This window comes from Candoia aspera, chromosome 9 (assembly GCF_035149785.1).
Source record: "Candoia aspera isolate rCanAsp1 chromosome 9, rCanAsp1.hap2, whole genome shotgun sequence".
Lineage (NCBI taxonomy): Eukaryota > Metazoa > Chordata > Lepidosauria > Squamata > Boidae > Candoia > Candoia aspera.
Genome location: NC_086161.1, coordinates 26,720,210 through 26,863,677, shown reverse-complemented (window position 1 = coordinate 26,863,677; position 143,468 = coordinate 26,720,210). Strand labels below are relative to the sequence as shown.

The 143,468-nt window shown below is 47.4% G+C and overlaps 1 protein-coding gene across 1 annotated transcript; it reads left to right on the top strand.

The window, feature by feature from the left end:
* Positions 1-31,016: 31,016 nt before the first annotated feature.
* On the top strand, positions 31,017-85,810 carry GFRA2 (GDNF family receptor alpha 2). The gene is made up of 11 exons (XM_063310884.1): positions 31,017-31,147; positions 31,292-31,399; positions 31,726-31,874; positions 32,662-32,976; positions 35,218-35,301; positions 50,831-51,179; positions 69,837-69,946; positions 76,377-76,517; positions 77,721-77,899; positions 83,834-83,887; positions 84,591-85,810. Exons 1-11 carry the CDS (start codon positions 31,017-31,019, stop codon positions 84,717-84,719), a joined length of 1,749 nt encoding a protein of 582 aa, XP_063166954.1. The 3' UTR covers positions 84,720-85,810.
* The last annotated feature ends 57,658 nt before the right edge of the window (positions 85,811-143,468 follow it).

Below are 143,468 nucleotides of genomic sequence, written 5' to 3'. Positions count from 1 at the left end.
TCTATGTTGAGGAAGTCTGTGCTGTGGTTCCCATGCAGGTGATCGTGCACCAGCTCCGAGAATCATTGCTCATCTATGGCTAGAGAAATGGGCCTGTCTGGCTTGGCACTCCAGTGTGACTCCCACGCCATCTGCTATCAAGTTAATCATACATTTTTCATGACCATTTTTCCTTAACACCCCCTCTTGACCCATCCATCTTTTTAACACACACATTCAGCTAAATAAATTTTACATGCTTACCATTTAACTAATATTCATGTCTCAAAAGGGGATTTGATTGCTTTCTGATCCATTATTTTGTGTGGTGCTGATTTTACCCATGTGTGCTCTTGGTGATGATGATGATGATGATGATGATGATGATGATGATGATGATGCAAAAGGAAGGTGCCAGCCCTCAACTTCAAGCATCTTCCTTCATGGCAACCCGAGTCTTTATTTTGGGGAACTTCTTAAAGGTTGCTCTTGGCCCCTCGGGATTGTGTTATTTCCTTTTTCCTGCCTGGAGCACACTCCCCCCCTGCAAGTTATTTGCAGGCCTGCATCTCCTCTGGATCCAGATGGGGACTCAGAAGAGAAACTACCCCAAACCCTAATCAGCGCTGCCTAAAAGCTGCCGAGGCCTTCCTTCCCACCAATGCTTAAGGAAAGCAATTCTGAAAGGCAGCACCCTAAGAGACAAAGGCAGTCTTTTTATTACACACTTCAGAAATGTGTTCAGTGGAAGCTCTCAGATTTAATTAATGAACTACAATATTTATTCAAACATTTCTAGGCTGCCACCAAAGACAAAGCCCCTCTCCAATGCCGCTTGATTTATAAAAGTTTTAAACAGTATCTGTCCTGATTACCAGGAAACACACTGAGACAATGACTTGGTCTCTAATATTTATTAGTAGTACTTAACAAGAATCCTAACAAACTGAGGAAGCGTGGGAAAACCCAGCCATATAACCCCCAAAGGTTAAGGCGGTCCCGATCTGTGTCTCTTTGAATGGCTGAACAGTTCCTCAGTGCTACACATGCGCTTGACAGTCTGGGTGGGAGCCCCCTGCTCGCCATCCTTACTCATGACAGTATCTGCCCATCTCCCTGCCTGTTTTAAGCTTCTTTTGCCTGCTTGTTTTGGCTGGTGATATCCACATTAGCTATTGCTACTTGCAATTTGGATCAAGAGGCAGAAGCATTTTCGAAATGGACTCCGGCTCCAGGTCAGCCGGCTGATGGTTCTCAGGTGTTCTGTTTCATCAAAGATACTTTCATGTGGATTTCTCCTCTCAGCTCTGTGATTCTAGGATAGCCTGTCCTCCCTCTGTGGGGGAGTCCAAGCAGTGCCGGGATGGCCACTTACCCAGGACCTGATTTCGGGGGATTTTCTGCACTGACAGGGGATTGGATCAGGTGTGCTTTGAGGACTCTTCTAATTCTGTTCTTGTGCTCCCTGTCCTCAAGACTCCTCATTTTGCTTCTGCTGACAGTTGTCTCCAGTGGCGCCTACAAGATCAGACTTGGGCAATGCCCTGTGCTGAGATGCTGTGCTTCTCCCACCACCTAGGATAGAGCTGGCTCTACTTTCCAGGGAGCCTTCCTCCAGTCCTGGTGGATGCGTGTTTCGTTTTCCTTGGAGTCTGAAAGAGGACACCCCACTCCAGTCTTTGCAAATGGTGGGAAGTGCTACTTGTGCTTTTTCTCAGAAGCCCACAGTCTTAACTTGCATTACTGCAAATGTTATTAATGCAAATCAAACATATTTAATTAAGCTCAGCTTCCACTGCCAACAGGAATGAAAGCAGTTAATCAAACAGGAGGAAAGCAGAAGGTTTGAACCAGACAGCAGCCTGCTCATTACAGTGTCAGCTCTTCCAGAAAAGCAAATGGGAAACCTCGACATTTCCTTCCATTGGCCAATGGCTGTTCACTTCCCCCTGCTGCTGCTGCTGTTGCTGCTTGCCTGTTGGTGGCAGGAACATGAGCTCTACCAAGCAGGGGATGCTCTGCTGCTTCAGCAAACCTGATTCCAAGCACGTAAGGAGAGGAACTCTGCCATCCCACCAAAGCCAGAGGCTCTGGTGCTTCTGATGTCCTCTGCAGGCTGCTTGTGGGAGACGGGCTAGAGCTTATGCCTGTATGTTCTGATGTGCGTGAGGTAGGCTGGGCCAAAGAGAGCGGCTGGCCCAGCGTCTCCCAGGGAGCCTCTATAGCTGAGGGTGAGCTTGAAGCTGGGTCTTTCCTGTCCTACCCAACACCTTCTCTTGGTGAGCAATACAGCAATTTGACTCTCTTTGTTAAGTCCTTGAAGTTTTTGCTGCTACAGAATGCAGAGGAGAGTTTCTGGAGAGCTGAAATTCCTTATCGTGTCTTGAAGAGAAGTCTGACCCTGGGACCCACATGAAGCTTGGGGAACCTTCTGGGGCAAAGATTTTGCAAGTATTCTGAAAACCTGACAGGGACAAATGCTTCTTCACGGACTAGGTTTCTGCAGAGTCATGCAGCCTGCCTGAGGCTTGACCGCTTCAGGATATGAAGAACCATTGCCTAGTCAGCCATGAGAGGGCAGAATGTTGGAGCTGTGTTTGTCCAGAAGAGATCCAGCAGCCACAGAGACCAGGGTAGGGATTGCAATGAGCAGCTGAGATTCCCTTCCTCTTTTCCAAAAGAGCTCCGTAAGTTGGGCTTCTCAGCCATTTCGCATGGCCAGGAGCACTGCCTGCCTCATGCAGTCAGCTGCATCACCGGGGCAATGGCATCAAAAGGTACCCACAGTGGCTGCCTCTAGTTCTGGCCCCAAAGCTCATCACTTGACATGTCTCCTCCAGCCTCAGTGGAGGGGGAGAATCAGCACCAGAACCCATCAGCACCAGCTGGGTCTTCCTTTCCTTTGTACCCTCTCTGGGCAGCCTTTTTGCCAAGGGATTCCCAGGGGCCCCAGGCCTTTTTCCTGGGCTCGCAGCCTCAGCACCCCCCTCCCCGGTCTTTGACCTCCAAGAACATCTGGAGCCTCACACCCGCTTGTGACCTGATGGCTATCTGTACCAAGTGGTTTTAGTGCTGGAAGCCTGCCTTGCTCTCAAAGGCTCTGCCATCCGCAGAACTGGCTTGAGGCTGGCGTGTGTCTGTTTGTGTGTGTGTGTGTGTGTTAAAGAAGAGCTGCCCTGAGGCATTTGATCTTTCCAGGGTGCTAACCAAAGTTAAGCAGGAAGAAAGCATGAGGGAGAGCCACAGGGATGCACTGGGGAGACCTTTTTTCTGGAATTTTTCCCCTTTCAGCCCCATTTTCAAACTTGTTTTTCTTCCATCTTCTCCCATCACACCAAATTTGATCCATTTCTTTTTAGAGGTTTATCCTGCTTACTGTGCTGAGCTCCTTTACACAATCCCTTTACACCTTCCATTGAGTTGGAAGGAATAATAAAAAGGAATAGCATTGGAAGACAACAATTGGGGAATTCAGCATCTGTGAGTTAATTGTGCATCACAGTACCAGTATAATAGGCTTCTGCCAATGACCCCAGAGTGTTTGCAGGTTGAGTTTAGTCTCTGCTGTAAATGGAATTGACTTTAACTAAGCCATACTTTCTCAACTTCAATTCTTCTTCAAACTTGTGCCACACGTATCAAAAGAAGACTATTGAAAAGGTACATTTAAAAAAATACTGTGAGCAGGTAGTACTAAAAACAGTGTAATTGTATAGGTTCTCCAGGGACCATGCTCATAGCTATCTGGACAAAAGAAATGAGTGGGTCAAGTTACATGACCCAAGGATTCTAATGCCTCTGAACAAATGCACAGAATATGGGAACAAAGAGAAGAACTAGAAGTCTTAATGCAGAAAGGGACCTTTAATTTAGACAGTATTACTGAGTCCTGGTGGAATGAAACTCAGGAGTCAAATGCAAGAACAGGTGGATAGCTACTCAAAAGCTATTTATACACACACACACCAGACCAAAGTGGAGGGAGGAGTGGTGATTATCTGTGAAGGAACAATGACCATGAATTGAGGTCCAGGAACTGGAGCACAAGAGGCTGAGTCAAGAGCATTTGGATAAGGATACAGGAAGGGGAAACAAAAGTGGCATTATTGTGTAGGTCAGTTTGAAGTTGATACTAGCAAAGCTCTGGAACAGATGATTAAACATTGGTTTGCCGACACTGAAAGAATGCATTGCTTGCATGAGTTAAAATCCTGCCAAACCAACCTGATCTCTTCTTTTGATAGAATAATCTATTCAGTCAAGTCAACTGAATGCTGTGGAATATCTGGACATCCTTTAAACAAAGTGTCCCATGAGATTCTAGCCTGGGAAGTAGATTATACTTGCATTAGAACGCGCCCAATCAGTGTGTGTCTATGGCTCCTTGTCAAGCAGGGAGGAAGTGCTGTGGGGTACATCAAGGAGCTCTCTTGGAGGCCTGTGTTGTTCAATATATTTACAAATGACTTGGATGAAAAGTTAGGAAACCCTTGAAAGGATAGTGTCAAGGTTCAGGAGGATCTAGAGAAGTTGGAGCAATGGGCAGAAACCCACAAGTCCTTGTTCAACAAGGACAAATGCAAAATTCTACATTTGAATGGGAAAAATCAAAGGCCTGAATAGAGACTGAGTTAGGGGGAAGAAACCATACTATTCAGAAGTATGTGAGAAAAGGATCTGGGTGTCTTGGTATATCACAAGCTGAATACAAGCCAAAATACAATGTAGCTGCAAAACAGAATGTTAGGTTGTATTAATAAGGGTTAGGAAACAGATATCAAGGAAAATCCCCACCAGCAAGGGCCATTGACCAAAGGAACAGGCTGCCCTGGGAGACAGGGGCACTCCTTGGCTTAAACAGAATCGGGAGGACCGTCTGTCAGGGATGCTGTCCTGGGAAGTAACTCAACAATATGCCATGATCCTGTAAGAACATCTATTTAAATATTTTGGCTTGTGGGAGGGGCAACGGCTTCCCAAGGAATTAGCCTCTCTTTCCAAGGCCCAGTGACTGAGGACTGTCCTTCCTCGCCTGCTTGTTCTCCGACTGTGTCCTAGGGGCCTTCTGGCTTTGCTGGTCTGCCCCAGGGCCGACAGCAGCGACCAGGCAGGCAGTTCACTGTTGGGATGGGGCTTCCAAAGAGGTGGGGAAGAACCAGCAAAGGGAGAATCTGGAAAGCAGAAAGTGGAGAACCATCACAGGGATCACGTTTAGTTGAGAGACAGTGCGGCAACAGCACGTTTTAGCATTTATACACCACATGTAAGAATGCAAATAAAAAAACCCAGCCACAAATATTAATCTTCCTTAGTGAGAACAGCTGATTATGGTTAAGACAGGAAGAGCAGCACACTACCAGCAAGGTGACAGTGGCAAAAGCCATGGGGTCCCTTGTGGGCACACGTGGGTGTCGCAAAGCCTGGCTCCCACCAGCCTCCCTCACCAACCACACTCCCCACAGCTGCTGATGGGGAGGGGGAACTGCCAGTCGCATCGGGAGACAGTCCGGTTGGGGAGGCTCCCACTTGGCGAGGCATCAGACTGGACCGTCTTCTGTCAAGTGAGAAACCCAGACTGGCATGGAGGCAAAACTGCTCCTTGTTTGGTGGCTTTGTATTTCTGTGGTTTATTGATGTGGCATATCACCCAAAGCAAGTCAGAGGAGAGGTGGCATATAAATGTCTTAAATATAAACAACCAACCAATAAGAGGACAAGGAATCCTCGTAGATCTTTCCTAAACTGGTTGTAGTCTCTCTGCAGCACTGACCCCACCCAGCTTTTCTGCTGAGGTTCCCCTTTCTCTGGCTGCTTGCCATTTTTTTCCTGCCTGGACGATTCCTTAGCTCGGTCTGCTGAAGTTAGTGCTCTTGAGAGTGAGGATAGATACAAGGGCTTCAAACAGCTGGCGTTCCAAATCCAGCTTTCACAAACAAGCAGTATTTATTGCCTCAAATCATTGCTTTTTGCATGCATATAGATGTCCTGGGGCCACGCTTGGTTCTAGTGTAATTTTCCTACGAGTTACAAAGCAGCAGGATCTGTGCAAGGTGATGGAGAGACTTCAGCAGAGAGACTCATGCCATGGAGACCATGAGATTCTCCGTGCTGAAGTCCAGAGGCCATAGTGCTTGCCCAGACAAAGCCACTGGGGTCTCCTTGAGTGGACTTGGGCCAGCGCTGCAGCAGAAGGTCCCACTCCAGGCTCCTTCCCCGGGGCAGGCCGAAGCGCTCCCAGGCTGGGCAGCTGCATTCAGCCCAGGGCAAATGGGGCCAGCCAGGAAGGCATAGCCCCTGTTGGGATGGGCTAACTATGTAAAACTACCCTAACAGTGAATCACTCTTGTAATGCCACAATATTGTCACTCAATCCAACGAGTGTGTAATGTCATGGAATAATGAAGTACAAACAGTTGGTGGTGAGCTCCCTTTCACTGGTTGTGTTGAAACATCAGTGAGACAACTGTGTTTCTGAGAAACTTTCATTTAGATTCCTCCACTGAGCAGGGCTTGGACTCAGTGGTCTAACAGTACCCTGATAGACAAACAATTTAGTAGGGCCCTGCAAAACTTCTGAGGGGTGCTTCGCTTCAATGAAGCCTTGAGCATCCCACTCAAAGCTTCTTTGCGAAGCAATATGGCTCCCTCCCTGGTTGGCTGGCACACTCAGCAACATAAGCATGTGTACTGAACCCACACAGCTTGGTGCCGCCTCTGAACTGCTCAATGCAGCAATGGGGGCAGTCATGGGTGCACTTCAGTATACCCATGTGAGGCCTTTGCTATGCAAGCTGCATGTTACCAGTAAATTTTCAGGTACAAATCAAGGTGCCGATAGTGACCCATAAAGGACTTCATGGCATACAGTTGGCCTGTCTTTCTCCCATTGTTTCTGCCCATCTGGTGTAAGATCTGACTGAGCAGGCATCTCCAGGTCCCATCCTTAAAGCAGCGTAGTTTGCTTCGGACCCAGGCGGCATGCTTTCTCTATTGCTAGGCTGACCATATTTCCTTGAGACAAAAACGGGGCATTGGGATGGCAAAACGGGACAGGGTTAAACTTATGTAATATTCCATATTCATGAAAAAGACAATAAAAAAAAGTTATCGACAGTAAGCTGGGAAGATGCAGGAGGGGGAGGTGCGGCAATGGTTGGGTCCAGAGAAGCTGGTGCAGGGGTGGCATTGGGCGGAGAGGTTGCAGGAGAGCTGAGGGCGGCGGTGGGCTGAAGGCAGCGGCGAGCTGGGATGGGTGGACAGGAATGAGGTGGCAGGAGCCTGGAGAAGCGGAGGGCTGAGGGCAGTGGCGGGCTGAGGGCAGCGGTGGGCTGAGGGCAGCAGCAAGCTGGGATGGGTGGACAGGAATGAGGTGGCAGGAGGCTGGAGAAGCGGAGGGCTGAAGGCAGCGGTGGGCTGGGGCAGAAGAATAAGAACGGAGGAGTCTAGTGAACGGTTGTACCCGACAGCCTGTTCCTCTCTGGCGCGCCCTTTTATTTTCTTCCCATTTTGGCCTGAAAGCCCATTGGCTTCCTTTCTGCTGGGCGCGCTTTTCCGACCGTCTTCCACTGCACTGATTGGCGGCAGCGACTCTTCCCCTTGCTCATCGCCAATCAGCTGTTCCTGCGGTTCCGCTCTAGGTTTCCCACCGGACTGAGAACTGCTGCCAAGTCAGCCTCCTTTTCAATTCAATGTCAATTTTTTCCTGCTTTTCCCAATAACGACTCCAACATTTTAAAAAAACGGGACAAAATTGACATTTATATTAAAATGACGGGATGGTCGGGAAATGTTAAAAAAAATGGGTCTGTCCCATTCAAAACGGGATGTATGGTCAGCCTATCTATCACAGAACCTGCCCTGGGGATTATTATTACTATTAGTTTTTTTTTGTGTGCCTTCAGGTTGGTGTTGACTTCTGGCAAATTGCCAGAACAAGTCCCTGCAGTTTTCTTGACAAGATTTTGGAAGTGGGTTGCCATTGCCTGATTCCTAGGGCTGAGAGACAATGACTGGCCCAAGGCCACCCAGCTGGCTTCGTGCCTAAGGTGGGACTAGAACTCACAGTCTATTGGTTTCTAGCCTGGTGCCTTAACCACTAGACCCAACCAAAATTGGGGCAACTAAGCCCCTGGAATAGTTGCCCCAATTCTGCCATCTTTTAAATGGGCCTTGAAGACCAGGCTCGTTCCCAGGTGCTGGGTTAAGAAGTATGTCAGGCCCTGCAAGGCTGCCAAACTCTGGAAACAAGAATCGCTTGGATTTCTGGAAATTTATTGCTGGCTGGGTAATGTAACCGAATCTTGAAAGTCTGCCAAAGCACTTCTCCAGCTCTACTTATATCTAGGCTAATTGAGGCGGGGTTCCTCTGAATCTCTTCCTCCCCTCCCCTGGACTCCAGAATTGCCATCTCCTCAACTGCCTCGTGGATGCCTCTGAATTCCTGAGCTCTGTTGGGCATTCCATCTCGGTATGTGACAGCAGGGATGTTATTAATCTGTACAACATTTTAGTCCCACATTTAATTATCACATTCTTTTGTTTCTTCTTGTATTCAGTGTGTTTCAACTTGTACATTGCCTAGAGTGGGCAAGCAATTTATTAGACAGATAAAGAAATAAGTAAATAAATAAATATCCCCTGGTATACATGTCTGTGGTAAGAGACAATTCTTCAAGGCGGTTGAGAAAATAGGCCATGCGCGTGCCGAAAAATGCCCTGGGAAAGCTTCAAAGCAGCCAAGCTGAGCCTCTCTGCAGCTGTAGCTGTTGTGTGGCTTTCAGGAGTAGAAGGAGGAATGATTTGCACAGTTCCGCTGTCTGTTGGCTGAAGCTCTTTAGCCTGAAACCCTATTCAGAGGGCTTATCCTCAGTTCCTCATCGGACTTGGAGGGAGGCCTCGCATGGGATTCAGTCCTGCTTCAGCCTGTTCATTAATACCTGGGCTGAAAATAACAGAATGAAACTTAAGAGAGAAACTTGCAAAAGGAAAATAAATTAAATGCACAGGTTTAGGAAGGACAGCAGTTGGGTATCATTCAGGGAAGGCCGCTTTTTTATCTGCAGCCTTATTGCTGCTAAGGAAATTTGAACTGGATTGTTTCCAAATCCTAATGCTTCAAAATAAACACTTCAAAAGCCTGACCTGGATTTTCAAACATTACATCCATCCCATTTTTAATTTAAAAAATTAAGGTGCTCTAAATCTTACATTAAATTGAGCACAAATTGTTCACCTGGTTACACAATAACATGTCACAAAGAGAACAGATGAGATAGGTTGTTAACATAGGCTTTGAAACATTCTACATTCATGTGACTTGGACACCCAAGTCCATCAAAGTCCAGCTGCCATCACTTCTGAGCAAGCTGACTTGAATCCACCTCTTGTTCTTGGTTGCAGTCGAAGCCCACTTTCTCTGGGGTTGTGGTTAAAGTACCAGGCTAGAAACCATGTGACTGTGAGTTCTAGTCCTGCCTGAGGCACAAAGCCAGCTGACCTTGGGCCAGTCATTCTCTCTCAGCCCTAGGAAGAAGGCAAGCACAAGCCATTTCCAAAAAAGCTGCCTAGAAAACTGCAGGGACTAGTCCACACAGTCACCAGGAGACAAGCATGACTCAAAGTCTGTTTGAGAGCAATCTGATCTAGGCATGAAGGTGCTGGGCTAGAGGCAGAGAGATGACTGTGAGTTCTAGTCCTGCCTTGGGCATGAACCTAGCCGGGCGACCATGGGCCATTCCCTCCCTCTCAGTCCTAGGAAGAAGGCCAGGGCAAGCCACTTCTGAAAAATCTTGCCAAGAAAACTGCAGGGACTAGTCCAGGCAATCACCAGGAGTCAATGCTGACTCAAAGGCAGGCGTGCACACACACACACGAGCCCATAGATCTGCCTCTGAAAATGAGAAATATTCTGAGTGTCCCTGTTAAGCATTGGCCATGGTACCTTTTGCTTGGCTGAGACATGAAGAGGAGATGATTTGACCGGTGGCTGCAAGTGTTTCATTAAAACATATCTCCCTATTGCATGACAGAATTATTTAACCTATGGGCTCTTCTGCATTCTCTTACCCACTGTTACTGTGCTCTACCTCTGTTCCTAAGGATAGCATTGTCCTTTTTCTGCACTGACAGCTGTGGAGTTGTCTTGTAATTTTGCAGATATTTTGTAATACTGGTTGGCATTTGGTTCTTCAACCTCTGCAATTCATAGTACTTTCTTGAAGTGGACATGAATTTTTACACCCCACAACTTGCCCATGGCCATTGTTGTGTTCCTTTCTGATTATGAAAACCCAGACAACTAGCAAATGTTGAGAAGTGAAGTGCCATCAAAAGGAGGGCTGTTTGACCATTCCAGATCAAGATCATTTCATTTTTTATAATAATTTTATTGACCATTAAAATTAAAAAGATAAGAACTAATACAAATTAAAAAAAGAAAAAGAAAAAAAAATAGAAACTGCAGAAAAGAAAGAAAAAACAAGATATATAAAGAAATGACTTCCCCCTTCATAACAATAAGTATAAACAATTTTAGTAACTTATCACTTCTTAAAATACAACAAATGATCTGTTCTTCCCATATCTCATTTCTCATCTGTAAACAAATCTTTAAAGCCTCATCATTCAGTCCTGGTCAGCAAAAGTCCATTAAGAGTTACCAGAGAGAACAACGTATCTATTTTAGCCTTGATCAAATAAACCACCTTTATATTCCTTCATCTTACTTTTAACAATCTTGATCTTTAATCCCCTCAAAGTCTGGAACTTGATTTCTTCTCATTTTTAATTTGTCCCTTCTCACAAAATTCTTCACAACTTTAATGGGTCTCTTTTGTAAATCCTGGATAAGAAAGTTATCCAGATCACTCTTTTGGTTTGGTAGAACATCAACTGGTTTCATTTGTATATCCAATGTAGCATCTCCTTCCACATCATCCCCATAGCTCATCATTTTTAGATCCACTTTCAAATCAGACTCAGTCTTATCTGGTAAAGCGTGTTCCTTTTCCATATCATCTTCTGAACACAGTCTGTCTATAATGTCAGACATTTTTAAAATTAACTTCTGGGTCTATTGTTCACAAATATCCTTCAACACACCTCATATTAAAGTATTTTGCTCCATTCTGTAATAGTAAGTTTAAATGCTCTTTTCCTTTAATTATAATCTTTAATTTCTTTCGGTTTAGAGGGAACCAACTTCAGCAAAGGATTGTTACCTTGTCGTGGTGCTGGAGCTTGAGCACCTCAATGATGCCATGAGCTAAACCGTGAAGGGCCACCCAAGACTGGAAGGTCATGACAGAGAGGTCAGACTAAATGCGATCCCTGGGGAAGGTAATGGCAACCCACCCCAGTATTCTTGCCGTGAAAACTAAATGAATCAGTACAACCAGAGATATGTCGGTATACCATCGGAAGATGAGACCCCCAGGTCGGAAGATGGTCAAAATGCTACTGGGGAGGAACAGAGGATGAGTTCAACTAGCCCCAGACGTGATGACGCAGCTAGCTCAAAGTCGAAAGGACGGCTAGCAGCCGACGGTGCTGGTGGTGAACGGCGAATCCGATGTTCTAAGGATCAACACACCATCGGAACCTGGAATGTAAGATCTATGAGCCAGGGCAAATTGGATGTGGTTATTGATGAGATGTCAAGATTAAAGATAGACATTTTGGGCATCAGTGAACTGAAATGGACTGGAATGGGCCACTTCACATCAAATGACCACCAGATCTACTACTGTGGACAAGAGGACCACAGAAGAAATGGAGTAGCCTTCATAACTAATAGTAAAGTGGCTAAAGCAGTGCTTGGATACAATCCAAAAAATGACAGAATGATCTCAATTCGAATTCAGGGCAAGCCATCTAACATCACAGTGATCCAAATATACGCCCCAACCACAAATGCTGAAGAAGCTGAAGTAGAGCAGTTCTATGAGGATCTGCAGCACCTACTGGACAACATGCCTAAAAGAGACGTCATTTTCATCACAGGAGACTGGAATGCTAAGGTGGGCAGTCAAATGACACCTCGAATTACAGGTAAGCATGGCCTGGGAGAACAAAACGAAGCAGGACATAGGCTGATAGAATTTTGCCAAGACAATTCACTCTGCATAACAAACACTCTCTTCCAACGACCTAAGAGACGGCTTTATACATGGACTTCCCCAGATGGACAACACCGAAATCAGATTGACTACATCCTTTGCAGCCAAAGGTGGCGGACATCTATACAGTCGGTAAAAACAAGGCCTGGAGCTGACTGTAGTTCAGATCACGAACTTCTTATTGCACAATTTAGGATCAGACTAAAGAGATTAGGGAAGACCCACAGATCAGCTAGATATGAGCTCACTAATATTCCTAAGGAATATGCAGTGGAGGTGAAGAATAGATTTAAGGGACTGGACTTAGTAGATAGGGTCCCGGAAGAACTCTGGACAGAAGTTGGCAGCATTGTTCAGGAGGCGGCAACAAAATACATCCCAAAGAAAGAGAAAACCAAGAAGGCAAAATGGCTGTCTGCTGAGACACTAGAAGTAGCCCAAGAAAGAAGGAAAGCAAAAGGCAACAGTGATAGGGGGAGATATGCCCAATTAAATGCAAAATTCCAGAGGTTAGCCAGAAGAGATAAGGAATTATTTTTAAACAAGCAATGCATGGAAGTGGAAGAAGACAATAGAATAGGAAGGACAAGAGACCTCTTCCAGAAAATTAGAAACATTGGAGGTAAATTCCAGGCCAAAATGGGTATGATCAAAAACAAAGATGGCAAGGACCTAACAGAAGAAGAAGAGATCAAGAAAAGGTGGCAAGAATATACAGAAGACCTGTATAGGAAGGATAACAATATCGGGGATAGCTTTGACGGTGTGGTCAGTGAGCTAGAGCCAGACATCCTGAAGAGTGAGGTTGAGTGGGCCTTAAGAAGCATCGCTAATAAGAAGGCAGCAGGAGATGATGGCATCCCAGCTGAACTGTTCAAAATCTTACAAGATGATGCTGTCAAGGTAATGCATGCTATATGCCAGCAAATTTGGAAAACACAAGAATGGCCATCAGATTGGAAAAAATCAACTTATATCCCCATACCAAAAAAGGGAAACACTAAAGAACGTTCAAACTATCGAACAGTGGCACTCATTTCACATGCCAGTAAGGTACTGCTCAAGATCCTTCAAGGTTTACTTCAGCAGTTCATGGAGCGAGAATTGCCAGATGTACAAGCTGGCTTTAGAAAAGGCAGAGGAACTAGAGACCAAATTGCCAATATCCGCTGGATAATGGAAAAAGCCAGGGAGTTTCAGAAAAACATCTATTTCTGTTTTATTGACTATTCTAAAGCCTTTGACTGTGTGGACCATAACAAATTGTGGCAAGTTCTTAGTGGTATGGGGACACCAAGTCATCTTGTATGCCTCCTGAAGAATCTGTATAAAGACCAAGTAGCAACAGTAAGGACAGACCATGGAACAACGGACTGGTTTAAGATTGGGAAAGAAGTACGGCAGGGCTGTATACTCTCACCCTACCTATTCAACTTGTATGCAGAACACATCATGCGACAAGCTGGGCTTGAGGAATCCAAGGCTGGAGTTAAAATCTCTGGAAGAAACATTAACAATCTCAGATATGCAGATGATACCACTTTGATGGCTGAAAGTGAAGAGGAACTGAGGAGCCTTATGATGAAGAAAGTGCAAAAGCTGGTTTGCAGCTAAACCTCAAAAAAACCAAGATTATGGCAACCAGCTTGATTGATAACTGGCAAATAGAGGGAGAAAATGTAGAAGCAGTGAAAGACTTTGTATTCCTAGGTGCAAAGATTACTGCAGATGCTGACTGCAGTCAGGAAATCAGAAGACACTTAATCCTTGGGAGAAGAGCAATGACAAATCTCGATAAAATAGTTAAGAGCAGAGACATCACACTGACAACAAAGGCCCGCATAGTTAAAGCAATGGTGTTCCTGTAGTGACATATGGCTGCGAGAGCTGGACCATAAAGAAGGCTGAGAGAAGGAAGATCGATGCTTTTGAACTGTGGTGTTGGAGGAAAATTCTGAGCATGCCTTGGACTGCAAGAAGATCCAACCAGTCCATCCTCCAGGAAATAAAGCCAGACTGCTCACTTGAGGGAATGATATTAAAGGCAAAACTGAAATACTTTGGCCACATAATGAGAAGACAGGACACCCTGGAGAAGATGCTGATGCTAGGGAGAGTGGAGGGCAAAAGGAAGAGGGGCCGACCAAAGGCAAGATGGATGGATGATATTCTAGAGGTGATGGACTCGTCCCTGGGGGAGCTGGGGGTGTTGATGACCGACAGGAAGCTCTGGCATGGGCTGGTCCATGAAGTCACGAAGAGTCGGAAGTGACTAAACGAATAAACAATAACAACAAGAGGGAACCAAAGGTGTCCAACCTTCAAAATCACATCTTATCATTTTTTTAAAAATATTCAAAACATCAGCATTTTCCCATGGGAAGGATCCTTATAATTAGTTTCAAAATCTCATTTCAAATCCACCTGGACCCTTAGTCTCTTTATAACTTTATAACTTTCCAAAATCAACACTTGAATCACCCTTTTGCTGTTTATTCCAAAAAATTAAAAAAAATAAAGTCCTTAAACTTGTATAAAACTTCTTTTGCCAGGAAACTCACCCAGTGTAGTAAAACGTACAGTTATGAGGTTCCTAATATCCAAAAAGCAGTTAGCCTGTGAAGACCAGCTGTCTAGAGCAGTTGTGGGCAATCCCAGTCCCCTCCTTGTCCAGAGGGTAATTGCAAAGAGCGGGCTTTTCGCTCTGGCTCTTCATTTCATGGCAGCTCTGTTGGGGGCAGGATCAGAGTGAAGCAGGACTCAGTGAAATTTGCCATTTCTTCCCTGGAAGTCTCAGATCAAGATCATTTCAGATCAGATCATTTAATATGTGTTGATCGTTTCAGATATGCCATGGGCTTCAAAGATAGTTTTGAGATGGAGTATGACCGCCATAGCTGAAGTGTGACAGAAAACAGCTGAATGACTGGAAAACATCAGTCATCTAGCGTCTCTGAACCTGAATGGAAGGAAGTGCAAAAATCAAGACTGCCTTCTCACCAGCAGTAAGAAGCAAAAAGTTATCTGAAGTCATGGCCTGAGAAATCCAGTAGTAGCGCTGCCTAGCAAGAGAGACAAGATCCAATCCACACGCCCATCTCTTTGTCCGTCCTTTGGAGTCAGACCTTCTCTTTCAGGAGCTGTTTAGTTTTTGCAATGCCTTGATGTCCTTCATGTGCTCAAGAGACAATAGGTTCCCAAGGCTACAAGGCAGGAGAATTCTAGCTCCTCAAAGAGAAGTTGCACCCATTACAGTTGGCTCCTGTTTGATATTGTGAGAAGATTGTGGAAGAAGATAGTTCTAACAGGAAATGCCACCTATAACTTCCAGAAAAGCCCATTTTCACTGCTCAGCTTTGGTTATCAAGTGTTGTAAACAAGGGTTGTATCTGTGGCATTTTGTATCTGGTTTAGTGCCATAGCCTTGTTGTCATTAGACATGACAACAACTCATGTGCTTCTGCTGTGTCCATGGCAGGATGACTAGGACAAGGATGGCTAAAAAAAATGACCATTGGAATTATTCTTGCCAGGGCAATGAATAAGGTGTAAGTCAATCAAACCCTAAGCATAATCATCTGATATTCAATGGAGCATGAGATTCGACCAAAACTTTGGTAAACATAGGCTGCAAAGACTTATGGTGAGTGATGACTGCAAATGGCTGGCCAGGCAAATATAAGCAAAAATGTAAACAGCCCCACACAACAGGAAGTGCAAATCTGATAAGAGCATTGCTGGCATCAGCAATGGTGAAAATGTGGCCATTCAATTTAATCTGTGTTAGAATAACAGCCAAACTAACAGGGCTGGCATCTACAATAAGGGTTAAAGTATGACATTACAGTTATTCTAGGAAGAGAAATTTTTCCATATGACAAAACCTGTTAGTGAGGGGATATCCATTACTGCAGCCCTGCTTTCCTGGTACGTCTTGGGGAGGTTGCCTGATGGCAGCTGGCTCTGGGGTGAAACAGTGTGTATGTCGCAAGACAAAGAAGATTCCAAAGTTCTGATAGATGTTGAGGCTCTGCAGCCTTCTTGATTGAGCCATGTCCTTGGGGCTTGTGAAACAGCTGAAAAGATGTAGCCAAAGAATTTAATTTAGTTTTATTTGCATTTATCAGGATCCGTTGTAAGATTAGCTGTTGCAAACAATCAGAAACAGAGGCAAGCTGATCATCATGTTCTCTCTCACTGGCAAAACCAAGAAAGTCATCTCTAAGATTCAGTCCTTGTCAGTGCTTCAAGATAGGCCAGGTCTGAAAGCAGATACCATAAGAAGGCCCGGCACTTCCCCTCTCTTTGATACCAAAGAGAAACAAAGCGGGCAGCTGCTTTCAGGACCAGGGTTGGATGCCATCCAGTCTGCCCTGGATTTCAGGGATTCCAGAATTCCCAGTCCTGGTGCCTCAGTGCCACCCACCCTCCCATTTTCAATTGGGGGCACAGAACTCTAGGCACCCGTCAACTGGTTGGCACAATGTGTGACTGGATGATACAGTAATAATGTAAATAGCAGAAATAAATTTATCCCAGGGAGGTTAGAGATAAATAACTGATGGCTGACTCCAGGAGAAAGTCTGGCCTTGCTTGCAGCTCTTCTACTTCAATTTGCCCAGAAGGCTTGACTGCAGACAAATGTCCCACCCAGACAGCCTTTCATGACTGGACAGCAGGCTCTGTTCCTCTCCACGATTTCCCTCTATCTGCCCTAGATACAGCTTTGGGCTGCTGGGTCTCAGCATTCTGATGCGGGGTGCATCCTGCCATCTGAACAGAGCAGGTTAAAGAGGCCAAAATACGAGGTGTCAGGGCCAGCAAGATAACCCAGTTGCCAGCCACCTGGGGAACATGGGGGCTGTCAGGCCCCTCCAAGGATACTGCAAGCCCTGTCCGAGAAAGCCACAGCAGGGTAGAAGGTCCTTCCTCAAGTCTGCCCCTGCTCCAGGAACTGCGTCTTGAAAGTATCTCACTTGAAAAATGGGCCTCTCTTCTCCCCCAGCCTGTAGCCAGGACTGGTTGAGTACTGAGTGGTGTTTTGCATCTTCTCCCAAACTTGCATTGTTTCTGGCCTGTTGGGGGCAGGATCTCCCCAGTCCTGTGGGCTACTTCCAGATGCAGTGGACACACCCACCCGTTCCAGCCTGGCAATGGCCTGGAGCATTTGACTGTCCAAAGAGAAAGGGAGCACTCTGTGTTAAATTACTCCTATTCTTTTCATTTGTTAAAGCGAGTCCATCCAAAAGTCCACTCTTTATAACCTGCATACTGTACATGAAGATTTGATTGCTGTTCTGGCAGCAGGAATGGTAGGCAGGATGAGCTACAATGAAGGGGGCAAAAGAAGTGGAGAGTCCACCTGTTATCAACTGTTTTTGACAGAGCAAGAGAGACACTATCACGAGAACAAATGTTCAAAAGAGCAAAAGGTAGAGCAAGAGGGCATGACTGAGCGCAAGAGAGAAACAGTGGGCCATAGTTGCCGGAGGCTGCGGTGCCCAATTTGCAGAGCAAATGGAGCTGAGCCAGAAAATAGAGAAAGGATCCACCAACTTGGGACAGACAACTGAACCCTGGGTCAAACTCACCTCTCTTTCACCTTTGCCCCTCTTCATATTAAGGAGAAACATTGGCCGCTGTTTTTCCCGCCAGCAGGAAATCATCAACCACTTTCCTTCACTGGTCCCCCCTGAAACTTGTCAGGACAGGCCCACTTGCCAGTCTTCTTACTTAGGCAGAAGAGAGGACCTGGGAAAGCAGGTTATGCTGGCCACCTTTTTGCTGCCTCGTGGACTAGAGGAAAGCCCTCTAAAGCTGCTGTCAGATGTGCCCTGAGTCTGCAGTCCCATGCATTGGGACACAGAATAGCTCTTGGCCTTCCTTGGATCCGGTGCGGTGTGTGAAGATCTCTGCCTCGGATGTGTTTTTGCATCATGGTGATGCCAAGAAGCAACAGCTCCACATGGCTTTGGCTCTTTGGATGCAGCTGGATATAACGATGAGGGTGTCATGTTCACCGTTTCAATGTTCTGCAGCTTTCTTTGTATCTGCATACTATTTTTTCAATAAATCAGTTATCCTTAAGCACCTGCTTGTGAGACTGAGTTTGTCAGAATAGGCAACCATTACAGAGGGTTTCAGGTGGATTCCATACAAACTTTGTGAGGAATGACATCTATCAGAAGGAAAGTTCATGGGAACTTTGTGTAACATTGACCAGAGGGCAGGGAGCTTAGTGATAGATTCCCTGGCTGGTCCCAGGCCAGACCACAAGAGAAGGGGCCAAGAGTGTCACGTGAGGAGAGGGCATGTCTTTAGATAAGACCCAGCATTTTCTAAAATCATTGCCTTGTTCAAGGATCTAAATTGCACTGACATTCTAGCTGTGCTTTCCTCGACTGACGCATGATCCATTTGGCCTAAGGCACCTTCTGGCAAATCTTCCAGAAAGAGCAGCGTTGGCTTCTGCCTCTGCCACACAACACATTGTCCTCCCTACCCCGCCTGCTCTGCAGCTTCAGCGGATGGAGGCAGGAAACCTTGAGGTGCGTCCTCAGCCCCAACTCCCCTGGCTTCAGGGTCCTTCTAATGCAGAATCATCACCACTATGCTCATGTGACTTTGCCAAAGGAGGGTATGATTCAAAAAGACTCAAAAAGAATTGTGAAGTTGCATTAAATAAAATCCATTTGCAGCTTAGCAGCCAAACCAGTAAACAAATATGAACAATTCAGAAACCCCAACACAACCACCACACATATTTAAAACAATACCCTGTGATGGGAACAAATGCATTTGTACCCAAAATTAAAATAAAAGAAGTATTGTTGTTGTTTATTCGTTTAGTCGCTTCCGACTCTTCGTGACTTCATGGACCAGCCCACGCCAGAGCTTCCTGTCGGTCGTCAACACCCCCAGCTCCCCCAGGGACGAGTCCGTCACCTCTAGAAAGTCATCCATCCACCTTGCCCTTGGCCGGCCCCTCTTCCTTTTGCCCTCCACTCTCCCTAGCATCAGCATCTTCTCCAGGGTGTCCTGTCTTCTCATTATGTGGCCATAGTATTTCAGTTTTGCCTTTAATACCATTCCCTCAAGTGAGCAGTCTGGCTTTATTTCCTGGAGTATGGATCGGTTTGATCTTCTTGCAGTCCAAGGCACTCTCAGAATTTTCCTCCAACACCACAGTTCAAAAGCATCTATCTTCCTTCTCTCAGCCTTCCTTATGGTCCAGCTCTCACAGCCATATGTTACTAAAAAAGGTATTAGCCAAGATTAATACAAGTAGGGTGTACTAACTAGGCCCTACACAAATAGAAAAGGTACTCAAACCTCTTTAAAAGGCCATCACACTCCTGCAGGGGCAAAGGGAAGGCCACTGCTGGCCACAGAGCAGGGAGCAGGATGAGATCCTGCCTGGAGGAGCCTCAGGAACAAGCAGGCCATAGAGAGAGATTCAGAGCAACAGACACTGGCCTGGGTTCAGAGGGGGAGTCAGCAAGTAGCTTGTGAGGTCTTGAAATGTGGGTGTGCCATGAAAGATCCAGAACAGCCCAAATGCACCGATCTGGACTAGATCAGGAGCAGAGAGGAATCAGGAGCACCTGCATCATTACAGGCAGGCCACAACCAGTAAAGCCAGTCTCCTCTGCTGGAACTCCCAGATCCCATGAATATTCATGGATAAAATTAGTGACCCTTCCTAACACTCCAGAAGACAGGCTCAAGAGTCAAAAGGATCTTGATAGGCTCGAACATTGGGACCTACCCAGCACAATGCTGTTTAAGGGTGAGAAATGAAAGCTTCTGCCCTTAGATAGGAACAACTGTTGGCAGATTGCTGGGAAAGCCTTTAGCCCAGGAGAGATCAGAAAAGTCACACACCAGGCTTTTCTATAAAAATAATTTATTTACAGAAAGCAAAACGAAAGCAAAACATATTTAAAAGTTTTGGCTCTCAGTGAGAGCAGCTTGACTCTCTACATGTCTGCACAGAAGAGAAATAGAAACTAAAACAAGTCCGGGCAAGTTTCTCCCCCCCCAGGTGATGCAACCATTAACACGTGAAAAGGAGACAATTAAATTCAACCTCTTCACCCGGCCAAAATGATTAGTTGCCATAGCAACCTTAATCTGTAGTAGGAAACATTAACAATAACCAGATGCACAAGGCAGGTGATATCTGGCTTAGCAGTAGTACTTGCAAGAAAGATCCGCAAGAAGGATATGAGAGTCTTCATGGAATCCTAGAATTGGAAGGGACCTAAAGCGTCAAGCCCAACCCCTGCACACTGCAGGATTCAGTACACCATCCCACCCAGCCTCTGTTTGAAAGGGAAGAAACCACTCCCTGTGGCAGCCTATTCCACTGGTTGACAGCTCTTACTGTCAAGAGGTTCTTTTCAGTGTCTCATCTGTATCTGCACCCTTAAAGTTTCATCCTAGTTATTCCAGTCTTACCCTCTGGAGCAAGTGAGAATAACTTTGAACCCGCTATGAAGTTAACAGCCCTTCAGGTATTTGAAGACAGCTATCACACCCCCTCTCAGCCTTCTTTTCTGCAAGCTAAACATACCTGGGTCTTTTAACCATTCCTTCTAGGATGTGGTTTCCAGTCCTTTCACCATCTTGGACTCACTCCAGGTTAACAATGTCTTGTTTAAACAAAGGTGTGCAGAACTGAACACAATATTCCACATGAGGCCTGATCAAGGCAGAACAGAGCGGGATAATTACTTCCCATGACCTGGACTCTATGCCCCTGTCTTGGTAGGCCACAAATTAAACATGGGCCAGCAATGCGCCACGGCTGCCGAAAGAGCCAATGCAGTTTGGAGTTGCATCAACAGAGGTACAGCGCCAAGATCATCCAAAGTGATTGTTCTGCCGAATGCTGCACTGGCCAACCCAGCCGGAATACTGCGTCCGGCTCTGGTTGCTATGATACAAAAAGGATGCTGAGGAACTGGAAAGAGGGCAAAGGAGAGCCACAGGGACGGTGACGGGCTTGGAGGGTAAATCCCACGAATAACAGGAACTTTGTTCCCATGAATGTTAGCCTCAAAAGAGAGAAGGCTAAAGGGGGACATGACAGCAGTCTTCCAATACTGGAAGGCCTGCTACAAGGAAGAGGGTGTAGACTTATTTTCCATATGGCCCAAGCATAGGACAAGAATCAGCAGATGGAAGCTTTACACAGAGAGAGCCAAACCTGAAATAAGGAAGAATTTCCTGACAGGTGGGAGCTATGAAGCAGTGAACCAGCCTGCCTCCTGAAGTCATGGGTGCACATCACTGGAGCACTGGAGGTTTCCAAGAAAAGATTGGAACCCACTTGTCTGGGATGATATTATTATTATTATTATTAGCCTCTGGATGTTTTACAAATAAAACATTAAAAAAACGAAGGGATGAAACTGAAGAGTAAAGATGGCAAGGATGAGAAGACTGGGCAGCCACCAAGGAAAACAACCCACACAGTTTAAAAGGGGCTTCCCTCACCTTTACCTTCAGGGCCCTTCGAAAGACCAGTGGGGCAGGGGCCCTTGGGTCTTGTGGGAGCCTCATTCCAGAGGGCAGCCACGCGTCCTGGGTCCTGATCGGCTGGGCAGATACTGTTGAGGTTTTCCTACTAACGATTAAGACTGCTATTGTACCTAATCATTTTGGCCGGGTGAAGAGGTTGTATTTGATTGTCTCCTTTCAGGTGCTTCATGCAAATCGCCTGGGGGGAGGATCCTGCCCAGACTTGTTTCTTACTTCCTTCTCTTTTTTCTCTCTGCCAATATGTAGCAAGCCAGGCTTGCTCTCAATGAGAGCTAAGTCCTTTAAATATGTTTTGCTTTTGTTTTGCTTTCTGTAAATAAATTATTTTTATAGATATGCCTGGTATGTGTGACTTTTCTGATCTCTCCTGGGCTAAAGGCTTTCCCAGCATTCTGCCAACAGGTTATGTGCCCAGTAAACAGCCCAGTAAAACCCAGAGAGAAAAGAGAGATCAGCTCCACATCTCATGCACAATTTAAAGGCAGGTAGCAAAGACCTGTGAAGATTTTCTTTGGAGCCGCCTGGAGATTTTCCAGCAACTGCCGGTCTACAGGACAAAGAAGCTAGCTGAGGTGACTTGCAAAAGAAGGAAGAAGCCATGGCTACCTCCCAGCCCTCAGCGATGCCTCTGGAGCACCTATCAGAGACCAACTATTTGAATTGGGCCCTGAAGATGGAGATGTATCTTCGCAGAGAGAATCTTTGGCTGCCAATTGGTGAGCAAAACCCCCCAAATCCCAGTGCTGAATGGCTGAGACAGGATGAGCAGGCTAGAGCCACCATTATCTTGGGAGTTGAGGACAATCAGCTAGTCCACGTGCGAGGCATGCAGTCTGCAAAGCAACTTTGGGACGCTTTGAGAGACTTATATGTAAAGGCAACAGCAGGGAGTAAAGTTACTCTGACGAAAAAGCTGTACAGAGCCTACCTTGCAGAAGGAGATAGCCTTGCTGAGCACCTGCATCATATTCAGCAGTTGTTTGTTGAGTTGCAGGAGAAAGGAATGGAATTTACACCTCTCACAAAATCATATATCCTCCTGTCCTCACTGAATGCAACGTGGAACACACTGATCTGTACCCTGGAGGCTATGCCTGAAGCAGACCTCACCCCATCGTATGTTACACAGCGCTTACTCGCTGAATGGGAGAAGAGAGAGGAAAGATCCCCCCCCCATCTCTTCTGGAAAGCTGCAATACCAGAAAATGAGGGAAAAGAAGGGAAAGGAACCTGAGGCCACAGCGCTAGCCAGCCAGCAATGCTTCACTTGTGGTTCAGCTGGACATTTGCAAAGAGACTGTGCCTTGAGACCCAAGAGTAGAAAGACAGAGAAGAAGAACACAAGGGCAACACAGAAGAAGGCTCTTCAGACAACCCAAATTGCACAGGTTGCTGAGAAGGGTAATTCTGATGTATGGGTGTTAGATTGTGGGGCCAGTTGTCATTTATGTAATTGTAAAAGCTCTTTTGTGTCACTGTCTAAAACTGAAAGACAAAGTGTATCTTTGGCTGATGGGTCTGTGACCAAAATTATGGGACAAGGTGACTTGTATTTATCCTGCTTAGGAGAAACTGTAAAAGGTGTGTTGTATGTGCCAAATTTACAATCAAACCTTTTATCTGTGGCACAATTGGCTGCAACAGGGTATATCATAAGATTTAAGAAAAATGGTTGTGAGATACGTAAAAATGGGAAATTGTGTGCTACTGGTATGTTAAAAGATTCCTTGTACATTGTGCAAAATGCAAGGAAGCCAAGCTGCAAGGCTGCAGTTGGCAACACTCCATATCATGACCAATGTGTACACCTGATGCACAGGAGATTTGGTCATGCTAATTCCAAGTATATAGCACAAATGCCACAGCTGTGTGCTGACCTAAAGATAAAACCCTGTGATAAATACTTAGATTGTGTAGTTTGCAAAGAATGCAAAACACTAAAAGCTCCTGTGAGTAAGCACAGTGACAGAGTTACAACTAGACCTTTGGAAATTGTACACTCTGACATTATTGGTCCTTTTGCTCCAAGTCTTGGACAAGCAAGGTATGCAATGACCATCACTGATGATTTCTCAAGATACACATTTATCTACATCTTAAAACATAAAGATGAGGCATTTGAGAAATTTAAAAGTTTTGTGACATGGGCAAATGGAAAATTCCCTAGGCCTGTATCTGCACTCCAATGTGATAGAGGAGGAGAATACCTTTCTCACAAATTCAGAAGGTTCCTAGTGGAAAAGGGGATAGAACAAATTCTTTCTAACCCTTACACCCCTCAGCAAAATGGTGTTGCTGAAAGAAAGGGCAGAACCTTGCAAAATGCGATGGAATGTATGATTAAAGATTCACAATTATCTTTTAAGTACTGGGGAGAGGCCATATCTACTGCCACTTAGGTACAAAACAGATTGTATAACTCTGTGATTCAGGACACTCCATTCCATTTGTTTTATGGTGTGAAACCAAAGGTAAACCATCTTAGAGTGTTTGGTAGCACTGCATGGGTTCACATTCCAAAACAGCAGAGAAGGAAAGGAGGCCCCACAACAAAGAAAGCCATCTTTGTTGGCTATGAACAAAGCCAGAGGAGCTACAGGTTCATAATGGGAGAGAAATTAATAATTAGCAAAAGCGCTTCTTTTGCTGAACAAAACTGGGGGAGATTAAATTCTAGCTCTCCAGTTGATCTGACCACCACAAGAGAACAGCAAGGACTTGCTGATGGTGATCTTTTGCCTGATGAGGACATTAAACCAGAAAAGCAAACTGAAGATCTGTCTGATGAGACACATGCTTCTCAGGAAAGTGATAGGAGTCAAAATGTAAGCCCTGTATTACCTTGCAGATCTCAGAGGAGTAATAAAGGTGTTCCTCCATCACGTTTTCAGGCTGAAACAGTAAAGGCTTTTCACATATTCACAGAACCTGAGTCTTTAGAACAAGTGAATGCTTTACCACCAGAGATTGCACAAAATTGGCATTCTGCCATGCAACAGGAATTAGCATCCTTGAAAGAAAATAAAACATGGAAACTGGTAAATCTACCTCCCAATGAACGCTGTCTGGGTTGTAGGTGGGTTTTCAAACTGAAAAGGGATGCTGATGGCAAAATCCAAAAATATAAAGCAAGGTTGGTTGCAAAAGGGTTCACTCAAAGGAAAGATTTAGACTTTGACAAGACTTTTGCACCAGTTACTAAAGGTGAATCAATTAGATTACTGTTAAAAGTTGCTGCACTGAAAGGAATGTCAGTTAACCACTATGACATTCAAACTGCATTTCTCTATGGTGATTTAGATCACAAATTATACATGCAGCAACCCCCTGGCTATGAAAAAGGGGAGAATCTAGTCTGTGAACTGCAGAAGTCAATCTATGGGTTAAAACAAGCTGCTAGATCCTGGAACCAAAAAGTAGATGAAAAACTGCAGAATTTTGGTTTTGAAAAAGGAAAAGCAGATCCCTGTGTATATATGAAGAAGGACAAACAAGGCTGTATGTATCTGTGCATTTATGTTGATGATTTGCTGCTGTTCACATCAACAGAAAAACAAAGGCTTGATTTTGAAGCCTGCATGAAAAGCCATTTCACATTAAAAAGCCTTGGAATTATAACAACCTAGGTTTGGAAAAACACAGGAAGAAGAATGGTAGCTTTCTGTTAAACCAAAGGGGAGATAATGGTAAAGTAATGTGAATGGAAAGACATATAAAGTTGTCAGAGAAGATTGGTTATGCATCTTAATCTATAGTATAAAAAGGGGAGTGTTGAGGTTTTCCTACTAATAGATTATTGTGCCTAGTCATTTTGGCCGGGTGAAAAGGTTGCAAGTGATTGTCTCCTCTCACGTGCTTCATGCAAATTAGCCTGGGGGGAGGAAACCTGCCCAGACTTGTTCTCACTTCCTTTTTTTCCTCTCTGCCGATATGTAGCAAGCCAGGCTTGCTCTCAATGAGAGCTAAGTCCTTTAAATATGTTTTGCTTTTGTTTTGCTTTCTGTAAATAAATTATTTTTATAGATATGCCTGGTGTGTGTGACTTTTCTGATCTCTCCTGGGCTAAAGGCTTTCCCAGCATTCTGCCAACAGATACTATGGGAGATGGGCAGTCCTTTGAGTAACTGGGCCCTATGGGATGGTCTGAAGACTCCTGCTGTTGGGCAGGAGGCTGGACTAGAAGATCTCCAAGTCCCCTCCTGTGATTCTATGGACCTGGAGAGCCCTGGGAGCCCTGGAGATAAATAGAGGGAAAAGGCAATAGAGGAAAGGAAGGACCATCAGGCTGGAAATAACCATCTCCATCTTGTCCATGCTCAGCTTGGGTCTGGTGCATTAGTCTCAGGACATCCACGTCCACAGAGACTAATGCACCAGACCCTTAGCAGTGTAACAGTGACACTGAAAATCTGGATGGTGAACCCGAGGAAAGGGCATAAGGAGTAAGCAGAGGAGGACCCAGGATGAACCCCGAGGGACCCCTGCTAGGAAAGGAAATTCCCCAGACTGCAATCTGCCAGGCAGTCACAGGCCAGAAGCCAAAGGAGATGCAACCCAATGTGGGGAGGAAGACAGCTGCGTGTCTGCTCTGGAGGAGGAGGGCATCGGGGGATCTCCTCTTAAACCCAAGGGAGGCTCTGAGCCAGCCCAGCCTTCTGGGTCCCGCCTGCTGTGGACAGGGAACTGGCAATGAGTGAGCCAGCACATTTCAGGTCCCAGCTGAAGCCCTGTCATCTTCTGGGACCGGATAGTGCACCTTCTCCACAGCTATGCCTGCCCAGTGGAAGAGCATCCACCCTGCCCCGGGGTTCATGGCCCTGACCCTGCTGGGCTTCTGCAAAACTGTACAAACCTGCCTGTCTCCTCAGGCCCTGGGGAAGGGGAGGTGGCGCTCCCTGATAGGGCATTTTGGGCCTGCATCCTGGTGGAGCTTCCTCCTCTGATGCATCTATTCCCTCCCCTCTCAGTCGATTAGAGCTGCTTGGTTGTGTTCTTCCCCCATTCTTTGCTGCTGTACTTTGACCTTTGTTGATAAGTTGCCCAGAGTTACTTCTACCACTGACTGAGGCAGCACCTGGGCCGATCACTGTCAACTAACTACCCTGCCATTTGCAGGCCGCCCAACTGTCGGGGTTACCCTCCTGCCTCCTGATGACCTGCGGATGCCAGGGCCCCTCTGCACAGGGCTGCAGATTGTTGCTGGCTGGCAGCCCAGGGCGCTGCTTCTGCCTGTTGGGTCAGAAATTCCAGCCTGCCCTTGCTCCTGGCCACCTTTTCAGGGCGGGGCAGAGCAGGATGGAGGCGGCTGCACATGGTCCTCCCTTGGCTGACCTCCGGGATTCCCAAGGACAGCTGAGCCAAGGGCTTCCCCTTCCACACCGGCTTTTTTGGGTTTTGCTGCCGTGTTGATGTTTGTGTGAGGAGTCCCAATGGAATACAAAGTCTGGCTGAGAGGAAGGGAGGAAGGAGGGAGGAAGGGGGACGGAAGGGGGACGTCAGGCCGGGCCCGCGAACAGGAGCAGGAGCAGGTGCTGTACCGACCCTGCGCAGTTCAGCGGGTGGATCAAAGAACCCTTTAGGGATCTGCCCTCCCTCACTGCCGCTCAGCCCGGGATTCCGGAGTCACGCCGTTGCAGGCAGGCACCAGCAGCGATGAGGCCGGACAGATCCAGAGCGGCAGCTCGAGCGGCGGGCCAGGAGCTGCGGAGATCCAGGGAGCTCCTGCTCGCTTCCCCGCTCTCTGGAGGGGCCGGAAAGAAAGGCCCGGGCAGGCGTGGGAAGAGCTGCACCGCCGCCGAGCCCCTTTCGGGAGGGGAGGCGGCCTGGGAGGAACGCAGGCGGAGGCTGCAAAGTGCCCTCCCTCCGTCCCACTCCCCCCGCCCCCCCCGGCACGCTCGCCCCGGAGCACCGGCGCCGCCTCTCCGCCCTTTCCCTTTGGCCGAGGATTCCTCATCGCTGCGGACAGTCCTGCCCTTTCCCACGGCAGGGGTTGCGTTCACAAAACGCGCTTAACTCGGGGACTCCCATGACCGTTTCTGGATTTGCACACGTTAAATTACCGACCCCCAAACGGGCTGGTCCGCACAACACGCTTAGCCGCAAGATTCAGAGCAGCCCAACTTGCGGGTTGCGCCCAGGCAACCGGACCGCCTCTCCTCCCCGACTCCGTCCCGCGGGGGGCGCGCAGCCAGGCTGCCCCCAGGGCAAGCCCCCCGCGATGCGGGCCGGGGTGGGAAACGGAACAGCCGGCCGGGGTCCGCAGCAGCGCAGCACCGGCGCGCCCGGAGGGGCGGCTGAGCGAGCCAGCGGGGAGGCGGCGGCGGCGGCGGCGGCACTCCTCGCCTCGCCTCGCCTCGCCTCGCCGCCGTCGTCCCTCGGACCGAAAGCCCCGGCAGCAGCGGCGGCGGCGGACGAAGGGACGAGGCGCAGCGTGGGCTTCCTTTGACGGCGCGGACCGTCCCTCTGGCCTCGCTCCTCCCCTGAGGAGCCACCAAGGGCCGCCCCCTGCCACAAAAGGGCCGCCCCGCCCATCCAGCCGCCCGTGCGGAGGCGCCGAGCGCTGAGCCCCGGAGCTGCGAGGTCGCCGTGGGGTTGCGAGGCGGCGGCCGTCCCCGCCCTTCCCCGCCGCCGCGTTTGTCCTGCAGGCAGCCGCCGCTTTCGGGGCAGCCGTCGGGCAAGGAGGGAGCGAGGGCCGCCGGATGGCCCCCCCGCGCTGACACCTTCTCGCCGTAGATCCGCACTCGCGCCCGCCGAGAAAGGCGGGCGGCGATGCTGCCCGGGGAGCCCAGGAGCGCGCCTTCTCCGCCTCGCAGGGTCTGAGGGAGACGAGGGCAGCGGGCCTGGAGCGCCGGGAAGTGGCTCCGGGAAGAGGCACGCTCGGACGAAGATCGCCGCCGCCGCCGGCCCGAGAGGGATTCGTCCGGCCGCCCGCCAGCCATGAGCCGCGCCGGCGTCCTTTGCGTCTGCCTCTGCCTTGGTGAGCCCGCCAGCCGACGCGCGGGTGGGCGGGCAGGGCGCGGGTCTGCGGCCGGGCAGGTCTCCCGACGGGACCGGAGAGAGGAGGGGAGGGGATGGAAGGGGGCTTGGCCGGCCTGGAGCGCCCGCCCGAAACTTTCCTTGCAGCTGCGGGGCGGGGACGGAGCCGCTGGCGGCTTTCTGCCGTGCCTTTGCTGGAACGGGCGTCGGAGCCCAGAGCGGGGAACGCGGCGGCTCGCCGCCGAGGACCCCTAAGAAGGCCCGTCCTGCGGCTCCCTCTCGCCGGGCGGGGAGGCGTGGAAGACAAGTCGGGGGCGCGGAAAGGGCACCGGCCCCCAGTTTCTTGCTGCCCCTGGAACTTTCAGGCGCCCCCCCCCCCTTGATCCGGAGCCCGCAGTTCGGATGGGGCTGCTTTTCTGGTTGCCTCAGCCCCCGAATGTACAACTGAAAAAGCAAGGCACGAAAGGAAGAAGGGAAGAGGAGAGAGGAGGAAAAAGCAAGCACTGGCAGCCCTTAAGGACACAATTTCTAGAGCCCCCTGCTTGAAGGGAGAATTCAGATCTCCTCCCCGTCTGGGCTCAGAGGCTAAGCAGGGTCTGGTCTGGTTAGTATTTGAGTGGGATTCCTAGGGCTGCAGGCGAGACCTCCAAGGGTCCAGCAATGGAAGTCTCAGGGAAACCAGCTCTGCTTTGTCCCCTGGGGAGGGGGGCGGCCCAAGGCAGCTGTTCCCTGCTCCCCCCTCCTTCCCAGCGCTGGAGGGCTGTTGGGTTGTGGGTGGAGGTCACGATGCAGCAGCCAGCTTTGGCTGGAGCTGGAGGAGATTGCCAACGGCGGGGGCTAATTTCCCCCCCCCCCGAGCCCCTTGGGGCGGACGGTGGGCATCCAGATTCCCGATTCTCGGCTTGGGCACAGCACAGAAAGGGCGTTGCTCTTGAGCGCCTCCTTAGCCTTGCCAGGCCCTGGGAGGGGACCCCCGCGGTTCCCGGTCGGACTCAGCCTTTTCTCGCCCTGGGAGGAGGCTGAGGAGGGGTCAGTGCAGAAGGCGACCGCGGGAACCTCGGCGTGCGGAGCCTGATCCTGGGAGGCGTCTCCGCGGGGCTGCTCAGTGGCGCCATCTCGCAAGGGACCGGCCCTCCGCCTGCTGCCCCGCTTCCTGGCGTCGGCGGCGGGAGGCCACCCCGCCGCCTGCCTTGGCTCGAGGTAGTTGCTGGGCTCGGCGGGCGGCCTTTCTCTGCCCCGGCACGAAGAGCTCCTGCCCCAGCGAGGGCGCGAGGCGTCCAGGCAGAGCGGCCCTTCGCTGTGGAGCGGGGGGGGGGGGACGAGGCCCCGGAGCAGTGGGTGCCGGCAGCCCAGAGGGCCCCACTCGGCGTTCGCGCAGGGAGGATGCTGGACGGGAGGAGAAAGAAGCGGGAGGAGGACCCCGGCCGGACTAAGGGTACGTTGCGGCCTACTTGGGATTCTGTAACGGTGAAAATGGCTTTTGGGGAGTCTGCGATGGGGAAGCATGACTTTGTGTCTAGCACTTAGGTACAAAAGAACAAACACAATTGACAAAAAATGAAAAAAGTGTCTTTTGGCAACCGTGGAACTGAAGCAGGAGGGGTTGCTTGTCTGGAAAGGGTTGGATCCTTTTGTTTAGAAAGCTCTCAGTTGCTGTGAGAACCTTGAGAGGCTTCATCCTCGCCCGGACCTTGCGGCTGGTTCGGAGTGGTGCTGGTGCGGGAGAAGCGTTTCCGTCCCATGAGGAAGGAGGCCTCCTGGGTCGAATGGCTGAGCAGCAACGCGGTGACTGACTTCTTGCGGACGTTTATTGTGGGGTGAAAAAGGTTTGAGATTGCTGCCAAGTCTCGAAGTCCCCTTCCCGGCGTCTGTTCCTCTCTTATTTTGCGCCCGGCTGCTGTACCCAGTTCCCGGCCCCACATTTTACGTTGGCAGCCTGGAGCGTGTCCGGAGGAGAGGAACCGGACCACGACGCTGAAGGCCTGGAAGGAAAAGCGGAGGAGGAGGAGGAGGAACGGAGGGAGGTGTTGGGCGTGTTTAGTCTGGAAAAGAGAAGGCGCGGGCAGCTCTTTTCGAACATCTGAAGGGCTGTCCTGTAGAAGACAAAGGGGAATTTTTCAAATTCATTCCAAAAGAGAAAACGTGGGGTTTAGATTATGCGGAATAGATTTCTGCTGGACATCAGGAAGCTGATCGCAACGGATCCTGGGTGGCTCCAGCCAGGGCTGCTTCGCGCGCGACTTTGGGGACAGCTGTTTGCAGGACTCCGGATCGTCGTGTGGCTTTCGAGTCAGGGGAGGTGGCGGAGGAGCCGGGCTTGGGGTTTGTGCTGTTGTGAGCTGCGTAGAGTTGTGTTTCTTCAGGTGGGCGGTCATAGAAATATTTTAAGTAAGTAAATACATGAGGGCTTTGCCGGAGACTGTCCCGGGCAGAGGAGCCACGCGTCGCGAGCGCCTGCGCCTCTCAAGGAAACGCCAGCGCGCCGTTTCTCCCCTGCCGCTGGAGTTTGCGGCCGGCTTCGGCCCTTTCCCGTGACTGCAGAGGACCGGGCCCTGGAGGCGGGGCGAGCCGGAAGTCCGCTCTCTGGCCGCTGGGCCCGCCTCATCATCGCACCGCCGCGGGCCGTTTTCGAGGCTGGCCGGGAGATGAGCTGTTTTCCCTCCCCATTTTCTGAGGCTGGGGTTGCTCCTGCTGGAGGGGACCGAGCGGGCGCTGTCTGCCTCGTCAGGCAGAGGCTCCTCCGCCCAGAACGCCTTTGGATCTTCCAGCAACGCAGAGGACGGGTGCGCGTGTGGGTGGGTGTGGCTGTAGACCCTGGGATGTCCCAGGAATACCAGAAAATGTTCCGCTGCAGCGGTGCTCTCAGTTGCTGCAATTCAAGGGCCGGAACTTCTTGGGCTGGAGGGCAGAAACGCACCTCAGGACTGAGCTGGGCACTTCCTGCTGCCCACCTTGAGCTACCAGGGCCACCCTCCGCTAGAGCCGGGCCAGAGGCCTCCAGCCCTCCCCGCCCTGCCCTCCGACCTTCTGCAATGCACCTGGCTTGTTTTTCAGTGGGCAGAAGGAAGGGAAAGAAATACCCTGATGGCCCTTGACCTTTCTGCTGCAGGTCGATTGATTCTGCTGAATCTCCCCCGTTCCTGAGGTTTGGGGAGGTGTTGCTGTGCAGCCTCGGTGGTGCAGAAGCCGCCCCCGCACGCCGCCTTCCCAGGCAAGGCCTGTCCTGGCACAAAGCAGACGTTTCCTCAGGGGAGACTGGTCTCGGCTAGCCTTGCTGGGCAAAGATGTGGGGGGGGGGGCGTCTTTTGTAGAGCCTCGGCAGGGCTACCTAGGAAAGAGGGGTGCAAGGGGATTCTCCTTCCTTGTGGCCCGCAAAGGGGCTGCTTCCATGGAAGGCGGGCTGGGGAAGAGGAGGACCTTCTTCTGGGCCTTCTGGCCCACCCAGCCCACCCATCCTAATGGAATGGGGCTGCTCCTGTGGCAAACCATGAGGCAAGAAGAGCCTGTGACCAGCCTTGGCAAGGGAATGGGCGTGTGTTTGCCACATGCAGAAAGGATTGGGGGGTCCTTGCGTCCTTCCCCAGTCCTACCTCTTGTGGCCGCTGGGAGGGCTGTTCAGCAGCTGCCCCGCCGCTCTTGCTCAGAGCGGATTGTCTTTGCTCCCAGCTTGGAGGAAGGGGTGGGAAAGCTACTCTCGGCCTCTGCACCTGTTTGGTAGCTGCAGAGCATCCGGGTGCCTGCTGGGGAGCAGACTTCCCCTGCTCAAAGGACTGGGCCGATTTCAGAATGAACTCAGCCCCCGCATCCCCACGAGCAGTGCAGGAGAATAAAGCGGGACCAAGGAAACAGGCTGGTCCATGGTCTGCCTCCAAGGAAAGGAGCCTCATCTGCGCCCGCCCCCCCCCCCCCCGCGGTCCTCTGGGTGGTTGTCTTGCAGGTCTCCAACCCCTTCTGGTAGGGGCTGATCTGAGAAGAGGGTTTGGGTTAGGGTTAGGGTCCCCTGGTTCTGATGTGGCTCTTCTCTCTTCCTTTCTCCCCCTTCCAGGTGGGGTACTCCTGGCCTGGGCTGGGCCATCCCCCTTGGCTGCCCTGGACGTCCAGGGTTGGCGGACCCCAGTGGACTGTGCCCGCGCCAACGAGCTTTGTGCCGCTGAGCCTGGCTGCAGCTCCAGTTACCGCACCTTGCGGCAGTGCCTGGCCGGCCGCGCCCACAGCACCATGTTGGGGAACAGGGAATGTCAGGCAGCGCTGGAGGTGCTGCAGGGGAGTGCGCTCTATGGCTGCCGCTGCAAGCGCCGGATGAAGAAGGAGCTCTCCTGCCTGCAGGTTTACTGGAGCACCCACCTCGGTTTGGCAGGGGGTAAGCCCAGGGCCAGGGCTCAGTTGGGGGTGCCTGTGCTGGGGGCCACTCAGCAGGCAAGCCATGCAGACCCCCAGCCCAGAAGGAATCATGGGGCTTTACCGCAGTTTGGAGCAGGACAATGCTGTGCCCTGCCTCCACTCTTGTGCACAAGGAAGCGGGGGAAGCTCAGGGCACGGGTTTTAGTTATCGGCGGCTGCTAAGGATAAGAACCTTCCACCGGTAAGGCACTGTAGTGACAGAAAGACTAGACGTCGGTGGCTGAGATGCCCGTCACGCCAGCCATAGTTTGAACATTCCCAGTTAATGGTTTCCCAGATCGTCTGAAGCCATGAACTACAATTGACAATCTGAATGCCCAGACTCGTGCAATACCCTATAAGGAAGCCAGGCGAACAAGGAGATGGTCCTATCCCAGGAAAGTCATCCTGCCATATTTTCTTGGCAACTAACTGAAGACAAAGCTGCAGCTGGGGCTAGTTTGCCAATCCCGGCCCTCCCCAGAAGCCCAGAGCCTGGAGGCCCATTCCAGACTGAAGGCCTCACAGGTTCCATGGCAGAGAATGGACTGGCTGGCTCTTCTCCCGCCAGCTGCCCTCTTGGCCCTCCCATGTGCCTCCTGCCGGGGCCAGCACTGGGTGCCTGGGACTGATGACCTGAGCCTGGTCATGGGCAGTGCTGCAGTGCTGAGGGACATGGGACACCTACCCACCTGCTGCTCAGGGGAGGCTTGGACCTTTCAGCCCAAGGTCGATTTTTAGCAGGTCAGGCCAAGCCAAACTCAATCCCTGGCTGGCCATTGTCTTGGGAAGCCCTGGCGAGCCCTGGGGGTCTGGCGAGGAGCAGCTGTTTTCCCCACCCATGCCTCCTGCAGGTGATTGGCTTGGCAAAGCAATTGCAAAGAAGATGTGCTGACAGGCCTGGGTACCCTTTGTCCCCAGGAGGGACCTGGCACTGGCTGGTGGAGGCGGCTCCTTTTGTTTCAGTTTCACCAGAGGTGCCTGGGGGCTGCGTGAGAAAGACCTCCCCTGCCAGACTTCTCCCAGTGTCACTGCTGAAGCACCACAGAATTCAGGGCTCCAGACAATGCTGGAATGCTAGTACTGGTGCCAGTGCCAGTCCCACCCCGCTGTTGGGACAGCTGCTGCTCCTTCTGTGGGAACCTTGGAAGACCCTGGAGCAGAGGGTATGGCAGTTCCAGACTCGTAGGGCTAGATCTGGGTGCAGTGGAGAGGAAGGCCGGTCCCACAAGCCAACCCAGTCAAACCCTTGCCCCGTGGTCCATTCTCCTTTTTGGCTCCCATGTGCCCTCGCCCTCACCTGGCCTCCACCTTCAAGCTGCCCCTCCTCTGCACCTCCCAGCCTTCTGCGTGGAGCTGCACATCCTCAGCAGCTGAAATCCTCTGAAGGGATTTGGTCAGCAAGGTCCAGGCCTCCTCCAAGCAGCAGGTGGGGAGGTGTCCTGCATCCCCCAGCACTGCCCGTGTCTGTGCTCAGGCAGTCAGTTCCAGTGCTCGCCCTGGCAGCATGTGGCGGGGGGGTCCGAGAAGCCGTAGCTCTTCCTCTGCTTTGCAGCAGGTCTGGTGTTGCGGCAACAGAAAGTCCAACTGGAGTGGCTGCAGGAGGACTTTAGGGGCGACCAGGATGGGAAACTGCCCCACTGGGGTGGAAAAAAATATCTGGTGAGGAAGGAGCCAACCCCTGTCAGAAAGCGGGTTGGGCCTCCCCAGCTTGACCTGGCAGGCTGCTCCCCACTTTCCCTCTTCTGCCTGGTGTTGGCTCGCTGCCATGCTTCACTGGGAGGATTCCCCAAGGACAATCATACTGTATGCTTTCCCCTGACCACGCTTGCTGGGGATGGTGGGGGCTGCACTCCCAAAGGTCTGAAGGAGGGCTGTCCCAGGGAGCTCCTTCATTCTGGTAGAGAGATGCCCGTGGTCAGAATTCAGGTGCCCGGGGGGCCATCCAGGCAAGGCCCTGGGGCTCCTAAAGCTCATGGGGCTACAAAGATAGTTTCACAGCGTGGCATCAGCCCCGTCCCCGACACAGGGTGGCATAGATAAAGGAGCAGGTTGGGTGTGCCCTGCTCCAAGTCACACCAGGCGTTTCCAAGCTATCCCATCCGCTTGCCGGCTTAGGAGGGGCCCATCTCTGCCCAGCCCACCACCCTCCTGCCTCTTGCAATTATTCCAGGGGCCTGGCTTGGTGAAAGTGCTAAATTTTCCCCCTCTCTGTCTCCAGGTGAAGAGTTTTATGAAGCTTCCCCTTATGAGCCCATCACCTCTCCTCTCTCTGATGCGTTCAGACTTGCCTCAATTGTCTCAGGTAATTTTAAAAAAGAACAAAAGCAGTTGCTGGTCTGTTGGCTCCCCCCCCCCAATTCCCATGACTGCAGAACCTCTAAAAAGTCAGGTATCCCCTTTGCTCTCTGGACGTTCACTCTGCAGCAGCAGGCCTCGCTCAGGGGGAAGCTTGCGAAGCTGAGTGGCAGTTCTCGAGGCACCCAGGCTGCGCCCTCTCAAAAGGAAGGATCCTGCGTAGTCCCTGCTTTCTAGGAGCTGCCCACCTGCCTACCAGCATGAGCACACCTCCCTTCTTGGGACCCGGTGGCAGGGATGGCCCATGGGATTCTCCTGCTCTGCCCGTGCCAGCCCCTGCTGTCTCCCCGAGGTGAGGGGCTGGTTGAGATACATGTTCCTTCGGCAAGGCTGCTTGGCGTGCCCCAGTCCTGGGATCTACAGCCAGTGAAGAACATACAGAGGTTGTAGGTTGCTCACTTCCGATGTAAAGAGCATGTGCATGCCATTGTGCATCCAGGAGCAGCGAGACCATGCCATCTACTGCCACCCCCAGGCAAGCTGTGGATGAAGAGATAAACCCATGGTTTTCCTCTGCGGGTTGAGAAAATCAGTCAGTTTGGCAGATGCCAGGTGCATTTCTAACCCTAGGTTGGACACGTCTGGTGCAAAGTTCCAAGGTTTGGTTGCCACCACCCCTGAGAAGGAGATGTTTATCTCTAGCAGCTGCCTGGAGGGCATTCAGAGATCCCTGGAGGACATGTGGGAGGAGGCAGGCCTTCAGTTTCCTGTGTCTTGAGCATTTTAGATTTAGGTCAAAGGTAGCAATGTGCCTTATACCTGGAAACCAGTTGGTTGCCCACGTACTTCTTGTAGGATTCGCATCATGTACTTGTAGGGGTAATTTCCAAGCCATACCTAACAGTGATCTAGCCTGGATATGACTGGAACTGTGTGAATGCATCCACAAGATTGCTCTCTGGCCAAATCTGAAGAAACCCAAGTGGAAGCAAGCGACATGTTCTGTCTGTCGGCCTGGTTTTCTGAGCCCAGGTGATGTTGCATCCAAAGACACTGGCCAGGGAGGATGCAAAAATTGGAACAAAACAGCCCCCAAAGAAGGACTTGTTTCTACTCTTTCTACCCTTCCTGTCACTTCTTTCTCTACAAGAAGGGCCACTGTTTAATGGGGGTGGGGGGTGGAGACTGAATACTTGAAGCCACCATTCTTTCCCCCACTCGCATGTGTGGGGCAGGCATCACCTGATGAATCAATGATGTCTCTGGAAATAGTCCTTTTCTCGATCACACTGATCTTGTATTATTTAGCCTGGCTGAATACTGAAACAATTGTAATTACAGCATTTCAAACGGAGGCCTAAATTAAGCAATGAGAGCAGGCTATCTCAGCCCATCCAGTGCGTCAGACGCCGGAACTGCAGCTGCAGGAGTCACGTGAGGGGCCTCGCAACGGGTGAACGTGTGTAATGGGTCTGTGCCTATGAGACAGGGTGGCAAAAGCCTCTGCCTTGTTCGGGAAACCACAGCATCGTGATAGCTGCGGGTACTCTAGAGGTCACCAAATCCAACCTCTTGCTGCAGTGCAGGATTTAAGGGTCGCATGCCAACTGCAGCTGTCCCATCTCTGTTTCCATTCCTCAATGAACGTCTTGGATTTTGCTGGAGTTACAAACGTTGTGGACTCTGAGTAACTTTTTTTAAAAGACTTTATTTAAGTTGTTAAAATACAGATAAAATACAAAGTATAGAAAAGCTTGAGGAAAGAACTAAAAGAAAAAGAACAAACTAAAAAAGTGCAGAAATACTTAGAAAGAAATACAAAGGAAATGACTCCTGACCTTCTTCAACACAGATATGAATACAAATATATAATGCCTTAATCTCTTACTCTGAACTAAACCTTAATACACATTATTTCTATGAGAAATAATTTAATCATCAACACCCAAAATCAAAACTTCATTTTTTTCAGTTACAAGCAAATAGTCCAGAAGCGGTTTCCACATTGAAACAAATCCAGTTGCAGTATTTTCTCTCATCAGTGCTGTCAGTTTTGCCATCTCTGCCAGTTCCAATAATTTCACCATCCATTGTGGGAATTTGTGTATCTTTCTATCTTTGTGCATACAAAAGTCTTGTGGGAAGGCTAAAAAGTATTGGGAGCAAATATGTATTACAGTCCAAAAGAGTCTTAAACTGCATATACAATTGAAACCAGAACATTTTCTTTGGATTTGATAGACCAACAACTTGAAAGACTCTGATGAACTTAATAGTGGTTGCCTGACTTTAAAAAGAGTAGCTTAAAACAATCGCCTAATTTCCCGCCTCCCCCGAGTTGCAGGCTTATGGGAGGTGCTCATTCGAGGGATGTAAACGGTAAAGGTGGCTTCCCAAGTCACCCGATGCTTCTTCATCGGAAGATGCTCTGCAGGGTCTGGAGCTGCATTGCCGCAGGCATGGGGCGGGGACTTGTGGATACCATGGCCAGGTGTCGTGACCAGTGGCTGCAAGCCTGCTGTGCTCTTGGGGTCGAGCTCTGGGCCCTGGCCTGCCATCCCAGAGAACCACCCAAGGACTTCTTGATGGGGGTTGAAGCCCCCGGTCCTCGTGAGATGGGCAGGCCTCCTCTCCGTGTTTGCAGCCCTTCCATCGGTTGTCTGTGGAGCAGGAAAGCCAATCCTCACAGTGACGTGTTCTGCTCTGTGTGGAGCCTCAGCAGTGGAGTCTTTAGCAGATGGTCCAAGCCTTTCGGTGGACCGTCTGTCTCCACCAGGGCCCCTTGCTCCAGACTTCAGGGTGCAGAGAGCCAGGCCCCAAGCCTTCTCACCGCCTGCAGCAGAGCTCCGGCTTTCATTGTGTGGAGGGAATGGCTTCCGACCTGGCTTCCTGCCACGGTCCTGTTCTTTTTGAAAGCTCTCAGGTGGATCCCTGGTGACCCCGGAATGCCTCTCCACCTCTTTGCCAGGCTCCTTGCTTGGCTCGTGAAAGGAGAGCCTGCCTTCTGAACACGATGGCATGGCCCCACTGCCCAGATGGGAAGGAGGGCTCTGCCCGCAAACCGGTCCTTTATTAGGTTAGGCTGTGTCTTGGGAGATCTGGCAGAAGATGCCTTCCTCTGGCCTGAGACATCCCCAGGAAAGCTGCCGCTGACTAGCAATGGCCCGGTGGTCCTTCTCGAGGACGGAGGCTTGGAAAGAAGACTGGTGTCTTTCTGATGTGGAAGCAAAGAGTGTTTCCCACAGGCATCTGGGCAGACCTCTTGTCCTAGGATTGACCCACATTTTTCAGTTAACACCTGGAACAAGCCAGATCTTCCTATTTACTCTCCTGAGTTGCGAGATAACAAACTTTCTGCCCTAACCCTAATTATTTCCTTCTTAATCTTCATTAGTATGTAACCTTCCCGTGCTGATGCCTAAACTGAGCGACTCCAGGGTGGGGGGAAAGGGGTTGAAGAGCAATAAAAGTTCCCCACCCCTTTGTGAGTTGAATTCAGAAGACTGTTCTTGCGGCCCACTGCAGCAGATTGGGAGTGGTCCCCTGGCACTTAAGTAATTAATGGGGACAATTTTAATAAACATGATCTGTCTTTAATAAACATGATCTGAATATGGACAGATCCTATTATTTCAGTCCTGGCACCTCCTTTAGTGTGTTCTGGCTTCAGTATCTGTCCTACAAATTCTAAATTAGCTGGCAACACAAGGATTCCAATTTGCCACCCAGCAATGTTGAGTCTGGGGCAGTTCAGGAGTTTGTGGTCTCCATGGCAACCATGGACCTGTCCCAAGTCATCAACAGCCCGACGCATACTGGAGGCCACATGTTAGCTCTGGTTTTTGTCTTGGGGCCGTTGAGATGTGATCTGGCATTAGCATTAACATAGCCGTTACTGTGGACAGGTCACTCCCTGGTTGGCTTTTGGCTCACCAGTGGGTGAGCCCCTGCAGGGGGATGGGGCCTGTTTGATTGGCCCACCCCAGGCGATTGATGGGCTCGGCGGAGTTCCAGAGAGAGCTTGGGGTTCTCCCTGAGGATCTGGTGGGCAGCTGGGCTGAGGGTCTAGTTATTGCCTGGAAGGTGCGGGCAGCTGGAGCCTCGGGCAGCCTCTCCCTGTGCACTGAGCACCGGGGCTCCTTGGTTTTTGAGCAGCTCTGGGAGATGAATTGCCAGCAGAGACACCTGGAGCATTGCTGGAGGAAGACCTGAAGCGGGTCTGACTGCACACAGGAAAGAGCCCGTGTTAGGGATGGCCTTGTGGCAATAAGGGTGGTGAAACCTCAATGTTTCTCCGCCTTTATGGCATCTGCTGGCAGCTATCCAGCGGCCCTGTTTAGGGTGACCTGGTCCGTATTGGGTAGGGAGGGCCCCCCAGAACATCTGCTAGGGAAGATTATTCAGGCTATCTGGTAGATATAGTTGCTCAGATTTACCCTGCCTTGGACTCTGATTGGGCAGAGCAGGCCAAGGTGCCTGAGGTACGGTCTGGTGGTGTGACTGGGATGAGTTTGAGCCAGTGACTCCTGAGGAAGCGGACAGGGCTCTCTGTTTACTGGATCTGGATCCCTCCTGGGTTGTGAAAGCAGCCAGGGAGGGGACCTGCAGTTTGGCCCATGCAGTAGTGTTGGCCTCTTTGATGGAATGGGTGGTGCCCCCAGCTTGAAAGAGGCAATGGTGTGTCCTCTCCTCAAGAGACCATCCTTAGACCCAATGGTTTTCAATAACTATTGAGCAGTCTCCAACCTTCCTGTTTTGGGGAAGGTTGTTAAGAAGTTGGTCAGTCTGTAGCTGATGAGAACTCTGGAGGAAACGGATTATCTAGACCTGTTTCAATCAGGTTTCAGGCCAGGATGTAATACTGAGACAGGTTTGATTGCACTTGTTGATTACCCGTGGCGGAGCTGGGATGGTGGTGCATTCGTGTTCCTTGGTCTCTCGGCGGCTTTCAATACCGTTGACCCTGATACCCTTCTGAGCTGGCTCCGTGGGTTGGTAATTGGGGGCACTGTTTTATGGAGGTTCTCTTCCTTTCTCTGGGGAAAGGAAGAGTCAGTGTTGGGGGGGGGGAGATCATCCCCTAGGCCCCTCATTTGTGGGGTGCCACAGATCTATTCTCTCTCCCCTCCTTTTTAATATCTATATGAAACTGCTGGTTTGGGTTCAGTATCATTTACTCATCTATTCTTTCAACTCTGGGCCAGCCAAGTGAGGTTCTGTCCCAGTGCCTGGAGGCTGAGCGAGTTTGGATGGGGAGGAACCATCTCCAGCTCAGTCCTACCAAGACTGAGTGGCTGTGGGTGTTTGGATCCTCCAGATCTGGGGATATTCCAACTTTGGCCTTGGATGGGGTTGTGTTTCTCCATTCAAGGATGATGCACAATTTGGAGATCTTCCTGAACTCACAGCTCCTGCTTGATGAGCAGGTGGCAGCTGTGGCCAGGAAGGTTTTTACCCAACTTCATCTGGTGTATCAGTTGCACCCATATCTTATCTATAAACAAATCTTTAAAGTCTGGACATTCAGTCCTGGTCCAGAAAAACCCATTTACTAGAAAAAACATCATATATATTTTAATCTTGATCAAATAAACCAACTTTATATTCCTTCTTTTTGCTTTTAAAAATCTTGATGTTCATTCTCTCTATCCCAAAAGCTGATTTTTTTTTCATTTTCTCTTTGTCTTTTCTCATGAACTCCTTCATGAGTATTACACAACTCTTTTGTAAATCCAAGATTAAAAAAAGTTGCTCAAGTCACTCTTCTGATGTATTATTTGTGTGTCCCCTTTAGTTATTAAGACATCAGCCGGTTTCATCTCTAGGTCCTGTGTAACACCTTTTTCCATATCATTCTTGTATCTTGTCATTCTTAAATCCATATCCAAAACAACCTGATTCTCAGTTGCATATTCTTCTGTCTCCTCTTTTAAACCCATTTTTATGGTAGCAATCTTAAGAGAAATTTCTGAGTTCCTTGTTGCCAAATATCCTTGAATTCTTCTGAAGTTAGTGTATTTTGCTCCATTCTGTATTTATTACTTATTTTATTAAACTAATTTATATGGCCGCCCAACTCACACACACTGACTCTGGGCAGGTTACAGAATTGAAGTATTAGTGGGTCTCTTCTCCTTTAATTATAATCCTTAGTTCTTTCTGGCTCCCTCTAGTGTCCAGCCTTCAAAGTCCCATCTTACCATGTTTTTTTCTAATCAATGGCATTTTCCCGCGGAAGGTTTCTTATACTTAATTTCAAAATCTTCATATTTTTTTAAATAAAATTCTAAACAACTCACAGGAAGGATTCTTGTAATTAATTTTACACTGGTTCGCCTCCTTCCTCCAGGGCCGATCCCAGTCGGTGTTAGTAGGGGAGGAGAGATCGGCCTCACGGCCCCTCCTTTGTGGGGTGCCGCAGGGCTCGCTTCTCTCCCCTCTCCTTTTTAACATCTACATGAAACTGCTGGGCGAGATCATCCATCTCCACGGGATGAGGTATCATCAATATGCTGATGATACTCAGTTATACATCTCTATCCTGGGAGAAATAAGTGATGCTGTGGCTCCCCTTTCCAGGTGCCTGGGGGCTGTGGGGACCTGGATGGGGAACAACAGGCTTCAGCTGAACCCTGGTAAGACGGAGTGGCTGTGGGTTAACGGCCCCTCAGCTCCTAGGAATTTGCCATCTTTAGTCCTGGGTGGGGTTGCACTGCCCCAGACAGACCTGGTGTGTAACTTGGGGGTCCTCTTGGACTCATGACTCCTGCTTGAAGAGCAGGTGGCAGTCGTGGCCAGAAGGGCTTTTGTGCAACTTTGTGCTGTGCGCCGGTTACACCCCTTCCTGGAGTGAGAGGCCCTTCGAACGGTCACTCATGCCCCGGTTATCTCCCATATAGACTACTGTAATGCGCTCTACATGGGGCTACCCTTGAAGAGTATCCGGAAGCTACAACTGGTCCAGAATGCAGCTGTGCGGGCGATTTTGGGTGCTTCAAGATCAGCACATATTACCCCTTTGCTTCACGAGCTGAATTGGGTTCCAGTTTCCTTCTGGGTCCTATTCAAGGTGTTGGTTATCACCTTTAAAGCCCTACATGGCACAGGTCCAGGTTATCTAAGGGACCGTCTCCCCCCATCGCATCAGCCCGTCCCACCTGGTCGTGCAGAGAGGGCATGCTACGGACCCCGTCTGCAAGAGAATTCCATCTGGCGGGGTCCAGGAGGCGGGCCTTCTCTGCAGCAGCTCCCGCCCTTTGGAACTCCCTTCCCCCGGAAGTGAGGTTGGCCTCCTCTCTTCTGGACTTCAGGAAATGATTGAAGACCTGGTTTTGTCACTGTGCTTGGAGTGGGGAGAGGAAGAGCCACTCTTGGGGTTGGTTGGCTCCATAATCCTGCCGAGGCCAGTCTTGTTCCCCTTTGGGTGGAATTAGATCTGCCATTACTTGGATCTCATTACCTTTTATATTTATTGATTGATATTGATATTTACGGAGGAATGATATTGTTTATGATTTTAATGAATTTTAAACTGTTTTATCGTGAACCGCCCAGAGTCCCCCGTATGAGGGAGATGGGCAGTGATAAAAATATGATTGATTGATAGATAGATAGATAGATAAATAAATAAAATAATTTCAAAATCTTATTTCAAATCCATCTGGCCCCTTAGTCCATTTATAACTTTCCAAAATCAACGTTCTAATCACCCTTTTGCTGTTTATTCCAAAATAAGATTTTTTTAAGCCCTTAAACTTGCACGAAACGTCTTTCGCTGAGGATTGAAGGAGAATCACCCAGTGTGATGAAACTTGCCTTTCTTGTAATGGTTCTTAATATCCAAAAAAAAGTTAAGCCATTTCCAGAAGTGATTAAGAAAGGAAGTGAGCGAACCCAGTGTCCTTTTGAAGGCTCCGAACTGTGGTTTGGGCAAAGCTGACTTCCCCTTGGCTCCCAGAGCTCTAAAACCCACCAGGGGCCACCGTTTTACAGTCTCCTCACGGGGAGCATCTGTACGGAGCACATATGGGCGATCCCAGGTCCTCCCCTTTATCCAGAGAGGAATTTCAAGGTGCCGATCCATTTGCTGGCTCTTTGATCCGCTATTGTCATCAGCTCTGCCGAAAGCGAAGCCATCTTCAGTCCACCATTTCAAAGATACCTTATTTCTGGTAACCCTTAATAGACTTTTGCTGACCCCAGGACTGAAATGACAATGCTTTATGGATTTGTTTATAGATGGGATATGGGAAGAAGAGATCATTGGTTGTAATTTAGGAGGAGATGAAAGTTACTAAAGTTGTTGATACTTGTGATGAAGGTGGAAAGTCACTTCTTTATATATTTCTTTTCTTTTTCTTTACCATATCCTTCTTTTCCTTTTTTTCTTTCTATTCTTTACATCTTTCCTTTTTTTCCCCTTTGCATCTTTTACTCTTTCTCTTTTTCTCTTTTTCTTTTAGTTTGTCTTAGTTTTTACTGCTGTAATTATAATCTTTAATAAAATACCTGAAAAAAAAGATTAAACAATGCCATCTGTCTGGACCCCAGAAGCATGCCTTCTCTGTAGCAGCACCTGCCCTCTGGACTGAGCTTCCCCCGAAATTCAAACGGCTCCCACCTTACTTGTATTTTGAGGGGACCTAAAGACCTGGCTCTTCCCTCAGGCCCTTGGCAAGGACGACTGACACCCCTTTCTTCCGTTTTGTTCCCCTCTAGGTTTCTTTTCTTTGCCATCTTTGTCCTTTTGTCTTGTGCTGCTTTGTATTTTTTGTTTGTTTTTTGTTCTTAAATGTTTTTAACAACTGTAAACTTCCTGGAGTTGCTGGGAGTTGGGCAGCATATACATTTAATCAATAATAATAATAATAATAATAATAATAATAATAATAATAATAATAAATTATTTCTGGAAACACCTCTGGTGCACCAAGGTGGGCAGCCGTTGGCAGTTCATGCAGCATCACCTGGAGTTTCCCCAACACTGGAGATAGGTATCCCTGATAATTATCTGGCCCTCTGTGAGGGAGTTTGCTAAAATTGAAAGGAAAGCAACCTCACCTGAAATATGGTGGCAGCACATTTTGCAAAAACAAAGGTAGAGCATTAATAACCTTCCTTTCGGAAAGCTAGTGTATGCCACTCCCTTGCTGGCTCTACCTGCAGGCGAGTCTGGCTAATCAACCTGGGTAGTTTTACCGCCTTGTGTGAACCAGGCGCACTCCGCAGAACAACCCAGGCTCGGGCAAGAAGCCCCAGTGGCAGCAGTCTGGGTTGGCTGGCTGGCCAAACCAGGAGTGCGTGGACTGAGTGGCCCAGGCTGGTCCTCTGCTTCCTCACATGGACTCTTGGCTACCAGATGGAGTGCTTTTGGGCACCCCTCCGTTGGAGGAGGGTGGAGCAAGGAAGGGGTCCTGGGATCATGCAGTGGGCAGAAGGAAGGAGAAGGCGGGCACCAGAGGCCTTGGGCCTCCTGTTCCCACCTGAGTGAAGGCAGCCAGGCTTCCTGGGGATCTGACCTCCCTCTCAGTATCTTTCCTAACTTGACCCCAAAGTTGCTGGGGTGGGAAGCTGATCTAGCTGGCTGGCCGTCAGCTCCCCCAGCTTTGCCTCGGCCTCCGGGGCCTGCAGATCTGGGCCTTGCTTATTCAGTCCTCCTGTGACTCTGCCTTTAGTGTCTCTCCTTACTAATGCAGGCTCACTGCTGGAGATGCCGCCGTTGTGCTGCGCTGCCTGCTGCCCGGGCAGGGAGTGGCGCTGGGCTCTGCCGGCCTTCCCCAAATGGCAGCTCAGGCTGAAGGGGGCCTGTGGGCCCCTCCTTTCCTCCAAAGCCAGGCAGTCGGGTTGTGGGAAGACGAGTTGTGAGGAGCCCCCCCCCCCCCGAAGGTTCCTCAGGACAGTCTTGGCATGCCGTGTGCCTCTGCTCCGTTGCCCCCTCAGGTGGCCCTGGAGGGCAGAGGGTGGTGGTGCAGCTGCCAAAGGGCAGGGCTCAGTCTCGGGTAGAAGGAGTGGCGTCTCTGAAGCCTCCATGGCCCTTCACCCCCTGCACCCTGAGGAAAATGGCATCCTGAAGTGGAGGCAGCTTGTTTGCCACGTGTGGGCACTGTGGTTCGGCTCCAACTGATCCTGAGGCAAGTGGAGAAAAACGCCTCCCAAACCTGAATGTATTGGGGAGGCGGGCTGGTTCTGGGCAGGCTCAGCCCTGGCGTAGATTGCCCACTGCCACAGTGTGCTGCAGTTGGGGCATGGGCTTGTGGTCTGCACATGGAAAGCTTTTGGCCGGCAAATGTCTGTTAATTGCATTTAAACCTTTTATTTTGGAAAGCCTTTAAAAACTGCTGGTTGCAATCCTGGTAGTACTTTTGTATCTTTGGGTCCTGCTTTTATTTTTCAATAGCTCTTTCTTTTTCTTTCTTTCTTTCTTTCTTTCTTTCTTTCTTTCTTTCTTTCTTTCTTTCTTTCATTTATCCATCCCCTTAGTGTTATTTTTTTGTTTTGTTTTTAACATTTTATCCTTTTAAAGGTATGTTATGGAATTCTTGGCTCAACAGTGGGAGATAAATATTTTTAACTGGAAATAAATAGCACCATTATTTTCTGATTCTACAACTATGGGGACAGCAAGCCAAGCGTTGATGGTGCTTCAGGCTGGAAGTGCTGCTGTTTGAGAACATCCTCTCTCTCAAGAGCTCCGTGGGGATGGATGGTGGCCTGGGGGCAGCCGAGTCCTCTGGTGGTAATTCTGTTGACAGGAAATCTGGCTTGATGTTAGAAGACAGATCTGCAGAACTGTTTTCCAAGAAATGCTAGGCTTAGCTTCTAGTTGACAATAGACTTCTTTTTCCACTTTGAATTAAACCACCATCCATAAGCTATTTAGCTGGTGGAACATAGGAACTGTGCCACATTTGGCACTGAGAAGCATTTAGCTGTTGCATTCTGGGACTTAACAAGAACATGTTTTCAGGAAGTGGGGGGAGGGTTGAGAATGTGGGGGTGTCCCTGTGGGAGGAAAGAATGCTAAATGCTAACGAGTGTCACTTTTCCAGCTGCATCGGGATGTGATGAGATTACCCCAGGTTGGATCCAAGGGAGATGTGAAAAGCATGTTGTTTACGTCTCAGAAACTTCCAACCTCCTCCAGCAGCTGTCAGACCTGCTCAGTCTGACTCCAGAGCAGGTTAGAGATGCTGCTTGTTTTTCTCAAATATTTGGAAGAGGAACTAAGAGGCCCTTTGGGGGCATAGCTGACCTGTGGGCTGCAGGAAAGGTGAAGGAAAGCATGCGCTGATCTCGACCCCAGTGAGGGAGGTGGGAAAGAAAGGAGCAGCACATTCTTGGCATGGGGTCAGGATCACTCATACGCTAAGGGTCTAAGGACAGAGGTGGGGACTGTGGCCAGAGGGGAAGAGGGATGTTGCATGCCAGAGTGTTTTTCTTGGGGATCCTGAGGATGGTGGGTCTCTTGGTCTTTTTCCTTGAGTCTTTCTACATTTGCTGATCTGACAGGCTCCTTCTCCTTGGGAGAGGTTGGGATCGCGCAAGATCACAAGCAGCTCTATAGAGAAATCTGTGGTAGACATTCAGGCCCCGGAGAAAGGAGGGTGAAAGAGAGCTAGAAAATGATCTGCATGCTCCAAACATTAACAAAGAGCACTGCAGAAAAGTCAAGGAATGCCTAATAGTAGAATCCCAGGGTCGGAAGGAGCCATTGAGGCCAGCAACGTTTTGGTGCAGGAATCCAAGTTAGGTCATCCTCAACAGGTGGTCGCCCTGCCTCGGCACCGACCTGTCCAGTGAAGGGAAGACCACGGTCTCTTGGCAAGACTGTGCCCCTGCTCTTACTCCTGGGGAGTTTTTTGTCCCTCAGTTGGAACCCGCCTCCCTGCTGTTGTTCCAGGCCCTACACAAGCACGGGCAGGTTTGAGCTTCTGTGTGACGTCTTTGTGGGTATTTGAAGAGTGCGATCGTCCCCCATTCCCCACAGCCAAACATTTCCAATTCCTTTGCTCTCTCCTCACAAGACTTCATTTCTGGCCATCCTTGCCCTTTGGTTAGATTCAGTTACATCCTTCTTGAAATGTTTTGCTTAGAAGTGAATACAGTACTCAGTGGGGCCTGAATAATGCAGAAAAAAGTGGAATATCTCATGCTTCCTATGATTTGGAAACTATATTTCTGTTGGTGGAGAGCAAGATAGCATTTTTAGTAACACGGCCTCACTGCTGGCCCACAATTAATTTGTGATCTGTGGTCTTTTTCACAAGTATTATGACCAAGCCCAGGATCCCCCATTGTGTTCCTCAGTTTTGTTTCCTAAAGTGAAGAACGTTGCACTTTTCTTAACACATGGCTAGTACATTACACAGTCTGCTGTACTTCATCCTGTTGTATTCAGCCCTCTTCTCTGACATTTCCAAATAATTCTGGACCTGACTTCTGTCTTCGGAGTCCCAGCAGGTTTTCTTTCAGCTGCAGGTCTGACAAGCTCTTCTGCAACCCCTCCATCCAAGCTGCGAAGACTGTCAGGCCCCGGACTAAACCCTGCAGTGCCCAGCTTGGGAGGCCACTTCAGTTTAATGAGGAGGAGGAGGAAGCACTTCAGAAAACAACAACTTAAGACTAGGGCCCACTTCCCGTGCGCTGGCACGGTCTCTGCTTCCGTGGTGCGGCTCCCTTCAGCTGCTTGGAAAGTAGCCCCCGGTCTTCTCTTTCCATGGCCAGAGGTCCCCAGGGCCTTCAGGCAGTTGGGCCACTCTGGTTCTAGTCTTTGGGTCCTTCTCGGGTCCTTCTCGGGTCCTTTGCAGGTTTTCTGAGTCTTGGAGGTGCCTCAAAATGATTTCAGCATTTGAGGCGTGACCAAACCAACGTTGAACAGGGCGGGCTAGTTGTAGTCAAGATTTGGAAACTAAACTTCATTTTGAAATCAGTCTAAAATGCCTTTTCCAGCTAAGTTTATTAACTCTTATTCAATACAACTTCAAGATCTCTTTCTTTTTAAAAGATATTTTTATTATTAGAACAATGTAATGCAAAGGAAAAAAAAGGTCTACATTGGATAGTAACAATTAAATAACACAAAAAGAAACAACCAAAAATTACAGGGAATTTTTCTAGTAACGCATTTTCCCCTTTCCTTCTGTTTATTTCCCCAGCCACTGACTAGTTTAGATGTATATGCTTTACGTTAAACATTAAAGATTATTGCTAGTATCTATTTGAATCCTTTCATCTATTATTTTTAATTACTCATAACTTTCTAAGCGAATATTTGTAGCTCAGGGTTGAACTTGGTGCTCTCTGAGCCTGGTTCTTTTCTTGCAGACGTTTCGTTGCCAGGCTAGGCAACGTCTTCAGTGCGAGGAGGGAGGGGGCCCTGCTCTCAGTCTATACACCGTGGCTCGCCCTGCTTGCGTTGCTGGGGGTGTTGCTCTCTCCCTGGGAGTTCCTTGACTGGGCTGCTGTTTGCTGCTGGGTTGATGGCCTGAGTTAACCGTTCCTTGGTTAGGGTGTATTGTGCTGTCTGATGGTTCATCTGGTGTTAATCCTGGTGTTGTCATAACTTTCTTCCTAAAAACCATATTCCAAATAAATTCACCCCATCATGTAATCTGTAGTATATATGGGAGCCATTCTTGCTTAAATTTGGTTAGACAGTATATATTACTGATATATACTATATTATATATATTACTGATATATACTGTCAACTTTGCCACTGTTGCATGTTCTCCAATTTTGGTCCCTCAGTCTGATATTTTCAGCAAAGTTCCTCTTTTCCAATGTTGTGCCAAATTTGTTCTCACAGCTCTCAGTATATATCTTAGTAAACTGTAATATTTTTCATTTATGTTTTCTGGAATTATAACTAATAGAATATTTGTTTCAGTACAAATTTTATTTTTAGGATTTTCTGAATATTTTGATGTATTTCTTTCCAATTCTTTTGAGGTTTTTTGCATAACTACCACATAAGATAAAATGTTCCTTCTTTGTTATGGCATTTCCAACATTTATTGTTATATGATTTGGTAATTCTTGACAGAGTTATACTCCATCTGTAAAACATTTTATACCAATTTTCCCTTAAATTATAACTTGTAGTAAATTTTATTGATTTTTTTCCATAGCTATTCCCATTGTTCTACTGTGATGATTTCTTGAAGTTTTGCATCTACTTTATCATACAGTTTTTAATTTGTTCTACTCCTGTGTCATATTTCAATAACAGTATGTTCGTGTGTGTGTGTGTGTGTGTGTAAGATCTTTTTTTTATTTTTTCCCCATAATTTATTGTCATTGTTCTGAAATATGTTTTTATCTATCAGATAAAGTCCCAAGTTGTTCACTAGAATTTTCTGTTATCTCACAACCAGACTCTTTCTTCAAAAAGTTCTTCTCCTGGGGCTAAATATCTCTGTTATCTTTGTTTCCTCCCCATTGAGTTTGTATCTAGAGAATTCACCAAAATCTCTGATTGTTTTCCTCAGCTCTCTTAGAGCACTCTGTGGTTGCATAATGGTTAGCACTACATTGCCTGCATAGCACTTCAACTTGAATTCCTCACCATGAGGTTTAATCCCAAATATTTGTTGTTTCTCCAAATCTTGTCCGCTAAGATTGGTAAAGCAGTTGCAAATAAGATCTCTTTCTGTCGTGCTGGTACCTGCCACTCTATCCCTGTGCACTTCATTTCTTTTTCCTGAAGGTGACATTTTGCACTGTTCCTCTAACACTTCAGCTTAACCCTTCTGCTGCTGAGGTTGGTGGCTGCAGTTCTCTTAGCCTGTGGTAGCATTTCTGATATTTGCCAGAGGTAAAACTTTGCTACGGTTTTGCTTCTTATTTTGCCATTTGGCACTCAGTAAGGAACGCTTTTTACAAATGTTAGTATGTGCAAATGTGCAAGAAAGTCCTTCTAGGTATAATCTTTGCATATAGGCCTTCCAGAGCCAGCCTGTCTCAAGTAGGTCATAAGGTTTTGTGGGCCATCAAAGAGAGGAGGGCAGGCTCCCTCTAGCTGCTTTCCTCCCCATACCCGGAGGCACCCAATGGAGGGAGATGGAGCAGGGTCCCTTGGCCCAGAGCAGAGGAGGAGCTCCTGGGAAGCGTGGACAAGTTGGAGCAGCACCTGCTGCTCTGGGGCCAGCAGAAGCTCCCTGATGAGTTTTGAGCCTCAAGCAAAAGCAGCTCATTGACCACTGACCCTGTGCTGAATAACAGGCCAAAGACCAATTCCTGCACAGACACCCCCCCCCCCTGCAAAACCCTGGCATGTCAGAGGTATAGATGCCACTGTTGTCTGCTGCTGCTGCCCATGTTTGTGTCCAGGTGGCCTGAATGAAGCAGGAGATGCTTCCTGACCGCCATTGGCAGGACACAAAGGCTTTCCTCCCTGGGACCCCCTTGTTTTAGATGTGAACTGTCGGAGAGCCCACATCCAGCTGCTGCCTTGCCCCTGCCCTTTGAGCCTTAGGCCCCATCCTCCCCAGCCCCATCCTCGGCCCTCGGTGATGCCTCTCGCTTCCCTCGGGCAGGGACAGACCCGGTAGCCAGCTCCAGGAGCAACCACTGCCTTGACGCAGCCAAAGCCTGCAACCTGAACGACCACTGCAAGAGGCTCCGCTCTGCCTACATCTCCACCTGCAACAGAGATGTCTCTGCCGCCGAGCACTGCAGCCGGCGAAGGTGCCACAAAGCCCTGCGCCATTTTTTTGACCAGGTGCCCAGCGAGTACACCTACCGGCTGCTCTTCTGCTCCTGCAAGGACCAGGCCTGTGCTGAGCGCCGCCGGCAGACAATCGTGCCCGACTGCTCCTACGAGGAGAAGGAGAAGCCCAATTGCCTGGCCCTGCGGAGCCGGTGCCGGGTGGAGCCGCTCTGCCGGTAAGGCCACTGGGTCCCATCACGGGGGGGCATGCTGGGCTGCGGGTGGGGCTGGATCCTTGGGGGAAGTTTGCAGGTGGGGAGGTGCCTCTGTGGCTCCAAAGGTTGCTTTGGCAGGTGGGGCTCTTTATTGCAAGGGAGCCTCCACCGTGGCCGCCTCCCCCGAGTTGAGAAATGGTGCTCTCCCCCAACCTCGGGAGAGGTTTCTCTGGCGGGGGCCACAGGAGATTTCCTGGTTTCTAAGGTGCCACAGCAGAACCCCGGTTGGTTCTCCAGGATAGATTTGGGGGCCTTATTTCCATTGCCGTGGGTTATCCCGTTGGTTCACAGGGCTCAGGGTCTGTCTTTGCGGATGGGGCTAGACCTCGATAGGAGTAAAGTTCAGGTGAAAGTTTGGCTGGGGAGACAAAATCCTTTGTGCCAGGCCAGCGACAGCAGCAGCTCTTTTCGGTCCCCCCTCCTTCTGAATGTGTCTGGCACTTGGGTGTGTCTGGCTGGCTGGAGCCAGCAGGGCAGTTAGCCTCGTGCCGAAGACAACAGGGCCAGGGCCACATAACCCTTCCAGAGCTGGAGAGTCCACACCCAAGTCAGCTGCCTGAGGAGCGGTCCCTGGATGGCCTAATGTGTGGAACGAAGGGAAAGAACCCGGCCAATTGAAATAGGAAGGGCAGTTCAGTTAATGTAGGCCAAACTGGTTGCAGTGACCCTGGGAAATGAGACCCTTGGTCGTCACAGCCCCTTGGCTTGCTTAAGGTCCTTTGGGGCCCACAGCAGTCAATAGTCACCCAAGTCAAGGCGATGGTGGGCTGCAGCTGCCCTGAGGAACCAGAAGGAACGCCCACCTGTGGGGCTTTCAAGGCACACCTTGCCCTGAGGAGGCCTCCCTCCACTGGGGTGGAAGGGTTAATGGAAACCTGGGGAAGGGGAGCTGTTTCAGGGTCCAAACATAGACTTTGTGAAGCATATGATAAGCAGAATCCTTTGCACGTTCGAAGCTGAGGGCTAATAATCTCCAGCTGGATATATTAAGGTCCAGTACCTACAGGAATAAATAAATAAATAAAATGAATGAGGAGAGCAGAGTCACAAAAGTGATGGTTAATAAACTGGTAAAGGCAGCATATGATGGCTTCTGCAATTAGCCAGAAATGTAAGGGTTACTGAGAGGTTCCACCCACATTGCCCAAATCTAGGGAAGAATATTGCAGGTGTGTGTGTGTCTGTGTGTGTGAGAGAGAGACTGACGGTTGAGGTAAACTCTTCTCGAATCCTGTCAGTTCTTATAATAAATGTGAGTGCGTGATTGAGCCCATTTAGTGTTGTTGAAGAATAATTACTGCATTATGGACATAAGGACCAATAAACTTTATTTAAAAATAAACAATAATAAAGTTTATTCTGGACAAGACAGGATTGGGTAGTTTGCCAGTTCAAGGATGTTTGGACAGCCCTGTACTTTCCCACAAAACAGGGATTTATCCATCTTCCATAATGATGTGTGATTTGATAAGCTTGATAAGGTTACTTCAGCCTAAGGGTAGAGAGAAAGCTTATAAGATTTGTAAATCACACATCATTGTGGAAGATGGATAAAACTGGAGAAAAATAAAATGTAAAAAACATTAAAATGTAAAAAGATAGGTTAAAAAAGGAGGCTGAATATAAATAGACAGATGCAAAGTTCTCTACTTAGGGAACAGAAATCAAGTGACCAGAGCAGAGCATGAGATATACCATGCTTTCTAATAGCACATATAAAAGGGATCTTGAAATAGCAGCTTAATGCCAACTAGTCAAATTGCAGTCAACAGTATGACATGGCTGCAAAATAAGCAAATGTAATTTTAGGTTGCATTTTAGAAGTATAGTTTCCAAACTGCATTAAGTAGTAGTTCCATTTTATTCAGACCACAGCTCAAACACTGTGCCATTTCTGGGCACCACACTGAAGCAGGATCAGGCCAGTTTGGCATCCAGAGTTACAGAACACTGTAAGAGAACACAGTCAGGAGATTCTGGAGGATCACCAACATGCCAGTGATGGCCATCCTAGCAGCTGCCTCTGATTCAGGAGGTTGAATAGAGCCATCAAACTCATGGCTGCTGATGACCCAGTCCTCCCCAAACTTGTCCAGTCCTCTTTTAGGAATGCCTAACTTGATTACTATGATGTGGCACATCTAATGGCAGTAAATATCACCGTTTAACTTTGCCTTGTGTCAAGAGGCCCTTCCTTTTATCATCCTGAATCTTCACATTTTCCTTACCATGTGTGATTCTACCACTTTATCCATCTTCACTCCAAGCTATAAAGCCCCATATGCCCAGTCTTACGTCACAGGAAGCTGCTTGATTGCTCCACGGATTGCATTACCTTGTTTGCATCTTGTTGAGTTTTCCTTATCGGCTTTATGATCAGAGCCCAATACTTCAGTCTGCTTCAGGTAAGAGGCACATGTCCTGCCTGGGGAACGGGGTAGTCCAGAATAGGGCCAACATTTGGTCTGCTGTTTGTACAAGAGGAGCAACTCCATTTTAGGAATTCCCACATTTGCTCAAGTCCTTTCTATGGCTCTCTGTCCTCCACTAGCAGTTGCCTCTGGGGACAAGGAGGTGCCTTGGTGAGGACCTGGAAGTGGTCAGTCCCACCGCAGGATGGCAGCTCCTGGCTTGCTGAGCCAGAGAGAAGAACCAGGAGAACTTGCTGGTGAGGGGAGAGTGCCCAGGGACGCCACCAGTTTTTAGGCTGGGTCCTTCACGACGAGGCTTGATGAGGCTGGAGTGGCAGATCTTGCTTAAATCTGAAAGCAGCTGCTCATAGACCTGGAAAACCCACGCTGGCTAATTCCGGGGTGTGGGGCTTCCTCATGTTAGCAGCATTGCTGCAAGGCATACCCTGAGCATGAAGTAGTTCGGGTGTGTTGTTTAGTGCTTGTCATACGATTTAGAGGCAAGTGGGAAAGTCCCTTCCTGAAATTTAAGGCTCAGGTTCAAAGGAAGGCAACTGTGGAGTAGAGGTTCCACCTTAGTTTTGCAAGACACTTACCTCCTTGGGTCTCAGACAGACTTCTGCAGAAGAGAGGGCCAGGTCCTCCTTTAGCTGCTACTCTCTCTCTCTCTCTCTTTTTTTTGTAAGAACTTTATTAGATTTCAAAGTATAGTTAAAATACAAAATAGAACCCCAATCTCTTCACTCAATCATAGTCTTCAGTTAAGCAGGGCCACTATCAGGAGCTAGGAAGCACACCAGTCCTCTGGAACAGCCCCCTCCCCGAGAGCCATCTGGTTCCCACCCACCTTCTGCAAAGAGCCAGGCTGGGGCTGGGGGTCGGGGGTGGAGTCCAGTTCGGATTACTTGCTGGTTGCTAATTCCGGGGTTACCCATGCAGGGACCAGTAACACATTTACAGTCCTTGGGTGGTTTTAGCAGTAATTCATCATATTATCCCTTCAAAATGAGATACTGTATATCAATTGTCAGGATGTTCCAGTGTATCGTTAAAAAAAAAAGCTGCAATATTTCAACAGAGCTAAAGTTGCAAGTCACAACAATGCCAATAAGACAGGAGTTCTCAAAGTTCGTTGGTGAGCCCACGAACCAGCAATATTTCAAATAGGGTTGACCTTTCTCATCCCCTTGATATCACACATTCATAAATCTGCTCTAAAGAATGCAGTTGGACTGAAATGAAATTTTCTACATAGAGAATTTCCTTCAGATAGGATGATGTCGTCTGATAATGAAAGATTAGAAAGTTTTAACCCTCAATGTTCTACTCAGAGGCATAAAGAGAAATAGCTTGATATCTCTCTTATGAATGATGAAAGTATAAGCAGGTAGAGAACTCTTTTTCCTTATTTAATTCTCCCCCACTCCCACCCTGTTTTTGGATATTGCTGATACAGTACACAAATAATTAAAACAATATAATATGGTTTACTATCTGTCTTTCTATTCAGTTTTAGTCTGCTGCAATCAGTCAACTCTCAGCAGGTTGCACACAATAATTTGTAATCACAAAGTACTATCAAAATATAAGTACTAACAAGACTAAAAAAAAAGAAGTGAACAACTAGACGGTCATAGTAAGCCATCTCGGGCAATTCTGTTTTCAATAATTTCCTGAAACGTAATAAGGTAGAGCAGAATTTCACGGGGTGGGGGTGGGGAGTTTCAGAGTGTCATTACCCAGACAGTATCTTACAAAAAGTGGGAATTGCTAAGAGACTGTCCTGAGAATTTTGCCATGGTGGGTCATGGAGAAGCCCTGTTGCCCAGTTGAGTTAAACTCAGAGGCCACGCTTGCACTTAGTGGTGGGTTAGTATGATAGGGCTTTGTGCCCAAGGCCCTACTGAACTCCCTGGGCATACAGTATGTACACACAGAGGTTTGGGAGAAATGTTCATCCGTAAACCACAATTATGTACATCATAAAAGGAATCACTACCTTTTTCATTTTGTGCCAGGGTATTTGCAGAACAGTTATAGCAAGGATATAAGCCTGCATTTGCACCCACTTGGCCTGGAGAAGTGGGCTGGCTGCAAAGCCCGGGACACAGTCCTGGGAGGCTGCAGCTTTGCCTCTGCATGGAAAGCCTGGTCTGGTCTCCTGCCAGACATTCTCTTCCTTTTCCTTCCTGCTCTGCCAGTTTCTTCAGGCAGAGGTTTTGTAATGCATGCAGCAGCTTAACAGTTGGTTCTCACAAGCCAGACTGAATCTGCCGGACTGCATCCTCCTGCAAGACTGCTGAGGGAGGGAGGGGTATTCTCTGTGGGCTCCCCTCCCAAGAAAGGGACTGACAATCTAAGGCAGGAGAGAAGGGGAGGGGAGCTCAGGCCATATCCATGCAACCGCCTTTCCATGCTGCTTTCCTGCCTTGGAGCTAGAAGAAACTTGTGCTGCCCCCACAGTGTTCCCTTGCGGAACATCTGAAGGGGCCCATGCTGCACTGCTGCTTTCAAGCATGAAACTCCAAGGGCTGCAATAGATGTTTCTCTTGGCTGAAGTTCCAGCCCAGCCCAACATTATCCACCATGTGAAAAGCCTCCTCCGGTTGGCACACACAAAACAGGTTACTCTGTGTATGGCAGTTTTCTTACTCTTTCCCATGATTGGATGTTGTTTGGGGGGGGGGTTGTTGTTGTTTTCTTTGGGTTGGCTGTTTGACCTTTTGGGTTAGAAAATTTTGTATCTCTTGGCTGTCATCCAGTGGGCATTCAGATTTGTGCATTGGAGAGGCAGCCTTTGGATAAGTTACTCTGAATACCTGGAGTGTAAGAAGGGGTTTTGCTGTGGTGTGGTTGCTCTGACATACCCTGGGAACAGACGATGAAGAAAAGAAGTGAAGGGCTTCCCCAGGGTTGACAGCCACTAGGAAGAGAATTCCCCACTGCAAGCTACTGTACAGGTACAACCACTGAGCCCTTCCCATTGCACTTTCAATTACATGCTGCATATCTCTCCCTCCTTCATGCACCGCAGATCATCCAGATGGAATATTTTGAGCCAGGGTAGGTGGGAAAACACCACTTCCAGAAGCTACTTTTCAGCCGCCTCACCTATGGGCCGTTAATGAGATACGGGCTCTGGCATGAAGATGTGTCCTGTGGAATTGATTAGTGGGGCGTCTTTGTGCAGGATGTGTGGAGGTGGCCCTACAGAGGGAACCGGAATAAGCTAAGAAATAATTGCTTGGGTGCAGAATTCCAGACAGTGAAAAGAGAGCTGCCATGTGAAAGAGGCTGGAGATATAATGGGGCTGAGTGGGGAGATGAAGATTATAGACAGGAGGCTAAGAAGCTTCAGAAGTTCATTAAACAGATGGAAGTTCATGCCTGGCGAATGAAGCTCAGATGGAGACTGCTGGCACTCGGACCAAAGCTGCAGCCCAGGCCGAATGGGACAGACGCCACCCCCGGCACGGCTGAAAGTGCGTGGCGGGAAAACCCGTAAAGACTAAGTAACTCCTTGTAGGGTGGACGGCCTTGCCAGCCCATAGCTAAAACCAGAATAAGTTTGTGTGTCATGCTGTCCAGAGACAGGGCCCGGGAGAGGCCTGTCCCCCTCCCCAGGTTGGGTTCAGGCTTGGAGTTAGAATTCCTTTTCCAACGGCTAAAAAGAGAAGAGGCTGCGCTGGGGGGCTCCCTTTGTGCTGGCTGGGGGGACTCCAGGAGGGCCACTTCCTGTTTGGAGGTTTCTGGCATGGGGGGCGAGTGGCTTCCCTGGGGGTACAGCTGACTGGGTCAGGATAAGGCAGTCTTGTTGTGGTTCATATTCCTTTTTTTGTTATAGTAAATTTTATTAGGTTTCAAGAGAAGAATAAAAACTACAAAAAAACGAAAAACTACAAAGAAAGAAAAAAACTAAAAAAGGTTGGAAACACAAGAGAATTTTTTTTCAAATTTACAAAAAGATGTGGCTTCCGACTTTTAATAGCAAGGATATACAAAAATTTCCATCTCTTACTCTATATTTAACCAAAACACCACATTATTTCTATAAGTCATTCCACTTTAACACAAAATAAAAATCACTAAGTACAGTTATTCCTCCCCCTTATATTAAAATAAAGAAAAAAAGTTCATATAAACCTCCTAAACATCTTTCTCCCCTCCAAAAGATAAAACATATTTAATTATTCCCTTCCTACTATACATTTCTGTCTTCTATTAGAATCAAATTAAAAAGCACGTAAATTGTCTGCTATTACACTTAATAGTAGAACAATTTTAATCCCAATCTTAATAACCCCCCAAAACAAAGAATTCAAAACAGTAATTCCATATCTTTAAAAGGGAATAACATCAATCAAATCCTTAAAGCAAACCAGATGAACATACTTCAACCCTTATCCCACTTCAGAATAAAGCAGTTACATATCCCCACAATGTGCACAGAGCTTTCCTCTTGAAAGAATCAAACAGCCCAGCTGCCCCCTTCAAAGATTCCAGGTTCTTTTCATGGCATTCTACCAGGAGATTGATTTTACTTATGGCTTGCAGATCACCTAGATTTCTCCAACTCCATTATTCAATCTTCATCCAGCATCTCAATAAAAATCCCAATCTCACTCTTAAAAAAGACCTTTCTATCACTCTTAAATTCCTCAATTTCATTTACTGCAACCCCAACCAGATGACACATTTTAGACCGCATATTTTCCACAATGTCCTGAATGTCTTGTATAAAAAGTTTGATAAAAGCCAGAAGAAATCTGTTTAAAATCCTGGTGAAGGTCAGAAAGAATCTGTTTGAAATCCTCCATGTCTCACACAGTAGATTATGGCGCCCCCAGGAGCTTAACCAGCGAAAGTGAAGATATCGAAGAGTTCCAAAGTGTGTTTACAGAAAGTGAGAGTCAGATAGCAGACAGTTCTCAAGGGAAAGTGAGAACAGAAAGCTGAAGGTTCAAATCAGCTGATTCAATGTGTAGGAAAATGCAAATATATTCAAATTTAATACAAAAATAACAACAGGAAAATTGTTTACTTTCAATCTTTGGCATTTCCTTTGGAAGGAAAACAAAATCCAAAACTTAAAAGAATGTTTTTTTAAAAAAAAGTAATCCCAAAAATAATGTTAAGCACCAAGAGAACCAGCTTCTCCTTGCTGTAGAAAGCCTCTCTTGGGATACATATACTTTAAAAAAAATACAAATTGGTGATTTAGAAATGGGGTGGCTGGTCTTAGTGTCTCTTTAAGGCTACAGCATGGCTTGGAAAGTGATGAAGTCCCCGCGTCCCAGCTGGCTTTTAACTGGTTGAGTGCGAAATGCTGTTTGTGATCTTCTGGCTGCAAGCAGCCATCCAGAGGACAGATGGGATGATTCCAGGTATTTTCCTTGATCCAGAGAACATTTCTGGGCTTCAGGAAAACCTACCTGAACCTGAAGAAAATTACCATGTTGTCAGCTCCGCCTGCTGAATCATCCGTTCAGTCCGCCATTCAGCCGTTCAGTCCGCCATTCAGCCGTTCAGTCCGCCATTCCCACCGGAAGCCCCTTGTGGTTCGTATTCTGACAAGCAGGGCTAGGCAAAGCAGAGTTAAAGCAATGGTGTTCCCCGTAGTAACCTATGGCTGCGAGAGCTGGACCATAAGGAAGGCTGAGAGAAGGAAGATCGATGCTTTCGAACTGTGGTGTTGGAGGAAAATTCTGAGAGTGCCTTGGACTGCAAGAAGATCAAACCAGTCCATCCTCCAGGAAATAAAGCCAGACTGCTCACTGGAGGGAATGATATTAAAGGCAAAACTGAAATACTTTGGCCACATAATGAGAAGACAGGACACCCTGGAGAAGATGCTGATGCTAGGGAGAGTGGAGGGCAAAAGGAAGAGGGGCCGACCAAGGGCAAGGTGGATGGATGATATTCTAGAGGTGACGGACTCATCCCTGGGGGAGCTGGGGGTGTTGACAACCGACAGGAAGCTCTGGCGTGGGCTGGTCCATGAAGTCATGAAGAGTCGGAAGCGACTAAATGAATAAACAACAAACAACAACAGCTCCGCCTGCTGAATCAGCAGGCACAGCCGTTCAGTCCGCCATTCCCACCGGAAGCCCCTTGTGGTTCGTATTCTGACAAGCAGGGCTAGGCAAAGCAGAGGGAAGTAGAAGAAGGGGAAGGAAATGGATTTGGTGGGTGGGCAGGATGGAGTTGACCTTGGGGATGTCCTTGTGGAGCTGTGGAATTGCAGGAGAGATCAGCAGGGCAACCCTTTGTCCCTGTAGTCCCAGGGTCAAGCCTAACCTGATGCCATGGCAGTGAGCTATCTGGACAAGGAGGGAGCTCATTTGGAGCCTGGCTGGCTGCAGATGTGGTACCCCCAGGTTCAGCTCCAGGAAGTGTTGTTTGACAGGCAGAGAAGCTGGTTTATTACGGACACCAGAGAAGTCCTAAAGAGCATAGACGAGAAAGCTTCAAGCCATGTGTAAAGCTGTCCTGAGGTTCCAACCAGACTTTTTTTTTCCCACTATCCCAACAAGCCGAGAGTGGGTCATTTCTTGGGGTGTGTGGGTGTGTGACCCTGTGCGGTTCCTTTGACAAACCTACCTCTTGGCCCTTGACCTTGCCCCTTCTAGCCCTCACAAGCGGCTGACCCGTCTGTTCTGTTGGGGTGAGGAAGACACTGGACTTCAGTGGGGATTTTGCATAGAGGTAGGGACAGGTCTCTGTTCAAACTGGTCCCTCTTGGGTCTGCACTTGGTCACAACAAAAGCCATCGTCTTGTGGGCAGAACATGGCTTGGCCTTGAGTGCCCTGCCTGAGGATGGAAAAGCGCCCAGTCCTCCTCGAACTAGTGGCAGGAGACAATAGCGAACAGGACCATGCTGCGCCCCTCTATCTTTTCCTTACTCAGCTGCTACTTTGAATGGTTTTCTGTATCTTGCCTGCAGCTGCTGGGTGTCTGACAAAAGCTTTGCGCTGTGGCTTGATTGCAATGAACAGATTTTAGCTCCCAGAATATAAAAGCTTTTACAAAAACTCTGCTAAGGGGAGAATGAAGGAAGAGGCTGAAAAGAGCTGATTTCAGCAGCTGCGTTTTCCAACTTGCATCAGCAAATCCAGACACAGCTAATCTGGTCACAACATGCTTCCTTGGAGCCCCTTCGGAAGCCTTTCCCACGTTCTGCGTTTCTTCTCTCTCCAGGGATGGAAGGAGGCCGTTTTCCTTCACTTTCGTCCTCCTTACATGCAGAAGGGTCCTGAGAAGGAAACTGCCTTGATATACGAGAGGGTTTCCATGTGGGTTTCTGACTCAGCCCCGGGCTCACCTCCTGGACTCTGTGGGCAAGGGGCGCTTTCAAAGGGATGGCAGCAGTTTAGCCTCTGCACAGCCCAGAGGGACTGGGACCAACACAGGCCCAAAGCTGCTCACAGCTCAGCTGGATCGGAAGCAAAACAGGGAAGGGATCACACTCCTAATGAGTGCTGTGGATTGGCAGCAAGGGAAGGGTGCAGAGGAACTACTTGTTCTGTGGAAGAGCCCCCCCATCCCCCCATCCCTGGCCCTCTCTGGCTGAGCCTGCCAAGTTCCGGAGTTAGGGCTGGGTAGGGAGCTTGGCTTGTGGCGCCCTCTGAATGTGGAGATGGGGGCCTAGGTGCTAATCCCTACACCGGGTGTGGTGTTAGGGAGTCAAGCTGGAATCCTGCATGGATCCTGCATCCATCTGGCAATGCACAGGTGTCATCCAGGGTGCCTTCTTGACCCTGCTTGGGATTTCCTGGGGGTTCAGCCCAAATCAGCTTCACTTGGCCAGCCAATGGGGCTTATATGAAGTGCCCCTGTGGATAGATTTATACTGATTTCTCTCAGTAGATGTGTACGCTTTGGCAGCTCTCAGAGATGCAGAGAATAGGAAAAAGCAAAGTTAGAGTCCCGGCAACCAGAGGAAGGCATGGCTGCAGCCATCGTAGCGAATGCTCAACGCTCAAGAAGCCCAGTGGAAGAGGCTCATCTGAGCTTCTTTCCGGAAAGGTAGTGGGGGGGGGTGCGTCCTGACTGGGGTGTAGGGTTGCTCCTGAAAAGGTCTGCTTCTGAGTCCTTGTCCCCTCCCTCCACATACCCAGGTGGGATTCAAAGCATCCTTTCCTCTTCAGCCACCTTGCTTAAGGCAAACTGCAATGCTGGTCAATTTTTGCTGAATTGTTAAATAGAGAACCTCCTAAGTATTGACTAACATAACAGTAAGTTTGCCCTGACTCGGGGTTTGCATATGTAATGACAGTCCACTGTTCAGCTTCCTTTGTAGCTCAGTGGGATAGAAGATTGCTTTGGTTAAATTCTGATGATGTCTGCTTTGACCTCTCCTCCTCCAGTAGTCATCCTGGGGGTAGGGGTGGGCTGGTGGTTGGCCTTCATGAGCATCTAACCAGGTGGGTCCAAAGCCCCAAAGACCAAACCTCCCTTGGGCTCTGCTCCCCTGGCAGCCCCACTGAAAAATATGGGGGCCCAAGGAGGTTGGGCTTCATCAACTTCAGGGAGGAGACCCTCACCCTTCAGTTGGTGAATGGTGGCCTTTGACCATTTCCCTGGTAAGTGCTAGCTGACTTCTTGCTTACCCTGGGATGAGGCTGCTCCACAGTTTGGAAGGGGGACCTCTAAGGCTGCATCCAAGCAGGATGTTCTGCCTGGTGGACAGCTGGCGAGGTGGCTCCAGGGGTTCCTGAGCAAGACCCAGAGGGCCTTCTGGCCAGTCCTGAGCACCCCTGTCTCTAGATGGGCTGACGACTGCTACAGATTCTCAAGACTCGGGGCAGGGATGGGGGCCCCCCAGTTCACTTCTCCAGACAAGGCGGCTCCTGGTTCTGGAGTCTAAGACAAATGGCAACTAATTTGCCTTAAACTCTTTTTTTGCCATAAGGGCTTTGGACAAAATCCAGTGAGCTTTGGACAGGAGAGCAGTGCCCATCATGATGGCCTCCTTTGCTTTCAGAAGGAGCTCTGTAGAAGGGTGGTGAGGTATGTTGTGTGTTGCATAGGAACGGCTGGCCTGGAAATGGCTTCCATCATTCCTTGCCAGGTTGTCATTGGCTCTCAGCCAGGGATCTCTAGTGGGCCTTTGGGCATGGATTCCCAGCCATCCCTCCACCAGGATTCTCTCCAATCATTTCTGAGGGTCCTGGAAGCTTCATTCAATCAATGAGTCCAATTATATTCCTCCATAAAAAGAAGAAAGTTCAGTTCATGCCTCTGGCAGGTTTTGCAGCCACTTTCATTGGCTGCAATTTTGAATACTTTTTTTCATTTTGCTGTGGGGAGATGTTCCAAATGAAGCTACAGAAAGGCTGAAGGGGGGGAGGGGTTCCAGGATGAGGTTCCCACTGAGTCTCCAGAGTTAGTCATGTCAATCACTAGGAATAACCTTTTGGGCAGGGGTGGCAAATCAGCTTCTAGTGATGTTTCACCCTTCATTCCCTCTCTATTTTCCAGCCTGGAAAGAATAATTGTCTCCAAAGCCCCACTGCCACCCATAACCTGCTTTCATCCTTGCACTGGGGGCTAAGAGGTAGGGCTGATCGTTTGGGCCAGTTGTTCTCCTTCAGTCCAGCCTATCTTGCAGGGTTGCTGATACAGAAATAAAAATGAAGGGAGATCCTCATGGAAGCCATCTTCAGCTCCTGGAGGAAGGGTGGTGGAATAGAAATCTAACAATAAGTAAATTTGGAAAAGTAGAGAAGCTTGCATGTCTTCATGATTCATAATCCAGGCAGAATAGCTCTGGTCATTTCCCTGAAGGAGCAGTTGGAGGCCAGACAGCCAAACCCTGAACTCAGAAATGAAATGGCTGCTTCCTGGGCCTGCACAGGCGTCTCAGGGGACCAAGAGTGAGGGCTACATTTCAAGAAAATCAAGAGTCCTAGAACCTAAGGACTGGAAGGGGCCTTGTAGACCATCTAGTCCAACCACCTGCCCAGTGCAGGAATCCATAACTAGGGCATCCCTGATAGATGGCCATGCAGCCTCACCTGGATGATTCACGTCCAGTGAAGGAGAACCCACTACCTCCCTAGCCTGTAGAAGAGACAACTAAGGGGAGATACAATAGCAATCTTCAGATATCTGAAAAAAATGTCACCAGAACAGGGATGGATTTATTCTCAGTTGCTTACATAGGGCAGGACCAGAATCAAGGGATTAAAAGAAGAAGGTCCAGACTAGATGTCTGGAGACACTTCTTGACTATATGAGCTGTCAGCTATCAAAACATGCTGCTTCTTGAGATGATTAAATCTCCTTTCTTGGATGTGTTTCAATGGAAGATAGATGGTCATCTGACAGAAATGCTGTAATGGAACCTGCCCTAAACAAGGCTTGGACTAGATGACCTCCAAAGTACCTTCCAACTCCTTGAGTCTGACCTGCAGTCTTCTCCAGGCTAAACATACTCAACCCCTCCAACTATTCCTGGTGAATTTTACCTTCCAGCCCCTTTATTTTTTAAACAATTTGCAAATTATTAATGCCTAGAACGTGCTTGGAATAATACTTAATCCTCTCTAGATTCTCCAGTGTGTCCTGCAGCTTATTTTCCCAGATCTCCATGATGACCCTTCTGAGCAAGGGTGGCTTCTCCTTCCTTGACTGCAACAGCTAATTGATTCTTCCTGCACTTTCTGCTTAGATTCCCCAACCCAGGCAATGTTGCATCCCCTTCTTAGCCAGATAGGGGACTCTTTTCCCCTTTCCTCTTGTCCTCTGATTTTAATCCCATGTTCCAGAGGTCTTGCCAGGTCCCCTTTAATGCCTTGACTCCCCTGTGCTCTGCCCCTGCACCTCTGAACAAGGGTCCTGTCTGAGGACCCCCCCTCAGGGAGTGATATGCCTGACAGCTGAAACCTCACCCCATAACTTTGAATTTCTGGTGCCTAGTGGAAGAGCAACATGTGGCTTGGATAGGACGAAAAGATGACCAGCTGGCTTGTGAAAAGAGTAACAGGAGGATGTGGCAGGCCCAGGGCAGGGCCCATGAGCTGGTCATTTCAGAGCTGCTGCTGGCCTGGCAAGGTCCTTGCTACCCATGGGACTACCCACGTCACTGATCTGGAGACTGGGAAGCAGGGACTGTCCATATTCAGCTACCTGCCTGTCAGAGAAATTAAACTGATAGACTAGATGTCCTGCTTTGGATTATATAATTTGTAACAGAGGATTCCACATTCCATCTGGAATCTTGTTGATTTGTTCCATACGTTTTTTAGTTTGTGATGGCCTGTGGTTTTAAGCAAATACTTACTTACAATTTAATCCATCTTCCTGTAGGAAACTTGGCAAAATAACCTGTTTTGGAATTCAGGCCTGAGGACAAACAAATCATTCTGCATAGTATTTATCTAAAGTCAGGAGTTGATACTTTTTTGTGAAAATTTAAAGCTATATAAAAATGTGCATGCACCAATGCTTATGTACAGCTTATGTAAATGTGCTTATGTACAGCTGAAAATTTAAGAATTGCTAGAAGTTAAATTCCACAACAATCAAGCTAATAAATGTTCCATCCAAACTGGCCCAAACCAACACAGATTCTTAAGCTCTTTGGCATCTCTTCCCTCGATACTTGCAGGCCAGTCCCCTTGGCATTCCCACCTGTTGCACGTCACACATTTCCTCTTACGTGCTGCTCTTTCTTAGTGAAAACTCCATGCTCATTCCTCTTCCCCTCAACTGGCACTAAGGGGGTAATCCTCCAGTGCCAGAGGTAAGATCTAGCCCATATGGCTGGTCATTATATCCATACTCCCTATGAATTTGCTGAATGCCACTCGAAATCCACCCAGGTGGGTAGCCTCTGCGGTGGCAAATTCCATAGTTTAAAAAGCTTTGTATAGAAAAGTCTTTTGTTTGCTCTGTCTGAATTCCTCCCATTCAGCCACTGAAAGAGTTCACAGGGTTCTTGCATTCTGAAAATGCTTCTATTCTGCCTGAACTGGGCATAATTTTATTCCTCTCCCCATCTCCTGCTCTGCCTTTCTTCCTTGATAAAAAGACCAAACACTGTGGCCTTTTTAGAGTTAAGGGTATATAAAGTCTAAGGCACAGCAGTTCCACAAGGCAGGCAGCTCAACTGGATGGCCACATATTGAGAGGCCCGAGTGAATGGAGTTCAGCTTTGTTGCCCCCCCACCCAGAATTCCATTTATATGATGAGCACAGTTGGTGAAAACTAGACTGAGCCTTTCTCAGAACACCCGAGGTTGCTTGGAAGGTGGCTTGTTGTTTCTGATAATTGCTGATCAGACCCCAAAAATCAGGATTCTGGTCACACCTTTTCTGCCAAATAAATTGTATTAAAAGGCATAAGGTTTCATGAGCTGCAGCTTATTTCAGGAGAGGCATAGAGTGCCTAGGCTGATGACATTGGGGTTAGGTGAATGAAGAAGGGAGGGGAAGAAGGGTTGGTGATGCAGATGCAGGTATCAGATGAGACAGATTACCAGCACCTTATTAATTAACAGTCGTAGTGAGTTAAACACCCAGTGTCTTTGTAGAGATCTTCTGGAATTACCTGAAATCTTTTGATGAACGGTATGTGAGTTCAGCAATTGCTTGCTTGATGGCGCTTTTCCAAAACAGTCACTTTAAGGTCTGCTGTGGAGTGTCCAGGGAGGCTGAAATGCTCTGATACTAGTTTGTCCCTTTCTTGAACTCTGGGTGGTGGACAGTTTGAAAACATACATTGAACCAGTAAAATAATAAAATATGGCTATAGCTAGAGGGGGACACCACTGCAACACCAGACCTAATCCAGTTCAGATGGGCACTCATCCTGACTTAACCCAGCATTGCGGAAAGAGCTTATTTAAAAGATAACAGAACTAGGGCTGTTTGAACCTCGGGGATACCATTCCAGAGGGCAGGTCCTGAAACCAAGAAGGCACACTTCCTGGGGGCCCATCAGATGGCATTACAGAACAGGCAGTAATCAGAGCGTGTCCATTCTGTTGGATCTTGTACAATGGGTGATTTTAGATGGAACAGCGATTTTAGATGAGGTAAAAACGAAAGAAGAACTAAAGAAATCATAGAAAAGAAAACTATTTCTCAACAAATTAAACTCTAACAATGACAATTGCCCATGTTAACAGTAAGAGAAATGGAAGTAAAAATGAACTATGCAAAACAAAATAATTTTGAATTTGCAAATAAGCCAGGGAAATGGTTGACACATAAATTGAGGAAAGAGAAAAAAATATTAAAATTACAAGATGCAAACACCATAATAGGTAATTCAAAGATGCAAAACCCCCCACATCAATATCATTCTAAATTATATAAAGGAGAAGAAGTTTCCCTGGTAAAAGTTGATGTTTAAATATTCAAGAAACAAAACTTACCAAAGGTTAAAGAAAAACAGAAACAATTAATGAATGGAAGTTTGTGAAGCCATAAAAAAGACAAAAATAGGGAAAGCACCTGGACCAGATGAAATTGTATTTTGCAGCCTGACACATAGTTTGGATGAAGGAGTGGGTGCTGGTGAGAAATAAGAGAATTTTAGAACTACAGGAGAAGGGCACAGCCTGGGGTTTGGATGGCCTATTTTTTATGGTACATTTTATTTATTTATTTATTTTAAATTTTATCCCACCTTTATTATTTTTTTACAAATAATTCAAGGTGGCGAACATACCTAATACTCCTTCCTCCTCCTATTTTCCCCACAACAACAACCCTGTGAGGTGGGTTGGGCTGAGAGAGGGGGACTGGCCCAAGGTCACCCAGCTGGCTTTCATGCCTCAGACGGGACTAGAACTCTCATACCACGCCTGATTGGCTGTTGGGCTGAGAGAGGGACTGACCCAAGGTCACCCAGCCGGCTTTCAGGCCTCAGGCGGGACTAGAACTCTCATACCACGCCTGATTGGCTGTTGGGCTGAGAGAGGGACTGACCCAAGGTCACCCAGCCGGCTTTCAGGCCTCAGGTGGGACTAGAACTCTCAGTCGCCTGGTTTCTAGCCCAGCACCTTAACTACTAGACCAGACTGGCTCACAATAATGGTAAGGCTGATGTATATTAAAAGTGCCATATTGAGAATATGGAATAGACACGACCCCTGATTGTGCCTGAAAACACCTTTATGGATCTCCGCACAAGAAGCATTTTATAGGACAGAAGCAGCAGGCAAAGGGAGATGGTTCATCTATCGAGGGTTGTTAGAACAAGAGCATGGAGAATATAAGAGGAGCTCAAGAGATCAGCTGACTGTGGAGGGATTTAGTTTTCAATAGTTTTGATATGCACAGTTAAGAGAAAGATTCAAGGTAGATAACAGGACATTTGGAACTGAACAGTACAAGACAATCTGAAATTGAACGATGTACCAATGGTGAACATGTAATTGTTAAAATGTATAAACTTTTGTTGAAATTTGAGATGGAGGAAGAACATGTCAAAGACTGTGTGATAAAATGGGCTAAGAACTTTGGACATGATATACTGATGGAGCAATGGGAAAATATGTGGCTGAAAGGACTGAAATATACATCATATTATAATTTAAAAGAGGACTTTTATAAAATGATGTACCATTGGTAGATGATGCTAGAAAAACATCTAGAATGTATAAAGGTACATCAATTTTATGTTGGAAAAGTGGAAAATAATGAAGCGTCATTTTAACATGCCTGGTAGACTTGTAAAAAAGCCAGAAAATATTAGGTTCAAATACATACAGTGATACAGAGAATTTTAAAGATTAATATTCAATTGAAACCAGAACTCTTTGTGTTGGGATTAATGGGTAGACAATTAGGAGAGAGTTATGGAAGATTATTTTATATATAGTAACTGCTGCATGATCGCAATTCAGGCACTTGGCAGCAGCATCATGCAGTCACATGATTGCGATTTGTGACCTTTTTTGCTGGTTTCTGGCAAAAAACTTCCATTGGGGAAGCTAGATTTGCTTAACGACCATTGTGATTCACTTAAAGACCTGTGATTTGTTTAACAGCCATTGTAAAAATGGTCGTAAAATTGGGTGTGGTCGCATGATGACTCACTTAATGACCACACTGCTTAACCAATTTTCTAGTCCCTATTGTGGTCGGTAAGTGAGGAATACCTGTATGCCACCCAGAGTCCTAATTTATGAGTTGGGCAGAAAAAGAGAAGAAAAAGAAAGAAAGAAAGAAAGAAAGAAAGAAAGAAAGAAAGAAAGAAAGAAAGAAAGAAAGAAAGAAAGAAAGAAAGAAAAAGAAAGAAAGAAAGAAAGAAAGAAAGAAAGAAAAAGTCTCAGAATGTGTGCAAGAGCTATTGAGCCCGTGGTCACAGTGGCAGATGACGTGTGGCTGGGCTGTTCCTGCCATGGCTGCCACTTCCTCTTCCAGGAGCAGTTCTGGACCCCAGAGCAACCTGAAGCTGCACGTTCCCAAAGCAGATGTACTTCCAGTGCCAGGTTAGAGTAGTCCTGTTGAGGGCACTCTCAGGATGGGTAGAGAGCTGAAACTGGGCAGCATGACGAATCTGCAAATGTTTCCATGGCACATGCGCTCCCTGCCCGCCCCTTCAGCCTCCCCCACGCTGACCAGCCAGGCTGCCAACTGCCTTGCCTTCCTGCAGGCTCCTGTGTGAAAGGCTGCCGCACACGCCCGCATCTCCGGGGCTGTCGTGGCAGGAGACGGGGCGGGGGGAGAGCCGTTCTCCCATCACCAGAGTCCATTTGAAGCAGCTTCCTGGGGTTCAGAGGGTTGCAGCCCTGATACTGTTTTCCATCCTTATTATGGGTTCTCATTAATACGGTAGCAGTCCCTCTTCTGGGGGAGATGGGCGGTGGCTAATCTGAGTAATAAATAAATAAAATAAACCCTGGAATTAATAGGCGGAATACAAATATTTTAACCAATGGGTAAAACCAGCTATCGCCATGGGCAGACCAAGGATGAACACAGTGGTGAGAGAAATCACGTTGCCTCAGAGACGAGGCCGCTCAGGCCAAGGGAGAGCAGCGAGCGCAACTCCTTTTCTAAAAACGCCCCAACGGTTTCAGGCGGTCCAGGTCCTTCCGTGACATGCGCCAGCCCCGGGTTGGGTGCCCACAGCCTCTGCCGCTCCCGCTCCCCACAGCACGTCGCTCTCCCTTTTGCTCGGAAGGCAGGGCTGTCGGCGCTGCCTTCGACATACTCCTAACAGCGGCTCACCTTGTCTTCTGTAAGCAGGTCAAGACTGGCAGATTTCCACACCAACTGCCAAGCCTCCCACCAGCTCCTCACCAGCTGCTCCAGGGACAACTACCAGGCATGCCTGGGCTCCTACACCGGCCTTATAGGTGAGTCTTGGAGACCAGGAGGGGGACAAGTAAGGACGCTGCCTTGCTACTGGGATGGGACTCTCAGAGCCTGGAAACAAAACGGTGCAGAACAAGAAGAGATGGGTGTGTGAGGGGTACTGAATAAGCGATTGGCACCTCTCCGTTAAACCCCGACTCAGTTAACACGAAGACGAAAGGCAGTAGGCAATGGCCTTGACGTACTCCCTGATCAGCGAGGCCGAGGAACACACACCCAATTCCGAGATTCTGTACTCAGGCTGCTTCCTTCTTGCAGCAAACCTGCCAACTCTCTGCCCGAGAATCTTGCTTTCTTGAAATGGGCACCTCGGCTATCATTTATCAATTAGTAGATTAAGACAAGACTTCTTTTTAGCATTTCATCTTCTTGCTAACTGAGTTTTGTTGAATTTGGGCAAGGCTAATCAGTGCCACAAAAATGTCCATCTGTTCTTGTTTTGCAATATTGTGGAAATGTCCAATTTTGTTCCCAGGCATGGAGGATTCCACCACAGGTAGGTACTGATGGGAAAAGGCCTGGGGCTGGTGGGTGAGGAGCAGAAAGGCAGCCTTTGCTGGAAAAAGGGGAACGGGGATGCTTTAAGGCCAGCAGCCTGGAACACGAGGTCTGAGGTGCAACCTTCAGCGTACCCTTTTTCCTCAGGCTGACTCTTGCACAGATACAAAATCCTTTGGAGTTTTCAGGAAGTCTGTTATGAGAAAGATCCCTTCCTAGAGCTCCTAATGCTGGTATACCCCGCAAGACCCAGAAATCAGTTTTTCAGTGGCCCAAGTTGATGGGAGGCTAACCACTTCCATATCCACCCTTCCAGCCTCACCCTCCGTGAGAAATGACCCAAAGGGACACTGCAAACATTTGGCCATTTTGTGGAACAATTTGGTATTGTGATTTGGGGCCATTTTTCATATTTGGGATGTTAAGTTTGCATTACCTTCCAGAAGCCCCCTTAAATGCCCCCAAATGTAAAAAAAATGCACTGAAAATTTCAGACCTCCTCTTCCTCTCTCTAGAAGATGGGAAAGCCAGGTTGCAGCCCCACCTTTTAATTTTGCCTCCCCTGTCCTAACAGCAAAATTAAAAATGGTCAAAATCCATAGCTGAACTTGTTTGGCAGCCATGGCATCTCCAAAACTAGCATGTTGTATATATAGTCTGAGGTGTGACGGACTGTCTTTTGGGCATCAGGAATGGGTCAGGGTTCTCAGAGAACAATGAAAATATGTAACTTTTCCCTCCAATTGGATTGGTGCTCAAGAACTGGAAGGAAGCTGAAGTTATTCAGAAACTGCAGATGATAATAAATCGTTCAGGGTCACGAAGAGCACCAGAGGGATCATTTTAAATGGAATGAATTGTCACTTAAATGCCAAATATTACAGAATTGTAGGTACCTTGGAGATCCTCTATGGCAAATGTCTCTTCAGGGCACAAATCCACAACTACACAACCACCAACAGACAGCCCCAGCCTCTGTCTCAGAAAAGAGGGCCCACCACTCCCAAGGCAGGCTGTATCTTTGTCAAACAGCTCTTACCATTAGGAGATGTTTTCTGATGTTCAGTCTACTTCCTTGTCATCAAAACCCACTGTTTCTTGCCTGGTCTTCTGAAACGACTCTGATCAATTCTGCCCTGTCTTCCATATGACAGCCCTTCGGATACCAGTCTTCTGTTCTCCAAGCTAAACACCTCCAATCCATTCCCCATAAATAGTTTCTTCCAACCCCCTTGTCCTGTTAGTTGTTCCTCTCTGGTCATACTCTAGTTTGTCTCAACGTCCTTTCTAAAATGTGCCCAGTGTCATCTACCCATCATGGATGATTTATCTTCAACTCGACATTGTATATTTGGTAATGCGGCCTAGGAGTATACTTGCCTGTGTTGGAGCTGCTGGCTCGTGTTCCACTTGTGATCTATCATGATGCACAGATCCTTTTCAATACGCACTGAGGCTCAGTATGCCCTCCCACATGCTACACTTAGGCTTTTGACTTTTTTCTACCCAAATGTTGGGCTTTGAATTTGTCCCTGATGAATTTCATCTTGCTGGGATCTGCTCACTGTCCCAGCTTGCGAAGATCCCCCCAAATCTAGCCTCACCCCTTTCTGTCCTCTGCAAATTTGGCATTTCCTAACCCCGCATCCATTTATAAACACGCTGAATGGGGGAGGACCTTGGTAAGAGCCTTGTGGTCGGTCACTCTGCATTTGTTTCCAGTGTGATGTGGAGCCAATAATTTCCCCCCCAGCGACAGGCAGAAAGGGGGACAGTGGCTTCCTTAGCTTGGTGAGGCCGTGTGCCGGCTGTGCTCTGCTTCTGGTGAGAGCAGGGGAGGGGGGTCCGCTTGAGACCGAGGGGGCAGCGGCTGGCTCAGAGGCCTGCATGCAGGGTCAGAAGTGCCCTTGTATGGACCCCTCAGCTGGGTGGAGAGGTTGGGCTGTGCGCAGGACCCTTGATGGCTGAGAGAGGGGCAGGGGGTGGGGGGGCTCAGAGGTAGGGGAGAATGTTACAGTGGTAATGGGCAATGGGAGGTGTGGCAGGAGGCAGGTTACTGGGCATTGAACCTCAGGTGGTGCTGGCCGATGCTGTTGAAGGTCAGGTCCACCTCTAATAAAGTTCAGCTCACCTGGGATTTGATCCTGGGTGAGAGGGCCAACCTGGTGCATAGTATCAAGCCCTAGTTAGGTGAAGGGGGGAGTACCCCTCTCTGAAACGTGCCAATAATCAGAAGCAAAATAAATGAAGAACAAGAAAATAAAAATAAAGAACAAGAACAGCCAGTCTGGTTTAGTGGTTAAGGCAACGGGGCTAGAAACCAGGAGACGATGAGTTCTAGTCCTGCCTGAGGCATGAAAGCCAGCTGGGTGACCTTGGGCCAGTCCCTCTCTCTCAGCCCAGCTCACCTCACAGGGTTGTTGTTGTGGAGAAAATAGGAGGAGGAAGGAGTATTTGGCATGTTTGCCACCTTGAGTTATTTATAAAAAATAATTAAGGCGGGATAAAAATAAAATAAAATAAATAGAACAAGAACAAGATGGTGGGCAGGCAACAACACACATCCCACAAGGGCTCCATCTACCCTCACCCAAGACCCGGGAGAACAGCCATGTCTATAAGGCATTCCAAGACACCATCAGGGTGGGAGCCACACAGATCTCAGTGGGAACCTTCCAGAGGGCAGTTGCCATGACTGAGAAGGTGCATTTCCTGGGTCCTGAAAAATGACACTGTCTAACTGAAGGGGTCCAGAGCATGACGACCCCATCAGCTTGTACTGGCTGGGCAGTCCCTCAAATAACCAGGGCCCATGGCATGGAGGGCTGTATAGACAATAACCAGCACCTTGAGTCACATCCAAAAGCAAACTGGCAACCAGGGCAGCTCAGGGAGCTGCGGTCCCATGTAGGCATACCAAGGCATACCCATCACTGCAGTCTGGACCAGTTGAAGCTTCCAAGTGGTCTTCAAGAGCAGCCCCATGCAGAGCACATTGCAGTAGTCAAGGTTTGAGGTGTCTAGGGCATGAGTGAATGTCTGAAGGCCTCCTGATCTAGGAAAGGCCACAGCTGGTGTACAATATGAAGCTGTGCAAAGGCCCTCTTGATGTCAGCCTTTGGGGTAGACGAGACTAGGAAACTAAAATTAGGAATGTTGATATTACTTTTATTAGATTACAGTAGCAGAATCTTGCAAGTCTGAATGTGCCTCCCCCTCCCTGTCTTTACATTCAAGAGAACTAGGGAGGGTCAAGCCTGAGTCGTTTTCTCAAATTACATGCATCCCTGCCTCGGACTCAGATTTCTTTTTGTTTGAACGTTGTCTTGATTGTGGCTCTTCCTCCAGTTCCTTAAGATTACTCTTGCAGCCCATTGCACTTGTCTACAGCTGCTGCCTGCTGTGAGTCCAAGAAGGCCCTCAGATTGTGCACCGCCCTTGAATGGGGCAGTGCAACCTGTCCAAGGTTAAAGAAATAGCCCTGGACCAAGGTGGTGCTAACATCTGCAGCCACTCCATCTGGATAGGGTTGAGCTGAAAGTGGCTCCTCCACATCCAGGCCCGCACAGCCTCCCCACACTGGGACAGGACTTTGGCAGCCTCGCTCGGCTGGCCTGGGGTTGAAAGTTAGAGCTGTGTGTCATCAGCATACTGATGCTGCTGGGCCCCAAGCTGGCTGCACCACTGCCTTTTTCAGAGCCAGCAGACCCCCACCAAGGAGGCAGACATTTACTCCTGCATGGATCTGCTCACATGCCCCTTTCCTGGAGACCTTAGCCAACCAAGAGGAGTACGGGCTGAATACATAGGTAGCCGCACCTTCAACTCTGAGGACCCTCTCCACTTCCTTGGGACTAACAGCTTGGACTCCTTCCCAATAAAGTCACAGCACTGTGCCTCAGCCACAGTGGTGTGGCCCCTTCTTAAGAACATCCTTGGATCCAGCCAATCTGGACAATTTTCATCCAGCCACCAATCTCCCCTGTTAAGGGAAGGTTGCTGAGAAGATGGTCAGCCTCCAGCTTCAGAGGGCCCTGGAGGAAGCAGATCACCTTGGACCCCTTTCAGTCAGGATTCAGGCTGAGATACACTGCCAAGGGGGCTTTGGTTGCACTTGTCAGCGACCCATCGTGAGCTCAGAATGGGGGTGGTGTGTCCATCTGGCCCTCCTTGGTCTCTCGGCGGTCTCTCCCGCAGGATCTCCTCCTCCCAAGAACACCTGCCTGCCCCACACGCTCCCATATGGAGGGCATGCTCGAGGTTCCCTCTTGCCACCTCACGGGACCTAGGAAGTGTGCCTGTGCTCCAGAACAATCAGCCCCAATACACAAGAGTCCCAGCTGTGCTCACCTTTAAGACCTGGCTTTTCCCCTCGGGTGTTGCGGGCCAGCCGAGTGGGATCCCCTTTGGGAGTTCAATTCTCGTCAATTGCCATTCTCTATTTGATGTATTGGGGGGTTGCAGTTGGCCTTGCCTGGAAACTCACGATAGCCACAGGCTCCCCAACACTTGCGGTTGACCTGGCCAGTTGCCCTCCCCTCTGTCGTTGGGCTTCAATTCTGAAGTGGGACAAGGTAGAAGTGGAGGAGCTCCTCCTCCCCCCTCCTCTTCTGCCCTCCGATACTGGCACGGCCATAAAAGGCCTTTCCTGGTGTTTTTAGCTTCCTTGGGAGTGAAAGACCCTGGTGTGGTTTAGCTCTCTATGTTTCTTTCTGATACGCCGCCTCCTTGGTGATTAGGTCCAGCTTCCATTTCCCTTTTATTTTCTCTTCCTTCCCCCTTCCTCCTACTCGTCTTTTTGACAAACAAATCTTTATTGCAGTGTTTGACCAACACAAGGAGATAAAAACAGAGAAATAAAAAACAGTAGTACTGAAATCTGAATGGAAAGCTATGAGTTAAAATGAATTATGTGAATGTTGGGATCACACATAATCTACTTCTAAGATGTTTTGTTCAAGTTTTACATAGCCTAGTACACTAAAAATAAAGATGTTAGAAAGTAATATAAATGTGTAGATATAGCCTTTAGCTACTTATTGTTTAAAGTGAGAAAGAGCAAAAGAGGCACAGGAATTATAATATTGCTATATTGCTCATCTTTCCTTAACCTTCCCACATTTTAACTAAATGCAAATTTAGCACCCATGCACTGTTTTGGGACTTTTGATGGGAGATGCCGTGTATAGGGTTCACCCAAATTGCTGAGGAAGAAAGGTTCCCACGCAGAGCTTCAAAGGTCTCTGCAGAAACGGCGCTCTGGCTGGAGGAGGGTCCCAAGGGCCCAGGGCCCCGAGCCAGGCAGAGGGAGGGTGCCTATGCAGGGGACCCTCCCAGAGGTCCCCTTAATCCATAGCTCCCCCTAAAGCTCCTCTTGCAGGTTAGGAGGCTGGGCGGCCCAGAAACCCCTGTGGGGAATGGCCACAGAAGGCCGCGGGGCGCAGGGCTCTGGAAGCACACTTGGCGGAGCCCCTCCTCGGCCTTCTGCCCCAGTGTCCCTGGGTGTCCTCCCTGAAGGGCCCAGGTGGAGCAGGCTCTGGCCTGGTCAGCTCTGCTGCACAGGGAGCTCCGAGGCCGTTTTCCCTCGGGTTAGGGCCGAGGCTTGGTGGGGGGCAGTCCCAAAGGAAGGAATGGCTCTGGAGAATGCCGGGCTCCCCAGGCTCTGTGTGGGGCTGTGCGGCCCCCGCTCTCCCTTGCCTGGAAACAGGTCTGCCACTTCTGGGTGGAGCAGGCTCCATCAAGGGAGCCTCCAGGCCTCGTGGGGAAAGCCCCACCAGGAAACACTTCTCTCTCTCTCTCTCTCTCTCTCATTCCTCGTGACCGGTGCAGCCGCCCGCCTCCCAGCTGCAAAGGGTCGGCATGCAAGAGCCCTCCCCCGCAGTGTCATGATTTGCTCTCCTCCTCTTGGGATAGGTTTGGACCTGACCCCCAACTATGTGGATGCAAGCTTCAGCAGCCTGGTGGTCTCCCCGTGGTGCTCATGCCGAGGGAGTGGCAACATGGAGGAGGAATGTGAGAAATTCCTGAAGGACTTCACCGAAAACCCTTGTCTCCGTAAGCCTCCCAGTGGATTCCGGGGCCCATCTGAAGCAGGGCTTCCTCCAGGCCCCTTTCCTCATAGGGGAGAGGGAGGGTCTCTGCACCCTTCCCCTGGGCAATTGGCCATGCTTGGCCGGCACCTCCATGCCCTGCTGGGAAGCTTTTCCTGGCCTTTCTGTGGGGCAGCAGGGTTTCCTCAGGTTCAGGAGGAGCATTCCTCCCCCACAGTTCCCTGCCTGGTGTGAGTGTGTGCACATGCGCGTGAGCGCATGTGTTAGCGAGAAGTGGCTTAGCAGGGCTCCTGTCCCATCCCACTTTTTAGCCCTCTCCCAGGGAGTCCACAGGATGGGGGGGGGGGCGATGGGCTTGCCCCAAGCAAAGCTGGGTCAGGGAGGGCTAAAACTGTCCCCCAGGAGTTAATGGGCTGAGTCTCCACAGCTGATTAACAGATCCCCTCCCATGAGGGAGCCCTCCTGCCCGCTCCACCCCAGTTAGGAAGGGGGGACAGCACTGGGATCGTCGTGCGCATGAGAGGGGAGAGAGTGACTGCGGAGCTGTTCCTGCAGGTCTTGCCATAGCACGTGATCTTTAGCGCGCATTCCCATTCTCTCACACAGACGGATGCGTTTGGGCTGCCTTAGATGGCCTGGGGTGCTTGGATATGACCCTGCCCGAAGCGTGGGGTGGCCTGACTCCCACAGCCACTCCCCCTGATGGGCAGAGCTGCTGGCACTCAGCCTCACCCGGCGCTTGGCCACAGAAGGCCCAGGGAGTGCCAAGTTCGAATGGGCAGTTCCGCTCGCTCATTTAAAAATGAGCTGAAAAGCCAGAGGGGCCCGGGCACCATGATGGTTCTGGGCAGGGAACCACTTCCTGTGGTTATCGGTGGCCCTGCTTGTTCCCAGCCATGCCTTGGCTTCTGGTCGTTCGGTGCTTGGCAGGCCCATCGATCTGCTCTCGATGGCTGTGGGAGGTGCAGAGCTCCGTTTCCCAGTGCGTGCTGCGTGGAGAGGATGGCTTTAGGACGAAAGTGTGCGCAAGCAGGGGGCGGGCTGAGTCATACCTCCGGCCTGTGCCTTAGCACGCAAGGCTAGCAGTGGAAGAAGCAAGACCCCGCCGGGTTAGCTGAAGGATCCTGGGTGGGAGAGTCCTCTAGCAAGGTGCTTCGTTGTAGAGAGATGGTCCTTCCAATAAGCCTCTCTTTTTCTTCCCACTCAGGAAATGCTATTCAGGCCTTTGGCAACGGCACGAACCTCACTTTCTCTCCCAAGTCCCCCCCGTTGCCTCTCCCCACCCCGCCTCCCACAAGAGGAAAGGGCTTGTCTTTGCTGTATGACGTGAATGACAGCAGCGTTGCCTACGACACAAGCATAAGCACCACCTGCACCTCCACCGAGGTAAGGCCATTACGGGTTCTCTCCCGGGTCTCCGAAGTAATCCATGGAAGGCACAGGGATTCTTACTCAGAAACTGTGGGTGTGCAATGCCAACTTCCACGGCCTAGGTGAGACTTAACGCTGACTATGAGGTTATTGAATCCTAAAGATGTTCTGCAGGAGATCGTTAGACTATGAACGTTAGGGCAGACAGTAGCCATCAGTAAGAACCGCCGTGATTTCCTAAGGAACAAGCCAGACTACTGGAAACACTTGAGCTATTGGCTCAGGAGATAACAGGGGTGCCAGCAATGGGGCCTGGCTTGATTTCAAACAGGACCACAATGTTTGTTTGTCAAGCTGGTTGACCACTATGGCTAGATGATGCCCCAGGTGCATTTGGATTTCTAACTGGTGGACAGAGAAGATCCAGAGAATATTTCTCAATTGGTCAGAAGAGAACCAAGATTCAGAGTAAGTGATTTAGACAAAAAAGTAGAGGGGATAATCATCACTGTTGCAAATGACCCAAGGCTGGGCAGGCCACTGGGCAGAAGGTAAGCAGAAATCCAGATGTCAGTTCTAACTGACAGAATGAGTTTCAGAAGTGATAAATTAAAAGTGTACATTTAGGTAGGAGAAATCAGCTGCACATTCATAGGACAGATGGCCCTGGTCTTCGTGAAAGAGAGGGCATTCCTGTAGGGGCAGCTAAAGAGGCTGATCCAGGTCTCGGCCACATCAGCAAAGAGATGCTGGCCACAGCCCAGGAGGCGAGGGCACTGTTTTTCAGAATGCAGAAAGGGCAGGCGGGATGGAGGGACAACCAAGCCTTGGTCCTCAGAGTGGAGTGTTCAGAAGAGCTCTGAGCCAAGGGACCAAGCCCGTTTTGCCATCTGGGGAAGACATATGCCAAGAGAGAATCACTGCTGCCCTTCCCTGGGAGAGGTGCTCTCCCCCTCTGCTTCCCGGGGATTTGCTGCTGCACACTCCTCAGTTCAGTGAGCAGATGTGAAGGCAGCCTCTAATTAGATCTGGCGTGCCTGAGAAATTACATCTTATGTTTCTCGTTACCTCTCTGGGAGACAATCAGGAGCTCAATTTCATGCAAGAGTTGCAGCGCATCAGAGACCTCGCCCAGCTCTCGCAGGTGCTTCCTGCACCAGGATCCGTGACCAAGCTGGTCCTTCCTGACTTGCAAGAGGGATGGGGGAGGGCAGGCTAATCTCTGCCTTGGAGAAGGGGGGAGGTGGGGGTGGCCACAGAAAAAGGAAGGTTGCCAGATGGGTCAAGCAGGGTCTCCTTCTACAGACCCAGAGCAGGACTGGCACGGGGCTGCCCAGCCTCCCTCCCCCCAGTGACCCAGCATCCCCTTTCTTGGCTGATTTGGTTGAAAGATGAAATTGCCTTTTTCCCCATGTCCGTTCCTGAGGATGGGGAAAACCTTCAGGGAAAGGAGCGTGGCACATAGTTTAGGGTGCCTGCCCAGACGCGCACACCCCCACCCGCCCACCCACTGACCCACACACACGCACAGAGTGCTCCTTCCAGTTGCGGAGCCAGAATAGCTGCTGCTGCTCCTTTTTTGGACAGGCAGTCCCCGAGGCCAAATCCAAGCATCTGCCACAAATGGGCGCTGCTGCCCTCCCTCCCTTTAATGGCTCAGCTGTGAAGAAGGCCCTGCAGGAAGTGGCACTTCTCCGCTTCTCCTGGTGGGAAACCAGTGCGGCTGAGCGAAAGCCATTCTCTGCTGCCCTCATGCTTCCCAAAGGGAGGAGATGCTCATTGGGCCTTTTCGCCCTTGGACCCGATTCTGTGCCCCATGCAGGAGCTTTGGTGGCAGACTTCCCTCCCCAGATGGAGTACTCTTGTCCAGTTCCAGACACTCCTTTTCATTCCTTCCTTCCTTCCCAAGTCGTATATTTGAGGGAGGAAGTGCAAGGTGGGCACACTATTCCTTTTCTTCAAATCTGGGAGTCAAGCAGGCGAGAGGAAAAGATGACCCTTTCACGCTTAATCCCTCTGCCCACCCCCTCTGGCTGCTTCATGGCATAGAGCGCAGCAGAGGGGAGGGGTGTTTAGGCCACCTGCTGCCAAGCCTTGCTGTTGCCCAGGTCGGGGCTGAAAAGTGGCAAGCCTGTGATGGAAATCAGGGACCGCCTGGTGACCCTCGGCAGCCTTTGCACAACAGCTGCCCAGCCTCCACTTGCGGGAGCCGAGCGCACAGGGCAGAAGGCCCAGGGAAGGGGAAGAGAAAGGGAATGGTCTCCATGAGTTACAGGGGTCCTGGCTGTGCCCGCTGGGAGCCGCGTCACCCAGGCTGGGTTCTGCTGGCGCTGCCAGGGACGAACGGTGCAGGGCTTTTCCGCTGGATGACGACTCCTCCTCCTCCACACACACTGGTGTGTGTGTGTTTGTGTGGGTGTGTATCTAATTTTGGTGACACACCATTGAGGTCTCTGATGCACTGCAACTCTTGCATCCACTCCTCTTGCACATCAAGCTGCACACCCGTGACCGTCACGGGTGTGCAGCTACTAGACACAGACGGGTCCCAGGGCTCTGTCTCACCTTGTCCCTAAGAAATTACCATGCACAGAAGACCTGCCCTGTTGCTAGCTAATGGGGGTCACAACTCCTTTTAACATTTAGAAGGGAAGTAATTTTTGGTTGATTTGTAAATGTTCTGTATTTATCTTTGTCTGACAGCTGGAAGAAGCAACAGAGAAGCGAAGGAACTCTGCTAACCATATATAATAATGTGGCACATTTCTGATTCCTCAAGATTTGTCCTGAATTTTAAAAAATTAATTCCTTTAATTCACTTTCCTTGAATGAAATGTCTAGCTGCATCAGGTCCCCCAAACCTTAGACTGATTTGATAGTTTAAGCTTCTTGCATTTTGAAGCAGTCCAGATTCTCTGCTGGACTTGTGAAAGTGTTTTGATCCTCCTAGATTGTTTGTGTGTGGTAGCACTTTCTGTGGATCAGGTGGTTCCCCACATGTTATATCTCTGGCCTCCCAAGGAGTTTACAGCTGAAAATCCACTGCAGAGGGAGGGAAATTGAAAGCAAATGTCAAGTAAGACATATAGGAGCAAATTCAGTACATGTATATAAACCCAGTTCTATGTTTGGGGTGTCCATGAAGAACTTATGTCAAAGACCTTGTTCAAAAGCCAGATGAAGAATGAGTGGCTTTGTCCCATTTTTTGTGAGCTGAAAGGGGAATGGCATATGCCTAATGTCTACACATGACTCTGAGGAGCAGAAAGGGTAGGCAATGGAAGGTGGCCCCTTCTTGCAGTGGGACCTTGGGACGTCCGTCATTGACAAGGTTTGCCCACTGTGGATGCTGTTTAAGCCTTGGGCTAGGATGGGGATTGAGCTGGGAGGCTGTTGGTCTGGTGCCTGGGGGGAAAGGTGGTTTTGTTTTTATCCTGGTTTTAATACATGTTGTGCACCACCTAGAATCATTGTATGAGATGGTGGTCATATACGTTCTCTAAATAAATTAGTAAATAGAGTGATGGAAAACTTATTGATTTATTTATTAACTAGATTTATGAGGCCGCCCAACTCAAACAATGTGACTGTGGGTGGTGTACAACAAACAAAACTGTAAGCCTCCTTAATTCTCTAAGCCGACCAGAGTCACCCTATGTGAGTTGGGCGGCCTTATAAATCTGTTTAATAAATAATAAACAAAACAAAATAAACTAACCCCCCTCCCAGCATTAAAACATATATAATCCATGCTGTAAATACAAACTACGAAAATGGCAGCCAAGCACCATCACAAAACAACCAAAAGGGACTTGCTGCCTGGGGGGAGAGGCAGTCCTACCAGCTTTGCTAAAGGCAAACAGAGTGGAGAGGTCTGTGGGGAAGTTGTTCCAGGGAATGGGGCAACCACGGAAAAGGCATGGAAAACATACGGGAAATATTTCTATGTGGAGTTTTCTTCCTTGGCGTCGAAAACAGATGACCTTTAAAAATTTTTAATATAATTATTATTAAGGAATTTGATTACAGTAGTAAAAACTAATTCAAACTAAACTTAGATAAAGAGAAGATAATGGAAAGAATAAAAAGTCCAGGAAAAAAGAAAAAGAGAAGCAAGAGAAAAGTAAGAATAAAGAAGTGATTTCCAACCTTCATCACAACAACTATAAACAAATTCAGTGACGCTTCACCCCCTCTAAGGTCACAAACATTTATCTCTTCATTCCAAATCCCAACCCTTATCAGTAAACAAATCCACAAAACATCATCTTTTCAGTCCTTGTATCAGCAGAAAGTCCATAAAGGGTTGCCAGAAGCAACAACATATCTTGTTTTAACCTTGATCAAATAAACCAATTTTATACAGTAGTCCTTTTACTTCTAACAGTTTTAATCTTCATTCAATTATTGTCGTAGGATTTGATTTCTCTTCATTTCGTCTTTGTTCCATTGTGCAGAGTTCTTCAAGGCTTTAAGAAGCCTCTTTTGTAAATCCAATAGGAAAAAATTATCCAGGTCACTCTCTTTGTCATTTGTATTTCCTGTTTAAAATTTAAAACCTCAGCCAATTTCTTTTGTAGGTCCAGTGAGACATCCTGTTCTAAGTCATTCTCTTGGCCTGTCAGTTGTAAACCCACTTTTGATGCCATCTCTATCTTGTCAGCTAAAATTTGTTCTACATCTGTCATTTCTTCAATCACATCTTTTGGACATAGTCTATCCACAGAAACAGACATCATTAATGACATTGCTGATACTGCGGCTACTATTTTCTGATTCCCTTCTTCAAAAGTCTCCTTCAGTATTTTCATTGTTAGAACATTTTGCAACACTTTGCAGGTTTGTAAATCTTTCCTCTACCTAAAAACTTTAGCCCCTCTAGTGTCCAGTTTTTGTAATTATGAAATTGCTTGCTTGTTTCTTCTTGTAAAACCAAAACAGAGTCTATTTCCCACGAGAAGCTGTTTGTTCCTTATAATTAATTCCAAACTCTTATTGTAAAAGTTTCAATATTCCAATTTTATCTGGACCCTTAGTCTGTTTATAACTTTCTAAGATCAAAACCTTATTTAGCTTTTTGCTGTTAATAGGCAATTTCCAAAAGTGATTAGAAAGTGAGGTTTGCAAACTTAGTGTCCTTTAACTAGCTCTGCCACAGTTGCAAGCAAAACGGCTGATCCCTTCATCTCCCGGTGCTCAAACCCGCAGAAAACTGCTGTTCTGCAATTTCCTTGCGAGGAGCAGCTGTCCAGAGCATACATGGGCTATCTCCTATCCTCTTCTTATCTGGAAAGGTTGTGAAGGACTGGTCTACTTACCGGTTCTGTCCTAACTTAGAGTGAAGTACCACAATGAGACAGTGAGTTGGTCTCTAGTGTTTATTGAATGCTCTAGAAGATAGAATCCTGCCACACTGAAAGAGCATGAGAAACCCCCACAGATAAACCCAAAACTCAAGGTGGGTGTGCTCTGAGTTTCTTTGAAGGAAAGTTCAAAGCCTCTAAACTACGCATGCGTTTTCCCCCTTGGATAGGGGCCCCCTCCTGCTCACCATCAGTACTCATGATAGGTTCCTTGGTCTTTGCCACAGTTATTGTCTCTGCTTTCACAGAGCCATCTTCAGTTTGCCACACCTCCCTGGATGCCCAAAAACAGATTACCATTCCCTCCCTCCCTCCCTCCCTCCCTCCCTCTCTCTCTCTCTCTCTCTCTTTGAGGCTCCATTGCTGAGTGTGCAGCTGGGTAGTGGGCTGAGATCTGGGTATAGTTGCTGTTCTAAGTAGCAGCAATGTTAATACCCTTTTGCACACTAGGACTTGTGCTCTTTGTCAGAATAAGCTTTGTGATCTTCTCTTTCCACCAAGTATTGTAATTGAAGACTGTTTCAAGAGAGAGGGAAATCTCTCACTTGGACCTCTCCTAAAAGTAGGTCTTCTTCTGTCTTCACAGGAAAGTGGACCAACGATTAACCAGTCCAAAGAGCAAAGTCTCTGCTTCTCAGAGGTAGGTGGCAGATAGCTATGAAAACTGATGCCAAACCTCCATACCATCTTCAACCAGCATCCTTTAGGTGAGGACTCCCAAGTGCACTGAAAGAGAGGCACAACTGAGGGTGGAACCTGCCTGATTGTCCCCTGCTAAGAGGCTGCTGCACTTCACAAGCATGCCAGACGCCATCGGCTCTCGGCCATATCCAGGTCATTGCCTAGTAGAACCCTACAGTATGGTAGTGTCAGCAAATCACACCCTGAGCACTCACCCTCCACGCAATATCAAATCTATCCTCAGAAAAGGCCACAGTTTAAGCTTCTTGTTGCAGCTGTGTTCCTTTGCTGGCTGCGTGGAAGCAGCCCTAGACTCAATCTCAATCGGTGTATTCTGAATGGTAGAAACCCACTGGTAGCAGAAGGTGTTCCTGCTCCCTTGCTTCCTAGGGCCCTTTAAGCAAGGGACCCTGCCGGAGACTAAACCTGGCTCCAGACACACAAAGGCATCTGCCCAGAGGGTCTTCTGCAAGGTGGAAGAACGGCAGGGCAGAGGATGCCCCGTGAGTTCATGGTCCAGCTACGTTCTGGAGCCGTGATTCTTCCCCCACCCCCATCCCAGGATTGCACAAACTATGACAGTAACCAAGCCAGCCTCCGAGGGCATAATCCCTGTTGCTGGAAGAAAGCCCTGGGCCTGAAGCTTGCTTTTTCTCTTGCAGAAATCACTGGCCACAGCTCTCGTGCCAGAGCAGAAGACTTCTGTGGACACCAAGGGATCGGGCAACCAACTTCCCTTCACAGGGACCCTCTCTGCTCTCCTCCTCTTCCTTGCAAAAATGGCAGTATAGAAGGAACCTGGCACAGGGCTTGCCATGAGTGGGTGTGGAGAGGGCCGTGCAAACCCCCTTCCACCTGTAGACCATCCAATACCTGCCAGAACTCTTCCTCGGCTGTCGCCTTCTGGAGACTCTGCTCCCAAGGAGGCACCGCAACTCATGTAGAAGCTTCTGTGAGACAGTGTTCACTGTGTAAGAGTCGCCATGCCGTGCATGGAGGCCCTTAGTAAAGGCACCTGGCCTGGGAATCGAGACTCGGTCCTTTTGTAGGTTGTGCTCTTTCCAAGGGTCCCAGGCATAGCCTGAGGTTCCACCAGGCTACAACAAATGTGTAAAAGGGATCCAAGTAATGTCTTGGAATTAGCTAGAAAATCCAGTGGAGCTGGAGGCAATGTGTGCACATAAGAGGCAGTCATTCCCCATCTCCAAGCCTCCTCCCCAATGCTTTTTGCTGCTTGAGAAAGTTCTAAGTCAGGTCTGGTTTCCATTAAACTCAGAGGATTCACAGAAGTGTCTGAACTTCACCTTATGCACATGGAAAGTGGGTGAGATGCTCAAAGAGCTGGCAGCCTCCCTAGGCAGGAACATTGAAGAGGTTGGGCTGGGCCTCCTGGACTGTCTGGCCTGAGGATGCATACAGCCATGCCTCATGGAACAAGGAGTATGTTAGTGAGTTTGATGGAGTTCCTTGTTCCACTGTTTCTTCCAATTCGCCTGTCCATCTTGCCCTCTTTTCTAGGATTTTAATATCTGACAAAATGATCACCCCCTCTCTAGAAAGGTTACCCCAATATAGCGTGCTTTGGGACAACAGTCCTCCTGCCTTGGGTGGAAGCAGCCAGATGTGGCAGATTCTGTACGTTCCCCTCCCTGCCATTGTCCTATCAGGCATATCCATTGGTGGTTTTTCCTGCTTCCTTTCATGTTGCTTTTTCAAGTATAAAAATAACTAGAACAAAACATGAAATACGAATATTATGAATTTTCTAAAGCATAACTGCAGCGGGGAGCCCCGAGCAGCCCCATGGCCAGTGAAGAGGGGGTCAAAAGGCGAGCAGTGGAGCACTTTGCAGGTAATGCAATAAAGGTTTATTGAGAGGCAAGCAGTGTGCCATGGTGGTCACTGGCCCTTCCGGGCAGAGCGGGCTGCCCCGGCAGCAGGCAGAATCCCGGGTGGCAATCTGCCATGGGCAGGGGTGCTGGGCCTCGGGGCAGAATGGCTAAAGCCGCTGGAGCCCTTGGGAAGCCCTATGGGCACTTCCCAACCGTGGCTGTGGGAAACGGGGGTCTCCAGGCTCGACCTTCAGTGCCAGCTCTGGGGCCTCAACTGGGAGACTCCTCCACTGCCGGCAGAATGCTTTTGGCCTTCTTCACCTGGCACAACTCATCTGCCATGGGCAGCTGTTGTATCCCACTGAAGGATTCATTGAACACCCCTGGCTTCCTTCCATGCTCTTTTTTTAAGTATAAAGCTCTCCAGACTGGGAAATGTGACCAAGGAGAAGGCAGAGAAGCACAGCTCCTCTGACCGCAGGCCAGCTGCCTCTCTTTACTGCCAGACAGCTGTACCAAGTGAAAAGTGGGCAAGGAAAGGGGACTGCTTGTGGGGAGAAGTCTGGGGTGCCCCCTCTGCCCCATGAGGTGGCTTGATGTGCTCCAACAGCCAGTCCTAGAAACCTCTCCTCCTCCCAAGGCTGGTGCCGTTTCACATGTGGTCCTGGATAAGGACAGGCGAAGAAATTCCCAGCCCTCAGCATGGTGGATTGCAGTGGCAGATGGGAGAGGGAGCCTGGCCAGCTTTTCCCCAGCTCATGTTTCCCACATGGGTCATTGGCAGCAAAGGATCTGTGGCAGCTCTGTTTCCAATCCAAACGGCTTTGCTACCGGAGTGCTCTGCCAGAAGCGTGGCCACAGCCCTGCATGCGGAAATGGGCTTGTGGTGCCCTGAATGGGTATTGGAATTGCCCCAAACGTGTGGCCATGTGACTCACTGGTTGGGCCCCTTCGGGAAGTTTTCACTGAGTAATTTCCACGGTCACCCTTTGGGAGCCACTTTATGTCAGTAGTGAACATGCCCATCTCCAAAGTGTGCAGCTTGGCCCACATCACAGGTGGGCAGCAACCAGTGCCATCACCAAGTTAAACAGTCTCTGTCATGCTTACCTCCCTGAAGACAAGAAAAGAAGGTGACCGAGCTCCAATTCCAAAGGAATTGGAGAATTAAAACAGATGCAATCCTTGCATGCAAGCATAAAGAGCTGCTTGTGTGGAAAATGGTAAAGGGGAAACCTCTTAGACCTCTATCAGAACTCGGTTTATTGACCCAAACCACAAACCGCTCTGAACGGCACCACAAGCAGAAAACCAGAAGTTTGAGCAGGAGTCCGAGGAGGAGGACCAAGGGTGAGCCAGCGGTCCAGAAGGCGGCTGGGCTTGGTCCAAGTGGGCCCGGCCGCCAAGAAAACCTGCCTGGAGCCACTGCAAACATCTGCACGGGAGACAGTGGGGTCAGGGGACAGGCGGGACCAGTGTCTGACCGGCAGGGCTTTTCAGTGCCAAGCAGGGGAGCCGTTCCTGGAGGGTTCACACAGCCCTGACCTTAGAAGTTCTGGCCATGCCACCTTCTGCTAACCCAGGGCAGAATTTCAGCCTGAATTTCAAGCTCCATTACCTTGGGGATGCTTTCCTCCATCCACTGCTGTGCAAAATCCCCAAGTTTCTCCACATTAACCAAAGTCTTTCCAATATAGCCAATTGCTCCATTTACATTTTTAATCTGCCACCAAGCAGCAGACTTTCCCATGGAGCTCTCCGGAGCACCGATAAATTCTACCACCGAGCCCTGCAGAAATTGCTGATGAGAGACAGTAGACAGAGACTGGCTGGACCTCATTTAATGCCCTGCCTGTTAGCTCGGTCATGCTCAGATGCCTCTTGGAGACCTGTAGAAGACTCAGAACAGACTTTCTGAAGTCTTCGGGCCACTCCTAGTCAGAGCGTGATGACTCCCACAAGAAAAGGGCTCCTGGCCGCTGTAAGGACACGGCTTTCTGGAAGGCCCACCTCTGCTGTCGTCTGCAGGGGGGTCTGCCAAGGGCAGCTAAGACACAGCACGCCCCCCCCCCCATGCCTGTCCCCCTGCTCGCCTTTGAAATGGTGCAGTGGCAGCTGCGGGACAGAAAGGGGGCTGTGCGCAGAAGCAACCTGAGGGCAGAACCACGAGCTCAAGATGCTCTTGTTCAAGTGGCTGAGGGGATGGGCTGGCTGGAAGACCTGAGCAATGCGCCTGGTTTACATGTTCAACAGCTGCCAATCTATAGGGGGAAGGAAATGGGTACAGTGAAACCGAACGATTCTTACATGCAAACAAGCACCATTTCACTCAACTGCCTATGGCAGATTCCTCTGTGGTAATGGTCTTCTTGCACCTGTTTCTGGTGGAGGGTGGCAAGGGAGACAGAAAAGGAGAAATGCATTTGCACACTGCCATTCAAGGCAACCAACAGGGACAGCCAACCGGTGTCTTCAGGCTGCAACTGGCAAAAGGAAGATGGGGCCAGAAACCAGAGAAGTTGAAAAGAGGCCCTCCAGTGCTGCATTCACTGGGCCTTTCTGACTGTCACCTCCTGGGAGAATGCAGCAAGGAGGTCTCCCTGGAGACCAGCTATTGATTGGTGTGTTGTTCTTCCATCATTAAAGAAATGGGGCTCTGGGCTGTCTACAGCTGAGAGGGTCAACAAGATTGTAAGCTTGGGGGAACTGCTCTATTTTGAAAGACAGGTTGGCTGACAGGTTGGGTTTTAATGGGACTTATGAGCACAGCCTTGGAGGTGGTGTGGTATGTGCCAAAGATAAGTTTGTCTGCTATTGTGGGTCCTCTGAAAACTCCCTACATTTGTCAAAAGATCCTCAGCAATTTCCACTTCCCAAATGCACGGCCAGAAGGAGGGAGACCTTTTCATTTGAGATGTATTTGCTGGCAGAAGAAATGCACTTTTCTTTTTCGGAGGCTTGGATAGAAGGGACTGGGAGACTGTGTCACATGAACAGGATTTATGTCATGGTGCTGGGAAAGGAAAGAAAAAAATCCCCCAAACCCTTGTGAAGCTCCTCCTCTGTATGTCCACTCTCCTCAAAGCAAAAATTTCAGACCAGAGGACCAGCAGCATCACTTCCAGGTTCTTGCACAACAGACAAGGCAAGAAGGAAACAAAGGATAAATTTATCCTGCCTTTCTCCACTTAGCAATGGTGGCTGTTTATTGGAAAAGGTGTCAAAATACTTCACACAGCAGATCCTACTTGCTTTATTCGGTCCCACCAGGGCTGATCTCTAGGAGGCTGGATTTTGCTGCAATTTGGACTGGATTTTGCTGCATATTATTTATGATTTTTAAGGCTTAGTTTCCATCAGGATTGGTAGCTGCTTGAGAAATCCTGTGCTCCCCTGCGACACATCCTTCGTAACTATCAGCATGACCTCGCCATGCCAGTCTCTGTCTGCCTGATGTTTTGAGGCTACTGTTAACCTCAAATTCTGCCAGGGTTGACCTGGAAATGTGCCTCTGGCCCTTCCAACTGGCCACAAGGAGATTAACAATTGCAAGATCTTTTTTTCATTACCAAACCAGGGATCCACCACCTACACTTGAGCATTTAATTTTTGTTTTCAAAATGAAAACACTACTTTGGTTGTTTAGATTGTGTTCTACCACCTTCATTTATTCAACCCATTTATTCAACCTATAAAGGTTGTTTTGAATTTTACTTCCGATTTCTAGGTATTGGTTATCCCACCCAATTTTACCTCGTTTGTAAATCCGATAGGTATTCCTCTGATTCATTAACAGAAACCCTGATAGCTTGCTGGAGCTTCCTTTTTCTCATTTCAGAAGATGGAAAAGCATTTGCTTTCCTCCTATCCTTTACCACTTCACCAGGTTTCTAAGATTTCTCAGAGGTGATACAGGGTTTGGCCAGACAATCAGCTGCTTCCTTCAGTACCCGAAGATGCAAGTCACCAGGTCTTTGAACTGTACACTTATTCAAGTCAATGTCATGGAAAGTGGGTATGACGGGAGGGGGGCCGCAGACTGGACGACTGGCATGTGTCAGCCCAAAGAAGGATGGATTCCTGGGCCATCTCTAACGTCTTCTGCTGTGTCCAATTTCCAGCAAAGCCAAGATTCTATGCACCCACCCTTTCTATACCAAGAACCTTTCTGCAGTAAGGTAATCCTAATTGTAAATGTCTTCAAGTTCTATCATCTCGCTGATCCAGGACAGGCTTGCAAGACTCTCTTAATGGAACCTCCAATAAAGATAGAGCTAGTACTGCTGTTTGTGCTTCTTGTCTGGCCTGCCTTGCAGGTCTAGCATCAATCTTGCAAGACTGAAGCTATTTCTCTCCTCCTTTCCTTTTACTCTCTGGAAAACTAGGGAGGGTCCCTTCTGAGATGCTTCCCACGCCATCCCCCCTTCTGTGGACTGAGACATTTTTAACTTGCCTGTTGTCCCTTTTGTGGCTCTCCCTCCTGTCTCCCAAGATCACTGCCACAGACTGTTACATCCATTGAATCTTTTTTTGTTCTCCTGAAGTTTTCTCTTCCTCCATTTCTTTTTTTTAAAATATTTTATTAGAATTTAACAATACAGTAAAAGTATAAAATATGAAAAAGAAAAAGAAAAAAAAAGAATAAAGGAAAGTGAAAAAAGGAAAGAAAACAGAACGTTGACTTCCACCCTTATTTTTATCAAGTAATTGCCATCTTACTCTTTCCCCTCCCTCTTTAAATCCATAAATCTATAAATCATCAGTTCTGTCTTTTCTTCTTTCAGCAAAAAGTCTATATAAGACTTCCAGTCTTCTAAAGTCTTAAATTATGTTGGTCTTTGACCATAATAAAGAATTGAAAGTCTTAATCATTTTTTCCCTGACCAAACTGGTCAGCTTTGCAATTTTTGCAAGTTCCCTCTTTTCTCACTTTCAACACCGGCCATACATATACATTTTTGACTTTTTAGCTGATGTCATACACCATTGATACATTTTATAAAAGTTCTCTCTTAAATTATGACACAAGGTAATTTGACACCAGTTTCTCACATTTTCTCCCATATATCCATATTTATGTTATAACCAAAATCTGCAGCCCATTTCACCATACAGTCTTTAATTGTTCATCCTCTGTTTCAGATCTTAATAACAACTTATACACTTTAGCTATTATACAAGCATCATTTGTTCATAACTCTACTTCAGATTCAGTTTTCCCCTTCTCAATTCCAATTGTCCTTTTGTCCATATTATACCTCTCTTTCATATGATTATAAGAAAACCATTGAAAAGAATATCTTTCTGTTGCTAATTGTTCTCTTGTCTTCATCTTAATTTCTTCCTTATCTTGCATTAATAGGTCCTCTTGTGTTAACCATCGTACTTGATGTGCTGTTTCTCTTCCATAAAAAGCTGCTTCTGTGGATGTCAGTAATTATGTCTTTGCATACACTCCGGGTTTGTACATATTCTTAATAATGTGTTTCTCAGGTAATGATCTTAAAATCTACATTTACTTTCCCTTTCTTATACCATAGGAAACCATGCCACCCACACCTCAGATTGTGACCTTCCAATTCCAACCTGGATAGGCATGCAACAATTAATGGAAGCCAGCATGGGCTTGTTGTAAAGAGATCATAGCAGACTAATTGTACTGGCTCCCTTGATAGAATCATTATCTGTGTCGATCAAGGACTGTTGTGGATTGGAGATCTTCAGACAGAGGCTGGATGGTCACCTGTCCAGGATAAGGTAGCGGATCCTGCATTGAGCAGGGAATTGTTTGAGGTAGCTGCGAGGTCTCTTCCAGCTCTATAATCCCATGATTCTCTGAAAGTTCTTCATAAATTTGTGGTATTATTCTACACATTTATTATTTATGGAGCTCCAGCAGCGGAAGTGTTAAGAGTGGCGTTAGGAAAATTTTGGGGAAAATAATGGCTCCTCTCTGTTCTGCACTGGGGAAACCTCACTGGAATATTCCACTCTGTTTGAGGCACCAAATTTTAGGAGGGACACTGACAAACTGGAACACATCCAGAGGACAGCAACCAAGATGATAAGGGGCTTGGAAGGAAAAACCTCTGAGGAGTGCTTGAAGGCACTGGGTACATTTAGCCTAGAGAGGAAAAGACTGCAGAAAAATACAGTGGCTGTCCTCAAGTACCTGAAGGTCTGTCCTGTATAAGACAAGGCAGAATTTTCTGACTGATTGCAGAAGGCAGGAAGTGAATGTTTGGTTGGATCTCAGAAAGGATTTCCTGAGGGAAAGAGCTTCAACAGAACAGACCTGCCTCAGGAGACACCGGAATGGAGTCTCCTTTACTGAAAGTGTTTAAACAGATCGGTTCAGGGTGGAGAGGGCACAGATTAGACTGGAAGACCTCCTAGCTCCCTTCCAACCCTGTGAGTTTACCTAATGCATTCTTGCTAAAATGTAAGATGTATTAATTTAATTGGCCCTACTATGTAATAAATCAGAAGATAGTACTTGCACCTTTCATATGTAGTCCATAAATTTCATGATAAATTGCACAGGGAAGCAAATAAATAAATCTGGACCTTCCCTTTTTAAAAATTACATTTCAGTGTAGGGAAGTCTTTTGAATATCTCAAAAGCTAACTTCCTAAGTTGTTGCTCTTGGTTATTCCTAATTTTCTTATTCTTTAGGGCTGTGTGAAACAATATAGCATTTTGGACTGTGGAGGTGACATGATTTACTTCACTCAGCCGGAAGGGCCACGTGGTTTCCCTTGAAGAAGCCACTTGGATGACCTCAAGCTGCTTCAGGCCGCTGCTGCTGCTTCCCAGAGGGTGGCCTAGAGGGCTTTTTGGCAAGGGCTGTGGACAGGCCCAAGTGCATAAAACAGAAAACAGAAGCTGCAGTTCACCCACCAAACATTCCACTGGGAAAAGACAACTGAAAAATGTATATATTAATTCCTCAATTTCTATATTCCACTTCTGAGTGTTATTCCACCTGGTCTCAACTGCACCTATTAAACAGATCTGCCTTCCTGTAATAACAGTTTGTCTTCCATGCCACAACTTTAAACATGTTTTGTGTAGACATTGTTTTGCAGAGTCCATTTATTCACACAACCCACTGTAAAAGGTCACGGAGTGTGAGACAGACCTGGTTGCTTTGAATGAATCCAGCTCTTTAGGACCAGATGGATTGCATCCCAGGGTGCTAAAGGATCTGGCAGATGCAGACTCAGAACCACTGACTATAAACATTGAGATATCCCGGAGAACAGGGGAAGTGCCAGAAGATTGGGGAAGAGCCAATATTGTTCCAAACTTTAAAAAAAAAGGGGGGGTGGACACATAAAACTACAGAGCAATTAGCTTGACATCAATACTTCAAAAAATCTTAGAAAAGATAAAGCACAGTGTTTGTAAGTACTTAGAAAGTAATGAAATGATTACGAGAAGCCAGCATGAGTTTCTTAAAAATAGGTACTGCCAGACAAATCTTTTTGCCTCTATGACAAAGTGACAAGTTTAGTAGACAGAAGGAATGCTGTGGAAGGAGCGTACCTAGACTTGAAAAGGCATTGGATATAATCTCCTTTGTGATAAAAGGGAACAATCGGGGATGCACGGTCTCATTGCTAGATGGACTCCCAGTTGGTTGAACAACGCATCCATGTGTGGTCCTTAATCAACCTATTTCTACATGGAGGGAAGTAGGCAGAACTCCAGGGTTCTGTCCTGGGCCAGTTTTCTTCAACATTTTCTTCAGTGACAGACAAGGGGATAGAAGGGATGCTTATCAAATCTGCAGAAGACACAACGTGGAGGAAGATTGGTAACATCTCAAAAAACAGGGTCAAGGTTCAGAAGGATTTAGTGCAGTTCAGTGGCAAGAAATGTAAGGTTCTGCACTTAGGTGGAAAAAACAGGTGCAAGATACTGTGGGTGGTACCCGGCCCAGCAGCAGCACTTATAAGAAGGATCCGTGTGTTCTGGTACGCCACAGGTTAAACATGAGCCAGCAGTGAGCTGCAGCTGCCAAAGCGCCCAGTGCGATCCTCAGCTGCACCGACAGAGGTCTACGGCCAAGACCACAGGGAGTGATAGTTCCGCTGCCTTGGTACGGAGTTCCACGGGGCCCCTGCTTGCCTCCGACCCATCTAACTGTGTGAAGATTATAGGCTGCTTTGGCTCCCCCACTTTCAGTCCAAGCCCAGTCACTATTGCTGGGTGCATTACATTACGGGCACAGCCCGAGTCTAATGCGGCCACAAGGTCCGCCCTGTGCTTGGACTCTGGTGTCTGCAGCTGCACCCTCACCAACGCCGCGGGGCATGCTTCACTCACCAGAGGATCGATGCGCCCGTTTCACGCCGCCCACCCTTCAGCGCCCTTCAGGGCAGGCGATGGTCATTTCCTGCCGGTTGGAACTCCTCTCTCTCGGAACTGCTGCCGCCTTCGAGGAAATTCTCTTCTCGCTTTTCTTCGGCTTTTGCAGCCGTTCCCTCGCTTTGTTGCCCTGGCATTGGTGGCATTGATCCTCCTTGCAACAGCTGGTGGTCGATTTGGTGCCTGGCAAGACTCAGCAGGGCAGTGGCCGCCTTTGCCGCATCTCAAATATAAACCCTTTTGGATGCGCCACTCCTCCTCCTCGCCCCACACTTTGCACGGCTTCGCTTTCCCGCCAAAGCGCTCGCTGGAGCCGAGCTCTTCACCGCAGCTTCTTCAGGCAGAGCTTTGTGTTCTCTACTGGCCCAGCTAGTTACACCCACTCTTTTAGGATCTTGGGGTCCCCTCAGTTGGCACGTCTTTAGTATCTTGGGTTTTAAACCCAGTACTCAACCTTGAGCGACTCCGGCCAGTTGACTAGCCGACCCGCTAGCCTCTTAAATTCCAAGGCGTACTCCTCCGCTGATCAGTCCCCTTGCCTGATGGTCTGTAGTCTGGTTTTTGCTGTTAGCTTGGACAATGTGTCTTCGAATCAGTCCCCCGGGGCCATCATAAAATCGCCAAAGTCCATCAGCTCCAGGGACCCCACGTCATGCATCTCAACCAACCGGTCTGCTGCCTCCCCTTCCAGGCAGGCCAATACATATCTCACTTTTGCCTCTTCATCAGTGAATGACTCCTTGAACTCCTCCATGAACGCCTGGACGTGGGTCATGAAACATGCCAGCCACTTAGGGTCGCCATCTAACTTCACTTTTATTTCCCTGGCTCCAGCTGGTCAGCTGGCCCTTTTAGGGGTTCTAAGTTTCCCTCCTTGCCACTTTTCCCTCCTCAGTCATGCAGGCATTTTGGGCCCCTCTTCTCCTTTGCTAGATCCACTTTTGGAGGCTTCCTCATCTCCTTCTGAAGCCATGAGGGAGCTCTCTGGACACTGTCCAGTTTCCAGCCCTTCTAAATGCTGTAGCAGTCTCTCAATGGATGTTTGCATCATGGCCATACGTTGCGACAGTGACTGTTTCAGTTCCCATGTTAACCACCTGGTCTTCCAGCACTGACATCCTGTCAGAGAACCCTGCCTGGTGGTAACATGCCTGCCAATTTCACCCTCAATTACTCCGCCAATCCTCTCTGACCACCAGCCATCAACTTCGGTGTTTGTTGGGCCGTTCCCAATGGCCACAGGGCATCGGGTGCTGATTCATCCACGGCGCTCGCTGCTCTCTTAATAGTTGCCTTTGCTGACCCTGTCAAAGCCTTGCCTGGTTTCGAAGCACCCGCTTTCAGGGTAGGGTCCACTGCTGCTGCACCCGGTACTGTTGCCATCTCATCACTGCGCACTTTGCTGCTTGTCCCCTCATCCCCTGAGATCACCATGGTTGTGCCCTCCATCACCGCTTGCCCTGCGATGGTAGACCTCTCAGTGATCCCGCTCAGAGGGAAGAACAGTTGTGCAACTCTGAAGGAGACTCCTCTGGTAAAGCAGACATGTAATTTTGGGAGTTGCAGCTTAATGTAAGGATCACTGTACTCAGATCCCAAATATTGTAGTCTCACACATTTCCATTGTAGAAAAGGAAAGCTCTTTATTTGAAGATTGAAGTAAGCTTTCCAAGAGAAAGCTGCAACTGTCAAAACTGGCACACAAATCCTAGTTAAAACACTCCCCTCTCGGCGAGCTCATCTTCCCCCTCCCACACCCTGGCTCCAGCCGTTGCGATGACCTTGGTTCCCAGTGCTTTGGCTCCAGCTGGAATTCCCCCCTCTCTCCATGCAGCACAAACAATCTTGACATGTGTTGAGGCTTCTTGGTCTGACTGGCATTGACAGGAACCAGCAATCAAATGCACTGAGTTTGTTTGATTGTACGATCCTGACAGTCCAGTTCTGGTTGCCGCAATACAAAAAGGATGTTGAGGAACTGGAAAGAGTGCAGAGAAGAGTGACAGGGATGGGTTTAGATCATCCTATGAAAAATTATTAGAGGAACTAGTTACGTTTATCCTAAAGAAGAGAAGGCTAAGGGGCAGCATGATCATGTTTTTCCAATACTTCAAGAGCTATCACAGGGAAGAAGGCATGGATTTATCCTCCACAGAGCCAGAGGTTAGGGCAAAAACCAGTGGGTTGAAGTCTTAGAGATCCAAATTCAAAATAAGGAGTAGTTTCCTGACCGTGAGGTCTATGACGCAGTGGAATGGCCTGCTTCCTGGAGTCCCTGGGAGTCTTCAAGGAAAGTTTGGACAGCCATTTGTTTGGGATGGCCTGAAGATCCCTGGCTCAGGCAGGGAGTTGGACGGGAAGACTTCCAAGGTCCCTTCCAACCCTGGGATTACATGAAATGGGCCACTCTTTGAGTTTCTCTCCTAAGCAGGCCATCTCTGTCTGTGACAAAACAGTGCTCTCCTTTAATTTTTCTTTCACTGACATAAAACAGGTATCAAAACACTGGAACATACAAACCATCATTTTAACTGCTTTCCTTTTCCTCCCTTTGCAACAGAGCCTCGCTTTCCTTTGCCTTCCGCAAAGTCTTGTCTTCATTCCATCTTCTGGATAAAGGGGGTGGGGGTTACAACCCATGGCCAACTCAGCAAATCCATCTCTCTCTTTGATTAAGTTAATGGTTGTACCAAACTCAGAGTGGATCCCTTCATAATGCTTTTCAGAGTCGATACGGTTCCAAAAATAGTTTCTGTGTCAGCACACTCGCTAGCTCTGTTGTCTCTTCGTGAGTTATCCCATCTGGAATGAGGCTGATCTGTTTCTCATCAGCAGTCCTGTTCTGCCTGTGCACTTAAGTGCGTATGTTGTGGAGGTAATCTTGGTTTCTCTGCTTGGATTCAAATGCCACTTCTCCATTCCCTCCTGGTAGTTTCTTAGCCTATTGGTATTAAAATTATCTAAAAGGTTTCTCAGATTTGCATCTCGACTCATTTTTAGAGTGTTCACAAAAGTTTCAAATATTCTGCGAGATTGTTTAGCATTTCTCCAATTAAAACTGCTTCAGATAGAATCCCCTTTTGAATGCCAAGCTGGTACGTCTTCTAGACAAGCTCTCCTTTCAGCCTCTTTTTACAGAGCATTTCTCTCTTTAAACGAAGCAAAACTGAGTTGTCTACCGCCAGGCAGATTGTTCCAGAAGTTGCCTTTCATTCGCAGTATTGCAAGTTATTGTTCTGCTGGTCCCTGTATTTGCCAGATGCTCAAAAGTATTTTCCCTTTGAAGGGCCACACTTCAAGTTCAGCATTTTTCAGTTTCTCAGTTTGAATCCTTGTCCTATCTCCATGCTGAATATTTCTGGAATTATCTCACAATTCTGCAATTTATATTGTTATTTGTTGGTTATTCGTTTAGTCGCTTCCGACTCTTCGTGACTTCATGGACCAGCCCACGCCAGAGCTTCCTGTCGGTCGTCAACACCCCCAGCTCCCCCAGGGACGAGTCCGTCACCTCTAGAATATCATCCATCCATCTTGCCCTTGGTCGGCCCCTCTTCCTTTTGCCTTCCACTCTCCCTAGCATCAGCATCTTCTCCAGGGTGTCCTGTCTTCTCATGATGTGGCCAAAGTATTTCAGTTTTGCCTTTAATATCATTCCCTCAAGTGAGCAGTCTGGCTTTATTTCCTGGAGGATGGACTGGTTGGATCTTCTTGCAGTCCAAGGCACTCTCAGAATTTTCCTCCAACACCACAGTTCAAAAGCATCGATCTTCCTTCGCTCAGCCTTCCTTATGGTCCAGCTCTCGCAGCCATATGTTACTACAGGGAACACCATTGCTTTAACTATGCGGGCCTTTGTTGTCAGTGTGATGTCTCTGCTCTTAACTATTTTATCGAGATTTGTCATTGCTCTTCTTCCAAGGATTAAGCGTCTTCTGATTTCCTGACTGCAGTCAGCATCTGCAGTAATCTTTGCACCTAGGAATACAAAGTCTTTCACTGCTTCTACATTTTCTCCCTCTATTTGCCAGTTATCAATCAAGCTGGTTGCCATAATCTTGGTTTTTTTGAGGTTTAGCTGCAAACCAGCTTTTGCACTTTCTTCTTTCACCTTCATCATAAGGCTCCTCAGTTCCTCTTCGCTTTCAGCCATCAAAGTGGTATCATCTGCATATCTGAGATTGTTAATGTTTCTTCCAGAGATTTTAACTCCAGCCTTGGATTCCTCAAGGCCAGCTTGTCGCATGATGTGTTCTGCATACAAGTTGAATAGGTAGGGTGAGAGTATACAGCCCTGCCGTACTCCTTTCCCAATCTTAAACCAGTCTGTTGTTCTGTGGTCTGTTCTTACTGTTGCTACTTGGTCATTATACAGATTCTTCAGGAGGCATACAAGATGACTTGGTATCCCCATACCACTAAGAACTTGCCACAATTTGTTATGGTCCACACAGTCAAAGGCTTTAGAATAGTCAATAAAACAGAAATAGATGTTTTTCTGAAACTCCCTGGCTTTTTCCATTATCCAGCAGATATTGGCAATTTGGTCTCTAGTTCCTCTGCCTTTTCTAAACCCAGCTTGTACATCTGGCAATTCTCGCTCCATGAACTGCTGAAGTCTACCTTGCAGGATCTTGAGCATTACCTTACTGGCATGTGAAATGAGTGCCACTGTTCGATAGTTTGAACATTCTTTAGTGTTTCCCTTTTTTGGTATGGGGATATAAGTTGATTTTTTCCAGTCTGATGGCCATTCTTGTGTTTTCCAAATTTGCTGGCATATAGCATGCATTACCTTGACAGCATCATCTTGCAAGATTTTGAACAGTTCAGCTGGGATGCCGTCGTCTCCTGTTGCCTTGTTATTAGCAATGCTTCTTAAGGCCCATTCAACCTCACTCTTCAGGATGTCTGGCTCTAGCTCACCGACCACACTGTCAAAGCTATCCCCGATATTGTTATACTTCCTATACAGGTTTTCTGTATATTCTTGCCACCTTTTCTTGATCTCTTCTTCTTCTGTTAGGTCCTTGCCATCTTTGTTTTTGATCATACCCATTTTTGCCTGGAATTTACCTCCAATGTTTCTAATTTTCTGGAAGAGGTCTCTTGTCCTTCCTATTCTATTGTCTTCTTCCACTTCCGCGCATTGCTGGTTTAAAAATAATTCCTTATCTCTTCTGGCTAACCTCTGGAATTTTGCATTTAATTGGGCATATCTCCCCCTATCACTGTTGCCTTTTGCTTTCCTTCTTTCTTGGGCTACTTCTAGTGTCTCAGCAGACAGCCATTTTGCCTTCTTGGTTTTCTCTTTCTTTGGGATGTATTTTGTTGCCGCCTCCTGAACAATGCTGCCAACTTCTGTCCAGAGTTCTTCCGGGACCCTATCTACTAAGTCCAGTCCCTTAAATCTATTCTTCACCTCCACTGCATATTCCTTAGGAATATTAGTGAGCTCATATCTAGCTGATCTGTGGGTCTTCCCTAATCTCTTTAGTCTGATCCTAAATTGTGCAAGAAGAAGTTCGTGATCTGAACTACAGTCAGCTCCAGGCCTTGTTTTTACCGACTGTATAGATGTCCGCCACCTTTGGCTGCAAAGGATGTAATCAATCTGATTTCGGTGTTGTCCATCTGGTGAAGTCCATGTATAAAGCCGTCTCTTAGGTTGTTGGAAGAGAGTGTTTGTTATGCAGAGTGAATTGTCTTGGCAAAATTCTATCAGCCTATGTCCTGCTTCGTTTTGTTCTCCCAGGCCATACTTACCTGTAATTCGAGGTGTCATTTGACTGCCCACCTTAGCATTCCAGTCTCCTGTGATGAAAATAACATCTCTTTTAGGTGTGTTGTCCAGTAGGTGCTGCAGATCCTCATAGAACTGCTCTACTTCAGCTTCTTCAGCATTTGTGGTTGGGGCGTATATTTGGATCACTGTGATGTTAGATGGCTTGCCCTGAATTCGAATTGAGATCATTCTGTCGTTTTTTGGGTTGTATCCAAGCACTGCTTTAGCCACTTTACTATTAATTATGAAGGCTACTCCATTTCTTCTGTGGTCCTCTTGTCCACAGTAGTAGATCTGTTGGTCATTTGATGTGAAGTGGCCCATTCCAGTCCATTTCAGTTCACTGACGCCCAGAATGTCTATCTTTAATCTTGACATCTCACCAATAACCACATCCAATTTGCCCTGGCTCATAGATCTTACATTCCAGGTTCCGATGGTGTGTTGATCCTTAGAACATCGGATTCGCCGTTCACCACCAGCACCGTCGGCCGCTAGCCGTCCTTTCGGCTTTGAGCTAGCTGCGTCATCACGTCTGGGGCTAGTTGAGCTCATCCTCTGTTCCTCCCCAGTAGCATTTTGACCATCTTCCGACCTGGGGGTCTCATCTTCCAATGGTATACCGACATATCTCTGGTTGTACTGATCCATTTAGTTTTCACGGCAAGAATACTGAGGTGGGTTGCCATTACCTTCCCCAGGGATCGCATTTAGTCTGACCTCTCTGTCATGACCTTCCCGTCTTGGGTGGCCCTTCACGGTTTAGCTCATGGCATCATTGAGGTGCTCAAGCTCCAGCACCACGACAAGGTAACGATCCTTTGCTGAAGGCAATTTATATGCATTTATTTTATTCCCTTTTGTAGATTGATTGATTGATTATGTGCCATCAAGAGAACAGGCTGAAATATCCAGGATTAGCAGAAAATAGGTATTGGTAGAAGCAAGCCAAGAGATAGGCACTCGAGATCCTAAAGGACAAGTTTATTAAAGAAGTTAGAATGTAAAGAACACAGATAAAAAGCCTGCATTTCTGAGATTTTTGTCCTTGGGGTGGGGAAAAGGGAGGGAGGGAGGGAGGGAGGAGTTCTTCCCTGAAGACCAGGCTAAGGTAAGAGGCTGGTGGGCCGGACTTTACATGGCTATCTGGCTGTGCCTTAAGAAAATTAGTCTTCCAATCAGGGAAAAGAGCAGCAAAGATAACAAGAGGGAGGTCCCTGCTTGCTGGTCTCTACTCCTAGGACAAAAGGTGCAATAAGTTGATGCTGAAAGAACTGCATCTCAAAGAAAAGATCGAAGGAGAAATCTGGTGGCTGGGATACCATTTTTCTTTCAAAGCAGTTTGCTTACTGTTGGACTTTGTAAGTGAGAGATCCACAGCCTCAACATCCCTAGAGGACTTCCCAGTTGGGGAAGGCTGGACAACTGTTCCTCTGGAGCCCCTGGGCTGGGAAGAGATGTCGCCTGCAGTTGCCACTCCACCCAGGGCTTTGTGTAGACATCTTGGGTGGCCATGTTTTGTGTCTCTCCGTACTCCCCCCTCCACCTTCACATTCAAGTGGTGAAATATTGTGAGAATATGAATTCAGATAAAACAAAATATTTATCTTCTGATAGTTGAAATAAATAAGCAAATTGGGAAATCTGCAAATTGTAAGTGGGTGAAATCAATGCTTATCTAACAGCCTCTCCTGCATTCCTTGCACATTTTTGTGCAAAGGGAATTAAAAGTTTATTAGAGGGTATGGGAAAAGGTCTCTTTGATTTAATTTTTATGGACTCAATAAATCAAGCTGCTTGCTTAGAATGTAAAAAAATAAGGCAAAGCACTTGGAATTAGCTCATTTAAACATTACATCTTTTATTAGCACAGATCCTTCCCACGTACAATCCTTAAAAAGTCTCCTACAAATAACAGTAAAGGGAGGACAGTCCCACAGCTTTTGTGAATCAGTTTGCTCTACACAAACGATGGGTGGGGGGCTAGAAGATAGGAGAAGTTCCAAGTTCAAGAGAAGTCAATGTTCTTTATTCTTGTATGTGTGTGTGTGTCAAAATCAGCAAGATGGTAGAAGGATTGTCATTCCTACAAAAGGAAAGCCTTGCATTGTGATGGTCTGTTAATCATCTTGCTGATTTTGACACATAGAACCTGTCAAGAGTATTGATGGTGAGTACTGAGGGGGGCCCTCTCCAGGGTCAAAAATACGTGTGTAGTTTAGAAGCTTTGAACTTTCCTTCGAAGAAACTCAGACTTGCCTTGAGTTTTGGATTTATCTGTGTGGGTTTCCCACGGTCTTTCAGTTTGGCAGGATTTTCTGTCTACTAGAGTAAGACAATAAACACTAGAGACCTAGATACCATCTCAGCATGGTTCTTTGCTCTAAGATAGGACATCAGTCCTGCCAAACTCTACTCCCATTGAAAGAGAGAGGAAGAAAAATTTTGGCGTCTTCCGAAATTCAAGAACTATGACAAGCAATACAACAACTGGCAGCAGCCTTACAACAGCACCAACAGCAAGTAGATCTCCAGGTCAACACATCACAAGCGGCTATGCTTCAACATAACTAACTAACCAGCTCTGGTCATCCCACAACCTGCTCCACCAGCAGTCTTGAGATCACAGGGCAGCTCTGTTGGCAGATTGCTGGGAAAGCCTTTGGCCCAGGAGAGATCAGAAAAGTCACACACCAGGCATTTCTATAAAAATAATTTTATTTACAGAAAGCAAAACATCTTTAAAGGCTTCTGCATCCTTACAGGCTCTCAGTGAGAGCTGCTCTGACTCTCTACATGCCTACACAGAAGGGAAACGGAAACTAAAACAAGTCCAGGCAAGTTGTTCCCCCCAGGTGCAAAAATTAACATTCGAAAAGGGGACAGTTGAATTCAACCTCTTCACCTGGCCAGAATGATTAGTTACCATAGTAACCTTAATCTGTAGTAGAAAACATTAACAAGCTCACCAGAGAAGTTTGGGGGAGAAGCTGGACAGCTAAGAACCTTTCTCACCCAGTGCACTATGTTTTTCAACAGAAGACCGGCAGAGTTCCTGACAGACTGAACCAAAGTCACCTTTATTTTAAGCCTGCTGAAAGGTCCAGCAGCCCAGTGGGCCATTCCTATGGTGGAGAACAATGACCCAATTCTCAATGACTACCAGAATTTTTTGCAAGGTTCTGAGCACACTTTGATGACCTGATCAGAGAAGTCACTGCCAGCCTGGAAATTCAAAAACTCAAGCAAGGCAAGAGAGTGGGGATTTATATTGCCGATTTCAAACTGTTAGCAGGGGATCTGGACTGGAATGAGAATGCCTTGAAGTATCAATTTAAACAGGGGCTTGATGAGGAGATTAAGAACAAACTGGTGCGCCAGGGCACCCCAGCCACATTAGAAGGTTTATATCAGCTGTCTGTGGTCATAGACGCCAGACTGAAAGAACTATGGCAGTTTCGACCTGGGAGAGGCAGGGGCTTCAGAGCGATGCTTCCAGGATTTCCAGCTCTCTCTGCAGCATCTGTTTACTCAGGAGCAGAGGAGTCAATGCAGATTGGAGTGACAAGGAGGCTTACCTCCGAAGCTGAGAGACAGAGACAGTGGGAGAGAGCTCTCTGTTTTTACTGTGGAGCCACGGGGCATATGGTGAGAGCTTGCCCAGGGAGAAAGCAAGCAGATCATGTAAGAGCCCTAGGGCCAGCAGCTGAGCTGAGACTGACCCCTGCCTCTACTTCCAACCAGGGAAACTCTGCTGGTCTCCTTCCACAGAGCTCAGCAGGGAGACCATCAATCAATTAAGAAGAGCTCATTCCAGAAATTCCAAGCAGACCTTTTTCTACTTATCAGTCACAGTTAACATAAACTCAGAATACCAAGTTAGGCTAGAGGCTCTCATTGATTCCAGGGCATCCCCTAACTTCATAGATGTACAGACAGTACAGGACCCAAATATCCTGACCATGGAATTGCCACATCCCGTAGAAGTCGAGACCATAGATGGCCAGCCCCTCAAGGCCAGTCCAATTCGAAGATCCACAGAACCAATACTGCTAACAACAGGAGATCATACTGAGTGGATTCAACTTTATGTCACAGCATCACTTAAAGTACCTACAATCCTGGGCACACCCTGGCTGAAGCTTCACAACCCATTGTTGGACTGGGCAACAGGAGCAATCTCCTTCCCAGCTAAAGACTGCCAACATCATAAGCTACAAGCTGCCTTTCTCTCTCCCTCTCTCCAGCAACCAACACAGTCATTGAAGCAGGGGGGGAGGGGTGCAACTACCAGCCAAGTATGCAGATTTCACAGATATTTTTAGTGAACAAGAAGCTATAGCACTCCCTCCCCATAGGGACTGTGATTGCACTATTGAGCTGAAACCAGGAGTGAAAATTCCAGCAAAAAAAACATGTTGCCCAAGGAACTAGCTATTCTGAAAGAATATTTGGATACTAACCTCCAAAAGGGGTTCATCCAGCCATCTACATCCCCAGCACCTGCCCCTACATTCTTCGTACCAAAGAAGCCTGATCCGTTGGCACCTTCAGGACAGAAGGAAAGAAAGGAGGCACCCTTGTCATTGTCCATGATTACAGTGCCCTCAATGAAATCACCATAAGGGAATACTATCTGCTGCCTCTAATATCTGACCTGCTCGATCACTTACAGAAGGCACACATTTTTACTAGGTTGGACCTCAGGAATGCATACAATCTAATCTGGATGAAAGAAATGCATACAATCTAATCTGGAAGAAAGATGGCCTTTGATACCAGGTATGGGAAATTTGAGTATCTTGTTCTCCCCTTTGGCTTAGCTAATGCTGGAGCTATATTTTCCTAATTTATGAATAAAATTTTCTCTGATCTACTAGATAAGTGGTGGTGGACCTCTTCACTAAAATGGCACATTTTATTCCTTGCAAAGGCCTCCCATCTGCACAAGCAACAGCACAGTTGTTTATGTTTTTAGGCATAGAGGCATGATAAATCACTTGGTGACAGAGGCCCTCAGTTCACTTCCAGGTTTTGGAGGGCCCTTTTCCAGTTGTTAGGGGTCCAAACCCACCTTTCCTCATCACATCATCTGTCATCAAATGGAGAAGCCAAGAAAATTAACCAATGGTTGCAGCAATATCTCAGGTGTTACACCACTTATCAGCAAGACAATTGGCCAGCCCTGCTCCCCAAGGCAGAATTTACTTATAACAACTCTGTGCATTCTTCTACCAAGATGTCTCCCTTCCAAGCACTCTACGGGGTTAATCCTCGGGTCTTGCCTACCTCCTCCCAGCAGGGAACAGTTCCAGTGGCTGCAGACTTTCTTAAGGAGCAACGAACTGTCCATGAGTTGTTAAAGGAACAGCTGAACAGAGCAAAAATGCTTACAAAAGATCTGCAGATTCCCACAGACAAGAAGGGCCAGTGATTGCTGCAGGAGACAAAGTATGGCTCTCTACCAAGTTTTTGACTTCTAGCAGGACATCCAAAAAGTTGGAGCCTAACTTGGATTCTAGGAGGAGGAGAAAGGGCATCCAATATTTAATACACTGGAAAGGGTACCCTGAGGAAGAGATAACATGGGAAAATGGCAGAGATGGACATGCACCAATACAGGTTCAATGATTTCATGGGCTTTTCCCTAACAAACCCAAGGCTCACACTCTCCCAGAGATTCCTGGGAAGGGCTATCATTAGAAGATGGGGCCAAATTATTCCAGGACAAGAGGAAATGAAGAGAAACCAAATCCTATGACAATATTTGAATGAACTAAAGAAGACTGTTAGAAGTAAAAGGAAGGAATATAAAGTTGGTTTATTTGATCAAGGTTAAAATAAGATGTGTTGTTACTTCTGGCTACCCCTTTTGGACTTTCTGCTGACACCAGGACTGAAAAGATGATGTTTTGTGGATTTTTTATAGATAAGGGATGGGATATGGGATGAAGAGATAAACATTTGTGACCTTAGAGGGGGTAAAGAGTCACTGAATTTGTTTATACTTATTGTGATGAAGGTTTGAAATCACTTCTTTTCTTTTCTCTTTATTATATTTTTGCTTTTCTCTTTCTTCTGTTTGTCTCTCCCTCCCTCCCTCCCTTCTTTTCTTTCTTTCTTTTTCCTTGCACTTTTTACTCCTTCTCTCTATTTTCTTTTCTTTCTTTAAGTTTAGGTTGTATTAGATTTTACTGTTATAAAACAGTATATTTTATAATAGGATGCCCAGAGTCCCTCTTTTGGGGGAGATGGGTGGTAACAAAATTTGAATAATAAATAAATAAATAATCAAAAATAATCAAAATTCATAGTAAAAATTATATACATGGCAGAAGGCAGGACAAGAAATAATGAATTTAACTTGGAAGGAAACAGATTTCAGTTGGACATCTGGACAAAGTTCTTAATGGTAAGCACTGTTCAACAATGGAACAATCTGCCTTGGGAAGTGGTCGACTCTTCTCTGGAAGGGTTTAGACAGATGATGGATTGCCACCTGTCAAACAGGCGATGGATTCCTGCCCTGGGCAGATGATGCTGTGAAAGGGCCAGAATGGAACATGGCATACCAACCTTTCACAAAAAAGAACTTTATTACTGCTGCCTGAGTACCAGACTTAGAGACTTCTGCAGTGGGTTGTGAATTCTTTTCTCTGAGAAAATGTGAAATGTTTTTCATTCCTGGTGATACTCTTGTTAAAAGATTGGGAGAAGAAAAGACACAAATGGTAGGGAATGGTCTTGTAATGGCAAAGGCTGGGATACCATTTCTAATAAGAAAGAACTGTAGCTTTCAGTACTTCTCAGTCTTATTGGCTCTGCAAAATGTGGATTTGTAATGTCTCAAAGGGGAGTCATAGTGCATTGAAGAAGTGCTGATTCTGATGCGTTACTGTCACTAGGGCGTCCTGGACTAGGTAGGACCATAACTGGTAGACCAGCTTGTGTCCCCAGATCACAGATCAGCTACTTCAGGGGGAGCACAATCCCATCCAGAGTAACAACCAGGAGAACAGCAAAGCTGTTCTTCTGACACCTGCACCCCAGCTTTGCTTGCGATTATACAATAAGGTTTTAAAAATATTTTTGCCTCCATTTGATATATACCATATATGTAATGGGTGGCTAAATTCAAGAATCCTGGCCAAATCAAGATGAGGCATCTCTTCGAAACCTGAATGGAACCTTTGAAGACTGAACACAACAGAAAGGTCTCTTGTGTGAGTGGAAATTCTTTCTGAGGAGCCTTAGATGGGGCTGCCCTGCTTCCCTCTACATAGCAGAGGATGCTGAACCGCTCACAGCATCTGCACCTTATTCAGGGAGGCTCAAAGCACACCACCATTCATCTCCATGGTTCAGTACTAGCAGTGTGTGCAGGCAGGCCCTCTGCTTTCTTCTGTGTTGTGGATTGATTTGGTAGAAGCACTAGCCTACTGGTTTATCACAGATCCTGCCTCCTCCAAAACAAGAGGTCGGGAAAGGTTCCTTAATCTAATCCTAGTAAATCAGTCACAGGGATAAAATTGCATTGGGTGAATGCGGTTACTTTTGACAGCATAAGGCTGCTTAAAAAACAGAAGGCCTTGGAATGTTAGGGATACTGTCCACTAAATCAGATGCCTTTTCTATCAGAGGTTGGGCTGGGAGGGATGCAGGGGTTGTCACCCTGGAGGTGTTCACTCACAACTCAAAAGAACTGTGTTGGTCTGTGATAGCCAAAAATCAGAAAGAATCTGGTAGCACCTTTTCTGACAAACAGATTTCATTTAAATGGCATTTCAGGAACTATAGCTCACTTCATCAGATGGCTAACTTGACATACAATTTAAATTGGAATGAGGTGGGGGATGGGGCGAAATAGGTCTGATTCCCATGCTAGCATCATTTTCCTCTTGCTTCTGGCTGCTTGTGAGAATCTGCTTTAGGCTGTGTGGTTGTCTGTATGCCAGTATGGGCCTGCCACCTGGTGCCTGAGGAAGTGCAGGGCCATTGTCCAGGATAGGCTGTGGCTTATCGATGATGCATTTGAGCAGCTTGAGCTGTGGAAGCAGTGACCCCACCAGATTTTAGAGAAATTCAGAGAACTTCATGGCAAGACAAACTAATGGGAAAAGAAGGTCATGATGGGTGGGGATCCCCGCAGAAGGAAGGCCCCGGGGCAAGCAAGACCAATGAGGAGGAGGGACAACAAAAGCAGCCAATACAGCTGTGCAAGAAGTTTAGTGAAGACCTGAAAGAAAAAAGGACACATCCAGGAAATGGAAAGAAGGCCAGGTTGCCAAGGTAGGAGAACAATCAGGAGCCTAGCTTCTAAATGAAGAAGACAGAATATAATAGGTTGCAAAGAGAAGGCAAAGTTCCTCAACTCTCTTATTTTGGTTCTGTCTTTTCCACTAATGAGTTCCACTATCACATTTGGAGCATTAGAATGCAACAATAAAAAACAGCTGGCCTGAAACAAACAAGTTATGTCAGAATTACCAGCTCAGTCAGGGGAATATCCTTTGACTGCAGTGAAGTATTAGAAAAAGTTTCTTGTTACATGGCAAAATATGGACTAGGTGATACAACTCTCAGTCGGATTCAAAACTGACAAAATAATTGCACCCAAAGAATGCTCATAAAGGGCTTCACATCAGAATGAAGAAGAATGCTCAGTGCCACAGACTTCATCCTGGGCCTTGTGCTGCTCAAGGGGTTGAAAGGATGATGATCAGATCTTCAAATGACATGAAGCTAGGAGAAGTGGCTACAATTTCAAAAGACAAAGAAGATTTAAAGAGATCTAGACAAGCTTCAGCAGTGGACTGACATGAATGGGATGGAATTTAGCAGAGAGAAATGTAAAGTTCTGTGTCTGGGTAGGAGAAATGAAAGGCAAGATCTAGGAGACAAGGCTTGGCAGTAGTGCCTGTGAATGGAACTGGGTCTCCTTGTTGACCACAAGTTTAATGTGAGCCAACAGTATGATGCAGCTGCTAAAAAAGTAAATGCTATTTGGGGCTATATTGACAGGAGTATAGAGTCCAGATCGTAGGAGGTAATTGTCTACTCTGCCTTGCCCCATGTTAAGTGTTATGTCCAAAGCACCAAAGTCTAAAAAGAATATTGACAAACTGGAATGAGTTCAGAGGAGGTCTACTAAGACATGAAGGTTCTGGAATTCAAGCACTGTTAAGAATGGTTAAAGGATTTGGCTACATTTAGCCCACAGATGAGATGACTGAAGGGAGATACTTTGCCAGTCTTCAGATATCTGAAGAATTGTAAAACAAAAGAAGGAGCAAACTTATTCTCATTTGCTTAAGAGGGCAGGATCACAATCCGTGGGTTAAAATTAGAGGGAAGGGGTGAGAACGGTTAATCAGTGGAATTGGTTGCCTCATGAAGTAGTAAGTTCTCCTTCAGTGGAGGACTGAATGGAGCAATGTGTCCAGACAATGGAGTCTGAGGAGCAATGTGTCAAAATGCTTTAGTGGGCCTGCATGAAGACTAAAACTAACCATAATCAATTAAGACTCTGAATGGTGAATAATAAAACAAGAATAAAACAAAAACACATCAATAATAAAATATTTCAAAATAATCACATCCATGCATTCCCAAGAAAAATGTCTACAATCAGTTTGAAAAATGCTGTTTTAAGCACCCTGCAAGATGGAAGGGGGAAGGGGGCCTGAGTTATCTCTAGGAGAAGCATGGTGGTTACTGCAGAGGAGGCTTGACATCCAGCTTTCATCCATGTATTTCTGGGCTTGCTTCATTCCATCCTGTCCCCAAGACCTTCCAGATGCCAATTTAGGCATTTCATAGCCTCTCCACTTTGGTATGGAGTAGCAGTACATAGCTGGGACAATATATATCCTGATGACCCTTTGCCCCAAACTGATAGATGACCCACAGCAGAGGAAGAACACTGCAGTGGAGTCACTACGGACTTGAGCTCTGCTCCCCATGACTACTGAGAAGAACAATCCTTTCATGTAAAAGTAGGACCATCATAAAACAGTGTCCTCCACTGCCAACCTTTGCAGGCACAGTAGTTGGGCATCATGGTTCAGTCTCACAGGATGTAGAGGAGCACATTCCTCCATCTGGGTCCTGATGAATGTCATTGCCAGAGTGACCAATGCCATTTCTCTCAAATTAGCTCCTTCCTTTGTTGTACTTCCCTTCCTATCACCTGCAGGTGTTAAATTTTAGTGTTACACAGGGTCCCTACTTCCTCATTCGCCACTAGTTCTTCTTTATTGCTGATACTCATCTTTAACAGGGTTGAGCTCTTTTTTTTTAATAAGAATTTTATTAACTTTAAGACAAAGATAAAAATTACAAAAAAGCAAAAAAAGAAACCTAGAAAAAGAAAAAAGAACTAAAGAAGTGTGACACGAGGAAAAAGAATTTTAAAGATTACATACAAAGGTGACTTCCGACTTTCAACAGCACGAATATACAGCAATTTCCATAATCAGTCCCTTACTCTATATCAAACCAAGATCACATTATTTCTATAAATCCTTCCATGAGCACAAATACAAATCACTAATGCACTTGCTCCCTCCCCTTATGAAAAGAAAAAAGATGTGTGTGTGTATTTCTAAATCAACTTCCCTCCCCATAAGACAACATCCATTTATTTCCTTCCTACCACTATTCTATATATTTCTATCCACTATAATAAAAATCAAATTATAAAAACATATAAATTGTCTGCTTTTATAATTAATAATACAACAATCTTAACCCCATTAAACCTAAAAACGAAACAATTATTATTATAGATAATTATTTATAAGTATATAGATACTTATAAATCAAACAAATCAAACAAACCTTTAAAAAAGTCCATTAAATCTTAATCCAAGTCATTAAAAAGAAATAAAATCATAATAACCTCATAATCAATCCAATTACATATTCTTAGATTTTTACCCCACTTCAAAGTGAACCAGACATTTACACATCTCCCAATTAGACCCAAGGTATTTTTCTTGCAAAAATCAAACAGCCCAATTGCCCCCCCTTAAAAATTCAGACTTCTCAGCAAAAAAACTCCCACAACACAGATTCTCCTCTCTCCCATAACATTCCTCAGAATGTCATAACCATTGCTTAGAAAAACAGCTTTAATCTGCAACTCAAACTTTCGTTTTTACCCCTTCGGCACCAAAATATAGTCTTCGTCTGGCACTACTTCAGCCTCATTGTCAGTAGAAAGTTTAGCATCCTTTTCTGAATCTTCACCTTCTTCCATAGCATTTTCAACCACACTTTAGAAATAATATCTTCCACAATGTCCCAGATATTCTACTGAATAGCTTGATGGCACTCTGATAAAATCTCTTCGAAAGTCTACTTTTGCTCACAATGGAACTCTGAAAATCCTCTTTGAACTCCATCTTTCAGGCAGTGGATTATGGTGCCCCCTGGACACTTGGCTAAGGCGGACAGGAGCTAATGGGTTAATGCAAAGCATCTGGATGAAATTGAAGCAGGGGAAGATGTGCTAGTGGACAGGTCCCAGAGAAAGTGAACAGAAAGCTGAAAACTGAAAAAGGCAAATCCAACGGGTAGGAAAATACTCAATCCTTCAAATTCAGTACAAAAAAGAAATAGCAGGAAGGCAATTATTTATTCTCAGTCCTCCTTAATCTTTCAATGGGAAAACCAAAACTTTAAAAGGTTTTTAAAAGTAATCCAGAAATAACAACAAGCACCAAGAGAGTGCGCTTCTTCTTACTGTAGAAAGCCTCTCTTAGGGAACAAAACTTTAAAAAAAAAAAAGCGAATTGGGTGTTTAAGAAGTGGGGTGGCCGGGCTTACTGTTCCTTTGGGGGGCTGCAGCACAGCTCAGAAATGGTGAAATCCCAGCCATCCAGCGTCGTCTTACCCATCGATTGCGCATGCTATCCACAATCTCCTGGCTGCAACTCACTGTCTGGAGGACAAATGGGTCAACTCCAAGCTTTTTCCTTGCTCCCAAAAAACGCTCTGGACTACAGGAGAAACCAGCATGTGCCCAGAAAAACTGCCATGATGCCAGTTCTGCCCACGGGCACAGCTGCTCAGTCCGCCATATTCCCACTGGAAGTCCCCAACAGGGTTGAGCTCTTGATTTTTCCTTTGCAATGTGCTGAAACTAACTGAAGAGTTCTGTCAAAAGGAAGTAGGCTTGGAGCTGGGTCTGCCTCATGCACAGTCCTTCTTTTACAAAACTGAGAACAAAGGCAAAGCTCTCTAGATTGTTCTCAGTTGTATTAGGGCTTGCAAAAGTTGGTTCTGTTCTAGCCATGCTATCTTTGCATGCAGTAGCTCAAGTTGGCAAGAACCCTGAGACCAATAAATGTGCAGTGGGACTTTTATTTTCCTAAGTGTTCCTCCTTGAATCTTTTCATCAGCCTTTGATTTCAGCCCTTTGCCAGCTGATGGGTGTTCAGTCACATCAGACCTTGGGGCGAGGGAGCGTAAAAATTGGAAACTAGGATTCTCATGAATGCCAGAGATCTGAGCAAGGTCATAACAGGAAATCATTTAAAGGAGCACAATAACCCTTAGATTGTGTAGTTTAGGCAGAAGAAATGTGTGGTGCCTTGGGGGGGTTGTTTTCTTTGGAAAAGAAGGAAGCAGCTTTGTGGGCAAGTGGAACTTCCTTTGCCTGCTTCTTCCAGCATGTGCTGCAGCTTCCTTGGGGAGTCAGAATTATGTGGAGACAATGTCAGACCAGGCCTGGAGAGACCCTAGGCCTTCAGGTCTTCTCTTCCAATAATGTTCCCATCGCCACTGAGTCCATCTACCTTGCTCCTCGTCATCTCCTCCTTTTCTTTCCTTCCACCTTTCTCTTTCCCAGCATGAGTGCCTTCTCCAGAGAGCAGTGTCTTTTCGTGATCTGTCCAAAGTAGGATAATTTGAGCCTGGTTATTTGTGCCTGGAGTGAGAACTCTGGGCTGGTTTGTTTGATGACCTTTTGTTTATTTTCTTGGCTGTCCGCAGTATTCTCAGGAGTCTTCTCCAACACCAAAGTTCAAAATGTCAATCCTCTTCCTATCCTGTCTCTTCAATGACAAAAAGGGACATAGGGAGGCTAAATGCTGAAATTCATGCTTCCCTGTAAGAGTCATTCTCTTCTTTAAAACTCAGCCACTGAGTGTTTGATTAATGTTTTGCATTACTGATAGAAATTATTTCTGCTGACATTCATTGTTCCCAAGTCCCCACAGAGGAGCTTTTGATGGGTAGTATCTGTTCTGTAGTATCACTTCTTCCTCCTGTCTTGTGGTAGCTATTTTCCCATCATTCCCCTCCCTCCACCTTCTTTATTATAGTTCTTTCCAGCAACTCTGGATTCCAAGCACACCAAGCATAAGGTGTTTTGAAGCTGCAGGATGACCAGTCTCAGATGTGAAATGCTATTAAGAAAAAATGCACACTACTGACATTCACAGTGCAAGTGAGAGTGATCAGCTTTCTTCTGGCATTGTAAAACAGCAGGAACTCATATGGAATTGACTAATCCAGATTTTCTGATATGATTGGCCTGTGAAATTGACTAGCAGATGGGAGGAATGGGACTCCCCCCCCCCCCAATTTATATTTCTTCTAGGAAATAAGTAGGCAGGGAAGAATTCATTTCTACCCACATTGTATGTGCAACACAAGGGAATGAGGGTTTGGACATGTGACCCAGCAGCAACTGAGGCCTGGCCTTCATGGCCCCTCCCCTCCCTGCAGTTGCCCAGTGTGTGTCTGTCTTCCCTCCCTCAGCATGGGGGCTGCTGCATCCAAACTGGGGGTCCAGTGTACGTCCTACCCTCATCTGCCAGGCAGGAGCCCCCCCTCCCATCTAGACCCTGGGGAGGGACTTTCTACAAGCCTTGTCACTGGGGGCTCCATATCCCTTTCTCTGCAATGGCAGCTTTCCATGCTCTCCACGATCCAGCACCTCACTGGTACCACTCGCACCTCTCTGCTTTCTGCCCAATTCTTATTTATCTTCAACCCCTTATTTTTACCATTACCCCTCTCTGATAGGCACCAGATGAACCTGGTCTAGTTTAAAAGAGCAGAAGCAATCTGAGTTTGCTGGTTGGCATTCTTCTTGGCTGCCCCTTTAAAGCCACGCCAATTGACCCAAACCTTGCCCTTGTTTCCAAAGGAAGTCCTTTCTCAATGCTCAGCTGCAGCCAGGCTGCCCTGAGAGGGGGTCCAGAGGCTTGCTGGAGAGAGCAACAAGGTAGCCATTGTGCAGTGTGGCTGTGTTCACACAAAGCACTTAACTAGCAGATGCACTTCTGTTTCCCCCCAGCAGAATCACGAACAGAGAAGAGGTTGACCCAGAGAGGAGCCGTCTTGTAAACACAGCCAGCCTGGTCTCCTCAGACAGGAAGCTCCCAACACAATGGCCCTCTTTGTTGCTGCCTGTCAAGACTGGGAGATGGTGAAGAAAGGACGGCGTTTCAGGGACCCTGATTCCAGGTCACGTCCAGCTTTATAGGTCAGAATCAGAAAAGGTTTCTTGCAGAGATGCATTTAGTTTGGCCCCTCTACAACTGCTCTTGTGAGGTGGAAAGGCAAGGATCAAACGTAGTAAGCCTCGCTTCTCCTTCTGCTGCTGAAAAGTGTCCATCATAATAGAATGAGCAGAGGCTGCAATTATCCGGTTATCAAGCTGCATTGTCAATTTAGAAAAAGGGGGAAAGACCTTTTGTTGGGAGGAGGAGGCCAGCACCTCCAGGGGTGGGCGATGCTCTGCAGGTCATGCCTTCCTGGCAAGGGCACAGCCATCCTTAGATCTTGTCGGTTGCCCTGGAGGGGCTTGATGATGTTCAGCTGGGTTTCTCTGTTTGGTGAAGGGTTGATTTTTCAGGGGCAAAAGAGCACAATGCAGTTCCCTGAAATGGTGAACCAGCTCCCCCCCCCCCCCCGCAAAGAGAGCCTGGTGCTTCCCTCCCCTCTGCCCTCCACTGTGCACCCCATGCACAGGGACAGATTGCTCTGGAACTGTGTGAGTGTGCTGCATCGGGACCAGGCAATTGTGTGCCTTTTGTGTGTTTGTCACAGCATTCTTGCCCCCGGAATTCATTTGGATAGGAACAGGGTTGCTTCAAAGCTGACACTAATAACAGTCTGCACAGGAGCCTTGCTGAGGAGTGGGACGTTAATGAGTCTTTGCTGTGCTTGGCAAAGGTTGTTCCAGAATTCAATCCAGGGCTGGTGGCTTTCCTGAATAAGAACAGCAAGTCATTTGCTTGGGCGGGAGGCGACCACACAAGAAAGTACGGCAGGACCAGGAGGGGGAAGAAGGCCCCGGAGAGAGAAGGCATTTATCCTCATTTTAACCTGCTTTTGGGAGATTCTCATTATCCCTCCCCCACAGCTGCCTTCCGAAGATGCCGCCTGGTTGGTCCTTTAGGCTCTCTCTGAAGTAGAATGGAGGTATCAAGGCTGAAGAGCAGGTGAGGAGATCAGCTCTCCTGGAACTGGTCCTGTCTGATGGGGAGCAGCTGGTTGAAGACCTGAAAGCAGTGGGGAGCTTGGGCAGAAACAGACATGTCATCTCCAGGTTCCAGTCACTACAGAAAGAGAAACAGGAGCGTGCAGTACACACACAAAGACACACGCAAACACAGAGGCCTCAGGAGAACCAAGTTCAACAAGCTTAAAGAAACACTGGGAGGGACCCTAGACATACCAATTCCTTGGGTGGAAAGAAGCACATGGGGAGGGAGGCTGGGAGCTTCTGAAACAGATGATTGTGGAAGCACAGAAGCACCATTCCGATGAGGAGCAAGAACGGAGGGCAACGCAGCAGAGAGAGATGCAACTTGACTAAGAGTGAACTGACGGGGGTGCAGGGGCAAGCACAAAAGAAGGTAAACCACCAAACCAATTTCTGGAGGAAAAGGAGCCTTGGAGAAGCCAAATACAAATGAAGGGCTGTTGCAGCCATGCCAGTGGGAGGAGGGCCATGGGGGGGAGGAGTACTGGATGCCGTGGGTCAGGAGGGAACAGCCGCCCGGAGGTAAGTAAGGCCTCGCTCCTGCACACCACTTTGAATCTCCGGGGTGAGACGACATCTGAGGGTTTTGAAGGGCCTGGTGGAGCCCTTTTCTATGGTCTCCGAGAAGCCATGGGTGACAGCATGAATGCCAGAGAACTGGAGAAGAAAAAAAAGAAAGAGGGGGAGAGGAAAAAAAGCAGATAGGTTGGGCAGCTTGCTGTTGACCACAGCAAAATTCTGGAACAGTTATTAGGCAGGCATTCTGCAAGCATGTAGAAGAGAATCCCTTTCTTGGCAGGGGCTGGAAGTCGGAGGCTGCAGAGCTCTCAGAAGACCCCCTGAAACCTGTCAAGTGGTAGCAGAAGAACCAGTCAAGGTGCTAAGTGAGCTGTGCCAGCAAATCCAGAGAACAAACCAGAGGCCGACCAATGGGAAGAGGTCCGTCTACACCCCAATACCAAAAAAAGGAGACTTAACAAAGTGTGCAGCCTATTGTGCGTTATCCTCAATTTCACATGGTAGCAAAATAAGCTTAGGATCATCCAACATGGAGTAGAGCCCTATGTTGAAAAAGAGATGCCAGATGTCCAAGCTGGCTTTAGAAAAGGCCAAGGAACACAAAACATTGTTGCTGATGCACGCTGGATAAATTGAGAAAGCCAGACTATCAAAAAGAAGTCAGTATGTGCTTCATTGATTATTGAGAGGCCTTCAATTGCTTCGATCATGTCAAGCTGTGGAATGTGCTTTAAAAATTGGGAGTCCCAGAACATCTCATTGCCCTCATGAGAAACTTATATACAGGTCAGGAAGCCACAGTACGGGCAGAACATGGCAAAACAGACGGGCTCTTTTGGCAACAGAGTATGACAAGTCTTTATGCTCTCCGCTTATTTATTCAACCTATATGCTGAATATATATTATATTAAGGGAAGCTGGATTGGAAGAAAATGAGCATGGTTTTAAAATTGGAGGAAGAATAATCAATAACCCATGCTATGCTGATGACACCACCCTGGTAGCTGAAAATGCAAAGGATCGGCAAATAAAAGGAGCACAGTGAAAAAAATAGGACGAACATTAAATATAAAGACCAAACTAATGGCAACAGGGTACAACAACCAGCAACAATAACCACCAGAACTGACAATTGACAATGAAGGTGTTAATGTTTTCTACTACAGATTAAGGTTACTATGGTAACTAATCACTTTGGCCGGGTCAAGAGGTTGGATTCAACTGTCCCCTTTTCAGATGTTGATTTTTGCACCTGGGGGGTGGAGAACCTGCCTGTACTTGTTTTAGTTTCTTTTTCCTTTCTGTGTAGGCATGTAGCTGCTCTCACTGAGCTGCCTGCAAGAATGCAGAAGGCTTTTAAATATGTTTTGCTTTCTGTAAATAAATTATTTTTATACAAATGCCTGGTGTGTGACTTTTCTGATCTCTCCTGGGCCAAAGGCTTTCCTAGCAATCTGCCAACAGGTTATGGGCCCAGTAAACAGCCCAGTAAGCCCAGTAAAACCCAGAGAGAAAAGAGAGATCAGCTCCACACCTCATGCACAATTTAAAGGCAGGTAGCAAAGACCTGTGAAGATTTTCTTTGGAGCCAGCTGGAGATTTTCCAGCAACTGCCAGTCTACAGGACCAAGAAGCCAGCTGAGGTGACTTGCAAAAGAAGGAAGAAGCCATGGCTACCTCCCAGCTCTCCGTGATGCCTCTGGAGTGCCTATCAGAGACCAACTATTTGAATTGGGCCCTGAAGATGGAGATGTATCTTCGCAGAGAGAATCTTTGGCTGCCAATTGGTGAGCAACCCCCCCAAAATCCCAGTGCTGAATGGCTGAGACAGGATGAGCGGGCTAGAGCCACCATTATCCTGGGAGTTGAGGACAATCAGCTAGTCCACGTGCGAGGCATGCAGTCTGCAAAGCAACTTTGGGACGCTTTGAGAGACTTATATGTAAAGGCAACAGCAGGGAGTAAAGTTACCCTGATGAAAAAGCTGTACAAAGCCTACCTTGCAGAAGGAGATAGCCTTCCTGAGCACCTGCATCATATTCAGCAGCTGTTTGTTGAGTTGCAGGAGAGAGGAATGGAATTTACACCTCTCACAAAATCATATATCCTCCTGTCCTCACTAAATGCAACGTGGGACACGCTGATTTGTACCCTGGAGGCTATGCCTGAAACAGATCTCACCCCATCGTATGTTACACAGCGCTTACTCGCTGAATGGGAGAAGAGAGAGGAAAGATCCCCCCCCCCCATCTCTTCTGGAAAGCTGCAATACCAGAAAACAAGGGAAAAGAAGGGAAAGGAAACTGAGGCCACAGCGCTAGCCAGCCAGCGATGCCTCAATTGTGGTTCAGCTGGACATTTGCAGAAAGACTGTGCCTTGGCACCCAAGAGTAGGAAGACAGAGAAGAAGAACACAAGGGCAACACAGAAGAAGGCTCTTCAGACAACCCAGATAGCACAGGTTGCTGAGAAGGGTAATTCTGATGTATGGGTGTTAGATTCTGGAGCCAATTGTCATTTATGTAATTGTAAAAGCTCTTTTGTGTCACTGTCTAAAACTGAAAGACAAAGTGTATCTTTGGCTGATGGGTCTGTGACTAAAATTATGGGACAAGGTGACTTGTATTTATCCTGCTTAGGAGAAACTGTAAAAGGTGTGTTGTATGTGCCAAATTTACAATCAAACCTTCTATCTGTGGCACAATTGGCTGCAACAGGGTATGTCATAACATTTAAGAAAAATGGTTGTGAGATACAAAAAAATGGGAAATTGTGTGCTACTGGTATGTTAAAAGACTCCTTGTACATTGTGCAAAATGCAAAGAAGCCAAGCTGCAAGGCTGCAGTTGGCAACACGCCATATCATGACCAATGTGTACACCTGATGCACAGGAGATTTGGTCATGCTAATTTCAAGTATATAGCACAAATGCCACAGCTGTGGGCTGACCTAAAGATAAAACCCTGTGATAAATACTTAGATTGTGTAGTTTGCAAAGAATGCAAAACACTAAAAGCTCCTGTGAGTAAGCACAGTGACAGAGTTACAACTAGACCTTTGGAAATTGTACACTCTGACATTATTGGTCCTTTTGCTCCAAGTCTTGGACAAGCAAGGTATGCAATGACCAACACTGATGATTTCTCAAGAAATTTATCTACATCTTAAAACATAAAGATGAGGCATTTGAGAAATTTAAGTTTTGTGACATGGGCAAATGGAAAATTCCCTAGGCCTGTATCTGCACTCCAATGTGATAGAGGAGGAGAGTACCTTTCTCACAAATTCAAAAGGTTCCTAGTGGAAAAGGGGATAGAACAAATTCTTTCTAACCCTTACACCCCTCAGCAAAATGGTGTTGCTGAAAGAAAAGGCAGAACCTTGCAAAATGCGATGGAATGCATGCTTAAAGATTCACATTTATCTTTTAAGGATTGGGGAGAGGCAATATCTACTGCCTGTTATGTACAAAACAGATTGTATAACTGTGATTCAGGACACTCCATTCCATTTGTTTTATGGTGTGAAACCAAAGGTAAACCATCTTAGAGTGTTTGGTAGCACTGCTTGGGTTCATATTCCAAAACAACAGAGAAGGAAAGGAGGCCCCACAACAAAGAAAGCCATCTTTGTTGGCTATGAACAAAGCCAAAGGAGCTACAGGTTCATAATGGGAGAGAAATTAATAATTAGCAAAAGTGCTTCTTTTGCTGAACAAAACTGGGGGAGATTAAACTCTAGCTCTCCAGTTGATCTGACCACCACAAGAGAACAGCAAGGACTTGCTGATGGTGAATTTTTGCCTGATTTTTTGCCTGACATTAAACCAGAAAAGCAAACTGAAGATCTGTCTGATGAGACAGATGCTTCTCAGGAAAGTGATAGGAGTCAAAATTTAAGCCCTGTATTACCTCGCAGATCTCAGAGAAGTAATAAAGGCGTTCCTCCATCATGTTTTCAGGCTGAAACAGTAAAGACTTTTCACATATTCACAGAACCTGAGTCTTTAGAACAAGTGAATGCTTTACCACCTGAGATTGCACAAAATTGGCATTCTGCCATGCAACAGGAATTAGCATCCTTGAAAGAAAATAAAACATGGAAACTGGTAAATCTACCTCCCAGTGAACACTGTCTGGGTTGTAGGTGGGTTTTCAAACTGAAAAGGGATGCTGATGGCAAAATCCAAAAATATAAAGCAAGGTTGGTTGCAAAAGGGTTCACTCAAAGGAAAGATTTAGACTTTGACAAGACTTTTGCACCAGTTACTAAAGGTGAATCAATTAGATTACTGTTAAAAGTTGCTGCACTGAAAGGAATGTCAGTTCACCACTATGACATTCAAACTGCATTTCTCTATGGTGATTTAGACCACAATGCAGCAACCCCCTGGCTATGAAAAAGGGGAGAATCTAGTCTGTGAACTGCAGAAGTCAATCTATGGGTTAAAACAAGCTGCTAGATCCTGGAACCAAAAATTAGATGAAAAACTGCAGAATTTTGGTTTTGAAAAAAAGGAAAGGCAGATCCATGTGTATATATAAAGAAAGACAAACAAGGCTGTATGTATCTGTGCATTTATGTTGATGATTTGCTGCTGTTCACACCAACAGAAAAACAAAGGTTTGATTTTGAAGCCTGCATGAAAAGTCATTTCACATTAAAAAGCCTTGGAATTGTGACAAATTACCTAGGTTTGGAAATACACAGGGAGAAGGATGATAGCTTTCTGTTAAACCAATGTAGTAAAATTCAAAAGCTCCTAGAGGATTTTAATATGCAAGACTGTAAACCAGTCTCTACTCCAATGATAACAGATTTTCAGAAAGATATAGGAGAAACTCAATTAACTGAGGCAGAGAAATATAGATCTGCAATTGGAAGTTTACTCTACATTGCAAATCATCTCAAATTCTGTGGCCATTTTAAGTAGACAGGTAGAGAAGCCTACATCTACTGGAAAAGCAGCATTGAAGAGGTTAATGAGGTATTTGCAAGGAACAAAGGATTATCGCCTGAAGCTAAATGCCTCTGGAACTGAGAAATTGCAGGCTTTTGCCGATTCTGACTGGGGAGCAGATGTCAGTGACAGAAAATCCACTTCTGGGATTTTAATTCAATTTGCTGGATCTAGCTTAGGCTGGCATTCTAGAAAACAAACACTTGTTGCTCTTTCCACTGCAGAAGCAGAGCTTTATTCTCTAACACAAACCTGTAATGAGGTTACATGGTTTAAACATTTGTTAAAAGACATAGGCATGGAAGTGAACCAGCCTATAACTGTTTATGAGGATAATCAAGCTTGCATTGCTATGGCAAAATCTGAAGCCTGCAAAAATAGAACAAAACATATAGATATTAGATATCAATATATCAAAGATATGATAAGCAAAGGAGAAATAATGTTAAAATATTGTGAATCAAAAGAAATGATTGCTGATATTTAACCAAACCTCTTGCTGTACCAAGACACAAAGAGTTAACAAAGCAAATTGGTTTGCATCTTATTCTGTAGTATAAAAAGGGGAGTGTTAATGTTTTCTACTACAGATTAAGGTTACTATGGTAACTAATCATTTTGGCTGCATCAAGAGGTTGGATTCAACTGTCCCCTTTTCAGATGTTGATTTTTGCGCCTGGGGGGGGTGGAGAACCTGCCTGTACTTGTTTTAGTTTCTTTTTCCTTTCTGTATAGGCATGCAGCTGCTCTCACTGAGCTGCCTGCAAGAATGCAGAAGACTTTTAAATATGTTTTGCTTTCTGTAAATAAATTATTTTTATAGAAATGCCTGGTGTGTGACTTTTCTGATCTCTCCTGGGTCAAAGGCTTTCCCAGCAATCTGCCAACAGAAGGTATCAAAGTGGTGGAGAGCTTCTACTTTTTAGAATCAACTATCAACAGCAAAGGACCAAGCAGTCAAGAAATATGCCTCAGGCTACTGTTTGGTAGAGCAGCCATGAGGGCCTTGGAAAAGATATTCAGATGCACCGATGTGTCTATACGTACAAAGATCAGAATAGTGCAAGCAGTGGTATTCCCTGTGACACTGTGGGTTGGACTTTGAAGAAGCAGGATAAAAAGAGTATTAACGCTTTTGAAGTTTGGTGTTGGAGAGAACTCATGAGGATATTGTGGACATTCAAGAAAGCAGTCAAATGGATCACTGAACAAATCAATCCAGAGTTACCACTCGAGGCACAAAATGACCAGACTCAAATTATCATACGTTGGACACATTATCCAAAGAACCAGCTCTCTGGAGAAGGCTCTGATGCTGGGAAAGGTGGAAGGAAAGAGGAGAAGAGGATGAGAACAACAAGATGGATGGACAGTTGCAATGGTGATACGTGCGCTGTTAGGAAGCCTGAAGGATCAGCTTGGGAACAGACTGTCATGGAGAAAAACTATGTATCTGGTTGCTAAGAGCTGACAATAACTTAATGGCACATAATCAATCAATCAATGAACCTGACCTCTCTTTTTATAAAATGGCCAGTTTAGTTGACCACAGGAATGTGATGAATGCAGTATACTTAAACTTCAGCAATAACAATAACAATAATATATTACATTTATATGCCACCCAACTTTCAGTGATTCTGGATGATTGACTGAAGTGGTTCATCAGGGTTCTACATCAGTCTGGAAAAAAGGATGAAATGGCATATCTTAGGGCTCCATTCTAAGTCCTGTGCTTTCAGCATATTTGGATGCTGGGATTAGAAAATAAAATAATCAAATTTGCAAAAGACACAAGGATAGCAAACACTTTAAGGGACAGTATTAAGATTCAGGAAGATCTTTATGGGCTTGAATGCTAGGCAAAAATGGGGAAGATGAATTTTATCAGAGACATGCGAAGTCCTACATTTGGGTAGGAAAAAGCAAAGATGTGAGTTTGGGGTGGGCGCTAACATGGGAACAGTGCATGCAAAAAGGATTTGGATGCTGCAGCTGCAGAAAAAGCAAATGCAATCCTAGGCTGCATCCACAGGTATATAGTGCCAAGTTTATTTATTTATTTATCCAATTTATCCCCGCCCACCTCCTCCCATTGGGGCACTCTGGGCAGTTTACAATAATCAATTAAAACAACAATAATAAAATATACAGTATAAAATTACAATAATAAATAATATAAATAAGAGTAAAGATAAAAAGTCCAAGTGGCGAAGTTGAAGATAAAGCATCCTTCCTCTCAAAATTCTGCTCCAGTTCCAGGGACTGCATTTTAGACAAGACACTATCAAGCTGGAGTATGTCCAGAGGAGACCAGACAAGATTATAAGGGGCCCAGAAGGAAATGCAGCCTCCAGCTCTGGGCAGCGGGGCCTGCCTGGTGCACCAACCTGGCCTGGCTGGGAAAGACACAGCTCAGCCCAGCCCTGCACCAGCCCTGCGGGGAGCAAAGCCTCCAGCGGCCCCTTCCCAGCAGAGCCAGCCCCACTCCTGAGCCCACCCCTGCCCCGAGAGCCCTGGCCTCGCGGGCGCCCCCCAGCCGCCTTCTCCTCTCTGGTCCAGCCAGCTGAGGGCCTGGCAGGAGGCCGGACAGCGGCAGCGGAAGTCTGTTTGTGGCATCCCAGGGAGACGCATCATCACCAGCTGCCCCCCCCCGCCCAATCCCTTCGCCAGCAGCCCCGTCAGTCCACCACGGGCCGGGCACGGCAAGCCGTTAATCCCAGTGCCGGGTCCGTTGCATGGAGCGTCTCCGGCGTCAATCCTCCCCTTCCCTCCCACTCTCTGCAATTATGACCGTTAAGGGAAAACAGGGAAGGAGGGGAGGGGGCCCCTCAGAAAGAGTGGGAATGGGCTAATTGGCTTCTGAAAGTGCACCTTTTGTCCTGCTTGGTAATACCACATATGTTGGTAATTTATTTATTTATTATTCAAATTTAGCCACCGCCCATCTCCCCCAAAAGAGGGACTCTGGGTGGTTTACAATAAAATCAGGCTTGAAATATAAACATTAAAATCTCATAAAAACAGTTATTATAAAATACAGTAAATAAATATAGAATCCAAGAAAGGTATAAAATCCAGGCTGGTGGGAGGAACTCCTGAGCCCCCCGCTGCCCTGAGAGCCTGGCCTCGCGGGCCCCCCCTAGCCACCTTCTCCTTGTGAGCCACCCCCAAGAATGGTTATTCACTTTCCCGCCCCAGGCGAGACAGCAGAACCAGGCCTTCAGGGCCTTCCAGAAGGTCAGGAGTGAAGGGGCCTGCCTCACCTCTGGGGGCAAGATGTTCCAGAGGGTGGGGGCCACTGCAGAGAAGGCCCATTTCCTGGACCCCGCCAGATGGAATTCCCTTATGGACGGGGTCCGCAACATGCCCTCTCTGAATGATCGGTTGGGGAGGGCCAATGTAACGGGGATGAGACAGTCCCTCAGGTTATAACGGGGAAAGAAAGGTATTTAAATGCCTTGGTAGCCAAGCTCAAAATAATACCCCAAATGTTAGGCTTTTTGGATAGGAAACTATCAGCCAGCTATGTAATAGTAGCCTGGACTAGGACTGAAATATATCCCTACCCCCACATAATTTCCATTCAAGACGCAACTGCGGTCTTTGAAATTTGCAAGCCCTCTTCTGGCTCCACCCGAAGAGAACAGATTTCTCCCCAACTTTCTGAGGACCCCTTTCCACTGCACGCTCGGACTCTGTGTCCCCCCTGCGCTAAAGGCTCCCAGGCAGGCTTTCGTGGGAGTGTGAAGGAGGAATTAGCCAGATAAGAACGCCGACCTCACGAAGACCCCGCTCAGCCGTTCCTGTCCCAAAGGGTCTCCAGGTCCAGGAGAAGGAAGGCGGGTGGGCTATCCGCGGAAGAGGGTCAAGGCCAAACTGATTTCCTATGAGTCAAGGGTCTTCATTTGGACCCTGGAGAAGCCACACACCCCCACCCCCCGCAGCTGCCTCCCCTGCCCCAGGGCTGCACCTGAAGACAAGCCACAAGAGGACTTTTCAGGCAAACTGATTTACCTTTGCTCAGTCTTGGGATTTCCCTCTCCAGTCCCTGAGCCGGGCTCCTATTTGGAGCCCACAGCCCCTTGCCATCCGCTGGGCTGTGTAGGCAACCTCAAAGCATCCTGTGGGCACCAGGGTTCCTGCCCTGAAATAAGCAACCAGTTTGTTTGCCGCTTTCCTTTTGAGGCTCTGGAGGTGTGGGGGGCACTCTTCCCTTGGCTTGTCCAATCCTAAGAATGAAGATACTGCTTACAAATTGCCAATCTGTAGGTACCTTTAAGAAACTGAGCCTCCTGCTGAGGGTCCTGTCATCTCTCATTTGCTGATTGTGACCTAATAATCAAGAATGAAAGACTTCCAGTAGACTAAGAATTTTGCTTATAATATACACATGGATCAATGGGAAAATATGTGGTTAAAAGTGTTGAAATTTACCCTGTGTGATGATCTCAAAGAGAGTTTTATAAAATGATGTATCTTTGGTACGTGATGCCAGGGAAGTTGTCTAGCATGTATCAAGGCACTTCAAATATTTGTTGGAAATGTGAACAGCATGAAGGGACATTTTATCATGCTTGGTGGATGTGTAAAAAAGCTAAAAAAATTTGGATTCACATACATACTTCGATACAGAGGATTTTAAAGATCAGTACTCAAGCGAAGCTGGAACTTTTCCTTTTAGGATTAATGGATAAACGGCTGGAAAAAAGCCACGGAAGATTGTTCCAGCGTACAATCACTGCGGTGAGATTACTGTGGGCAGAGAGGGGGAAAGATTCAGCACTAGGGAGGAAGGGCTGGTGAAGTTAACAGATTTCACTGAAATGGATAAATTGACTTCTTTGGTTAGGGAAAAGACAGTATCTACATTTATTGGTGACTGGAAGCCTCTTATGGACTTTTTGTGTAAAAATGAAAAACAAATGAACTTGAGATTTATGGTTTCGATGATTAGACACGATAGATTATAGAAAGAAGAGTAATATGATGTAACTTTAGAGAGAGAGGTTAAAATATATTTGTACTTATAACTGCTGTGAAGAATATTGGAAGCCACTTCCTTCTTTTCTATTTTTCTTCAACCTTTTTTCTTTTCTTGCACTTTTTTCTTTTTCTTTCTTTTTCTTTTTTCTTCCTTACTTTATATTAGTTTGTGTTAGTTTTTATCTCCTCATTTAAAAGTTTTAACAAAAATTATGTGTGTGTGTGTATGAAAAAGAATGAAAGACCTCCAGAAATCTTCAGTGCTCTCAGAGAAAAGAAGAGATGCAAAGGAAGTGCGAAAAACAATGTCCCATTTATTTACTTACTGGGTCTCATATGCTGCTCATTTCAGCAGGACTGTGGCTCAGCTTGCCAACTTTTAAAATTGTTTGCAGTGGTTTATTATCCATCTTAGTTGTTTTATTTTTAGGACTGTGCCATAAAATTCTTATTACTATTCTTTTATGGGGTCATTCAAGAGAAGCATCATTAAAATCAATGAGAAATTGTAATTATCGCTACTGCTATTACTGGTTGATATTATGTGCTTTTACCAAGGCATGAAACAGATTAACAGAAAAAAACCAACAGTTACAGAATACCATCCAATAATTCACAACATAGCAATCAACCAGTAAAACCCATATTTAGAACTAAAACAAATCAAACGTTACCATCATACACAGAAGATGACCTACAGTGCTGTACAGCTCATGCGCAACCATCGTGAATAGAACGCCAACCTGAAAACTACCAATGGGACAAAATGAAACTGGTGTCAGGACATAACTAGCCCTGTTCATTTGTCTGTCTGTCTGTTTCGTATACATGTCTTCCGCCTTTCAAAGCCAGCTCTTCCTCCATGTTGGCCCTAACAGAGACCATTTCATGGGATGGTCCTTCTTTCAAGCCTTTCTGGCCACCAGCGCTTGGCTGCTGCTCCGGATGAGGCTGTTTTAAGAACAAAGCCACAGGCTGCCTCCATGTGTCTTCTGTGTGTCTTCTGGGAGCTACACCTCATTCTTCTAAATGCAGAATCTTCACACAGACACACACACACACACACAGACACACTTTGGTGGACTGAAACATGCACAGGCCTCATAAACCTGGCAGGCCTTGTGGTGGCGGTGGGCTCTGGTGGACCTCCGGCAGGCCTTGAGGGGGCCTGGCAGCTTTGGAAGGTGTTCGGCGACCCCCTTGCCTGGGTCCTGGTGGAGTGGTGGGCTCCTGGCAAGGGGGGTTGGCGGAACTGCAAGTCCCCATGTGGAGGATCGGCTTCGCAGAGGCAGTGAGTCCTGGTGCTGTGGAGAGGGGCCTGGTGGCGTGGTGGGCTTTGGCAATGTGGGGGGGGGGCTGGCCTGATGGCACAAGGGACTCGGGTGGTGGAGCAGCCTTGGCATGACACTCCATGGATTTTAACAACATGTGGATCTAGCAGGTGTGGCAGACCCAGCAGTGAGGAGAAGCGAGTTGGAGTGGAGGACGGGTTGCTCCACCCAGTTTATTAGAGGTGGCAGAGTTACTGAGGTCCCCTTGGTGTGAGTGGGGTACTTCCCCCCAGGTGTGAGAGATGCAGGGGGAGTCCAGGATTGTATGGTGATATGTAAGAGTACCCACCCCTGAGTGAGAGAGAGGAGGTGGGTAGGAGTAGGTGGGGTGCCCCCCTCAAACAGTGAGAGAGACTAAGGGGGGCACAGTGAGTGTGTGGGTGGTGCTTAGGCCCTAACAGCACCAAAAGCGGGAGCTGGTGCGCTGGGGGGCCTGCCATCACCTGAGTTTGACTGAGTGCGGGAGGATGTGTGCATGGGGGAGGGGACCCTTGTTTCAATCCTGGGTTTCCGGAGGTCCGGGATTGGAGGCAGCTGGGCCTGGAAAGTCTGGGTGCCATAGGGCGGGTTACCCCATTGTGGTAGTGATGGGCCTGGGATGCCATAGTGGGAACCGGAGGGCAGGCCATCTTCGGGGAAGATGCCCCCAGTGTTTGTTACCTGTGGTGTGTTCCGGCCCTCCGGGTTCAGACTTAGGCCTTGGTCAGCAGATCCTTGAGGGCCCCAGCCTCCGGCTGCTGCTTCTTAACGCCAGGTCAGTTAACAACAAGGCCCCCCTCATATGTGATTTGATCACAGAGCAGACCTGGCATGTATCACCAAGACCTGGCTGGGCCCAGAAGCAGGGGGTAGCCCTCTCGGAAATGTGCCTGGCCGGGTTTCAGGTGTGGCACCAGGCACGACACCAGGGTAGGGGAGAAGGGGTGGTGGTTGTCATCTGAGAGTCTCTAGTGGCCTTCAAGGGTGCTGGTCCACAAGTCACCGGCTCTGAGACCCTGTTTTTTAAGTTGGGTTCCTGAGAACAGTTGGGAGTGTTGCTGCTGTACCAGCCTCCCTGCTGCATAGCAACGTCCCTGCCTGAGCTGCTGGAGGCTATCTTGGGGCTGTCAATGGAGTTCCCCAGGCTTATGGTTCTAGGGGACTTCAACCTCATCCCTGGGGTGTGCCTTGGAGGTGGCTCGGGAGTTCACGGCTACCATGGCAGCCATGGGCCTGTCCCAGATTATTCAGACCCAACTCGAGACAGTGGCCTCACCCTGGACTTAGTTTTCTTGTCGGAGCAGTGGCAAGATGATCTGAGGGGAGAGTTAGATCTGTCCCCATTGTCATGGTCAGACCATGCCCTGGTGGCCCTGAGATTCTCTTGTGCTACCCCACTCCACAGGGAGGCTGGACCCTTTCCACGCCTGGTGATTGATGGACCCAATGGGGTTTCAGGACAAGTTGGGGGTTATACCTGAGGATCTACTGCACAGTCCAGCAGAGGTCCTGGCTGCAGCCTGCAATAGGGAAGCGGCTGGGGCCTTGGACAGGATCGCACCTGTGCGACCTCTCTTGTCCTATTCAACCTGACATTTCCCATGGTTTACGGAGGAGTTGAGGGTTTTGAAGAGGGTCAAGAGATGTCTAGAGCATTGCTGGAGGAAGACAAAGACTGAATCTGACTGAACACAAGCTAGAGCCATTATTAAGGCCTACCTTGTGGCAATAAGAGTGGCAAAATGTCAATATTTCTCTGCTCTTATTGTGCCCACAGAATGCCGCCTGACAGATACTCAATCCCTTTTGGGTAAGGTGGACTCAGTGAGCCACCTACAGGGCTGTGCAGAGGAGTTTTCTGAGCATCTGCAGGATAAAATCGCTCAGATCCATTCCAGGTTGGACTCAAGTATGAGGCAGTCTGAGGAGATGCCGAGGGAACGTACTTACCCTGTTATCTGGGAACAGTTTGATCCTGTTGGACCTAAGGAAGTGGACAGGATCCTCCAGATTGTAAATGCCACCACATGTCATCTAGACCCGTGCCCCTCCTGGCTGGTGAAGGCAGCCCGGAAGGTGACATGTGGTTGGGTCCAAGTGATGGTTAATACATCCATGAGAGAGGGGGTGGTCCCAGCTGTCTTCAAGGAGGTTCTGGTGCACCCCCTTCTGGTTCTGGTGCACCATCACTGGACACTACTGTGTTGGACAATTTTCATCCTGTCTCCCACCTCCCCTTTTTGGGGAAGATGGTTGAGAAAGTGGTGGTGCTACAGCTCCAGAGGATTCTGGATGAAATGGATTATCTAGACCCCTTCCAGTCAGGTTTCAGGCCAGGATATGGGACAGAGACTGCATTGGTTGCACTTATGGATGACCTCTGGTGGGAGAGGGATGGAGGGAGTACATCCATCCTGGCTCTACTTGACCTCTCAGTGGCTTTCGATACCATCAACCATGGGTGGCTCAGGGAGTTGGGGGTGGATGGCATGGTTTTGCGCTGGTTCACCTCCTTCCTCCAGGGCCGGTCCCAATCAGTGGTGATAGGAGATGAGAGATACGACCCTCAGCCCCTCTTGCGTGGGGTTCCGCAGGGCTCGGTTCTCTCCCCTCTTCTATTTAACATCTACATGAAACCACTGGGTGAGATCATCCATCACCACAGGATGAGGTATCATCAATACGCTGATGATACTCAGTTATATATATCCATCCCGGGTGAGGTAAGTGTTGCGGTGACTGCCCTTTCTCAGTGCCTGGGGGCTGTGGGGGTCTAGTTGGGGAAAAACAGGCTTCAGCTGAACCCTGGTAAGATGGAGTGGCTATGGGTTGATGGCTCTTTGGTATCTGGGAAGTTGTCATCTTTAGATCTGGATGGGGTTTCACTGCCCCATTCAGACCCGGTGCAGAATCTGGGGGTCCTTCTGGACTCACAACCCCTGCTCAAAGAGCAGGTGGCAGTTGTGGCCAGAAGGGCCTTTGCACAGCTTTGTGTTGTGTGCCAGTTACGCACTTCCCTGGATCGAGATGCCCTCTGAACAGTCAGTCATGCCCTGGTCATCTCCCACATAGACTACTGCAATATGCTTTACATGGGGCTACCCTTGAAGAGTATCCAGAAGCTTCAGCTGGTCCAGAATGTGGCCAAGCAGGCAGTTATGGTGCCCCAAGTTCAGCATATGTGACACCACTGCTGCACGAGCTGCACTGGGTTCAGTTTGCTTCTGGGTCCAATTCAGAGTGTTGGTTATGACCTTTAAAGCCCTACATGGCACGGGGCCAGGCTACCTGAGGGACCGTCTCATCCCCGTTACATTGACCCGTCCTACCCGGTCATGCAGAGAGGCATGCTATGGACCCCATCGGTAAGGGAATTCCACTTGGCGGGGTCCAGGAGGTGAGCCTTCTGTGCAGTGGCCCCCACCCTCTGGAATGTTCTGCCCCTGGAGGTGAGGCAGGCCCCTTTGCTCCCGGCCTTCCGGAAGGAGTTGAAAACCTGGTTCTGCCACCTCACTTGGGGTGGGAGGAGCAATAGCTCTTCCTGGGAGTGGCTGGTGCCATAGAGCCCTTCCCAATGAATGAGAACTCTCACCACTTGGATTTTATATCTGTTTTATTTTCTATCTATATTGTAATTTATGTCTTTTATGGTTTTAATTGCCGATTTTATTGTAAACCGCCCAGTCCCCCTTTTTGGGGGAGATGGGCAGTGATAGAAATCTGAAAAATAAATAAATGAATAAGTTCCCAGAGCTGAGCTTGTTGACTTGTGTTAACACTTTTTAGGGAAGTGCTGCATGCTGTGGAGAAAAGCTGCTCAGGAAGAGACCGCTTGTCTAAGCAATCTGTCACTCTGCGGGTGTGTGTGTGTGTCTGTGTGTCATGCTCAGGAGACTTTCCTCACTGCTTTCTCCAGCAAACTGGGGAGACCAGAGATGAGGCACTGAGGTCTGCATTGCTGAATGTCTCCCAGACTCCTTCCTTCACGCAGGAGTTCATCTTAGGCCCCACAAGATTCCCAGGAGCAACCTAGGCTGTAAGCCACTGTGTGTCTAGGGATAAAAATATGCCACCTGCAATCTCTGCAGGAATATGTGCAGTTTATATCATTTTTGTTTATTTGCTTAGAGGACTGCAGCACAACTTTCTCAGAGGTACAGCTAAGGAAGAATGAGCACATTCACCTTCTGCATTGATTTGGGAAGCATGAATCTGGTAAATACTTAGAATAAAGGATTCTTACTCAAATACATACTGACAATTTTCTCCCCACTGTATTCAGTCACAGTGAGTTAAATGGACACCTTATAACATCTTATCTCCTGCTTCCATCCCACTTTTTCTTCTGCTGCAAGAATGTTTTTTTGATTCTGTAGCATAACAAATAAAGACCTCTGCTAGAGGACACATCAAACCTGACTCTGCAGCCATGCTCTGCTTGGGGGTCTCCTCACCAACGTTCCAGGTCTAGGATTACATTCAGGACATTGATGTCTCCATTCCTCCTTTCTCACTACCCCACTTTTAAAATCTCTCGTTGCTATCCAAGATCCTCCCTCTCTGCCAAGTCGCAGATGTCTTCCAGTTATAGGCAATAAAGGAATGAGCTGGCATCCAGCTTGTGTCTGGAGATGGTTGCAAACTTATCCAGAGCATATTTGCGTTGCATGTAGTAATTACAACAACACATTTTATTGTACTATAATAGATATATTTGCTGCACAAAAATGACAGCATGCATTAATTATAGGCAACCAGACCTAAATAACAGATTTGTTTACTGATGTTCAATTCAGCAGATTTTTTCCATCTTGTTAAACTTAATCAAAAGCAATCAAACTATACACACAAGTATTAGAACAAATTTATTTCAACTGAAAGCAAAACTATTGGGTAGCCAAAAGAAAAAAGTGTAAAATTTAAGGTAGGCTTGGAGGCAGCTGCAAATTTTTAGTCCTGAGGGATTTCCCAGGAAAAAGCCTAATGCGAGGCAGAAAGATGTGGACTCCTGGAGGCCCCAGGCCACCTCCTCCTTGCCCCGAGAAGCAGAAGAGGAGAAAATGCCTGGGTTTGTGGTTGGGTTGATACCCTACCATTCAGTTTATTCCAACACTCGAGCCTGCTTACGTAGATGAAAAAACTGTGGAGTGTAAAGCATAATAAAACACATGCAGCTAACACCAATTGTTAAAAGAATGGACATTAAAAGGTTTGGGAAAAGAGCCCTGCCTGCGTGTCTGACAGCCAGGCTTCTGGCAGGGAGTCTTCTTCAGAAGGGCCCCTCGTGCAGATCAGAATTAGCCAGAGTTTAGGGCTTGAAGGGTTAATGACCGTGGCTGAACTTGGGGCCAGAAGGCAAGCCGTGGCCAGCGTGGACTTTTCTGTACTGGCTTCCTATGATCCCAGGATCTTGCACCAGTCAGCAGCGGAACTGTCATCTTTTGCACCAGCTGTAGTTTCTGGACAGTTTTCCAAGATAGCCCCACATGAAGTCCATTGCAGTAGTCTATTGCCATGGCGACCAAGGTGTGGATGGCTGTCACTAAAGCCTACAGGCTCAGAAAGGGTCACACTTCATGCACAGGTGGTATTTCTACAAGCATGCTCCTAATTGCAGCCCTCATCTGTGCATCGAGGGGCAGCTGTGGGTGGAGGACTACCGCTGGTGCAGACTTTTCTCCTGGCCAGTTAATCTAGGAACAAGGAGCCAATATTGCTGATTAACAGCATTTCCTACAAAGAAAGTAAAAGAATTCCAGGCAATACTCGAGCCATTTTCATATAGACCATTAAGGCAGCCTAACCCTTATCCTTTTTCACCCACTTTTTTTCTGTGCAAAAGGACTGGTGACACAAAAGATAGCTATGTGTTCTGATGACTTAATTAAAACTTAAGTCCAATGCTCCTGGCTTGTGATGTGGGCCTCCACTATTCCATGCCCTAACACTGCATATCAGATCCTCTGCTCACTGTTCTGCTAGTCCTTCTATCACTGCCTCCCCTTCAAATCTTCCTCCCCAACTTTCCCCCCTCCTTGGAGGAGTCTGGAGATTTCTCCTCCCTCCCTCCTTCCCTCCCTCCTAGCTAACATGGAATATCCCCCTCCAAGGCCCTTCCCACCAGCTCAGGAAGGAAAGAGACACCAGTGTCTTCCAGAGAAGAAATGTCAGTCAGCAGCAGGGGCTCCAAAGTCCAAACCTCTTGGGCAGTCATCTAAATCTGAAACCTGTCCAGAGGGGGAAGAAGGAGAGGGTTCAAGTCAGTTCCACTCCAGGTCCCCGGTGAAGACTAGGGATTCAGCTGCAGATACCCGCACTCTGCGTTTTTCTTGGAGCAACCAGCAGAGTTCACAGCTGGTAAGGGTCATCAAAGGCAGATCTCAGTCCAGGCATGAACTGGCATAATTATCTAGGATAGCATCATTGTTCCCTCGAAGAGTTCACGTAGAAATCCCACCTGCAAAAAATCTGTGTGAAATTTTGCCAGTCTCAAAGGATACACATAATTCAGGCGGAGTGACGAAAGCTTGGGGTTTTTCTGGAGTTCCATCAGAGGAGCATAGTTTTGAGAAGTGGTGCAGCAGCTGATGATTGCTGGAGTTGTTCCATTTGTTGCGTCATCCGCCTGACTGCTTGAGTCTAATGGTGAACCTCTGTATCCACCTTGTTCTGAAATCAATCTATTTGGCCCTTATGATGGAGCAAAGCATTAGCAGCTTGTTCTGTTGCAAATGGGAGAACAGGAGGATTCATAGCCACAGTCTGGGTTTAGGAACTCACAGAAAAGTGGCCTTCTTTCTATGGGGAGATGGGCAGTGATAAAAATTGGATAAATAAAATAAATAAATGAATACAGAATGCACGATTCACCAGATTGAAGCCAGACCTCCTTCCAGGCCATCTCCTCCCCACCCCGCCTGCTCAAATCCTGCTGTTCTCTCTCATCATAGCCGAAGTGGGGGTGTCAGGGTGCTCCCCTGAGAGGGATAAGTGAAGAATGCTGGGATGCACGCCAAGAGTGTATATCCCCAGCAGAGTCCTCCAAGCTCTTCCCAACAGCCCAGCTAAAGCCAGCAGGCACCTCTGTTGGGCAGCAGCAACAGAGGAAGATGCCAGAGGCAGAGGATCACTTTAGCGACAACGGCAAAGGCATCCATCTATGCTGCTCAGGAGGAGGCAATGGCAAACCACACCTGTATTTTCACCAAAAAAACCACCTGGAGCTTCCAGTGAGGATTCATTGTAAACTAGATGTCCCTGAAGGAGCAGTGGAGATCAGTAGCCAGAGGGTGAATTCTGGCTGGCCCAGTCTCTCCGGTAAAAGGAGAGATAGTGAGATTGCCCACTTGCATTCCGGACAGCTGTCCCTCATGAGTAGACTGCAGAAACAGGTTTTTGTGGTCTACTTGTGAGTTGAGCCGCTGGGAGTCAAGGGATTTCAATCAAGCTCACAACATAATGCAGCCTATATGGACACAAGATTCCCACAAGCCTCATTTCTTGAACAGTTTCGGATATAACTAATCTATACATTTCTATAACATTTAACTGGGTGAAACGGTGCATTGTAGGGCAACAGTTTTGAACCAAGGTACCTCAAATGGGCTAACTTACAGAATGTGTCCAAAATCTGGGACCCATGTCTCCTGTGGGATTTAAATTTGGGGAATTTGTGGCCCCTTCAGCCAAGGTCACATGATTGTCATGAGATGATGAGTCCGAACAATCCTGGCTGTTCTAACCTATTTTATCTTAAGTTGCTACTATCCGATCAATCTGATTTAATTTTTTTGACCACAGCCAAGTACTGTTCTATACTTTGCACAATATGTTGTAGCATCTCCTCTAATTTTTCTTAGATATTTTAGAAGGTTATGTGTTTCTCTTTTTATCCTAATTCATTGTGATTTTGTTCTATTTGCTGGTCTATAACTGAATAAAGATTGATGGATTGTCATAGGTGTATCCCCGACCCCTTTCCCACACCCCTCTGTCCCCTGTGCCCAGTTGACTGGCGGCAAGGCCCGATGGGCGAGCGACGATTGGCGGCTTTGGAACTGAGGCAGAAATCTGAAATCTGTTAAGGGTGGTGGTCACTGAGGGAAGGACGAGGGAGCAGCTTGGATGCCTGCTGGTGAGGTAGGACTGGTTGGGGGGTGCTGGTGGTTGACGGATGAGCCTCGAGGGAGGGGGCCCTTGGGGCATGCTGGAATAGGGAGTGGGGGTGCCGTTTTCCTCACGGTCTGCAAATCCCTTTGTTCAACCTCCACCCAGCAAAGCGGCAGGCAGTTCCGTGGGTCAGCTGAGGAGGAGCAGGCTTCACCTGATCTCTCCTGAAGGTTGTGAGGGGAGGGCAAATGGCACAAGCTACATTATATGTGGGAAGGAAGGAAGGGAGGGAGGAAAATGGAGGGAGGGAAATGGAGGAAGGAAGAAAGGAAGGAAGGAAGGAAGTGGGAGAGGGAAGGAGGGAAGAGAAGGAGGGAGGGAGGGAAAGAAGGGAGGGAGAGAGGGAGGGAAGGGAAGGGAAGGGAAGGGAAGGGAAGGATGATAAACATGCAAACAAAAGATAAAGGTAATATGAGCCAGACTGTGATGCTGACTGTAACTTCAGAGTGCCACTAGAGACAGAAGTATTAAGGTCACAGGAAGACAAAATAGGAAAAAAAAAGGGGGGGGGAGTGGGGAACTTGCCTTTTCTCTTTCCCTTGTTTGAGACACTTTCAGTTTTGGATTAGAATATCATAATGGCAACCACCAGAAAAGCAGCAAAATGGAGGGGAGGACAGGATTGCTAGAACAACCTGCAGAGAGAGGAATTACACCCGATTTGCTTCAGAAGATGTTGGAGCAACTGGCCAGCAAGTTACAGTAGCTGAATCACTTGATAATAAATTGACAGCTTTGAAAAAAAAATGGATGAAAGACTTGTAAAGATGAAAGAGGAGATGAAAGAAGATGGAGAGCTTTGTAAAACAATTGTCCGGTGATGTTAAACAAGTTAACGACAAAGTGGAAATTTTGGAGAGTAAGACAGAAATTATAGACAGGTTGTTGGGAGGAGAACTAGATAATCTGGCACTATTGGAATTGAGAGAGAAGGAATTTTGTTTGAGATTCAGAGCAATCCCAGAGGATTCTGGTGAAGATAGTAGAGAAAAGGTTATTAAAACTTCAGCAGTTTTTTTTTGGATTGGGCTGAGGATGATATGGAGGCGGAAACTGATGAAGTATATAGAATAAATACAAGATTTGTGAGAATAAGAAATGTTCAAGGGTTGTTTTGGTGCACTTTGTCTGGGCGAAGACAAGGGATCAAGCTTTGCATCAGCGTTTTAATAGAAGACTGAAGATCGATGGTACGGGTGAAATTGTTCTTGAAGAAATTCCTGTTAGAATTTGCATAAGAGAAAAGAGTATTCTGTTTTGACTGAGAGATTAAAACAGAAAAAGATTCCATTTCGATGGGACAAATCAGAACGTGTGATTTTTACTTTTAAACAGCAGAGGTTTCAACTGAATTCTGTCCAGAAGGTGAGGGAATTTCTAGAAAAATTCAGAGGAATTGGAGGAGATTCAAATGGAGGTGTCAGAGGAGATTACACAAAAACTCCAACAGGTGCAACAGGAAACTGGAAGAGATAATACTGATCTAGGCACTACAAGTATAGATTTTTCTAAATTTTTGGCTTGATTATGGATTACAATGCTTAATATGGAATATAAAATGCTCCTCAGAAGAGACTTTTTTCATTATTTGAAAAAATTGAAACCAGATATAATTTGCCTGCAAGAGACACATATTAGAAAAAAGGACATAAAATATTTGATTTATAAAAATTTGGGTGAAGAATTTATTTCAGCAGGAACAAAAAAAGAGTTGCTTTGTATATAAATCCCCAACTAAAACCAGAACTTTTACTGACTTGATGAGCATGGTAGATTTGTTGGGGTGAAAGTTAACTTACGTGGGACTAAGACTGACATGGGGGATTTATGCCCCACATGAGGATAAACTACTGCTCTGTAAAGGACTTATGGAGCGACTAATAGATTTCTCTTATGAAAATTGGTCTTTGATGAGGAATTGGAACGGAGCGATGATCACCCCGCAACTTCTGAGAAAAATAATAAAATCACTTGAGGCAAATTACCAAAAGACTTTTTTTTTTACTTGATGGACAGTTTGGGGCTGGTTGATATATGGAGACAGAAGAATGGCAATTCAAGAGGGTACACCTACTTTTCTGAAAGACATAGATCCTTTTCAAGAATAGACATGATTTGGATTTCAAAGAATTGGGCTACTAAGGTTTCTAAAGTAGAGATATTACTAAAGACTTTTTTTGGATTATAATCCTGTGAGTTTGGTTTATAAAAGAAAATCTAGTTCTTTTAGCTGGAGACTAAATGAAATGTTGCTACAAAAAGAAGCAATAGTGGAGAATTGTAAAATGAAATTAAAATAATTTTTTGAAAATAATTCAGGTAACAGGAGGGGGAAGGAGGAATAGGTACGTTATAAAAATAATAAAGGCGGGATAGAAAATAAATAAATAAATAAATAAATAAATAAATAAATAAATGCACTGATTTAGGAATGGTTTGGGATGCAAGTAAAACTTTTATTAGAATTTATTTTTTACAACATAATAGTGAACTCAAAAAGAAGAGAAAACAAGCTATTTTGGATGAGATAAAGAGAAAAGAAGAATTAAAGAAATTTCCAGAGAAGATAAGTATTTCTCAACAAATTAAGCTTTTACAACCACCATTATCTATGTTACCAGTAAGAGAAATGGAAATAAAAATGAATTATGTAAAGAAAAAAAAAGAGTTTGCAAATAAACCAGGGAAGTGGCTAGCATATAAAATACAAATACAAAAAGAAAAAGAAAAGAAAAGAAAATGATATTGAAATTACAAGAGGGAGATACTATACTAATGCAGCCATACAAAAAGCATTTAATCAATATAATTCCAATGTGTATAAAGGAAGTAACATCTCTGTAGAGAAAATAGACATATAACTAAAGAAACAAAATTTACCAAGGATTACAGAGGAGCAGAGACAGAATATGAATGGACCTATAACAAATAAAGGAAGTTTCTGAAGCTATAAAAAAGATTAAACTAGGAAAGGTGCCTGGAACAGATGGATTATCAGGTTCTTATTATAAATGCTTTGAGGATGAACTTTTACAACCTTTACAAAACACGATGAACTCTGCCTTGCAGAGAGGAAAGAGGCCAGAAAGTTGGAAAGAGGCCAATATAGCACTAATACTTACAGAGGGACAAGATTTGACTTCAGCAAGAAACTATAGGCCATTATCATTACTGAATAATGACTACAAGTTGTTCACAATGATTCTAGCTGATAGACTGAAAATAATTTTGCAAGAATTTATTCATGAGGATCAATGTGGGTTTTTACCTAAAAGACAGCTAAAGGACAATGTTAGAAATGTGTTGGACATTTTGGAATATTTGGAGCAGCTTAATGAAAAACAAGCCACACTGACGTTCTTAGATGCAGAAAAGGCCGTTGACAATTTGAATTGGGCTTTCTTGTTCAAGGTTTTAGAAGATACGAATTTTGGAGAGAACTTTATAAAATGGGCAAGATCAATTTACATACCTGATACTCCTTCCTCCTCCTATTTTCCCCACAACAACAACCCTGCGAGGTGAGTTGGGCTGAGAGAGGGGGACTGGCCCAAGGTCCCCCAGCCGGCTTCCAGGCCTAAGGCGGGACTAGAACTCTCATACCACGCCTGATTGGCTGTTGGGCTGAGAGAGGGACTGGCCCAAGGTCCCCCAGCCGGCTTCCAGGCCTAAGGCGGGACTAGAACTCTCATACCACGCCTGATTGGCTGTTGGGCTGAGAGAGGGACTGGCCCAAGGTCCCCCAGCCGGCTTCCAGGCCTAAGGCGGGACTAGAACTCTCATACCACGCCTGATTGGCTGTTGGGCTGAGAGAGGGACTGGCCCAAGGTCCCCCAGCCGGCTTCCAGGCCTAAGGCGGGACTAGAACTCTCATACCACGCCTGATTGGCTGTTGGGCTGAGAGAGGGACTGGCCCAAGGTCCCCCAGCCGGCTTCCAGGCCTAAGGCGGGACTAGAACTCTCATACCACGCCTGATTGGCTGTTGGGCTGAGAGAGGGACTGGCCCAAGGTCCCCCAGCCGGCTTCCAGGCCTAAGGCGGGACTAGAACTCTCATACCACGCCTGATTGGCTGTTGGGCTGAGAGAGGGACTGGCCCAAGGTCCCCCAGCCGGCTTCCAGGCCTAAGGCGGGACTAGAGCTCACAGCCTCCTGGTTGCTAGTCCTTTGCCTTAACCAGCTCTCTTTTCCCAGAGGTCTTCAAATAAAGGCTGGACAGTCGTCGGTCAGAGTTGCTCTAGCAGATCTTGCACTCAGCAGGAGGTTGGCCTAATGACCTCTGGCTGAGAAACAAACAAAACATACTTTGGATGAATAGAATTCTCAGACGAGAAGTGTCTTGAAGGATGGAAAATTGTTCAAAATCAGATATGAAGGTACAATGGCAATCAAGAAAGAAGAATGGGAAACATCTAAAGGGGTTGGTGTGCACACACATCGGGCTCTTGGAAAAGTGAAGAGAAAAAGGAACATGTACATGAAATGGAAGGAGGGGAACAAAACCAAACCAGAATGCAAATTGTCTCCTGAAGTCTCCAGAAACTGTGGGAACTCGGCATCTAGCCCAAACAGAATGAGCTGAGGATTTTGAAAGGAATGGCAACTACAAAAAAAGTTATCTTGGTATGTTAGAAATAAACAGAATTCCATTGAGGGTGGAGGTTGATTGCAAGGAGAAAGCGGTGAACCAAGTAATGGGCGATGGTGGAAGGCAGAATGTCTGAACCCCACTTCGCACCTGCCTCCCCTTGGAAGGGAAATGGAGCAATGGCTGGTCACTGTTGTGCCCCTGGGGAGGAAGGGGCAGCAGCCCCAGAGAGACAAGCAGAGGGTCAGAGCAAAGTTCACTCCCTGAAAGCCATGCAGCTCTCCAGGGCCAGATGGGCTGCAGCCCGTGGGCTTGAAGGTGCAAGTGGAGGCCCTGGCATGGCTGCTCTGGGCAAGGACCGAGAGCGGCTGGGGAAGCTCCGGAGCCCTGGAGGAGACCAGATGCCATCTTCAAAGACAGGGAAGGAAGTGAACCTGGGGATTTGCACACCTGTCAGCATGACGTCTAGTCTGGGTAGCGTCTGCCAAGAGATTACCAAGTAGCATATTTTTGAGTACTTTGATGGGTATTCGCTAATTAATAGGGTTTCTCGCAAACCAATTTAACACAGGCAAATGCGAAACATTTGCACTTGGAAAACAAATTCAGGTGGGCTGAAATAGAGGTTACCTGGTTTAGCCGGTAAAAGGATCTTGGAATGGGTCATTAGTAAAGATTTGTGGCATTTCTTTCAATATCGTTGTTCAAGTTATATCAAAGCATGGCAAAGGGAAGGGTCCTCCCAGCTTAAACTCCAGAGGGATGCAGGAACCGAGGAGAGAGGGATCTGGGAAGAGACATGCGAGGATGGGGCCAGGGAAGCCTCATGGTGGGTTAGGAATGTGGTTAGTGTTGTGAAAGGCAAGTATTGGCACACTATCAACCTACTGTAGAATCCGGGGAATCTGTTTATAACCACATGAAGTTACTTAATAATAAAAGCTCACTTGCTTCTTTGTTTACATGCCAACTGTGCTGTCCTGCCTCTTCCCCATGTTCTGCCCAGCTGGCCGAAGGCTCTCTGGGTTGGGCTGCTTCAGAGTTGCCCAGCTCGAGACTGCTCAGCCTGGAAGACTTCTGGGGGGGTCCTTCAGCCTTCAGCCCAAGCTCTGGCCCTGCTCTCCTGCTCTGCAGCACTGGCCAGGACCTGGGGGAAGAGCTGGGCCACCCCGCTTCCCTCCTCCTGCCAGCCTCCAAAGGGCAGGAGAAGGCAGCTCATGCAAAGCTGAGGGGTCTCCCTCAGCTGCGTTGCAGAGCGGCTTTGAGGAGGACCTGGGAGGCTTTGCCCAGGTGGACTCCAGCCGCGCTCGCTGGCTTTCCAATGACATGGAGAGCGGCTGTGATTTTGAGACAAGTGTGCTTGTTTGAAGGGAAAGCAGAGGAGACATTGGATTGCTCCAGTTCCTCCTGGAGGCAGGAGCCCTTGACTCTCCTCTTCGTTCAAAGTCCACCCCGCCTTCACACAACTCACCTGAACATTTCATTCTTATATTGCTCTGTGCAGGCAAGGTGATTGCATCTTCAGGAGCCCCACCAGTTGTTGGAATACACAGAGCTGCCTTTGACTGGCTGAAATGCCCTCTTCCCTTTCTATGCCTTTTGTTTCTCTGGCATGTTTATGGGCATAATTATAGTCAGCTATTGATTTCCTGACTACCGAGCTGATATGATGGATTCTGTTACAGCCCCCAGCCAATAGCACACTCAGATTCCAGGGCCTTTGGCAGCTTAATGGGCAGCGTCACATGCCTTGCCCTCAGGAGACAGACTAGGCTACCCCAACCATAAACCAACTCTTCGGGAAGAGGAGTGCAGCCCCTCCACCCCCGGGCGTGTGAGCACACTCTCTCTCCCTCTTCTCTTCAGGCTGGTAAGTCTCAGAGCTGAGACCTCTTTCCTGGGTGGGCCATGAGCTCTTGATAGGTGGCATTTATTAAACCCATTTACAGCAGGAGGTGGTCTCTGCCCAGAGGTGCTGGGCCCTGAATGCACAGAGCAGCGGGGAGCACTGGGGCAAAGGGGGACTGTGCCTCCCATCAGACCTTCCTAGCAAGGCCAGGACCAGGCCAACTCAGGGCCGAGGCAAACCAGCTGATGCAGCTGGAACTGGGTGGCCACAGAACGCCTCGGCCTGCTGCCAGTGGGGCTGGGCTTGGGACATTTCCCTACTCCTGCCCACGGCTGTCCCGTCAAGCTTGGCCACTGCCAAGAGGAAACGCAAGAAGGAGAGGGGGTTGCTTGATTGCTGGCATCTTGAACTACTGTTCAGGGACCGATTAAACTATCATTTCTTCTGGCTGCCTTCTGCTTTTCTAATTCCTAATAGAACAGGAACAATTTCTAGAATGAATTCCAACCCAGAGCATGCATAGTTTCTTTCTCTGCAGGATTGTTTTTCCTTTCAGTAGCTCATCTTACCCCTACGCTTCCAGCACAATGAGTCGGTGGTGGAAACACTCCCAAAGTGGGATGATGGCCCCTTTGCCTCAATCCCCTGGATGGGGTGGTTTCCTAAAGCGCGCATATGCACTTGTGGCCTGGAGAGAAGAATGGCCCCTGTGTGATCCCACAGCGGTCCTTGGCCCCACCAGGCCCTCCAAGTCTTCCCCTCTTTCTTACTCAACCCGTCCCCGTTGGCCCGCCCCTTCTCCCTTGGCCGGCAGACTGTCCTGGATTTCCCAGCAATTTTTCAGACTCCCTGGAACAGGCTTCTGTCTTCCATTGAAAAACCTGCTCCTGTCCAGGACCCCACCCCAAACCTGTTTTCTCATGACCCATTTGGTCTTGGGCCTCCATTGTGCCCTCTCCTTCTCTGAGCAGCCTCACTCACATTCACTCATGCCTTGATCATTTCCCATTCGGGCTACTGCAATGCACTCTACTTGGGGCTGCCCTTGAAGGCCACCTGGAAGTTACAACTGGTCCAGAATGCCTTCCTAGGTTCACCCATATTACACCCCTGCTGCGCCAGCTGTGCCAGCTCCCACGTTTCTTCCTGGAGCAATTCAAGGGGCTGTTTATTACCTTTAAAGCTCTACAGGGCATGGAACCAGGTTATCCATGGGACTGCCTCTCCTTGGGACATCTGTCCATCCCTCCACAGCAGGTAGGGTGGGGACGCTCCGGGTTCCTTCTCTTAAGCACTGCCATCTTGTGGGTCTCGGAAGGGTGCCTTTTCCATTGCAGCCCCTGCCCTATGGAACACTGAGATCCCGCAGCCCCCCCCATCCTTGCAGGGCACTCAAGACTTGGCTCTTCCCCCAGGCATTGGGATGGGGTGAGGCCAGGGAGGGACAAGAATGTGTGGTTGTGCTTGTGGCGCCAGGTTTTTTGGGCTTTAGTTTTATTACCAGGGGCCTTGTATATCCTTTTCATTCCCCTTTTCCCATTTTCAGGGTTGTAGGCCTTCTCGGTAAAGGGAACTGAGGAGTCCAAAGTGATAAGGGACGTTCTTTAAAGCCCTTAACTGATTAAAAGACACCAAAAGATATAATGTTCGTGTAATGAATGTTCA

Bases quoted from the DNA above. Each gene is read 5' to 3' on its own strand.
- GFRA2 (XM_063310884.1), top strand. From the start codon at position 31,017: ATGAGGGCTTTGCCGGAGACTGTCCCGGGCAGAGGAGCCACGCGTCGC. The intron at 69,947-76,376 runs GTGAGTCTTGGA...CTCTTGGGATAG, and splicing joins CTCCTACACCGGCCTTATAG to GTTTGGACCTGACCCCCAAC. The intron at 76,518-77,720 runs GTAAGCCTCCCA...CTTCCCACTCAG, and splicing joins CACCGAAAACCCTTGTCTCC to GAAATGCTATTCAGGCCTTT.